This window comes from Leptodactylus fuscus, chromosome 1, assembly GCF_031893055.1.
Source record: "Leptodactylus fuscus isolate aLepFus1 chromosome 1, aLepFus1.hap2, whole genome shotgun sequence".
NCBI lineage: Eukaryota > Metazoa > Chordata > Amphibia > Anura > Leptodactylidae > Leptodactylus > Leptodactylus fuscus.
Window position 1 is genome coordinate 97,542,777 of NC_134265.1, and position 144,179 is coordinate 97,686,955.

Consider the following 144,179-nt stretch of genomic DNA (forward strand, 5'->3'; position numbering starts at 1 on the left):
GAACATTTTATAACTTGTTAAAGGGTCTTCCAGGATTATTACTGAAGACCTGTCCTTCGTATATAAGTTATTAATATCAAATTGGCATGTGACCAACTCCCGGCTTCCAACTGATCAGCGCTTACAGGAGCCACTTTGCCAGCCATTGCACACTATACAGAACTGTGCTGGCTCCCATGTAATACAGCTATTTTGAATCCTACTAATATTATATTATATTATAAATAAATGTGAAAGTTTGGATGTTTGTTTGTTACTCGATCCCACAAAAACGTCTGAATAGATTTGGATGAATTTTGGCACATTGTTTGTAACCTCGATTAAAACATAGGCTACTTTTTATCCTGGTAAATTACATGGCTTCATGACGATTATGAATTTATGTTCATATACTATATTAAACTGCTCTTGCCAGAAGCACTATCTCAGCTAATTGGAGGTTGGTGATAAAGCCCAGTCTGTTATCCCTCTGTGTAAACACACAGACAACACTGAGTCCATTGTGTACAAGCCTCTTCATATTATCTGATCTGCTCTAGGCAGTGTGCTGACACACTGGATGGGAGAACCGCGTCACTGGATGGGGAACCGCGTCACTCTCGGTGCCAAAATCTGCCCCCCCCATGTGAACGAGCCCTTACTTATATGAAATGAGAACAGCTGCTAAGCCTATAGCCTAGGATACCAAACCTAAGGACACAGTGAGGTAGAACTCAAATAAAACACACGCTTCTACCAGTGAAGATTTTATTTATTTTTTTTATTTGTATGCTGGGACACGTTAAAATGATTTTACAAGAAAAGCAGAGCTGTCATTCAGCATTGGTATTGCAATTCAATTTCTTTGACGTGAATGAGGCTGAACTGCAATTCCATGCACATCCATCTGGCATAAAGGGAATAATAATTACCCCAACCCCCAGCTGTGTTCAATGTTTTAGCAGTCCGCCTCCAGAAAAACAACACACAGTATGACGTAGATATGTACATAGCCTCACTGTGTTATATACACTCACCGGCCACTTTATTAGGTACACCTGTCCAACTGCTCGTTAACACTTAATTTCTAATCAGCCAATCACATGGCAGCAACTCAGTGCATTTAGGCATGTAGACATGGTCAAGACAATCTCCTGCAGTTCAAACCGAGCATCAGTATGGGGAAGAAAGGTGATTTGAGTACCTTTGAACATGGCATGGTTGTTGGTGCCAGAAGGGCTGGTCTGAGTATTTCCGAAACTGCTGATCTACTGGGATTTTCACGCACAACCATCTCTAGGGTTTACAGAGAATGGTCCGAAAAAGAAAAAACATCCAGTGAGTGGCAGTTCTGTGGGCGGAAATGCGTTGTTGATGCCAGAGGTCAGAGGAGAATGGCCAGACTGGTTCAAGCTGATAGAAAGGCAACAGTGACTCAAATAGCCACCCGTTACAACCAAGGTAGCCAGAAGAGCATCTCTGAACGCACACTACGTCGAACTTTGAGGCAGATGGGCTACAGCAGCAGAAGACCACACCGGGTGCCACTCCTTTCAGCTAAGAACAGGAAACTGAGGCTATAATTTGCACAAGCTCATCGAAATTGGACAATTGAAGATTGGAAAAACGTTGCCTGGTCTGAAGAGTCTCGATTTCTGCTGTGACATTCGGATGGTAGGGTCAGAATTTGGCGTCAACAACATGAAAGCATGGATCCATCCTGCCTTGTATCAACGGTTCAGGCTGGTGGTGGTGGTGTCATGGTGTGGGGAATATTTTCTTGGCACTCTTTGGGCCCCTTGGTACCAATTGAGCATCGTTGCAACGCCAAAGCCTACCTGAGTATTGTTGCTGACCATGTCCATCCCTTTATGACCACAATGTACCCAACATCTGATGGCTACTTTCAGCAGGATAATGCGCCATGTCATAAAGCTGGAATCATCTCAGACTGGTTTCTTGAACATGACAATGAGTTCACTGTACTCCAATGGCCTCCACAGTCACCAGATCTCAATCCAATAGAGCATCTTTGGGATGTGGCGGAACGGGAGATTCGCATCATGGATGTGCAGCCGACAAATCTGCGGCAACTGTGTGATGCCATCATGTCAATATGGACCAAAATCTCTGAGGAATGCTTCCAGCACCTTGTTGAATCTATGCCACGAAGAATTGAGGCAGTTCTGAAGGCAAAAGGGGGTCCAACCCGTTACTAGCATGGTGTACCTAATAAAGTGGCCGGTGAGTGTATGTTCAATAGGTTGTTGACTCAACTGTTATTGCTTTTGGCTGAGAAGGTCAGAATAAATGGAGTATCCTTTTGCGCAGTTCTTATTAAATATTTGTGTTTTCATAAGTCCATTAGTGGGAATTTATTAAGGCTAGTATTTCCTACACTAGTATTGAATTCCTTAGTGCAAGATGCAGCAGAATTATTAATGGGGTTATCCATTTGCTGGTATTGATAGGCCATAAATATATCTGCAGAGTTCTGACACCTGGGACCCCCACAGATCACCAGTACTGAGACAGTGAAACATACTGTGAACTGCGCTGCTCACTTGCCATACAAACTTTACTGGCTAGTGTAGGTACTGCAGCGCTGTCCCATGGAATTCTATGGGATAAATTGCTGATTGGTTAGGATCTTACCACTGAGACCCCCATGATCCTGATGCTTGGTTCACATCTGCATTTGGGGAGTCTGCATGGGGACCCCCCCGAATGAAATACCGAATGCAACTGCAAGCGCTGTGCCGTAAAAGCACATGGACCCCATAGACTATAATGGGGTCTGTGTGCTTGCCGCGTGCTGCCCCCACGAATCAGGCGGACAGGAAAGTAGATTGTGAACTACTTTCCTGTACGCATGATCCCTGTGGAGATCTGGAGGCAAGCACATGGACCCCATTATAGTCTATGAGGTTTGTGTGCGTTCACTGGCACACCGCTTGCAGAGCATTTGGTATTCTATTTGGGGGGTCCTCATGTGGACTCCCCCGAATGGAATATGAACGCTGATGTGAACGAGGCCTGAGATGGGTTGTTTTAACCCCATTGTGACAGCAGTCATACTGAAGGCATCTGAACCAAAGGTGGACAGAGACATGATGCTGTTTCACACTTGGTCATCTCCTCCACTCCCACTTATGTGAATTGGAAGTAAATATTTTTAATAGCACAGCCCCTTTAAACAGGCCAATGACAATGAACAATGGCCCAGGTTTACTAACTGAGCTGCCTCTAGAAAGTCACCAAAAATGTACCTCAATTTAGGGAATTTTGGCTTATCTCAGCTCCTGTGCCCTTCTCATCGCTGAGCAGGGAGAGTCTAGACAGGCTGGATGGGAATGATTTACTGTAGCCCACTTTAGAAAACTTGTCTAAATTATACCAAAATTCTATGCCAGTTCTTGCACAAGAATTGTTGGGGATTAAATTAAAGGGGTTATCTAGTTTTTAAAAAATATGAGCCAAATAAAAGGAGCCATCAGTACAAAACACTACCTAATATACTGTATATCCTGTTTAAACTCAGCATCGTTTATCTGATTTATTTTCATGTCATTAATTACAGCTGTGATTGTTTGCTTGCAAGCTCCCTACCTCCCCTGCCTGTGAGCAGTTCAGCCAGCAAACAAAACATCACATCAGTACATATTTTCCTTACAGTGTCCGCACAAATCATGCGGAAAGAAAAGTACCGCAAGCACCACTATTCTCTCTGCATGATTCATGGCGACACCGCGCAGAAAACACACAGACCCCATGATAGTCTATGGGCATACCTCCCAACTTTTGAAGAACTTTTGAAGAACTGAAAGAGGGACGAAGTGTGCGGTGTAGCGCGCCACGGCAAATTTAGCTCCACCCACTTTTATGTTGACTCCGCCCATTCACATTCATTTTTCATGTGCCCCCACACAGTATAATCCTCCTACAGTCACCCGTAAATTATATGTCCCCCCTCCATCTCTGTCCCCAGTTTCATGTCCCCCAATCTCTTCCCCCAGAATCATGTCCCCCCATCTCTGCCCCCAGAATCATGTCCCCCCATTTCTGCCCCCAGAATCATGTCCCCCCATCTCTTCCCTCAGTTTCATGGGCCCCCTTCATTATGTTCCACCTCAATGTTTAATACAAAAAAAAAAACACTTATACTCACCTTCCAACGCTCCCCCGCCGCTCTCTCCACAGTCTCACTAAAAGAGTTGTAGGTGCGATGTGACGTCATCACATCGCACTTACACATCCTCTAGTCAGAGCGCCGCTTTAGTCGCGTATGTATTCAACTCAGACCTGCATCCTCGGACGCAAGTCTGAGTTGAAATCGGGACATACCTCCCGGCGACCGGGACCGCGGGACATGACACCGAAATTGTGAATGTCCCATGGAAATCGGGATGGTTGGAAGGTATGCTATGGGGTCCATGTAGTTTTTTGGCTAACCAATTTTTAATGTCTTCGGTATTCCGTTCAGGGTTCCCAAGTGGACTCCCTGAACGCAGTATCGGATGATTCAGTATCGGACCCTTGCCCCTTTTATGGTGGCACCTGATGCCAGGGCCCCATCACGCTCCCCAGGGATACACCTGAGGCTTTTCAGGCAGATTATTATGTGTTGTGTTTGCCATACCATATGGCTGTGGACATTTTAAATGTTGGCAGGTATAATATTGTATTTAATAAAACAATGCTGTCTACTTCACTAGTATCCCACCACAGCAGGTATGTGGCAGAGGTGCATATAGTTTAACCTCCACACTGCTGGCTTGTTCCAGCTTGTTACACCTATTAATAAACTTCAGTAACATTATATAGACGTCCATATAGAAGCTAGACCTGCACAGGTGTACACGCATGCGCCATCGTAGGTAGTTGTACTTTTTCTGCAACTTTTAGTCTCTCCACAAGCCCTGCTCGCCCACAGCGTGAGCTTCATGGGGTTAACAATTCATACAGCAGCAGGGGCAGGACTACATGCTACACTGGCAGGCGGGCTCTTCCTGTTGCAACACATAACGACGCTCCACTCTGACAGGGCGCACCCCACCAAGCGCTCACTGTGATTGGTTGAGACGCAGGCTCAGCTCTTACACCATTGGTTCTTTTCACTGACAGCTTCACATGCACGCAGCAAGCACTCGGCTGATGTGGAGCCAGAGTCACGTCAGCCAATCAGCGCTTGTGTGTTGTGATGCGTGCGCTCCATATCCCTCCGCCGCCCTCGTCACAGTGCCGGGGCCGCCTCTCAGTGCTGAATGGGCCAGTGAAGAGATAGGAGTTGTTAGGTAATAGGTAAATATTTCTGAATGGCAGGTAATAGTGAGTGCAAGTTATCACAGAGATAGCACTATCTGGGATGTGCAGCGCATGACTACTCGTCTAGTTTAGCTGTGCTATATACTTACATTGTCACATAATAGAATTATTAACCTGAAAGCTGAAAAGTAATAGTTATAATACATTTTATTTCTATAGCGCCAACATATTCTGCAGCGCTGTACAATTTGTAGGCTTCAAATACAGACAGCAAGATCCATTACAAATAAATAATCACTTCACACAATGGGACTGAGGGCCCTGCTCGCAAGAGCTTACAATCTATGAGGTAGAGGGGGTGACACAAGAGCTAGCAGGGGCAGTATTGCTTATACAGTGGTCAGACGATTTTATAATAGAGGTTACTGTCATTGCACAAACATAAAACTGTATGAGCTGTCACCAGTCGTGTCGTTTAATGTGCAGAAAAAAAATGGTGAAGGAAGAAACTTACCGGAAATATACAAAAAGAGAAAAACATGGCCCGCACATCCCAACCTTATACATTGATCTAGTAGTGCTTCTCAGCAAATTCTACAATACTGAACATGAGGTTCTTAGTATACATATTGATCAAGGTGTATAAGCCCACTAGCCACTTCACGGCGACCTCTTTATAGTGGGTCCCTACTCTACTGGGTGTGGTGCCGCACAGCGACCGCCACAACCGCAACACGGCGCCCACAGGGCGAGCGACCCAGCGGTCCGGCAACACCCCTGCCACCAGACCAAGCCCCCAGGGCTCCGGGCCGCGTCGCCCCATGGGCACTGCACCACAGAAGCAGCAGACACCATGCAACACCACACCATGTGAACAGCTCTCAAAAATTCACCTTACCATATTGCCCCAGTCAGAGGACTGAGAGCTAGTAGGTGGGTCCCTTTTTGCAGTCTCCTGCTAATTAAAAACACCTGGGCAAAATGGGGGGAGTGCTGGTACCAAGGCAAAACAAAAAAAAAATGGTGAAGGAAGAAACTTACCGGAAATATACAAAAAGAGAAAAACATGGCCCGCACATCCCAATCTTATACATTGATCTAGTAGTGCTTCTCAGCAAATTCTACAATACTGAACATGAGGTTCTTAGTATACATATTGATCAAGGTGTATAAGCCCACTAGCCACTTCACGGCGACCTCTTTATAGTGGGTCCCTACTCTACTGGGTGAGGGCCCTGCTCGCAAGAGCTTACAATCTATGAGGTAGAGGGGGTGACACAAGAGCTAGCAGGGGCAGTATTGCTTATACAGTGGTCAGACGATTTTATAATAGAGGTTACTGTCATTGCACAAACATAAAACTGTCGTGTCGTTTAATGTGCAGATTATACCTGGACATATAAAGTTAGTCTGAAACGGCATCATATTGTGTGGGGTAATGTGGGGGCGTGAACAGTGGAGGGTTCATTTAAGGCAGGGGTGCCCAATACGTCGATCATGATCTACCGGTCGATCGCAAAGGACGTATGCGTCGATTGCGGGAAGCAACCAGAGATCCCCGATGTCTGCTTGTTCACAGTGCAGGCTGAGAGTCGACTCTCAGCCTGCACTGTGAACAAGCATACCTCCCAACCGATCCGATTTCCGCGGGACATTCACGATTCCGGTGAGGACGCAGATCTGAGTTGAACACATACGCGGCTGAAGCGAGCTGACCCAGATCAGCTCCTTGCTTTGCCGCTGAACGCTGCCTACTGGCTTGTAGACGAGATGTGATGACGTCACATCACGTCTACAACTGTGCGCCAGTGAGAGAGAGAGAGGCGCATAGAGAGCAGTGGGGGAGCGAAGGAGAAGGTAAGTGTAATGTGTACTAGTGTACCTTAGTAGGTGGAACGTGAAACTGGAGGTAGATGAAGGAGAGGATGGCATGACACTGGGGGCAGAGATGTGGGGACATGAATCTGGGGGAAGAGATGGGGACATGAATCTGGGGGCAGAGATGGAGAGGACATGAATCTGGGGGCAGAGATGTGGAGACATGAATCTGGGGGCAGAGATGGGGGGACATGAATCTGGGGGCAGAGATGGAGGGACATGAATCTGGGGGCAGAGATGGAGAGGACATGAATCTGGGGGCAGAGATGGAGAGGACATGAATCTGGGGGCAGAGATGGAGAGGACATGAATCTGGGGGCAGAGATGGAGAGGACAAGAATCTGGGGGCAGAGATGGAGAGGACATGAATCTGGGGGCAGAGATGGGGGGCATGAATCTGGGGGCAGAGATGGAGAGGGCATGAATCTGGGGGCAGAGATGGAGAGGACATGAATCTAGGGGCAGAGATGGGGGGCATGAATCTGGGGGCAGAGATGGAGAGGGCATGAATCTGGGGGCAGAGATGTGGAGACATGAATCTGGGGGCAGAGATGGGGGGACATGAATCTGGGGGCAGAGATGGAGGGACATGAATCTGGGGGCAGAGATGGAGAGGACATGAATCTGGGGGCAGAGATGGAGAGGACATGAATCTGGGGGCAGAGATGGAGAGGACAAGAATCTGGGGGCAGAGATGGAGAGGACATGAATCTGGGGGCAGAGATGGGGGGCATGAATCTGGGGGCAGAGATGGAGAGGGCATGAATCTGGGGGCAGAGATGGAGAGGACATGAATCTAGGGGCAGAGATGGAGGGGGCATGAATCTGGGGGCAGAGATGTGGGGACATGAATCTGGGGGCAGAGATGGAGGGGACATGAATCTGGGGGCAGAGATGGGGGACATGAATCTGTGGACAGAGATGGAGGGGACATGAAACTGGGGGCAGAGATGGAGGGGGGGCATGAAACTGGGGGCAGATGAAGGGTGTATATGAAACTGGGGGAGAGATAGAGGGGGAACATATAATTTACAGGTGATTGTAGGAGGATTATACTGTGTGCGGGCACATGAAAAATTAATGAGAATGGGCGGAGTCAACTCAAAAGTGGGTGGGGCTAAAATTGCCACGGCGCACTAAGCGCGCCGCACATTTTGACCCTCTTTCAGTTCTTGAAAAGTTGGGAGGTATGAACAAGCACTCCAGACACTTGCAGGCCGGGCAGCAGTAGCAGCTCCGAGGGATGACGCGCTCCCCGCTCTTAGAGATGGAGGCGGACAGGGTTGCCTCCTATATTGAACTTTTCGATTGGAAGGGGGAGCCACCTCATCCAATGCACTTTTTTTTTTTGAACTGTGATTTTTATTGAAAGGATTTTTATAAAATACAATATAACAAAAGAGTTGAAAACATAAAAAAACATGAACGTGAAGCAATGCACATACTGTCAAGTAGACTGGGAATGTATACACATCACAAAAACCTGAGAGTGGAAATAAGGGGGTGGGGGAGGAAGGGGAAGGAGTCAGAGACCATTCAAAATACACTATGCGTCCCAAGGTGACCATATAGCCTGGAATGCCTCAACAGTATGGTAAAGTGTGGCCATCAAGTTCTCCATACTACAGACATCCTTAACTCGGGCTACAAGATCAGAACCAGAGGGAGGAGAGGCACTCTTCCATCAGAGAGCGATGAGCGTTTTGGCTGCGATAGAGAAACAATGGGAGCAGTGGATTTTGAGGCAGACTCCGCTTCAAAATCCATTGCCAACTTGCCCCATGTGAACTAGCGCTTAGAGAGGCGGTTCAGGCAGAAAAGCAGACACATTATTAAAGTGAATTACATTTGGTCCAGAATCACATGCTTTATGAGACTAAGTTGTCTGAAAAGTTAGCGACCATTTAAATAGCAACAAAATATTGTAGTGTTGTATGGAGATTGTTCCAATTTGCATAGGATCAGTCTAGTTACCCTATATCAGATATAAAATCACTCTAAAGGCAATTTTGGAAAATAGTGGGGGGAGATTTGTCAAGACTGGTGTTTTGCCTATTTGTGTTTGTTGTTAGGAATTACACTTACATCTACATAATAGAACTGCATGAGTGACCAAAGATCACAGAGGCACAAATAAAAACCAATGAAGGTGTTGAAAATTGATGTGTAAGGGTCCATTCACACAGAGGAAAATGGTGCAGAGTTTTCCGCGCTGAACAAAAGCTTTTTTTGCGCAATGCTTTTTTCTACGTGTTTTTTTGTCAAAAAAATACATTGTGCCAAAAAACATGCGGAAAAAAACGCCTCACTTTTTTCAGCACGAAAAATTCAGCACCCAAATTCAGCGCCATTTTCCTCTGTGTGAATGGACCCTCGGTCGGTGCACACAGAGTTTTTTGGCGCTGATTTTGATGCTGAATCCGCTTCAAAATCAGCACCAAAAAAACTGTGTGCACTGACCTTTATATTGTGGTTATTGTTCCCTACTGTTCTAAAACATGCTGGCTACAAGATAGTTTTGGATATTTTTAATTTTAAAGGGGTTATCCAGTTTCTAAGATTGATGGCTTAACCTAAGGATAGGCCATCAGTATTCGTTCTATGGGTGTCTGACACCTAGTAAACCTGCAGATCACCAATACAGAGGCAGAGCAATTGTCTTGCTCGGCATTTCAGTATGGCCCTATAGACTTTGATAGGCCATCAATCTTAGAAAATGGATTCGCTGAAAAGAAATAGGTATACTCTTTCGAGTTTCCGTTCTTCGGGTCCGCGTGGGTACGTGAAAAATGGAAACCGCATCCACTTGCAAAGCGGTTTCTTGCGGAAAGTTACACACCCCATAGACTATAATGCTTGCATGCCTGCTTGTTTTGACTTTTATCTCCACATATGAAGCGGAATAGGAGACAGGGTCCCCGAATGGTCGCCCTACATTGGCGTGAGAACAGACTGAGGTCGCCGCATTAAAGTTTGGAGGCTCTGGTGCAGCATCCAACAATCCAGAATGACTTTTTATCCAACAATGTCTGTGAAAAAATATTATTCAATGTGGTCTCTGGGGTTCGGTTGCTGTCCGTTATCAGACTGCAAAGGTCCAGAAGATCGGACACCACCTCCCAGATGTGAACATAGCCTTGACAGCTGCAAAATCTTGTCCACTCCCAGTCTGACCTCATCCCACCCTGTTGAATACTGTTACAAAATGTCACTTTTTACATAATACAGACTATTTCTCAAGTGCAGACCTTCATCTGTTAAACATTATTAAAATTCCTAAATTTAACCTTATTAAAACACAGGCAGACAAGGTAACGAGGTGTCACTAAACTGGCAGGTCAGGAACTAGGGACTATTTGATAACCAGTGCGCGGAGGGATACAGTCACTACTCAGCGAGTTAATAAGAGCGTGTCAGAGTAGGTGCGGAGAGAAGGAGAGAGCTAGACACACAGACACATCCAGCATGTCAAAGAAGGAGGAGCCCATGGAGGAGATCATGGAGTCTAAAGTGATGTGGTACCCTGATTCCAAGAAAATAACTCAGATGGACCAGTTCAGAGCCAGGGTGAACACGAATCATGGGCTCAGTCTGGGTGAGTGATACTGAGCAGAGTGACAGCTGGGCAGCATGTGACACTGAAAGTACTCAGCAGCTCTGCACACTGGAGGTTCCTACATCACAGCACTATCTGCCCTATCACAGTAGGGGGCGCCACTAGCCTCATGGGCATTGTACAGGTGTGCAACTTTATAGCACAGAATATATAAGAAGCAAATGCCCCAGGGACAACTGTGACAAGACTACAAGTCAGACATGGTTGATGCATATTCTGTAACCTAGGTGTGCAATCATAATGCACAATCCATAAATACATGAAAAAAGCCCCAGGGGTAATTGTGGGAAAGGGTTACAAGCCAGGTATGTTTTCTGACTATTCTGTAAACCAGGTGTTGCATATATTAGCTTCATTTTTGTATATGGTGACTTTTTGAAACTTTGCCATTCATGTGCCACTGGTAAGTGTCCTTATTTATCATCTGTATGTAATGGTGTGATGTCAGGTCACTTGACATGTTTGTGGCGGCCAGTCCAGCCATTGACATCTTACATACTGACATCACATTATTGGTTATAGTTATTGGCTGCTGTGATCCAGTTATTGGCTGCTGTGATCTCCCCCCCCCCCCCCCCCCCAGCATTCCCTGCTGTGTCCAAATGTACCAGGAAGTAGATACCAGCAGGGATCTGCTAAAGATCTGAACTGCAGGTGCATTGGATTGGAGAAGTTAGTAACTCATTAAAAAAAATAACCAAAAAAAAACATTCTGCTCGTTTAGTGTAAGAACTTTGTCTTGTTTTACATCAGCTATCTGTTATATTTATCAATAAATGGTGTAAAAACAAAACACAAAGGGAAACCATTCAGTGTTAAGATTGAAATAATTGTGTTAAAGGGGTTTTCTGTTGACCTAGGCCCAAAGCACCTGACCAAGTGGGGATCTAATGTGGGGCTGAGATTGCAGCAGAATGCATTTGTGACGTCAAAGTGTCATCCAGGTTCATTCTGTGATATATTCAAGTCTATGGGGGCTTCCAATACATTATTTTCCAATGAAGCAGAGCAGGTCCTATCCTACTTTGTGTCATCAGAATGGATCGGAAGTCCCCATAGCCTTGAATGCATTACAGAATGCACTTGGATGACGCTCTGATGTCACCATAACTGCGTTCCACTTCTGCACCTACAGTTTTTCCCTTCAGACCTCAGAGTATAATGAGTGGAGGGCCAGGGGAGGTGATTAAACATAATATTCAGTGTTACTGTCCTCTCCTGGGCTCCAACGCCGGTCTTCAACCCTTTTCAGGTCTTAAAGACATCTTAAATCACAGAGGCCTCTGACGTCATTCATTACATCTGAGACAAGAAGAGGCCCGAAGACTGGCGGAGCCTAAGAGAGGTAAATAACACTGTTTAATAAAGAGGACCTTTCAGGCCCTCGGGCACCTGTGGTGTAATATACACCGCTAGAAAGCGGACAGTGCGCTGAGTTCAGTGCATTATCGGCTTTCCTGTTATGTACCGCTGGTGAAGAGCTATCAATGCTTTTATCGTAGCTCTTCACTGTCAGAAGGGTATTTCTGACAGTCTGTGAGGAACGAGTAGAGTCAATAGCACTGAACGGTGAGGAACGCCCCCTCGCTTCCTGACAGTATTCGTCCATAGACTAGTACTGGGGGAGTGTTCCTCACACTTACCCCCTCTGAGGCTGCTGATCCTGACCCCACTTCCTTTAACTTTACTTACATAGGACTGCTGCCTTTACATATAAAGAAGGCAGCTCTGTGTAACAAAAATGTCTGCTTTACATTGAGTGAGAGGCAGCAGTCCTGTGTAAGATACAGTTTCAGACTACCATGGTAGCTTACATGGGGCTGTTGCCTCTCCCTCTATTACTTTACACAGGACTGCATTACATGGAGGAGCTGCTTATGTTGGCCCTGCCTACTTGTATTGACTCCGTCTATTTGCACTGAGCCTGCCTATAAAATGGTGCTACTGTTTATTTTATTTTTTTCGGGACCACTTTCCGTCCTTGTACATTCCCCCTAAACTACATCTGGCCCTGCCAAAAAGAAAAGAAAAAGGCATGTAAATATAAAAAGTTACAGGTATTAGAATATGATGACTCCAAGAATTTTTTTTTTTTATATAACTATATTTATATACCGTATATACACAAGCCGAGTTTTTCAGCACAGTTTTTGTGCTGAAAAAGTCCACCTCAGCTTATAATCGGGTAATTATGGTAATTCAGCAATATCATAGTTACAGACCCGGCATCTGGACCTGGCATACAGACTCCGGGACGGGTGCCGGGCCGCAGCATCGCCACGCTCATAGCAGGAGCGTAGCGATGCTGCTCATTTCAAACTGCAGAAGTACTTATGGTACTTCTGCTAGCAGGCCCAGAATACAGACCCCGCCCCCCCAGTCCATCACACGCCTGGTGACGTGGCCACTTAAGCTCAGGCCCGCACCCGGCGTGTATCTGCGTTCCGGGTCTGCTAGCAGAAGTACCGTAAGTACTTCTGCAGTTTCAAATTAACAGCATTGCTCCTGCTATAAGCGTGGCGATGCTGCGGCCCAGCACCCGCGCCGGTGTCTGGATGCCGGGTCTGTAACTATAATGGCGCCTCTCTGCTTCAGAACGGTCACCATACCAACCGGCACCTCTGCTGTAACTTTTACAGCTGTAATGTCAGAGTTCCCTGCAATCATGCCTGCAATCAGAGCTGTTGGAGAGCTGAGCATTCTGCTCAGTATGCCTGAGAATTGAACTGCTAGACTGGAGCACAAGCACTGGAGGGGGCTGAATGAAAGGTATGACGCAGGGGGATTCTCGGAGGCTCTGGGAACGCCCTGTGGTGCTCTGCGGGCTCATTTACATAAAGTTATTAACCAGGATTACAACAGAATGGCGGGGTGAATCTAAAAAGAGAAGATAGTAGTAGTAGTATAACCTTTTTAAAGGCTATTCAGGCATGTCTTTATCTCAAAACCCCTGACACCAATGAGATACTCCCTTTAAGAGACACTGGTCTAGTAACTCCAGGGTTTTTGAAAATGTGGCTTGGTAACTTTACCTGTTCAACCACTGCGTTTTATCTATAGACTTATATGGGAGAAGGAAAAAAATGTGAATACAGTGAAAAGTTGCGTTTCCACTGCAGCATTTTCTGGACAGTCGTTTATCTGCATTTTGCTATGTGTGGCCTTAGCTTAAAGGGGATTATCTACTATTATAAAATTGTTTGCATAGGTTTCAGCTAGGCCATTACTTTTAAAATTGACAGGGGTCTCATACACTTCAATGGGGATAAACGACCCGAATTTGGGAATAACACTGCGCTGACTCCAAACGTGTTTAATTCAAACAGAGCACTTTATTGGATTTCAAACACACGACGCCTTCACCAGCGTTTCGGGGATTAAAACCGTAAAAAACCACATTACCACATAATAAAATACAATAATAAAATGTGGTAATGTGGTTTTTTACTGTTTTATGTATCAATAGGATACTGGTGTATTGTTCTGGTACACTTGATAAAGGGGTAATCCCTGAAACGCTGGCGTCGTGTGTTTGAAATCCAATAAAGTGCGTTGTTTGAATTAAACACGTTTGGAGTCAGTGCAGTGTTATTCCCGAATTCTGGTTGTTTATCCCTGTTATATCACCTGGTGTGGGTGTTGGGTTTCCTGCTGCTCATCAGTGCTCCAGTTCATAACTGTCAATACCTCCAAAAGGACTGTTGGAGCGGACAGAATTTGGTCGCTCGGTACAATTGTTTGTTCCATGTTCATACACTTCAATGGAACATTGCTGCTATGACACAGATGGCAAGTGGGCACTGAAGATCCCAACGTGTAAGCAACAGTAAGAGACTGTGAGACTGTTCCTCGCAGCTTAGCATCTTGGCTGAGTGGTAAGGAATGAAAGGCTCTCCATAATGCCGCACCTCCATACATTTCCTCCCTCATCTCTGTCTACCGCCCAACCCGTACCCTCCGTTCGCTCAATGACCTAACACTTACATCCTCTATTATCAGAACCTCCCATGCTCGTGTACAAGATTTCTCCCGAGCCGCACCACTTCTCTGGAATGCTCTACCCCGGACAATCAGATTAACTCCCAATTTCTACAGCTTCAAACGCAAACTAAAGACGCATCTTTTCAGACAAGCCTATCACAATGTCTAACGTAAACCCTTAACCCTCCTCTGTCCCCGCTCCCACATTTCCCCACATGATATGATGTCATCTCAAGATAACTTTATCTGTCCAAGCTCCATCCACATGTTAAAGGACATGACTGTTGACTGCTCATACAGTTTTATGTTTGTGTAATGACAGTCACCTCTATTACAAAAGTGTCTGACCTCTGCATAAGCAATACCGCCCCTGCTACCTCTTGTCACCCCCTCTACCTCATAGATTGTAAGCTCTTGCGAGCAGGGCTCTCAGTCCCATTGTGTGAAACGACTTTCTTTGTAATGTAGCTTTCTGTCTGTATTTGAACCCTACAAATTGTACAGCGCTGCGGAATATGTTGGTGCTATATAAATAAAATTTATTATTATTAAGGAACTGAAGAACGCCCCCTCTGACAGTAGAGGGCTATGGACGAGTACTGTCAAAGGGGAGCTTTCCTCACAGCTGAGCTAGACTGTCAGGAACGCCCTTCTGACAGTGGACTGAGATCATTGCCATTATAATGGCAAGGATATTTCTAGCCCCGGGGCACATAATGGGAAAGCTGACAGTGTGCTGGATTCAGTGCTCTGTCTACTTTCTAGCGGTATATAAAACCACATGTGCCCGAGGACATGAAAGATCCTCTTTAAACAGAATCCTATTAATATTATAAAGGTGAAAGTTTGGATGTTTGTGGGTTTGTGTGTTTGGATGTTTGTTCCTCAATCACAGAATGGATTTTATTGAAATTTCACACACACACACACACACACACACACACACACACACACACACACACACACACACATTGCCCATGAAAAGGTAATAGGCTACTTTAAATGTGGGTCACTCACCCCAAATCACCACCGTCACCCTCCAAAGAATCCTCCGACTCGGCTGTAGCAGCTGGCATTCCGCCAGCGCTGGTCTGTCCACGCACCTCCTACTGGTGCATGGCTGGGTGTGGACGGGCTATGGAGCCAGAGCTGAAGTATCATACGTTGGGGGCTGCATGTGGGCATGCCGATTGAGCAGGGACACGGTGAGGAAGATGGCGGCAGCCCACATGGTCCCGGCGCTGCAGCTATCCCAGGCCGCCTACACACTCACTTTGCAGACAGCTAAAGAGGAGGCTGCTGCACCCGACACACCACCTGACAGGTCAGTGCAGCGGGGGGGGAAGGGGTGTCCCGGGGGGGTGGTGTCCACAGGTCGGTGTCCCCAGGGATCAACCACATTCCCCCTGAACACGTCAGCGCAGCCATGTCCCCTCTCCACGCTGGCACCTGCCAGCCGGAAGCCTTTCGCTGGCTCACCGGCCTATCAGTCTTTCGCTTCTTTTGCAGCCTTGGCTGCGTAGCCTGCAATAGAGGCGCCGGTATAATGCAGTGCATTGCATAAAACGGGCGCTTCAATTGCAGTCTACCTGCCATAGGCTGCAATCCAAGTGAAACACTGACAGGCTGGGGAGCCAGCGCAATGCTTCCAGCTGTCATAGCAACCTGACGCTGGCCCTGGACACTCCTCTGGGTGCCGGCGTCAGTGGAGTGAGCGAGCGGCAAGGGAGCGTGGGAAGGTGAGTACAACTATTTATTTGTGTTACACATCCAAGGGGGACATAAACTAAGGGGCCTATTAAACTTTGTTACAATTTTAAGTAAGTTGCAACTTTTTAAATTTTGCACACTGCATACCACTTTCTTTAAGAAGGACGTGGTGAGGGTGTGTTGGGGCGGTGCCATTAACCCCATCAGATTTATCCTTTATCTGCGCCACTTTTCTGTTGCAAATGGTGGCAGAAATCTACACCACCAAGTAGCTAGTATAGTTTTCTGGGCTAAGGTTCACAGAAGACAGAGGATGCACCTAATTTATGATTCAGCGTGTACCATGTCATAGATTAGGTGCAGACCAAGAATGCCAGTCTTAATAAATCAGCTCTTTAACTCTTGGAGCAACATTTCAAAATTATTCTGAGGTTGTGATAAATTTGTGCGCCATTATTTGGATTTTTCACTTAAATTTTTTTTTTCATGTTTCTGCAATGTTGTGATGGAGACAAGAAAAGTTTGCTGACAGCTCTTGGTCATTTCTTGCAGCCTCATCCTTAATCAAAGGCAGCTTATCCACCTGTAATGAGATAATGTTGCTACTAATAGCATTGTAGGCCATGCTCTTTCATTAAAAATCGCTTAGCACTCAGTCAGCCTCTGTCCATATGTCCTTATTCTTTGCTTCAGAGGCATAATTGACATTTAAGCCTGGGACATAACTTGATCTTGTATTCATGTGTTGTGCTATTAAACACATGACTGGTCTGTCCATATTCACCAAGTCTTTCTGTTTGCTAGACAGTTGACTTCCTATGCTAAGTTAAAGGGAACCATTCACTCAAAGATATATTTATATGCACTATAATACAAGTAAGAACAGAGTGAGAACACCCACGTAACCGCTTATTAGGGGGTATTACTGCACCTCTATGATACAGTTCCACCATTGTCTCCAAAAGTAGGAGACTTATGAGGGACTATTCGGGTAGGAACATGCACCCGCATGTAATTTATAATGTCCAGTCCCTGAAAAGTCTAACCTATCCCTCTCTTGTCTGTAATTTTATAGAATTTAATTTAGTGTACCCATTCAAAATTACTAGTCCCTGACTCTTGTCTGCACAGTGCTATATAGCTAGCTTTAATTGGTCTTGTTGTTGCCTGTATTAGTTTTTACTTTTAGATATTATACTTTATATACAGCTTATGTACCTATTGTTACTACGTGTGTGCTCTGTACTGATCTATATACTATCCCTTTGTATCATTGTTCACCCAAACCATTATATTGGTAACAACATGCACATATAAAAGCTGTGTCTGTAGAGATGAAGGTAAAATACACTTGCACAGGGCTGGGTGTTCAAAATCGCAATAAATCTGGCTTTTTACCTTGATTATGATTAATGGTGATTACTTAGGGCTCGCCTTTTTACAGTATGAGTGTATGTTGGATGAGCCTCTCGAGAATCGTCTTGTGAGGTTCATCAGGCGGTTTCATTCTGACCATACCTGTCCGAACCAAAACTGCTATTATATTCTGGGGTCTCTTCAGTCTCGAGTATTATTAGTAGAGGTCCAGATGAGGTGAGCAAACATTAATAAAAAAAAAAAAAAAAAAAGTGTTATTCTCCTGTCCTGGGATCCTACACAACTGTTTTCTTTGGGGCTTCTGACTGACCTCTGATTAAGCCTCAGCGGTCACATGGGTCCACGTGACCAACTGAGGCTCAATCACTTGCAGACATAAGGCAGAAGTGCAGGGAAGAGCAGAATAGGGAGTCATGCCAGCGTGTGAACATTATGCACGGCTAGCCACGATGGGATTCCAAGGTAGCATTCCGCTCCAAATGTATGGGCCTAGTTGGGAGCGAGTCAAAATCCGCTGCCAAAAAACTGTGTGAACTCGGCATTAGGAGGATGACTTCACTTCTGTGTTGGAGGGTCTGTGAGGAGCCTTTGCCACATATACTATCAAAAGCACTGAACAAAAATAACACTGCATTCTACACAGTTTTCTTCTGTAAAATGACAGACAGAAACTTGATGGACCATTATAAGAGACTGCCAGAGCTCTAGTGTAAAATAACCTGCCGCTAGAGGTGTCAGGGACCAGTTTATTCCTTCTTTCTTTGACAGAACCATGTATGGACAACTTCAGGGTTGGGACAAGGTGGGAATTCATCAGTCCTTCCAGCCATGTTTCTGGTGTAGAGGGTTGAAATTATGGCGCACATTTGGTGCATGACTCTTGTGCCACAAGCCCTGATTTAAGCCTCACTTGCCACATTGTAGGGATGCCTCGGCTTGACAGATTTGACTCTCAACAGTTTTGTGGCGTGAGTTATAAATTAAATCAATGCCAGTTCTTAACATGTAGATATCAGTTCTGGCACAGGGATGTCTGTCTGATTTATGAAGTGGCTGCATCCTCTTCATAAATCTATTGGTCTCTGCACCAATTGGGCACTTTATTAAGACTAGCAAACAATATGCCAATCTTAATATATCTGTCCCATTTGTTTTGCATCCAGGATTTACTTTAAAGAGGACCTTTCATGGTCCGGGGCACAGGCAGTTCTATATACTGCTGGAAAGCCGACAGTGCGCTGAATTCAGCGCACTGTCGGCTTTCCCAATCGGTGCCCCGGGTAAAGCGCTATCGGTCCCAGTACCATAGCGCTTTACAGTCAGAAGGGCGTTTCTGACAGTTAGCCAGGGACTCCCTTCTGCCCAGCAGCGCCTATCGCGCTGTAGAGTGTGAACGGGGAGTATTATCAGTACCATAGACGAGTATTATCAGGAGGGGAGGGGGGTTTTCCTCCCCGCTCACACTGTACAGCGCTGCTGGGCAGAAGGGCGTCCCTGGCTAACTGTCAAACGCCCTTCTGAATGTAAAGCGCTACGGTACCGGGACCGATAGCACTTTACCCGGGGCACAGATCGGGAAAGCCGACAGTGCGCTGAATTCAGCGCACTGTCAGCTTTCCAGCAGTATATAGAACTGCCTGTGCCCAATCTGATGAAAGGTCCTCTTTAAATGCAACACTGTAAACAATCACTATATGAGGATAGGCGCCCATTGTTTGTCAAAACTTGACCAATATTGCTTCAGGGCTGCAATTGAGGCCTCTTTAATGTGGCAGATTGACCAGGTGTGATTTTGCACATGAATCAGGAGGTTGAACATTATCCATCAGCAACTTTAGAATGTATTAGACTGTGAATTCTGTGACCACATAACCTTAGATAACATGTTAGTACGGGAAAAGTTAAACCACAAAAGTAGCAATGAAGGCACTTAGCCATGTAAACATAAAATATTGCTATTAGGTTAGAAGGCATCAAGAGTAAAGGCTTTCCTGTTTATTCTGCTGCTTTGAACAAAACATTGGTAGTTTTTCAGTATACCCCAGTGTTGTATTACAGTCATGTTTATAACATTTATATAATAGCCTCTGCTTGCGACTTCGTCTGAGTGTTGTTGGTATCTATATTTATATCTATATTCAGCAAATTGCTGCCATCCATGGTTCACCAGCTCCAGCATTTCGGCAGCTGTCAAGCTGGCCTGCTGCTGAACTCGTTCCTCATGCCGTGCCTGTGATTGTTCCAGCATCTCAGCAGCTCGCTGGGACGCCACATAATGTGTGTTGTTGTCGATGAACCACCTGCTTCGGTGTTTTAGCAGTTCTCAAGTCGGCCTGCCGCTGAACTTGCTCCATGCCTGTGATTGTTCTGGCATCTCAGCAGCTCGCTGGGATGCCATGTGAGTGTGTTGTTTGCGTCGATTATCCCCCTCAACTCCGCTTGAGGAGAACTCTGTGACTTCTGGCTACCTTCATAGCTCTCACTGTTTTAGAATTTTGTGACAAATTCGATCCCCCCACACACACACACACACACACACCATGTCTAAAATTGACAAACTGCCAATTTTAAAGAGGTTTGTGAGAACACTGCTAGATCAGATCAGATAATATGCAAATACATGTACACAATGGACTAAAGAGTTAGCTGTGTGTTTTACATAGAGAGATAAAGGCAGGTCTGTTATCAGTAAAGTGCAATTAGTGAGATAAGCTTCTGCAAGAGCAGTTTAATATAGTATATGAACATAAATTCATAACATGTCATTTACTGGGATAAAAAGTAGCCTATGTGTTATTCGAGGTTACAAACTGTGCCGAATTTTATCTAAAACCTTTCAGCTGTATTTGCGAGGAACAAACATACAAACGTTCAAATTTATAATAGTAGGATTGGGTGAATTAAGGCTGTGCTATCAATTAATTTTGATTCACCACTTCAAAGAATCGTGATTCGGATTTTTATCCGAATCATGAAACTGTTGTTAGGAATGCCACAGCCAGAGTCATCCGCTTCTGAGTGTAGGATGACGTGAGGCACGCATGCGCTGTACTGTGCGCCTCACACAGCCGAGACGTGACTCAGAATGAAGCAGAGGATTGCAACAAGATCCTATTCCAATGCTCAGCCTTGCTTGGCCACACCCCAATGTACTTGTATACAATTTACATATGAAATATCGCCCTGCAAACTAATTAAAGGATAGTGCTCATGGCAGTGAGTGCTATAAGGTACTGGGACTGGTTTAATGGTGGTTTTCTTGCTGTCAGACCCCCTTTAAAAATATCTGTTTACCTACAGTTTTCTGGGACTAAAAAAAAATGCAATTACAGGCAGATACTCTAGCCCTCATATTTTCATGTTGCATTTGTTCATGCAATATTTCCTGGTGCATAGTTCCTGGTTGTGGGAGTGTCTGAGCTTTATCAGGGAGATCCCTCCCAACCTCACCCACTACTCCTCTTAACCGTTTTATATTCACGCCCAGTATACATACTTACATATGTGTATATCTTTACATAGACAAACATATATATTGATGACTGAGAATGTCTGTTTATATGTTGCAGTTTTGCTAAAAAAAAAAAAAGTTTTATTAGAAAACTAAATGCATTAAAAAAAAATCAAAACAAAAAACAATCCACACCTTCTTTTGAAAGCATGCAGTTTTTCCTGCATTATGCTAATGATAAAGCATTCACATGTACTGCACTTTTTACTCGTCTCTTCACCCTCCCTATGCATCCCTTGCTGCTGTTGCCTCCAGTTACTGCTTTGAACCAGGTACTGGCTTATCTGGTGATCAGGACCAGCCCTTCCCTCCTCCTGGTAGCTCTGGCAGTCAATAAAGTACAGACAAATGCTGCTGTCATCAGCGATGACATCATTATTCATCCAACCTCATTTACTATGTAACTATGCTCATGGTGGGTTTGGCTAACATCTGAAGTCATGTGCACAATAAACGGCAAATGACCAAGATCAGTAAGAAATGGATTGCAACAGAGGTTGTGTTGGTCATACATTTTTACAAAAGAGTAGGACATTTTTATTTGGTCTCAATTAGAAAAATTTATTTCATCACTTTTTTTTGTCTTTAAATAATTTATCTGAAAACGACTTTAACTCTTCGTTTCTTTAAGCAAAAATATGAAAATTAAAATCGAGAGCTATAAGCTTGAAAATTTTTTTTACAATTAGTCAAAATTGATTAGCAGAAATATGATTAGAAATATATTATATTCTATACATATTTGTCTGTACATTAGAATGTTACATATACACTATACTACTAATAACTTTTAACACATTTGTTTTGTTTTTTATTTTCTTTTGGAATAATCACATACTATATACGTATAGTATTCTCAAAAACATTGACTTTTAAATTCTCTCCTTGTTCTAGCTAACTACAACGAGCTGTACCAGTGGTCGGTGGAATCATATCCAGAATTTTGGGGAGAATTTTGGGACTTCAGTGGAATTGTTTACTCCCGTATGTATGATGAGGTATGTCATCTCTTTAAAATGTAAAGGGGTTGTATGGGATTCACATATCAATACCCTTTCCTCAAGATAGACCTGGCTCTGCCACCCATCACCTTATATTGGAAGCCATAGCTGCCAGAATTGGCACTGTGTATGAAGATGGAAGCAGACAGATCTGTACACTGTATAGTGGCAGTTCCTTGTTATTGCAGTTTAGCTCGCATTAACTTGAATGGGAGCTGAGCTACAGTAATCCAACACAATCTCTACAGTGTATAGAACTGACTGATTCCAGCTATCCAGAATTTTGGGACTTAAATGGCTTTGTCTTTTGTATGTATGTTCAGGTGTGTGTTCTCTTTCAAATGTAGAAGAAATACATATAGATGATCATTGGGGGTCCGCCACCCATACTGATCAACTGATATTGGGAACCATGACTTCTAGAAATAGCAGTGTCCAAACCCAAAGCACGCAGTCCCTGGTTACTGCAATTCCACTCCCATTCACTGCTAAGCAAACTGACATTGATGATGTCTAAAACTCCTATAACATCCTACAGATTTGTCTTTAAAAAATAAATAAATAAATAAATAAATTGTGGAGATGAATTATCACATGTAGTAAAATATAATCAAAGCATGGTTAGAATAAAAGAGGCCTTGTTATTTTTAGTGGAACAATTTTGCCATTACTTTTAATGCATCTAAAATGAAGCATCTTCACGATGTTGCCATTAAAACAACCTGGAAATGTGTTCAGCTCCCTAGAGAATTACTTGTCTCCTTGGTGAAAGGATACAAACAAACTCCTTTCCATTTCTTAATACAAATTGCTGATTCAATTCAGATTCCCTTTGAAATACAGATTGCCATTAGTGATAGTATGTAGTATTTTGATAATGGAATTCCTGTGTAAAGACTGAATTTCAATTCTTCAAAAATTTGCAGTCATGCTATTAGATTGCAGAAAAAGTTTCAGGATATGTTATACTAGTTTTATGTTAGACTGAATTTAGACTTGACTCAGGTCTACTATATTTTACCACCATTGTTGTTGGCTTTTTCAAGGTGGAATCCACCAGAAGACAAGTCATGTCGCTTTTTTTCCCTCTAGCTGAAAAAATCAGCCAGAGGGAAAAAAAACCTGCTACGGACTTCCATTGAAATGATTGGGAGGCATTTTTTTGAGGCGGATTCCACCTCAAAAACAGCCTGCAAAAAATTGTGTGAATATACCGTAACAGCGACCAATTGCTACAGAAAGATAGATGACCCTGCTCAGAAGGGTTTACAATCTAAGGGAAGGTGAATGGAGACAGTACCTTGTAAGTGAAGGTTGAAGTTGTTCGGATGGTGGCAGCAAGGTTATTTAAGGCTGTAGTCTTTCCTGCAGAGGTGAGTCTTCAGGGTCTTGCTGTATAAGCCTTCCCACGTGGTTCCCTATCAGTTTTTTCTGCCTCTAGAATCTATTATGGCAGCAGAAGACTTTACCTTTTTCCTAAGGCTGTGTCCGTGTATAGTAAGGGGCAGTGTGACACTCTCCCCATTCAATTGCTACTACTAGTGTATTTACATGTATTTCTGCCAGAAGTAACTAACAAGGCAAACAAATAGCGGAGAAAATTCCAAGTGACCATGATATAGGAGATCCAGAGACATTGTACTGCAAATACAGGGCATGATGCAGCTACAATAATTCCTCACACAGAAAAATACAACTATATGAGCCCAGTAAGGAAAGCTGCTTGCTGTCTGTGAATAATATATCCTAAGCAATAACACAAGTAGATACAAACATATGTGAACTTTTCTTACACTGTAAGCTGTGAGAGCTTACAGAATGTTATCAATCCAGTATATAGGTAGGAAAAAACTGTTACAGACATATGTGACTGAGGAAAATTGGATACTGAGAGCGCTATGTCTGCATTGTTTACCAGGCACAGGTCTGTACTTTAAGTAGCACTAAAAGTACAAGACTGTGTCTGGTGACCAACGAAAGGTTCTAATTGGAGGGACACAGCCCCGTCAAACAACTATGTATGTTGATGGTAATTTTGATTTTCAGGATTTTTAATTGTGACGTGCTTGTGATTTTATAGAAGTTATATTTCTTTACAGGTAATTGATAGATCCAAAGGCATTGCTGACATTCCAGAGTGGTTTCACGGAAGTCGCCTGAATTACGCAGAAAACCTTCTGAAACACAAAGACAATGAAAAGATTGCTCTGTATGCCACAAGTAAGAGTGTATTGAAGCAATTATATGCTGTTACACTTGTTTCAACACCTAGCAGGAGCTATCTGGTAGATAAACCACTTACAGAAGATCTGCCAGCTCATCTGACATCTGTTTTGCAAAGTGTAGGAACAACATAATGCAGAGATGGTCCAAATTTTTTATTTTATGGGGAATACCATTAAGAATCAAGTGGCGATCTGGAAACCTCAGCAAAATTGTGAGTTAAGATGAAGCCCCACGTGATAACATAGCGTTTTCTGTGGTTAACTGTATCCACACATTGGCAAAAAAAATCTGCTGTGGAAAAGTTGCATTTTCAAAAACACCCATGTTTTTGAAAATCGCAGCATAGGAGTTATACCAGCGGAAACACTGGCGTTTTTCCTATAGGTTTAATAAGGGAAGAAAATCCACAGAGAAAAACTCAGCAAAAACGGAATTGGAAAACTCTGCAAAAAAAAGTGGTGTTTTCGCTGAGTTTTTTTTTCCCCCGCAGCGGTTTTTTTTTTTGGCTGCGTTTCACTACATAGGGCCTTAGCGTTAGTTTTAAATTTGTATATTTGTAATTTTAAATGAATAGGCAAATCTTTACACAAATACATTACAATAGTTGTTGACTAAAGTTTCCAAAAATATGTTTTCACCTAACTGTGGGAACAGATTCTAGATCAAATGAAAAGAGTGACTTCTATCTCTATTTGACTACATTTTTCTTCTTGCCTTTACTTCCAAGAGGTTTTCAGCTGATCAGCTGGGGATCCAACATATGAACCCTACACCATTGGATAGTGATGACCTATCCTGTGAATAAACAAGAAAATATAAACCCGGGATATGTATAAAGCGCTACTGTGTGGCAATAAAAAAAAAAAGCCAAATACATGCAAAAATAAAATCAAATAAATGAGTCTTTATTGATTCCAATTGACAGTAGAAAAGTAGGCTACGCGTTTCGACGCCTAACTGGCGTCTTCCTCAAGCCAAGATGTCCTGAACTGTCAGAGCATGGGAATCTGCTAGCATGTATTTGGCTTCTTTTTTTACTGCCACACAGTAGCGCTCTAGAGATATCCCGGGTTTTTATTTTCTTGCTCATTAACCTCCACCACCTCACTGGTTGGTGTCCGGGCAAGAGCTGCAACTGTTTACCTCCAGCCCCCTCTGGGGTCTTATAAATACGGGTGCCAGGTAATTTTTTCTTTTTGTGTATCTTGTGAATACACATTTTAGGGGTTTTTTCTTTAGAGAAAATGCTGTTGTCGGGGACATCAGTTGGTTGTCTCTGGTCCCATCCCTGATATTATAGTATCATATGCCGGCCATTTAGTTGGTTTGAGAACTGTTCATGCAATACATGTGCAATGAAAAATTGTGCAATTTTCCAATATACTTTCTGTATCAATTCCTCATGGTTTGCTTTACGGCTGTCTAGTTTCTAGTAGATAAAAATCCAACCATGGCCGTGTGATATACAGTCTATGGGCATGTGATATCAAGCCCATGTAATGCTTGTTACAGTCACAGCACAGTAATCAGACAACTGACTAGTAACGAACTGTGCACCTATGTGCTCATCAGATGACCATGGACTGATTTTTATCCACTGGAAATAAGCAGAATGAATGACTGCAGCAGACATGCAGAAAGTATATTGGAAGATTGTTTTAATTTACGTTATACAAACTAATTTATTTACTGAAACTGGACAATTCCTTTAAATTGTATGGGGAGGTGCAATCTCTGTGCTTCACATCATCCTGTGAGCGCTGCAGCCTCTTCAGTACTTCAGTTGTACAGTGTCCGTGCTTGATATCATAGCAATCAAGCCATGTGGCCAATGAATGTGACATCATATGGCCTTAGAAGCAGCAGTCAGGAAGCACAGCCACCACTTCACCCAGTTGACCCACAGGAGTCCCAATATAGAAATCCTGGAACACAACTTCCTAACAAAGAGGAAAGTTGCATTGTCACATGGTGCTGATTTTTGTGCTGTTTCTTACGCTCTGTCTCATGGTGCTAGTTAAGAATCCTAAAAGGTATAATATGTTTGGGTTTATTTTTTTGCAGGTTACTTATTGGATATTCAGGCACTTTCTGCCTGGCACTTGGCATTCCCATAGTGATTATACTGAGCTGTATCTCATTCTTCTTCTCAGGGGAAGGCAAGGAGAATGTGGAAAAAGTGACTTTTCAAGAGTTGAGAAGAGATGTTGCTTTGTTTGCAGCTGCAATGAGGAAGATGGGAGTCGAAACTGGAGATCGTGTTGTTGGTAATTGTCAACTTTTTCTTCAATTGCGGCAGTCAACAGTCCTCACTCCGAAATCTAAAGTGACATGAGAGAGGAAAGCTATTGATCATTATCGATTTGTGACATTCTCACTAAAATCTCTTTCCTGCTAATGATTTTGTTTTTACTTCCAAGTATTTGTGCTGTTTTTGTTTCCATTATCCGTGCAATGATCCAGATACCTTGGGGGTAGATAAGCCGAAACTGTGTAACTTTTAGACAGTGTAAAGTTAGACTAGAAAGCTTAAACTGCATTAGGTATTCCAAATGCTGATTGAAAATCTGGTGTACTTTTTAGGCTGAGGCTCCATGTTGCGGAAATGCAGCCTTTTTTGTTGCAGATTTTGCTGTGGTTTTTTTGAGCCAAAGTCAGAAACTGACTGAGCAGAAGGGAGAAGGATAAGAGCTTCCTATATATTTCCAATTGCTTTCGTAGTCATTCTTGGCATTGGCAAAATCTGCAGCAAAAAAGCCTCAGCCTAAAACCTGCTATTCTGCTACATAAAGTATATGGTGCAAATTCTGATCACAAATTTAGCTGTGCTTTAACTCAGCACTAACTAAATATGACATGCAGCAGTTTGATGGTGTCCAGTACCACAATTGGGATCCCCTTAATATGTTGGCTGATCACAATTGTTATAAAATGATTTCTGCAGCTTTTACCCCTTGTATTGCAGAAGTCAGCATGTGTATGAGATTTGAGCTGTAGATCACAACATTAAGTTTACAGCAGCTAACCCACTGCGATTACTGCTTGTATGTGCCAGTAGCTGACAGAGCTCATTGATCTACACTGGCCATGATCGTATCTCAGCATTTAAGTAGGGATGGCCAGTCCAGCAGCCTTAAGTACTTGACCGCAATGTGGCCATATCTGTAAAAGGAAACATTAAGCACAGACTGAAACCAAGTACTTGTCATCTCCAGGGATCTCATTAGAGATTTACTTCTCTCATGAATAGCCATTTTCCTCCAAAAACTGGTTTACAAAAATAGCCAGATGAGTGTAATAAAATAAGCAGCTGCTCTATGAACATGTGAAGCCTGTTTGTAGACTTATTTGTGCAGATGAGGGTAAGCAAGGATACGTGGTGATTAATAGCTCAGGGACCATATATACAAAGAAGTTAGATTACAGATATCTTACAATACAGCTCTAGTTAAGACAAGGTTGTGTATTTCCATTTAAAAGTAGTTGTTACTTGGCGTAAATGTCGGAATTACTGGATTGGTAGTTTTTTTGCATTCCCAGTTTCCCCACATAACTAATAACAGCTAATCGATAATTATATGCATCATAAAATGGTACCAATAAATACTACAACTCATCCTGTATTAAATAAAAAGACCTACACATTTCCAATATACTTTCTATATCAAGATTTCACAGTTTTCTAGATCTCTGCTTACTATAATTCATTCTACTTACCTTCAGTCGCAGCCCAGTTATTAGTCTGTCTTGTAAGGAGTTGTGTGCTGGTGTGTCCATCACATGACCATAGACTATTTTCTACTCCCTAGAAGAAAATGACAACAAGCAGAGATCTGGAAAACTGTGAGGAATTGATATACTGTAGAACGTATATTGGAAAATTGTGTAATGAAAAATTCTACAAACAGTATAATTTTATCTCTTAATATTTGTCGGAAACTGGACAATCCCTTTAAGTGTTTTTTTTTTTTTTATTGTCTCAAGTGCAAATTATTTTAAATCAAACCATTTTCTTCATTAGGCTACCTTCCAAACTGCATTCAGACAGTGGAAGCTATGCTGGCTGCTGCGAGTATTGGGGCAATTTGGAGTGCCACATCCCCAGATTTTGGAGTAAATGTAAGTTTTATATAAGGCATTTAACTGCAGGTTTTGCAATGCGTGCTTGAAAAAAATAGCATATAATAAATTTCAAGAAGGCTTACCGTCCATTTCATGTCTGTTGTATTAAATACTGATGTAATAACTCAAGGGGCATCTTTCCCTAGACCTCTGCTTTGCGTCATTCCTCTCTTTATTTCTCCTAGAAAAGTATTAATAACTCTAGGTTCATACTAGTGTTTGGGTTTTTGTCCTTTGGGTCCGCTTGGGGACCTGAAAGACAGAAACCCTATCAGCTTAAAAAGCAGTTACACATAAACTATAATGGGGTCCGACTGGTTTGCGCCAAAAACTGCGAAGAGAGAAAAGTCCTCCTTGTAGGACTTTTCTCTCCAACGATTTTAAGCAGAATGTAGAACGGAGTCTCGTATGGAGACTTAAAGGGGTTGTCCCACGTCGCATACTTGCCAGTCTTCGTTTCTGTGAATTCTTCTGTCTTCCGGCTTTGTCTCGTCATTGGTGAGCGGGGTCACATATGCAAAGCCAAGCGGTGAGATGCCGCCGGCCCTGCGTGCGCGCTCATAGACCAGTCTAGCCTTCACAGTGCAAATACAGACCCGATAGGGTGTCGGGTCTGTATTAGCATTGTGAAGGCTAGACTGGTGTATGAGCGTGCACGCAGGGCCGGCGGCATCTCGCCGCTTGGCTTTGCATATGTGACCCCGGAGCGGAATAACAGCATCGCTTCTGCCGCTGCTGGCTTCATGCAGGGCAGAAGCATAGCGATGTTGCTGGCTTCACCTGTGCCGGCGTCTAACTGTCCCCGGCATCCGCCTCTCTATTACAGTGGACGCTGGGGAGTGTTAGATGCCGACACAGATGCCAGCAACATCTCTATGCTTTTGCCCTGCATGAAGCCCGCAGCGGCAGAAGCGATGCTGTTATTCCGCTCCTCCGCCCCCCGCCCTGGAATAGCAGCATCGCTTCTGCCGCTGCTGGCTTCATGCAGGGCAGAAGCATAGAGATGTTGCTGACTTCACTTGTGCCGGCGTCTAACCCTGTATTGGTGGCCCCTTCCCCCAAAGGGTAAACTACCCCCCCCTCCCACCAGGCTCGCTCCCGTGCACTTAGCCCCTCCTCCCTCCCCCCTGAGAGCAACAGATACATCACTTAACTCAGGAGCAGCTAGGTCAGGGCTGTGGCCACAAAAAAGAAAAAAAATGAATAAAGATAGTGGCCAAACAAAGCAGTTTTGCTGAAGCAGTGTATTTAGGAAAAGTCTTACATTCACATTAACAAGCATTATAGATAGGATCCTTGTGACGGGACAACCCCTTTAAACGCTAGTGTGAACCTAGCTTTAGATGAGGGCTGTACTGAGGCTTTTGTTCATAGATCAATTAACAGGTGTAGTCTACAAAATTGTAATTGACCCAATCATGGTTTTCCTTTGGACTGTGTAACTTAGTAGGTAAAGGACAGTGGAGCTTGTCCCTGCACACTGACACTGTCCAATCATTGGGGACAGTGTGATACTGCACACCTTATTGACAGGATGAATGGTGATGTCCAATTTATTTGTACATTTCCAGAAGGAACAACACAATAGTGATTTTTTTTTTTTTTTTTTTTTTTTAAAGAAGACCTTTCATGGATTTGGGCACAGGCAGTTCTATATACCACTGGAAAGCCAACCGTGCACTGAATTCAGAGCACTGTTGGCTTTCCCGATCTGTGCCCCGGGTAAAGCGTTCCTCCCCGCTCACACTGTACAGCACGATAGGTGCTGCTGTGGAGAAGGACATTACTGACTGACTGTCAGGAACACCCTTCTGACTGTAAAGAGCTACAGTACCGGTACCGATAGCTCTTTACCTGGGGCACAGATCAGGAAAGCCAACAGTGCGCTGAATTCAGTACACTCTGCTTTATAGCAGTATATAGAACTGCCTGTGCCCAAACCCATGAAAGGTCCTCTGTAATAAAACTATGCTCAGGTATTTTGATTTCATGGGGAAATATAATTACTTACTCTTTTGATTTATCCTTCAGTGACAGAGATCACCTCTCCTTGGCTTCTTTTGTAATAGTGGTTCTCAACCTGTGGTACACATACTCCAGAGGTACACTGTGCAGGCTCAGGGGGTATGTGCCGTGGCTGAGAACCTTCTGTGGAAGTGGCAGATTTAGTGAATTTTTAGGTTCTGACGCTTTAGTACCACCAAAACTATCTTTAAAATGGTTGTCCAGGCAAAAATGCAGAACCCTTTTAAATATTAAATCAGCTGGAGTCAGTGGGAAAAAAAAGTCTGTCCCCATTGCTCCGGTGTCCTCTCGATTCATCTGCTCTGGTGACATCTTCCGGTGTTGTGCTGAAGCTGCTGATTGGTCTCAGTGGTCATGTGTCGTCTGAGGCCAATCTGCAAAGGGCCTGAATGATATCACGAGTCCTCTTCCTGAGGCCTGCTGAGGTCACTGATTGGCCTCAGTAGTCACGTGGCTGCTGAGGCCAATCAGTGGCTTCAGCAGAATGCTGGAAGAGACCCGGGAGAGAAGACAAACTGGATGGCGCGAGACGACAAAGGAGCAATGTGGATAGGTGAGTATGCATTTTTATTTTTGCCTGGACAACTCCTTTAAATATTGAGGCAAAGTGACCACCAAATAAAGGCTAATGTCAAAAGACATCAGGACAGGGTTATGAGGGAGAATCTCCTCTACAACAGTGGGTAGACCAATTGCTTCTGAGCTATTATTTGGTGATAGAATATCTGAGTAGAAGCTGAAAGACTTGCTCCTGTGTTCCTACCACAGGTGTGCCCATAAGGATATGCTTGGTGTACTTTACTCACCATTATTTATTTTCCCAGATCAGGATAAGCCACATGATAGAGCCTATACTGTCTGTTGGGGTACTTAGTTGGAACTTTTTTTTTTTCACAAGAGGGTATTTTGCTTAAGATTGAGAAACACTGCCTTGAAAGAAATTTAATATAAAGTACCCTAAACTCTGAATACCTTTAGTGTATGTTCACATAACATACATACTGCCGTAACAACCTCATTCATATTATACAATGAAAAATCAACACCTTTTCAACAAATCTGCCACGTGTGAACCTTTCCATGACCTTGTAGGACCCATTTTTAAATGCTGAAACTTGCAAACTGTATGTAAAAGGCACCTCTGGCACATTTTCACTATCTGTATAGTGTAAGCATTGTATTCACTCTCTAAATAGAGGTGTGACTATGTAGTCAGGATGCAGGAATGCAGCCAAAGCCAATATCTTACAATACAAAACAAGTACCTGTATGTTTTTCCTACGTAAGCTCCAGTTGCTGGAGAAAGAAATATACTGTATTTTTTGGACAATAAGATGCACTTTTAGGCTACGGTTTCACGTAGCATCCCACAGCAAAAAGTGCTGCGGAAAAACCATGGCGGCAACGCATCGTGATTTTTTCCCATAGCACTTTTCACAGAAAGTTCGCAGAGGTTTCCTCTGCGGACTTTCTGCTTCAATTATACCTATAGGGAAACCGCCGGTGTGTTTCTGTAAGTATAATTGACCTGCTTCGGTTTCATGTGAGTTGGAGTTTATTCAGATCATCATGCTCTATTTTTTTTTTTTTATTTTTTTTTTTTTACTGATTGGACTGTTGGGACATTTGAGGGTATAGTCACACGGAGAAAAATGGTGAGGAATTTAGTGTGGCATTTCAGCGGAGAATGGGAGGCTTTTTTTTTTTTTTTTTTTTCTTAAGTTTCAGAAATCGCACTCCCCATGCCCTTTTGTCATGTAAAGAATGATATATCTTTTGGGCTATGTTCACATTTAGTTCTTGCCCATGTTAAATGAATACATCTGAAAAACAAGGAAGGAAAAGTATAGTAAATTACACTTTTCCAACACATCAAGTCCAACAAATAAAAGTATACGATCATATCTTTCGACCGTATCTAGCCATACCTTTAATAATATTGATGCAGCCTGACAATTCACAGAAATTAAATCAACTTGTGAGTAATATGCAATAAAAAGAGCTACGTGCCATATTACATAGAAAAAATTAATATAACTAAGCTTCCGTCATCATACTCCATAGTAGTATACAGTCAGGGAAAAATATAAAAATTCCCAGACCTCTTCCCAGCTCTTTTTACATTTTTATTTACTGCGTGCTTAGTGTATAATCCTGGAAAGCTCCCTACACATGTTACCTATATGCCTGTTATATATGTCTAACAGTAGCATCCGTCATTATAGGTTAAAACCCATAGAATTTGTGATGTATGTTTTTGCACTGGATGTAGTCCGCTGCATTATTCTTTACAATTAAAAGTACCATAAAGGATACCCCCAGCCAGAAGAACACTCATGAGACCTTCCTAATTTTAACAGGGTTATATAGTTTAATTGGACAATAATTGCAGTAATGTAATATTAAGAAAAAAAATTGCCTAAAGGCCGAGGTCGCATGCTGCGTTTTACACTCACATCAAAGTGAATGGGATTCTAGAGCATCCCACCCCTACTTTACAGAAAAATATGCGTAGCAGACACACAGCATGTCAATTATACCTACGGAAATGCCGGTGGTTTCACTGTAGATATAATTGAAGCAGTAACCTCTGTGGACTTTATGTAAACGGTGATGTGTTGCCACCACAGTTTTTCACAGCGCTTTTTTGCTGCGAGATGCTATGTGGAGCCTTAGCCTAAAGGGGTAGTCCAACTTCCAAAATGTATAAATACATACACATCAGTGCTAAATACTCACTGTTTCCTTGTGTACCCTTTGCTTGGCTTTATTTTACTTGCTGCTCCTTGTGTTACTATTATTTAAATGCAGTGAATCTGTGGAAAAACTACATTTCCCATGATTCATCTGCCTGTTCTCACTCTCTGTACTTTCTGTACCTTCTACACTTTCCTCTGGAATGAAATCACTCTTCTGGTTTCCCAAAGTTCTGTGTTGTTTCACATACTGCCTATCTGACCAGGTTATAACTCACTCCCATATCTGAGGTCAGTATGAGTGGCCTCAAGCAGAAAGTTGGTCACAGGCTGCTGTGACGTTTCGCTTGCTGGCTGAACTTCTCACAGAGAGGGGTAGTGAGCTTGTAAACGAAACGTCACAAATGTGGTCAATGACCTAAAAATAAAGTAGATAAGCATTGCTAAATTTAAACATGCTATAGCTTAGGAAGTGTTTTATATTGATGCCTCCTGTTGTTTGGTCCATATCTGGATAACTCCTTTAATTTAAACCAATGTTCTGAATGGAAACCAAGATGCATTCACAGCCTTCTGTTTATTCGTCAACACTATTGGCTATAACCAGAATGGGGCCGACTTACTGATAAAAATATAACATCAATTGAGGCATAATTTGCAACAAAAAAAACTGACATGCAAACTTTATCATAATCCTAGTTTTAGAAGCTTTTTGCACCGTCCTTAAAGGGGCACAGCTTAGTGCATGACTAATAATGCTACATATTGTACCAAAAATACTCCAACAAATGTGTGGCTTAAAGTTAGACTAGACAGTCCAAAGATGCGCCAGCTTTATCATCCTGCATTGGCCACTGTGATATACTAGACAGCTTTAAACTAGTGATTGAAATATACACTTTGACGTTTTTGGAGTAAATCTACTCCAACGTTCTTTGCAAATCCCTGTGCAACCAGTTTTTCTCCCTTGCATTTCTCTATTTGACCACCAGAGAGCAGTAGCACCTTACAGTGCTTGGTTCAGTTTTCGTTACTAACATGAGAAGATTTCCTATCTGACAAAATCTATTAGAATGACTTTACTTTTGGAAATGTATACGAAAGTGTTAACCTTATTTCCAGATTTTCATATGTTGTAAATGTTCGCTTGTTCTGCAATTCTCACTTCATTAAAAATCAATCTCTTCCCATAATTCTTCATTGCCGGCCAGTCACTTGTACTCCTCTTGGGGTTATTGCACTAAATCATCTGTAGACCACAATTACACAGTAATGTACCATCATAGGAACGGTTCTGACTCATTTCGGACTGTATAATTTTGTGTTCTCTTGGCGTCATTGCACTTAATTTAACTATTGTCTTTTCAGAGTATTATACTCTGGCTACTTGATTGACATAAAAAGGGCTCTTGAGGAACATTGCAGTTTGTGCCGAGAGCTGGATTGCACAGATTTTGCCACCAAATTATTGGTTTCTGAATACGCATTTCAGGCTGATTACATAAAGAATTGCTTTGCTGAGCATCTTCAGAATATGGAAACTCCGCAGTGTTAAGTGACAGCAAGCTGTCAGATTTTATCAAGTCCATCCAACTTGGAACTTTTTAGCCTTTTATTTCTTTATAGGGGTATTCTAGGAATTGCAGTTTTAACTCGACCTCCAAAAATTACTGGAGTCCTATGTCCCACATATGGATGTTGCTGTTCCATTCATATGGAATACACAGGACCATTATGACCTGTGGGGATCTGACTAGTTGGATAGTCACCAAACAGTTCCTGTATCCCCTGTCTACCAGAATACCCCTTTTAGGCTGAGGCCCCATGTTGCGGAAACGCAGCTTTTTTTTCTTGCAGAATTTCTGGCTTTTTTTTTTTTTTTTTTTGAGCCAAAGCCAGGAATGGATTGAGCAGAAGGTAGTAGTATAAGAGCTTCCTATATATTTCACATTCCTTTTGTAGCCATTCTTGGCTTTGGCTCAAAAAACTGCAGCATAATCTGCAACAAAAAAAGCTGCATTTCCGCAACATGGAACCTTAGCTTTAAAGCTAAGGCCCCATTTAGTGAAACGGAGCGTATAAGTTGCAGCTAAAATGTGTTGCGTTTTGTTGCTGCAGCATTTTTTATTTAGCTTTTGCTCAGTTTTTTTTATTTTAAATCTACAAGGAAAATACCGGTACTCACAATTCCACAACTAAAAGGATATCGACCTCTGCAGAAAAGTTATATAGCACAAACCATAACAGCAACCAATTAATTAATTATTTTTATTATTTATTTATAGACACCGTTAATTCCATGGTGCTTTACATTTGAGAGTTTACGTACAGTAGACAATATATACAAAACCAGTACAATACTAACAGTGACTGACTGGAACAGTGGGGTAGAGAGCTTACAGTCTGAGGGATAGAGACAGAAGGAGAGGGGGAGACTGTACAGATGGCAGTGCGGTGATAGTGTTATTGGAGGTTGTAGGCCTTCCTGAATTGGTCAGTCTTCAGGACCTTCTTGAAGCCTGTGATTGTGGGGGTCAGTCTTAGGGCCCATTCACACTGAGTAAACACACGCTCATTTTGGCAAAAATAAATAAGACGTTTTTTTTTCTTTTTTTTTTTACACGTGTAAAAAAAAAAAGTCATTGAAGTCAATGGGTGTCTTATTTTTACACATGTATTCTTTACACATGTATTTTGCCAAAATGAGCGCGCGTTCACTCCGTGTGAATGGACCCTTTTGTGTCTTGGTAAGCAATTCCAGAGCATGGTGGATGCACGGGAGAAATCTTGGAGACGGTTGTGTGAAGAGCGGAGTAGGAGTTCTTTGGAGGATTGGAGGTTACGTGTGAGCAGGTAGCGGGAGATTAAACTTATGTTTCGGCGTTATCCTTCTGTAGTGATGGGATCCACTGTGGCATGAACAGAGGACTGAAAGATCAGTCTTTATGAATGTCTGAGCCTCCACTGTGTTGAATAATTTCATGGAAACCTTTCCAGCCTCGTGAAATTGAGTGCCCATTTGTTTTTGTTCTTCTGCCATATTATATTTTATTTGCTAAGTATACAAACAATTACTACCCACTAAGCAAGCTAGCCCATGCCCAGACATAATGCCATACCTCCTCTGCTGGAGCAGCACAGATGAAAGGCCATGTGGATATGCTAGAAGTGCCTACTTTGACATGGGTACTGGAGATTGCCCACCCTTTCTCTAGCCTAGATATTCACGGCGACTGATGGTTTGTTCCACACTTCTTTCACTACTTTGTGGTTATTTCTTTCTTTATACCTTCCTCATATTTTAACCTATGCATGCACATGTCTTCTAGTTGAGTGTAACCTAAGCAGCCTCTGTGTTTTATAATGGAAGTAGTTTTATAGGTGCTGCCTGGCAGCGGCTGATGTGTAAATGATGGTTCGTTTCCAGTGTGTGCTGCTGCAGCAGGATGATAAGATGCTATTTGTGGCTGTAGACTAGTGGTGACATAGGCATGAATGATACAGGCACAGAATGTAATAAAGTTTCTGTCTGCAGTGATGTTTTATTGATGGGACTAATGCATCTCTGGGTATATTGGCACAATGCCAGTATATCTCTTATTCTGTCTGTCTGATGTGTACTTTGAGTTTCAAAAGTGTGGGTATTTTATTTTTTTTTTGTAAACTCAGCATAATACTGTTATAGCTGCTGGTTTCTGTGTAATCAATGTGCACAGTGTCTTAAAGGACATCTGCTCCCAAAATATAATCCTTTAAGGTTTGTTCAAACTTGGAAAATTATTGCAGAAAATTTCATACATCTCACGCTAGGTTCACACTAGCTCTGTGATCGGAACAACGGATAGGTGGACTGATAAAACAGAGGTTACACACGGTGCTCTCCATTGGCTATAATGCAGGACTTTTACCTCAGCTGATTGAGGACTCTGCAATGGAGTTTTCAATGAATACTTCAACGTAGCCTGACTGGGATTCTTTCTGCAACATGTACATGCAAGTTCCATTTAGATAAATAGGACAACTGCAGAGATCTGCAACAAATCTGCTACATGCACACCTAAGGCTGCATGCACACGGAGTTACGCCGGACTTGTAAAAATACTCATTCACAGCCATACATGCAGGATGGCTCCCAAACACTTCCCATTCACTTCAATGGGAGCGCTCGTAACGCCGGCAGATGTTCTGCACCAAAATATGTGACAAATATGCATGTAGATTTTATCTGGGGTTTACTGCAGGTTTTGTAGTGTATTTCAATTTACCCATTCAATCTGCAGTGAAATTCTGCACAAAGGGATCCCAAATGATTAAGAGAAAGCGGCCCCCTGACATGCTGTCTGAGTGCAGCAGATTTGCAATGGCACTGCCGTTCCATTCTTCTCTATGGGATTGCCAAAGAGAAGTCTAATACAGTATCTAGCAAATGCTCAGTCCATAGAATTGTATGGAGTGGCACCTGCACAGCTGCTGCCCCATTGAGATGGGGGACACAAAGGACCCCTGTTCTCATACTCAGACACTTGTCTCCTAACCTCTGTTTCCATTCACTAACAGTAAGTGGATGCAAAAATGCGCGAAATTAGTATACAAGGTTTTATTAGCAGTTGTGGAACTTTTCATTGTACAGTATTAAGATTTTAATACTAACATTAGAATATGGTGAATAGTGACATAGGAAATTATTAACTGGTGTGATATAGATAACTTGTATTCTGTGATGAGGATGAGTATGGTAAAAGCTTCCAGTACCTTCACCTTTAATGCATTCACAAGTATTTCCAGGTATTGTCTTTTCTTTACCCCTCTAACTTACAGGCTTCTGTTTGTCTTTCTTTAGGGAGTACTGGACAGATTCTCACAGATCCAGCCCAAGTTAATATTCTCAGTGGAGGCCGTAGTTTATAATGGGAAGGCGCATTCTCATCTGGAGAAATTGCAGAGTGTAGTAAAAGGTACTGTATTGGTTGCCAAAAAAAGATAAAATGGCAAAGAAAATGTGCAGTGGCTGCCTCGATGTTCATGCACCATCAGTTTAGAAAAATGATGATTGTCCCCACACCTTTATAGCACTACAACAATTGGACTGTTAAATGTATTTATTGTCCTAGTTACAAATTATTATTACATGGGCCATTACAAACTATTCATAATTATAGATTTTCAGTTATTAGGAACTCGTTATGAAGTATTTCTACTCTTATATTAATTATTTTAAACTCTAGTATACAATTAGCAATATTGTATAGTTAGACACAAAGCTTGTTTTACTTTTATGCAAAGGTGTGTGTATATATATATATATATATATATATATATATATATATATATATATATATATATTATATAAAAAATGTTTTTTGTTTTTTTTTTTGTGAATCAGAGGATCTTTACTGAGCCCATCTTCACCATTGCTGTCACTCTGGCTATGGAATAATAGGAGTCAGTATGTTGGCTTATCGACTCCATAACCCTAGTTAAGAGCAGAATGTGAGTGTTGTAGAAACAGCATGTCACAATTTCTTTTGTTACAGTTTTGTGTTTGCCACTTTTTGATGCCAGAAGACTGAGACAGATCATTTGATAAATAGCCCCATGTATGTGTTTAGCAATTTAGTATACCGTATATTATAATACGTGCTGTATATTTTCTCTGCACACTCTTTCCACTCCAAAAACTTAAGTCCTTTCTGCTTCTGCCTTTCTCAGGATTACCAGATTTGAAGAAAGTTGTTGTGATTCCTTATGTTCACCAAAAAGATAAAATCGACATCTCCAAGATTCCCAACAGGTTTGTGGGGTTGAGACCTATGATCCGTAATACTGTGTTATGTATGTATGCATGTATATTTTGCAAAGTGTTGGACGTTGATACTGTTCATAGTGTTTAAGTTGAAGTTTTTATTTTATTTAAATATGCGCGGTCCTCCTATGCATAATTTTCCTTTGGAAACTGTTGACAATTTTGTCATGTATGTGGCCAGCTCAAATGAGTTGTCCTCTTCAGGAAATTCCTTTAGAAATTTTGTGAAATTATGATTTCAATATACTTACTAATAAGTCTCTAGAAGATGATCTCCCCCCCCCCCCCCCCCACACACACACACTCTTTTACCTTGTGAAGCCATGCCCCCTTGTGATAGCGGTATCTAACAATACATATTTTATTCCCATCTGTATTATGGCTGCAGATGGAGGACTATATGACTATAGATGTCTTTCTGCATCCTTCATTGTAACACATTACATCTAGGACTAGCAGCACAAAATGCAGGGTGACTTCTCTGATCACATGTACCTCCATCTGTGGACATATCAGGAGTGGGAGTGTGATCGGAAGATACCGCTATTATAAGGAAGCATGGCTTCACAAGGAGAAAAATATGTATTTGTCCTAGCTTACCCCTTTGAGACTGGGGATGGATAACTTTTATAACCCAACTGATCCCTCAGCGATATACACCAGGAAAATGTGCCCATGTATATCTACAACATATACATACAGGTATACTGTGGTTTCAACCATACATAAAAGGTAACCTTTCTCCTAAACTTAAAGGGGACAAGGATCACCAAATTAGCATATTGTCACCATATAAATAAATCCTAAAAAATGCAAAACTTACAACCTATGTTTATATAGTGACACAATATGCTAATTTGGTGACCCTTGACCCCTGTATGTTTAGGGAAAGGGTATTTAAAGCAGTATTCGTGGAGTCTCCTGTATGTTATTTATCCGATGAAGGGGTTTGTAGTTAAATCGAAATGCGCTATCATAGACCTTTTGAGTAAACTAGCTGCTGTATTGGGCTTTCCCTGTTGCCTAGTTTACCTTTTAATTTCTAATGTGGGAGAGTCACACAGCCTGGTGTTTTTGTTTGAGCCTTGGCGCTCACTTGACGTCCACCATGTCCTTTTGGGACTGAGATGCAGCATGACCAACATAATTTCACTTCCTGAGAAGAAAAAAAGTGGTCTTGTTTTCTAATTCTGGACAACCCCTTTTATTCATTGTAGACAGAAAAACTGTCTTTCCATATACCCTATAGTTAAAATACCCGACATAGTCCAGATCTGTTTTTGCTGTTTGTGAATCAATACTCACAACCACACACACAATCTCACTATTTCAGTAGTCTGTCTACAGTCTCTTGGTCTCACTTCCTGTATTTCTCCCCCAACCCCTCCCTCGTGCTGAACGGGACACTGAAGTATCACAATACTTACCGTATTTTTCGGACTATAAGACGCACTGGACTATAAGACGCACCTAGGTTTTAGAGGAGGAAAATAGGGAAAAAAAATTTTGAAGCAAAAACTGGTAAAATATTTAATATATGGGAGTTGTAGTTTTGCAACAGCTGCAAGGCCACATTGACAGGTGACCCTGCAGCTGTACGGGGATGCATAGAGCGTTTTTTTTTGCGGGGCCAGCTGTACTTTTTAGTTATACCATTTTGGGGGATATCTATTGCTTAGATCACCTTGTATTGAAAAAAAAAAACAGGAGGTGATTTAGAACTTTTATTTATTTCATATTTTTAAAGCTTTTTTTTTTTTTTTTTTTTTTTTTTTAACTATTTTATTCCCCCCCGGGGGCTTGAACCTGCGGTCACTTGATCGCAAGTCCCATAGACGGCAATACAACTGTATTGCCGTCTATGGGACATTCTGTCTATTAGTATTACGGCTGGTCATAGAGACCAGCCGCAATACTAATATATAGCAGTGACAGGCCGGGGAGCCTCATTAGGTTCCCGGCTGTCACCCGGACAGGTCGGCTCCTGCGATATCGCCGCGCAGGAGCCGGCCTGCAACTTTACAGGTACGGGGCCGGTGGGGACCGGCCCCGGGGGAGAAGGGGCCACGGATACTGACCCGGCATCCGCTGTACTAGAGAGGCGGATGCCGGGGAGGGATAGACGCCGGGGCCTGAGACATCGCTACGATCCTCTGACCTTCATGAAGCCAGCAGCGGGGGGACGGAGGAGCCCCTGCCGCTGCCTGGCTTCATGCAGGGCAGAGGAGCGCAGCGATGTCTCAGGCCCCAGCACCTGTAATGGCGTCTATCACTTGCCGGCTTCCGCCTCTCTATTACAGCGGATGCCAGGCGCCACCTTCAGACTATAAGACGCACCCTTCTTTTCCCCAAAAATTTTGGGGAAAAAAAGTGCGTCTTATAGTCCGAAAAATACGGTATACAGATCAGATAATATGCACATGCTTGTAAAATCAGTGTTATCTGTGTGTTTACATAGAGAGATAACAGACTTGGCTTTATGAGCAAACTGCAATTATCTGAACTGATCGTCCTGCTGGCAGAGCAGTGAGTGATGTCACTTGTCCTATCTCACAATTCCGTGGTTATGGTAACTCTGTGTACACAATGAGGAATAAGTTGACATAGCAGGCAAACAAAGCAGCATTTTTAAAGCAATATATTTAGGAAAAGTCTTCAATTTACATAAGCTACCATAGGATCCTTGAGATGGGGCAACCCCTTTAAGTGTGCTTTTTACTGAAGCAAGTCTTGCTTATGTATTAGTTAGGGGGTGAACATGCACTTTTATTTTTTGTTCTGTTTTATATGGGCAGTGTGAAGCTAGGTTAAGAATAGTTGTGTGTAGACTTACAAATTTGAGCATTGCCAGTAGACTGCCAATGTATTGGGGTATTTGTACAACATATGACCAGTGAAGAAGCTTGACGTATACTATACTATAGTTGAGTAGCTTTGCTTGCTTCCAAAAATGAAGCAGGAGGCGTCCCTGCAGATACTGACAACTGTTGCACAAAACTATATATTCCACTTCAGAAGACCTGTTTTTGTGTTATGGTATTGAAAGTGTTTACCTGTAACTCCAGGGATGGACTGAGGTTATAAATTTTAGTTCCCAGTTTTCCTCCTCATCTTTATTGTAACCTACTATTGGAATGACAGGTATTAGCAAACTGCCCCCATAAAAAGCTGTGTATGGTTATTTTATTCTCTTTTCCCTGGCTCGATATAACTTAGCTAGGAGGGAAATAGAGCAGAAGAGTAGTATCAGATGCCCACGTTTGTCTTCTCTTGTTAAAGTATAAAAGGCGTATCTATATAAAGTGACATTCTGGTTCTGCGGTGACTACAAGGAGACGGGGTTCTTCCTGCCATCACGTTAAGTATTCATTAACACATCTGCAGCATCTTTCATTTGCTGACTCTCAGCTTTCTAAATACATTTTCGTGTTATTATTTTGGTGAGGCTGCCGCATGTTGTGTACATCAATGAAGACATGACAGAGTCAGCTGTTTTCATGTTCTAGGCAAACAAACAGTGACAGATGGATACGCCTGTAAGAAGCAATCTGATTATGTGTAATGGTAAAGGTGTCATAAAGTTGGGCCTCCCATCACTATAACCTATTACCTTATTTGCTTCACCCTTGTGGCCTTATTATCTAAGGAAGAGTTGCATACCAGAGATAATGTCCTTATTGTTGGAGTGTCCTCTATTAGCCTGATCTAGCCTAAACCTACCAACGAGGCTAGACAAAACGGCCCATCGCCTTGTAGTGTCCAGCATTCTACTGTATGATTTTTATGTTCTGTTAGTAAAAGATTGTCAGACAAGGTCTGGTGAGTGTCGCTTCCTTCTTTAGAAACATTATATGCAGCGGTAAAGTTATTCAGTTGAGTACCCAAATTAATACTCTGGACCCCACTGTTTAGCTGTGAGGCTGTTGAAAATTTTTACATGCCACGAGCCATGTTACTCTTGGTATAAACTGAACTGCAGCAGTATCCCATTGAAATCTATGGGGGAGTGCTGCAGTATCCACACCCTCCTGCTAAAGGTTGCACAGTGAGTGAGCAGCAAGTGGTATGTAAACATAACCTAGAGCTATGCTGTTGTGGTTCAGCTGAACTGTGGAGGTCCTGGATGTTGAACCCCCACTGATCTAAAATTGATGGCCTATCCTTAGTAAAAACAGGATAACCCTTTTTAATACCCTTATAAAGTAGTAACCTACATAAACGGCATCTGCAGAATGTTCTAATCTGTATGGGGGCTAGTAGAGTCTTGTTTGGGGGGAAAAAGCTTGGACACATTCACTTTTCCTGCTAAACAATCCTCTTGAGAATTTGCACCAGAAGTTTCTCTTATCTTCCTGGTTCCAATGAATAGATTATGGACAAAAGTAGCGACATAATCCTTGTCTTGCAAATGTGGATCTAGTAAAAATAATTGATGTAAAAATTAAGATCTAGATGCATTCACAGTGGCTATCCATGTCCATTATGGCCAAGTCTGCCAGAATAAGATATGCAGCTCACCATGCTGGCTGATAGGGTGGGCTCAGAGACAGGGTCCCCTTGCTATGATATTCGGATGCTCTGATAGATCACAAAATTGACCACTATTAAACTGAATGTTCCCTCCATTTTTGGGGTACTTCTTATGATATTCATTGGTTGATTTTCATCCTTAACAATCGACAGTGATTCATTTTTCCTTCTTTCCCATGGGCAGAATATATCCAGCTAAATTTCACAGATATATTCTTACTTAACCTTCTATTTGGCATGAGATACAGAGATCAGATGACTAGCTTTAAAACAAGTAAAGATCATTCATTTGTATTGTGTATGGGTATAATTTACTCTTATACAGTAGTTTCTGTCTCACATTATCTGATAGTGTTCAGCGTGTGAAATCTCCAGGAGAAAACTCACTACAAGAGAAAGCATAGTCTGTCAGATCTTTATAAATGATATTCTGCCTTGCACAGTGTCACGTGTCAGTGCACATGTTCCTGATGCTACTTTGCATATTTCATCTAGTTGGAAGTTTGTTTTTTTTTTTGTTTTCTTTTTGTCAAATCTTTATTTAACGTATAAGTGGCAGGTACAGAAACAAGAAAAAACAGCTTATGATAAAAAAACAAGAAATAACACGCCACCGAGCCAAAATGCGTCAATGTGAAATACGTAATTTTCAGTTTTAAAAGGAGGGAAAAGGGGAGGCGAGAGAGGGACAGGACCGGGTAAGTGGATCAGGTCAACGTAAGTAACTCAAGGTGGAGGTGATGGAGGTTGATAATGAGAGGCCGCGGCCATGCCTCCCAGCCCCAAACAGGTAGGAATAACATACGTAGTACACAATAGAAGAGCAGTGTATAGGAGTACATAGTATTAACAGCTCAGAGTAGTGGCATCAGGCCCTAGAACTGCGGCCCCTGGGGAGGTGCAAAGAGAATGAAAAAATAGAGAACACACTGGTTCAACATAAGGAAACACAGCACAGATTCAACATGGGGTCAAAATAAATAAAATTAAATATCTGTACTAGTCGAAAATATTGGTGTAAAGTTGTATATATAACATACATACACCTGCCCATATGTGCAGATTAATCCTAGGAAGCTAGAGTCCCGAACATGTTCTGTGTGCTCCACCCCTGGTCACCGAGCAGTTAACAGAGTCCTCTGGAGCTGCTAAATTATGGTAATACATTGACATTTTTCATGTAAATTTCTGGGACAGGCATTCACTTGAATGTCTGGAAGAGCAGATTTATCTTCTCATAATGAGTGAAAATTGAAATTCATATTATAGCGAGCAACCTCCCTCCTTTCTTCTGTAGTATTTTATTTATTTCCTTTTTGATTATTTTTCCTCTAAATGTAATTTTTCATAGCGTTTCTGGCACTTACTATTCTAACTCTTCCAGACTAGATAGGAAACTGCGCAATTCCTCAGGGTAGTGATGGACATATGACAGAGGGCAATAACGTCACCCTTATCGGTACACTGGATATTAGGCAATCTGTACAGCGTCATACCCCAGCGTATTGTGGCGGCATGTCCCACCTGATTACCACCTTTTCGGTTGCCCTCTTCCTATCTATCGTAATACCTCAAAACCTGTTTGATGCGGTCTTTCTTTGTATTCACAATCTGTCCCCATTTTCCTTGCTATTGTGCTCTGCCATCTGCCAAATGAAATGCATTTCATAAATCTGCCAACCTATTGCGTGGTCTGAACTTGTGCCTGACCTTTCTTTCTTGCACTTTTATCTCTGAAATTGTCTTTCCTAATGCACTTTGTTGAAATAATTAAATGTTTAATTTATATCAGAATCGCATTTGTGGTTGAAACAATGCCTATCAAAGCGGCACGTCGTACAATATCATGAATTTATTAACTGTAATGTTAGCGCTACATAAAATCTCCTGCATCTCCCATTTTACATGCTTTGTGATGGCAGCTGCCAAGTGGGAAAGTTTCTCACATAAAAGAATGTCTCTGCTGAGTGTCAGGCATTTGTATAGACAGTAATAATGAAGCCGTGGAGTTATCATATTGCCACAGAGGGAGAGCGCACTCATGCATCATTTTCATAATTCATCTTGCTTGTAGGTGATGTATTTGTGATGCTTTGCTTTGTACATGGCACTTGGGCCATGTATTTTGTTGAGCAATGTTAGGTGTCTATTCTGTTGCGATAGAAGTTGCAGCACCAAATTATTTTCCTAGCGCTAAAGTATTAACTCTTTGCTTCATTCACTGTAAGACTGGATTTGCACGTATATAATACACCCATATTGTGCTTTGGTCAAATTTCCCGCAAGCTTCAGGCTTTGATATATATATATCTCCTAATATTATAGATATGAAGGTTTGTGTGTTTGGATGTTTGTGTTTGCTCTTCAATCACTCAAAAACGGCTGAAAGGATTTGCCTGAAATTTGCCACATACATAGATAGGAACCCCGATTAAAACATACTTTTTATCCCGGTAAATGACGTCCCTACACGACTGCTATGAAGGAATTTAGGTTCACACAACCCTAAAGGACCTGTGATGATGTCATCACAGGTCCTTGAGCCATTCTCTGATAGAATCAGGCTATGCGGTGGGCGGAGCTACAAACTAATTTGTGGGCAGAGCTATATTGCATGAAGCTGGACAGTGTGAAAGCTGAAGAAAATGGAGTCTCAGGGAAGATCAGGAGGCTACAGAACATGCAGGCTGTGTCTGGACAAGAGGAGTATATCGGTTGTAGAGTTTCAGTGAGTACGACTGGGAATGTGTTGTTCTGCCTCTGATGGGGGAGGGGGGAGAACTGTGGCACATTTCAGCAACATCCGTTCAGCCATTTGTAACACAGAAGCTGCTCAGACACTCTCACACAAGACAACCCCTGTAATCCAAATTGCCAGATGTAGCGGAGCTCAGACAGCGCGATAGCACAGCTTGCTCTGCTCTCCATAAGGATGTACATACAGCTGCATCTGCTGCCCATATGCACAAACATAGCAGAGCCGAGACGCATCACAGGTGGATTAGGCTGGTTGTGTGTGTGTGTGTGTGTATATGTATGTGTATGTATATGTATGTGTGTGTGTGTGTGTATATATATATATATATATATATATATATATATATATATATATATATATAATTATATATTTTATTTTCTCTGAATGTGAGCAGTGATATGGATACTTTACAGCTGCTCCAACTAGCATCTACATTTTAATAATTTGGGTTTATTCGACTTATGGTGGGGACAGGATTTGTAGTAATATATCCATATAATATGGATCTTATTATAGGTGTGTGAATCCAGCCTAAGTATGAACATTTACTTCTGACTTTATTTAAAGCATCTGTCCTCATATAGTCTTTATATACATCTTGTCACACGTTGTGTATATACATTGCATTACTGTGGTCTTGAATATATTCCAGGGGGTTCCTTCAGAAATTTACCAGGTACCACTGGAAATGGTCAGCAAGCTCATTGCCAAATGTAGCTTAGCTAAGCTTCTATGATACAGGAGGTTGTCCTATATTAGATTGCTTTGTACAGACTACACTTCTTAAAGTGCAAATTCCCACAAGTTCAGTACTGACCTTGAGACAGTAAGGTATTATGGAATATTGTAGCTCTGATGCTGCAAAAGTGAAAATTCATCCCATAAACAATAAAGAATGTAAGTCTGATCAGGGAGTACAACCGTTTATTTCCAAATATCCTCAACTATTTAAAGGGAGTCTACTACCTCCCCCAAGCAGATTTACGTGTCACCACTGTGTTATATACCGCATTACACTGAAAACAACCTACCGGTATTATGGTAGCATATCCCCTCTGCAGACCCTCCATAAAGAAGCGGTGAAACTAGGCAAAGTGCACTTCACTGCTCTGGACATGCCGTGTATTTGTGCTGGAGCCTCTTCGACTATTTGACTTGGACATCACTCATAGGACTACATGAGACTACAATGTACAACATTTTACAAAATGCATTTAGATGGTGGTTTAGAAAAAAAAGTGCTGACAGGTGGTTCCCTTCATGTGTTTTATGGGAATTCAGCTTCCATGCAACAAAATAGGCAACATTGACAGTGTATTGGTAAAAAAAAATTCCTCATGAAGAGATACAGTTGGACTCAGAGAATATGAAGACTTACTCCTGATATATTAGCGGCTGTTTGTTCTTATGCATACCAATATTACCCAGATATTTTGACCAATGGGATAAAAACATTTGATCAATTCTTCCTAAATGCACTGAAGACAGATTTAGTGTCTTTTATCTATTAAAAATGATATCTCTTGTAACTGACTTCTGTTTGCCCAGATTGCTTCACGGATTAATGTAATGGTATAATGTTCTTATGTTTTTATTAGTGTATTCCTGGATGACTTTTTGGCAACCGGAAAAGTTGGAGACCAATCTCCTCAGCTGGAGTACGAGCAGCTGCCTTTCAACCATCCGCTTTATATCATGTATTCATCTGGCACAACAGGTGCCCCCAAGTGTATGGTGCATTCAGCTGGAGTAAGTAAAGTTCCTATTTAATATTTTGCATCTATTATATGTAATTGTTTGGGAATTAATTTCCATCAGCTGACACTGACCGTATTGTTATTAAAGATGCTATTACAATTAACCAGACTTGTTAGGGAAACCAATACCCAGCAAGATGCTAAGTGTAACAAGGGACAGCTCAGCTGTAGGGGCACTTGATGCCATTAAGGAGGTTGTGCCAAGACTTAGAAGGGGCACCTCTCCTGAAGTGTCTGTTTTAGTAAATAATTGGACATTTTTCGACTGTACAGGATGCATCCGACTAGGGAGAATAACAGGGAAATAGTGCAACTCAGAATTGTAAGAAAAGGTGCTCTGAATTGTTGTATTTTGTGAAATAGTGATTTACTAAACAGACATCTAAGGAAAGCTGACAGCTCCTCTTTAAGGGTGCAGTCTCTCTAGCGTTCGGTGACTCTGTCCCCCGTTCTGCAAGCAGGACTAAGGGGGCTGAGGGTTTCTGCTTTTTTAAGTGGATTGGGTTTCTGTTTTTGGGTCCCCAAACGTTACCCAAAGAAAGGAGTCCTGAATGATAGTGGGAACCTATTGTAAACTTCTTACCAATCCATTACTTGTTGGATATCTGCTGATCTGTTTTACGCCTCTTTATACTGGGCCACGCCATCACTCCAGAGTGGCGATGTAATGATTCGCTCCCATAGTTTACATAGATATTGTGCCCTCTGCTGGTTAGCTGAACCCACTTGGGCCTTTTCCTAAATGTATAACATTTTCAGTTGATGTATGAGCTGTGTTATTCAGTTCCATTATTGAAAAATACATCAAAGCAGATTTTTAGATCTTATTCTGGATTTGCAGGCCGTGCATTGAAAATAATGATATCTTTGCTTACAATAGCTTTTCTGCTCTATTCAATGAGAACAACCTTTTTCTGATGATAAAACTCCTTAAGTAGAAGCAGCACTTCTTTATTTGTCTGAGACACGAATAAGTCAGAGATTTGACCCTCTTTTAGCTAATGGCAGCTTTTGTAAGTCTAGGCAGGACAAGAACGGAGAGCAAAGGCATTTGTTACCTTTAATGGCGAATGGCTGCTAGTATGTGTATTTGGCGATTTCCATTACGTACATGTCCATTAAATCTTATTATTGTCATTGCATTGCAGAACTTTGAAACAAACAGTTCTCACCACAATTTACTCCTCTTACTATAACGTCAGCAGAGCAGGCGATGTGTGAAAAACGCACGAGTCTGTCTGCTGACTGCAATGTGCAGTCTCACCTACAGAGCTGCTGTGTTTTCAGCACTTCCATGAGAGGTTCATGGCGTGTGAGACTGCAGGGGTGACTTTAACCATGTCGTGACTGAAAAAAAATCTCAACATTTTTTACTACAATAAATGTGGGGGTTAAATCTACTTAAGGAGCGTTTTATCTGGAAGTGCAAGTGTGTGACCCTTTTATGTGAATCCCTTAAGTATTGTGGCCAGTATTAGTTATTGGCCATATCTATGTGTAACTGGAACAGGGCGACAACTAACCATGGAAGCGTACAGTCATTTATTCTTTGTTTACTTGCACTTGATAAAAATCAGCACGTCATGGGATGGACAATCTATGGTCCTAGACCTCTGTCTTGTAATGGAGCATGCACCTGTCTGTCCATCACATGCCCATGTACTGAATTTTATCCATTGGAAGCAAAGAAAGAATGACAGCAATCAGAGGTCTAGAAAATTAAGAATTGATACAGGCAGTTTGTATAACTTTTCATTAAACAAACAATAACATTTATTTTCTGAAACTGGACAATCCCTTCAATTCTTTATACTTCCCTTTTTTTCTCTTTTGATTCCAGGGAACGCTGATAAAACATTTATCGGAACACATTTTGCATGGCAATACTACCAGCAGTGATGTCATCATGTATTATACAACGGTACTACATTCTTCTCAAATTAAAGCAGCCTTGACCATAATTTAACATTGAATATCAGATGACTGACATTCTGCATGTCCAGATCAGATTAAATGCAGCACTGCTACTTGAGGCTTTTTCAATTATCAGATTTCAACCTTGTGAGCCTTTATCATGACACCATACATTATAGTAACTTGGCAATAGAATAAATCCTTGGGTCAACAATCAAACTCCAGTAATCCTGTGATCTATTACAAATAACTTGTAATATCATTGCTCTCAAGAAAGGCAATAGTGCACCTGCTCTTACAGTGAAGAATCCCCTTCTATATTGGATATAAAACTTGCCACTTTATTCTTATATACACAGTCCAGTCACATTAATGTGACCACCTGTCAAAATCCAGAATAAGCACCTTTTGCAATGCGGACCGCTGCGCGATATGCAGGAAGAGAGGGGATGTTGTGGTGATGTTCACTGGGATGTTGAGCCATGCCGACTCCAGTGCCATGGCCAGCTGCACTAGGTTACGTGGTTGAGCATCCATGGCGCAAAAGACCCGATCGAGGTGGTCCCACAGATTCTCGATTTGCTGGCCAAGGGAGTACGGTAAACTCATCCTGGTGCTCCTCGAACCATGCATGTACATTGCGAGCTTTATGACACGTCGCATTGTCCTGCTGGTAGATGCCATCATCCTGAGGAAAAACGATTCGCATGTAGGGGTGAACATGGTCCGCAAGGATAGATGCATGTTTGTGTTGATCCATCGTGCCTTCCACAATGATGAGTGCACCCAGATGGTGGATGACACATGCCTTCTGCGATTGGTTATTTAACGTTGATGTCAAAAGTAGGCAGTGGTCACGTTATAACTGGACTGTGTATTTTATTCCTGTGCAGATATTGCTTGCTTAATAAATATATATATATATATATATATATATATATATATATATATATATATATATATATATATATATATATATAAAAAATATATATAACCTTGTTTCTTTTCCTCCAGGCTGGGTGGATGATGTGGAATTGGCTAGTCTCAGCGATCGCCACTGGAGCCTCTTTGGTGCTGTATGATGGTTCCCCTCTTGTTCCAAGTCCAAATGTGCTATGGGATCTTGTGGACAGATTGGGGTAAAGTAGATAAGATAACTACTTGTATAGAAAAGTCAATAGAAAAGACTCTCCAACACTATATAAACGATCACTTTCTACTCCTTACAAAAATTCTCCTTGGCCAACATGTCATTTTTGTTTATACCAGAGGGCATCCACTATAACTGCTCCTTGCTTTGTTGGTGGAGGCTCCTTGCCCTTAGCCCCCATGTACATCATTCTCTGTGACCACAACAGGTCTGTTAGAAGACTATACTTCATGGACACTGAGACAGAAAGTGATGTCCTTTTACAAAGACAGACAAGGGAGGCATAAATTGGCACATTAGGGGACATCACACAGAAAAAAACTGCAATCTGCTTACATGGTGTATTTATGTAGGTGGTTAAATATTGTAAGATGCCCACTTGCCAAAAGAAGGGGGTTATCTGGGTAGTAATAATGCTGACCAGTGCGTTCCCTGCACTGGGTAAAGTGGTTGTCCAGTTTTTTATATTGGTGGCTTATACTGAGGCGCCGATATTGTCATAGAGCCAGAGCAGCTGCTGGACAGCTAAAGGTACAAGAGTTTCTGGGAGACAAGGGGTTGGGCATGATGAGATTCATCATGCCCAATCATCACTTTTCCCATACATATAATCGGTCGATTCTGTGGATATTAGCTGGTTTGGCCATCTATACACTCATGCTGGGCGGACATTAGTCAGTGTGCTGGGACTGTGTGGAAAGTTTTTCTCCGTGTGACTATCCAGTACATTGTAAGCTTATAGTAAGTGAGTCATTATGCTTATTTAATTTTGCCATGAAGTCTCTGCAGTATTTTCCTGGTGACATTTAGCTGAGAGCTTTGGATGAAAGGTTATGTCCCACAGAGATGTCTCTTTCTAGTGAAAGGTTAATCGAATCTTGGAAATACTGTTGGTTTAACCATAGCTGTCCAAGTCTTGCTTTCTTAAAGTTTTTGTTTAATCTGTAAAAGTAAAGTACACTAGTTAGAGGGAGATTTATAATAAGCTAAGTGAAAAGCACCCAATGTAAAGGGGTCCAGTTGAATATATGGTAAAGGGACATTACAATGAGAGATTCAGAAAATATTGACTTGAATGGGACTGAGCTTGCAGTAACTTTTCCAGCCACTACACATAGTACAGAGCTAGTATACTTCTGGTATGCTGCATGCAAACAACTGATTGGCTGCCTGCAGTTGGACCTCGCTGATCGGCTTTTTGATGACCTATTCTAAATAAAGGTTATCAATAGTATACTCTTGAACAACCAGTCAGTGAAAAGAGCATATCTTCACCTGGCATAAATATTGTTTACATTAGTGTCGATGAGAACGGACACAGAATCAGTCTGTAACACTTTAATGTCCGTTGCTTTTATGAAAGACATCAACGGTGGTGTGAATGCCCATTTAAAAAAACAAACAAAACACACTTCTCTATCTGGCAGTCTGGCGAATGCCAGGAAAACTTTGCAGTTGACACAATGCAGTTAAGAAGGTAAAGTTTGGTGGCCAAGGGATAATTCTATGGGGTTATTCTTCAGGGTATGGCCTATGCTCCTTAGATCCATTACTACTTCAGCATACAAAGACAAGTGTGTAACTTGGGCTGCGGGTACAGTTTGCAGATGGTCATTTTTTGGTTCAGCATGGCTGCACCTCAGTGCACAAGCTAAGGTCCATAATGGCATGGTTAGGTGACTATATGGAAGAATTTAAGAACTTGACTAGCCCATAACTCCATCAAACACTTATAGAATTAACTAAAACTAAGATTGCAAGTCAGGCTCTCTGATCCAACATCAGTGTCTGACATTACAAATTCTCTTCTGAATGAATGTGCAAAAGTTTCCACAGACCTGCTCCAAAATGTTGTGGAAAGCCTTCCCAAAACTGTGAAAGCAGTTCTGCAAATGGGGGGGGACCAACTCTTTATTAATGCCTATGGATTTAGAATGTGATCTCATAAAAGCTGTTGTTGGCGAAATGGCCAAGTGTCTCCATACTTATGTGCCAATCTTGTCCAGCATACTGCATGTGACCAAGCAGGATCATCTTACGGCAAGAAAGTGGCAGCAGTACATTGTGACAGTGTTCCTGTATGTATGTGGTTTTATTTGCCTCAAATAAATGCTCTGTTTTTATTGGCTTAAAGGCATGCTGGACTTTCCTCCTGTTACTTTTGTCCATATAGTGTACCTATAAATACGAAATTACTTGATATGGTCCTGTTAGGCCGGGTTCACACGATGTATTTTGGCACGTAACGGTACCGGCTCCCATTGAAAACAATGGGAGCGTATACGGCCTGCAAAACCTCCCGCGGCGTCTACGTGGCACATTATGTGCCAACATACATTGTGTGAACCCGGCCTTAGGTGTTACAATATTCTACTATTTATTTAAGCTTCATGGTCACGAATGTGAACCCTTAATACTTGCATACAGGCTGTCATTCAGATTTTTATACCGACAGATTGACAGTTTTTCTTGGTTATACAGTGGAGGTATATTTGCATGTCAAGATAAAATTGTCAATTAGGTAGGGCAACATGGTGGCTCAGTGGTTAGCACTGCAGCCTTGCAGCACTGGAGTCCTGGGTTCGAATACTGCCAGGAACAACATCTGCAAGGAGTTTGTATGTTCTCCCTGTGTTTGCGTGGATTTCATCCATTCTACAAAGACATACTTAAATGAAAAAAAAAAAAAAGTACATTGTGATCCCTATATGGGGCTCACAATATACATATAAAAAAGTCATTTAGGTAGTGGCAAAACTGGGCGACAACTCTTGTGGGGGATGGCAGTGATATAATGGCTTCCATTAGCTTGTGAGGAACAATATAGCTAATGAAGTCAACACTATTATATTTGCGCCTTAGTCTTCACATGTCAGGATACTGAATGTACTTGTAAAAATAGCAGTATATAACATGAAAGCACAAAGTTCAAATCACCATGGCCTATAATATGTCTATGACCAAGGCCATGCCAGTGTTTTCCTCTTTTGACTTGATGGAACAGTTTAATTGAATCTCTGTAGTAACTGCTGAGGCTTCTGGTTGTCTGCAAGATAAATGGAGCCATCCCTGCTTCCTATTAGACATCAATGAAATAAGGCCTTTGAGACTTCTCGACATGCTATACTGGTACCATGGAGGATAAATTGGTGGCATGATCTTATTGATTACTGCGGGCATGGTTTAAGTAGTAATGGTTATAATTCTTTATTGATCACAAGTAAACCATACAGGCCAACCTATAACTTAAAGCATACGTTCATTCTCGCTTAGATTTGCTGTGTTACTGTTTAAAATTAGATCAGTAGCTCCTCAGAAACTGATTATAATTTATCAATTGGGTCCCTTTCACATGACCATACTCTGGTCAGTATTTTATCAATGTTTATAAGCCAAAACCTGAAGTGAATTTATTATGGAAAGATTTGCATGTCTTAGGCCCACTCTTGGTTTTGACTTACAAATCCTGATGGAATATACTGACCAGAATACTGCTGTATGAAAGTGGTTGTGCTCAGAATTCATGTCACCATCTCTAGTCTGCTGCTGTGGAGCAACTGATGGAGCACAAAGGTAATCCCAGCCACGGGTTACTCACTCATAGGTGTAGCTTACAATGCTACACATAAAACCGCACACTTGTAAGCACCCTGACGCTCTGCTGTAAAGTCACAGGTTTTATTACTCAGCATTTACAATACACTCCAACATTGAAATTACAATACCAAGAAGGCAAAGCCTTGGAATTATGATAATCATTAGATCCATAGATGATATGCAGATGATAAAAAATGGAAATAAAACCTTCAAAACATCTTGATTTATTCAGTATTTAATATGAGAATGTACTTGCATGTCTTGACATGCTATTGGTGGGGTTATTAATGGTTGTCTGAGGAATGTTATGCCAGGCTGAAAGCACTTGGGCACACAAATCATCAAGATTGGCTCTTGGCAGATCTCTGTGCAGTAGTTGACCAATGACATCCCAGATGTGCTTGATGGTAGACAAGTCCAGAGTACCATGTTTGACTATGTGGGCTGCTCACAGTAGCATCAGCAACATGTGTTGAAAAACATTTCCAGGGACACTTTGGGAAAATGGCCACACAACTGGTTCCACAACCAAATGAATGTAACGCCAAGCTGTTAATGTAGCTTAAATAAAACCTACACCTTTCTGGTGCCCCCACAATATAATGCATCAAGCACAATCCGTTGAATCCAGGACATACCTACTCCCATCAGGGACAGCAGGACAGCACTTGAAATCTGGGACTGTCCCGCTAAATCCGGGATGGTTGGAGGGTATGTCCCAACTTATTCCTGTGTGATGTCTTCCTGAACATAAACACCTATTATAAATAACTTATATTATACTATATTATATGCTGAGATCTGGCTTTTTTTTTTTTTACCTGCAGAATAACCATTTTGGGAACTGGTGCTAAGTGGTTGGCAGTTCTAGAGGAGAAAAACCTTAAACCTCGTAAGTTTCTTTCTTTGATACTTTTCAAATGAATGCCCAACCAAGTAGTACATAGAAGTTCTAGTTTCTCTAGAGTGGGAACAGCTCTTTGCGCCCCAATAGTCTGAGGTCACCGGGGCCAGATGATTACAATGTTTATATATAGTTAGGTAGACAATGTGTTCCCCACATGTTCAATATGTGGTGTTTTACTATATAGATTTTAAAGCTCTGTTCAATATAACTCAAAGGAAATGTGTCCTAAGAATCATCAAGATTTTGTTGCTGTTAATAGATCAAATTCAGTCCATAGTTATGTGATGAATATAGCGGTGCATGGCTTGTTAAAAGACAGATGTCTGATCACTAAGCTGAGACTGTAACATGCTGTGCACTTGTGTCCATTGCATGACTATGGACTGTCCATCTCATGGCCATGGACTGACTGTTATCATTTTTGTTTACCTCGTGTTGAATTCAGGGTTCTAGAAAACCAGAAGAAAGTCATACAGACCATAATCATATTTAAGTTTGTAGACCATGAAAAGTTTTAACTTTTTTTTGCAAATAGAAGAGTCTGAAAATTTAAAGATTTCCTCCCGACTGTCTCAATGGTGACATATATAATTTTTTTTTTTTTTTGTCTTGACGAGTTGCTAAAGGATACGACCATGCAGGGACCATCTATCCTCTAGCATTTGTCATAACCGCTGACATGATATCTTTAGGGAGGGTTCACACGGTGTAACGTGCCGCGTGATGCGGCACGTCTACGCCGCGGGAGCCTTTGCGGGCCGTACACGCTCAGGAGCGTGTACGGCCCGCAAAGGCTCCCGCGGCGTAGATGTGCCACATCACGCGGCACATTACACAGTGTGAACCCTCCCTTATAGTGGACAGGTGATCAGGCCCTGCCTTACATGAGAAGATAACCTGGCCACATAAAGAAAACATGGCTGGGTTTCTGACAAGTGCCAGATGTCTCTGCAGAAGACAGAAGACTGTCACCACTAAGATGATTAGAAAAAAATAAATAAATCCCTTCAAAATTTGCTTGTATTTGAAAAATATGTTGACCATAAATGTGGTTATGATCATGGGAAGGAAGGCAGTTCACAGGCTTGGCGTCTATACTAACCTTGCTGGTGTTTGACTTTTTGAGTGAAGGAAAAGGTCTGAGAGATAAGTGAGAGAGGCAAAAACTGAGCAGAGTGACTTATGTGAAAAAAAAAGAATCTTGAATAATGGAATATATTATGCAGACTGTAATACAAGACTGCCAGTTTCTATATTGTACAGCAAATACACATGTAGTGTAATGAAGCATAAAGTAATGTAAAATGACATTGCTTCTTAATAGGTGAAACGCACAGTCTGCAAACTCTTCATACAATATTGTCAACTGGATCTCCGCTAAAGCCACAAAGCTATGATTATGTCTATCAACATATAAAGAGTAATGTCCTTCTTGGCTCAATTTCGGGTAAGTATATGAGAAGATGCGTTCTTATACAGTACAATCATAGTATGCATTTACATTGCACATATAGCACCAACATTCTGGGGTAGTTGTGAGGTACTATACAAAAATAAGTCTGTAAGCCTATTGGTATATTTTTGGTATTGTGGTTTGCATGGGTTACTTCCAAACTAGACCGAGTTTTCCTTTGGTTGGATGTGGCACTAAGACCCCTACAGGACATCAACCACATGGTCTCCATGCTCCATTTTCCTATAAACACACCACAAGGAGAGAAAGTTAAAAAGCTGTAAACCTCAGGTGCATCTTGACATTTATCGGGCAAATCCTCCAGCAGTTCAGGAATGATCAAAATGCTGGTCTAGATAGATTCACATCCCATAATGTCTAATTATTAGGACACAATTAGATTTCCACTTTTTCTTAACTCAAAATTATGGTTTCTCCAATTTTCACATAGACAGAAAAACCAATAAAATCTCCAGATTAATTGATATTCATTCGGGCCTAAACGGGAACGGGATATCATGACAACATGATAACAATAGGGTCATAGACTAAATGTAGAAAATAACTCCTGAAAACTGGAGAAGAAAACAACCTATATTTCTTTAATAAGATTACATTACAAACTTTCATATATTAACCTGTACTATTTATTCATGAAAAGTTGTTTATAACTGGAATTGACCTGTATCTATCCTTTTTATTTACATACAGTGCGTAAGTGTCAGGTAAACGTGAACTGCCTGCGCGGGTTTTGACACAGAGAGAGACGCGGTGAGCCGCGTCTCTCTCTTGTCAAAACCCGCCTGCTGCGACCATCGCGGTCGCGGCTTTCCCCTCCGCTGTCGGCTCAAATGAATGAGCCGACATAGGAGAGAGCTGCCGGGGGCGGAAGCCGCGCGGCTGAGCCCGCGCGGCTTCCGCCTGAAGAAAGGGCATGTCCTTTCTTTTCTCCGCTAGCGGCAGCCCGCTGCTAGCGGAAAAAAAAAGCCCAGTGGTCTACATAGACCACCATTGTAAAGGGGAAGCGAAATCCGCTGTCAATATCCGCCCCTTTGCCTACGTGTGAACTAGCCCTAAATGACTTTATTTGTTTGTTTTTTAGGTGGCACAGATATTATAGCCTGCTTCATGGGGCAAAATGTCAGCATTCCAGTCTACAGAGGGGAAATCCAAGCCCGGAATCTTGCAATGGGGATAGAAGCGTGGGATGAAGATGGTAATTTGTTTTTCTTATTGACATTTTCCTTATGATCCATGTTATAACATACATGTATATATTACAAGCGCCAACAGTAACTTAACCAGCCTTTTGCCAGCTTTGAGCAGTGACCTGGAATTGATAAAAAATTGTGCGCTGCCCTTCTCATAGCAGTTTCAGAACAAAATTGATAGAATTTGGCTTTTGTAGTTCCAATAACGTTTTGACTGTTAGAACATATTCTGCATTATATTCTGCTATTCAGATGAGTGTATTCATTGTGAATATAACCTTATTTATTCTCTGAATCCTGAGACTGAGGGCAGGCACAGGTTATCCATTTTTCTATCTTGGTGCAATGTCCACATCCTGTTCTGCTGCAACCGGCAGCTACTACAAGAACATTGTGACCGACCTTTACCATTGATTTATTGTCATAAGGACTGATTGTGAACTTTTACACTGGGCATTTTTCTCTTGAGCAATGAGAAGAAAGACCTTGAGCATGGAATACTTGAGTTCATTCATAAAGTATATGAGGCATATCTGAAGATGTACATGTAATATTCTTATGTGCTTTGTGGGTAATTTGCAAGGTACACATGACATGCAAGAGTATTCCCTCTCTTTACTTGTGAGGATGCCTTGATCGGGCAGTTTCACCTTAATAGGACATACTCTGTGCTTTGTGAAGGAAGACAGAATGTGTAGTACGTTCCAGTGTTTCCTAAATTTCATGGTTAATTTTTAGAGATGAGCAAACACTGTTCGGATCAGCCGATCCGAACAGCACGCTCCCTTAGAAATGAATGGAAGCACCTGGCACGCAGACTTTGCCGGCGGCCGGCTGCTTAACCCCCTGCTTGCCGGCCGCTTCCATTCATTTCTATGGGAGCATGCTGTTCGGAACAGTGTTCGCTCATCTCTATTAATTATACAAATTAGAAGGGATGTAACATGTAACCATGGGGTCTCATAGTAAAACTGGAAGTGGGACTCCCATTCCAGCATGCACACTAATATCACAGAAGTGAAATAATATGCATTGTGATGTCACAGTAAAATGATAATGCAAGTAGTGATTTCATACTTTAAAGCTCATACATATGGTTATGGCACAGCATAAGCTTAATTTATTCAGTAATATCAGAGTGCAAGGATAATGCATGGGGTGACGACACAGATGATCGAAAACAAATAATGATGCCAGACTACACACAATGTCTTGGGATGACGCAATAGAGGGTTAATGCACACTATAAGCAGAAAAGCAGCTTGTAGCAAGTAATGGCATGAGGCCTATTCTGTTTCCCCATCTATTCCTATCTTATAATAGCATCTCTCACTGCACCTTGTCTTTTGAGTATTGGGCTCCATGGTAGCTGCTGTGTCTGCTACTCTGATAACTATGCTCAAGATAAGATAAAACAGCACCTTAATGAATTCTTCATGATTTTCTTAGTTTTTTTTGGAGCATGGGAGATGTGGTAAAGGTAAAGATTGAGAGTTGGCTAGCTGTATTAGACGTCATACTTAGGCTGGTTTCACACTAACTGAGACCTGAATGCGAGACTGGTCTGTTTGTGGATTTAACAGCCACTGTTGGGAGACTGACTCCTAGCATTATAGTTCTGTATGATGCCTACAAGCGACATAACGTCCCATACAGTGTCCCATACAGCATTATATATATATATATATATATATATATATATATATATATATATATATATATATATATATATATATATATATATATATTAGCTTTTACCCGCGACTTCGTCTGCGGTGATTTGAGAATTGGGCGGACACAGACGTGTGAAACTGTAAAAGTGCTTTAAAAAGTTTGGTGGGCTAGCAAATGTGATGTGATGTGTTATATTGTGTATGTTGTGATACAGACAATGTGATGTGTTATACAGCCTGTGTACAGGTGTATATATGTATCAGGTACTGTATATAGCAGTGATAGGTAATACATGTAATTATATAGTGTATATACAGCCTGTGTACAGGAGTATATATGTATCAGGTACTGTATATAGCAGTGATAGGTAATACATGTAATTATATAGTATATACAGCCTGTGTACAGGAGTATATATGTATCAGGTACTGTATATAGCAGTGATGGGTAATACATGTAATTATATAGTATATACAGCCTGTGTACAGGAGTATATATGTATCAGGCTCTGTATATAGCAGTGATAGGAGATACATGTAATTATATAGTATATACAGCCTGTGTACAGGAGTATATATGTATCAGGCACTGTATATAGCAGTGATAGGAGATACATGTAATTATATAGTATATACAGCCTGTGTACAGGAGTATATATGTATCAGGCTCTGTATATAGCAGTGATAGGAGATACATGTAATTATATAGTATATACAGCCTGTGTACAGGAGTATATATGTATCAGGCACTGTATATAGCAGTGATAGGAGATACATGTAATTACAATGTGATGTGTTGTATTGTGTATGTAGTGATACAGACAATGTGATGTTATATATGTAAATGTGAGTGAGTAGAGTGAGGGCTACTCCTGAGGTGACAGTATGGAGTGTGCAGGCAGGTTGAGGCAGGAAATGCCAGGCAGTCTGTGTGAGTCTATAGCTGGGGCTAGGAGTCCTGCTTTTGTGAGTCTCCTGCTAGGAAGCCATGTTGTTTAGTGGCACCAAAAGTAGCCTGTGACTCAATCCTAAGGGAAAACTATGTTTGTGGAAAATTGCATGCAAATCCATCCAGGCGTTTTAGTGTGATTGAGGAACAAACATCCAAACTCAAACATCCAAACACACAAACTTTCACATTTATAATATTAGTAGGATATATATATATATATATATATATAATATATATATATAATATAACACCCTAGCTCTGGTAAGTGAGCCCCCCTTGCTGAAGGTCTTGCTTTTCTGCGCGGTTTACTTAATATATACAATTTTATAGAGCACTTTCTGCTGATTAAAATGAGGTTTTTAATGGTGGAAGAATAATTGTAACATGATTGGTGAAATTGGAAGGAATGGAAATGAATCATCCCCGAGGGAGAAGCTACTTTTAACTGTACATCCATGTTAATGAAGACCCTTTCATTAACGTTTGCTTTGCATTGATTTTTAGATTAGCCTACGGTATATAGTAGTTTAGCTTAAGGTGGTTTAAAAACTTATCACAAAGTATGACTAAAGGTGTTGGCAACTATTATCTGTGAAACATCCTGTTGAATACAGTCTTTATCATTTCCATACATTCCAGTCTTCACTTTCAGATAACTACATTAAAACTTTAAACACAATTTTAGCTAAAATGAGCTCAATACCAAGTTGAGCTTCTTTGCTTTGATACATCGTAGGACTTATCTTGTATAGGTGTTGAGTTCAGAAATGTATTTAATCTCTTGTGGGCTTCAGTGCTGTAATCTCCCAGCATTCTTTGCTTGTTCAATGTGGCAGGAATCAAACGTGCTGTAATATAGAAATGGGTAGATCACCTATCAGCTGCCCTACAGATAAGGCGGGCTAGTACACCAGCAGTTCTTGCATCTCAAAATACAAAAAAATACTAGATTAAGAAAGTTGGTTCACTAGACAGGCCGCTGAATTATCAAATAATAAAATTTACTGTATACCAGGAACTCTGCAGTAATCCGATATAGGAAAAACTGTTGTGCTGCTTATAGGATGTCAGACAAACTGTTCCCAGATGACAGTATATACACTTGTACACCTAAAAATACACTTGCTTAGTGAGATTTCTTACAGTCGAGGTTGAAGTGTCAATGTTCTGCCCTCCATCTTTCCAACGACCTTACCTGTGTGTGAGCTAAGGAGCTGAGAGTTTAGTCATCATTATGTTGGTCTCAGTTATCAGCCATTACCAGAGGAGATATATATATATATATATATATATATATATATATATATATATATATATATATATATATATATATATTATATCTATTACACTAGTGGAGAATCTGCCTTCATGTTACACAATCTCCAAGAGCCAAAGCTACTAAGACTAGGTTCACACCTGCTTCTGCTCTACTTTCGGGCTTTCCATCTGCAGTGTCTGCTTCACATTGAAATGAATGGGAGACTGATTTTTAAGGCACAATTCTCAATTTCAGCTCCAAATTCAGCCACGTGAATAATACAGAGGAGGTGTTGGGAGCAGTGTTTACATGAGGGCATGCACACATTGTAGGAAAGGTCCAGATGACCGAGACAGACCACAAGTACAGAGGATTATTCATCTGCCAACAAGCACAAGCAGATTCCACGGTTTTCTGTCAACCATCCATGCACAGGATGATCTCTGCCAAGACCGTTTTCAGGGGCTTAACAAAAGCAAAATTCACAAAACTCATTGTTCTGCCATTGACCGTCAGTCACCCTGACCTTGTTTGCAGTAGTGTCCTGAATGAGACACCTGGACTGCTATGGACTTAAACCTTTATCTTTTACAACAAATCCAATGTCCGTTTGGGATTGTCGCATACAACAGTCAGTCAACACTAGTTAGACATGAGACACTAACAGCTCTGTAATATACAGGGCATCTTGTGACCACATTTGCTGCTCATCGCACTGGAATTTTTCAGCAGGATAATGCTTGCCCGCACATAGGGTTTTCCAGGAATGACTCCACCATATTGCAACACTACTTCAGCTTGCATGTTCACCATATTTATCACCAGTCATGCATTTGTATGACCCGCTGCATTGCCAACTTTGCCAGCCTAGGAGTATGGAAAAAGCTATAAAAATCCAGCATGCCATCAACTTTAGATAGGAATAAAACTTAACTATTATTTCATCTGCACAACTTGACAAAGTTTAAAAATTCATGGAAAAATCATCCCATAAAACACAGGGGAAATGGAGCAGCTGTGACATATCATAGTATTGCTGTGCCATGCTGATGCTTGCTATTGGCTGGCGTGGGGATAAATGAGTGAAGAAAACTGCCCTAACAAAAGTCACCAATGACTTTCTAACTGCCAAAGCCAAGCGCCATTACTCTGTCCTCCTCCTTGACCTTTCCTCTGCCTTTGACACAGTTGACCACTCCCTCCTGTTAGAAATTCTCTAATCCCTTGGCATCTCAGACCTGGCCCTTTCCTGGATCTCCTCATACCTCACCGACCGCACATTCAGCGTCTCCCACTCGTACACCACCTCCTCACCGCACACCCTCTCTGTAGGTGTCCCCCAATACTCCATCCTAGGACCTCTTCTGTTCTCCATCTACACCCTTGGCCTGGGCCAACTCATAGAATCATGGTTTTTAATACCATTGCTATGCCGATGACACCCAAATATACATCTCTGGACCAGACATTACCTCCCTGCTGGCCAGAGTTCCAGTTTGCTTAGCGGCCGTAGCCTCCTTCCTCTCTTCCCGCTTTCTCAAACTGAACATGGAGAAAACAGAGTTCATCATTTTCACCCCACCCCGTATGGCCCCTCCACCTGACCCATCTATCAAAGTTAACGGAACCCCACTTTCTCCTGTCCCACATGCCTGTTGTCTTGGGGTAACCCTGGACTCTGACCTATCCTTCAAGTCACACGTTCAAACCCTCAACACCTCCTGCGGCCTCCAACTCAAGAACATCCATCGAATCCGGTCCTTCCTCAGCCCTGAAACTACCAAGATGCTCGTCCAGGCCTCATAATCTCCCGCTTAGACTACTGGAACACCTTTCTCCATGGACTCCCAGCAAACACCCTCGCCCCCTCCAGTCCACCTTAAACTGCTCTGCTCGTTTAATTCACCTCACCCTCTGATCTTCATCGGCTGCTCTCCTCTGCCAGTCCCTCCACTGGCTACCTATTGCCCAGCGAATTGAGTTCAAGCTATTGATGTTAACATACAAAGCGATCCACAACCTGTCCCCTACATATATCTCTGAACTAATCTCCCACTACCTGCCCACACGTAACCTAAGATCCTCCAATGACCTCTTACTCCGCTTTGGCCTCATCCGCTCCTCACACAACCGTCTCCAAGATTTCTCCCGTGCATCCCCCATACTCTGGAACTCCTTACCAAGACACATAAGACTGATCCCCACAATCACAGGATTCAAGAAGGCCCTGAAGACTCACCTATTCATGAAGGCCTACAACCTCATATAACACTAGCACCACACCACCATTTGAACTGTCTCCCTCCTCTCCTTTTGTCTCTAACCCTCTTCCCCCATAGATTGCAAGCCCTCGCAGGCAGGGCCCTCTACCCCACTGTGCCAGTCGGTCATTTGTTAGTATTATATCTACCTGTATATTTTGTGTATTGTATGTAACCCCCAAATGGAATTAATGGTGCTATATAAATAAACAACAATAATAATAATAATAATAATAATAATAATAACTACTAGTAACTCTTCACTTATTGTATCACTGCCCTATGCCAATGATACAGTGAGTGAAACAATATAATACTATACAATATAATACTTCCAGAAAAAATGAGAGCAGCAAAACCATTCACATAAGCCTACAAAAGCAAAACAAAAAAAACACACACCAGAAGAAAGTGTATGCACAGTGCAACTGAGAGAAGTGAATGGAAGATAAAAATGGCATGCACACATATAATATGTTTGGATAATAAATATAACTCCAAGAATGATAAAGAACTTGGGTCACCACATGGTTAATAATGTGCATCTCTGACAGAACAAGGCACAGTGTAATAGTTTTGCGTTTGTTGTGTCAATCCATTCCACGCCCCTGTGAAGGTGTCAATGCCAGGTTTGCAATGAATACACTTAATTAAGTGGGTCACACTAAACATTCTTCTCCAGAACCTTCAATCTGTGAATCGGATACGCAGATGCCACCAAATTTACATAGCACACAGACACATCTGAATAAATAAAGCCGGTCTGCGTAGTTCTAATTTAGTAGTTACTAGGGGGAAAAAAAAGAGTTAAGATTTGTAGATCGGTAATAGGCGGCAGCAGGTCTCAGAGTAACATACAAGTGGGTAATCTATATAGTTCTTATTCTGCTCAGCATAGTCCTAATATTGTGCTCATGTAATTTTACAGATTGATGTTCATATCTCCCCTTTAATTCTCTCCATGTTCTTCAGGAAAGGCGGTGTGGGGAGAAAGCGGGGAGCTGGTTTGTATCATTCCATTACCATCTCAGCCCACACACTTCTGGAATGATGAAGATGGCAGCAAATACCAGAAAGCTTATTTCTCCAAATTCCCAGGTATCCCATTAAGACTGAGACGTAATAGAGAAACATATGCTGGAAGTCCGGGCTATCATCTGTAATTACAATCCCTATAGAGGTGTGAGTGGTCGTGTTTGACCAACAGGCAATGGAAAATCTAGTCTTAATGATGCGAGAAGCAGGTGTACCAAGTGTTATAGCGTGAAGAATAACTCAAGAATCTTAAGACTCGAGGACAGGAATTAGAATATACTAGAATATTATGCTTCACATAGAGAAGAACTCGATAATACATACAGTTATGTCCCTTATAATCATTATTCTCTTATCCATTTCACAAGCTGGTGCTATTTTGCTGTATCCTCTATATAATATTCTGTGCTTTTCAAATCCTCTACAAATGTTTTGGTTTGAGGTCCGTTCTATTCAGGATGAGATGTGTCAGATTTCTTCTTTCTGCTGTAGGACCCCTACTGTGGTGGTGCTTGTGTCTCTGTAGTACAGAGTGGAATCTGACCGGGGTCTTCCTGTGTGCTCCAGCTCCCCACTGCGTATTCATCTCCCACTATTTCTAGCTCCTTCTGTATTAAAAACAGTCATATTATAGTTAAATATGGGATGCTGCTATTTCTGCAGTTAAAAGCATGGCAAAACAGTTTTGTATGTTGATCATACAAGGTACAAATAGGCCCTCTATACAAGGTACAAATAGGCCCTCAGAGTTTTGAGCCCTGTAGCGATCATTTTTACATGCATTTTCCCAGCATGTGTTTTACAACACGGAAGCTAATAGGAGACAAATCTCATAGAAAACACCAGTTCTAGGTGATGATGCCCTTAAAATTTCCTATTGCATTGTAGTCAACAGGATATTATAAACATCACATCCACACAATGTAATATCCATCCACACAATGTAGCGTTCAGAGCCTCCCCAGCCTATCTGTATTTATTTAGCTGGCAAGCTAACAGTGCATATAATGTGACTATTTTAGAACTAGAATGAACAGTTCTACTATAACCATGTCTTGTATTATAGGTATATGGGCCCATGGAGACTACTGCAAAATAAATCCAAAAACAGGAGGGATTGTTATGCTGGGACGCAGGTGTGTATTTCTGGCATGATCCTGAAATCAATGTTTAATTTCAATATTAAAGCAGTTGCCACTGAAGGACAAGTCTTACAGCACTTTTATTATTAGGTGCTGGTGATACAGTTTGTGATACTATGACATCCCTGCAGCTAAAAAACCGTATCTAGGCCTGCCGGGGGTTAGTAAAGCATGTTGTGCCCCTGAATCACTGACTGGAGCTGTGTGTTTTGTTTTGTTTTTTCTTTGTGGGGAGACTGATGAGGTTTGTGAACCTTTAGAAGGCCTGGGGGTAGAGTTAACCAGGCTGATGGAGGTGAGGAAGGTGCCAATTTCCGTTATAAAATATATTCTAAATATACTATATAAATGTATATTATATAAAATATGTAATAACTGCCACCTTCTACTTCAAAAACCTAAAGCAGATTTTCTGTAGGTTCTTCTGACTTGTCCGTTTGAGCAAAAACTTGGATTTCTCATTAAAAAAAAATTTGAATCATTGTTTCTTATAACTTGCATTGTCATGTTTCTCTGTCAAGATGAATGGTAGCACCCAGCTGTCATTATTCAGTATTAAAGGGGCTCTATCATTGGGAAAAGTAATTTTTAACTAAGCACATACTTGCATAGGCTTTAGGCTATTCCACACCTACCTTTTGTATGCAAATCGTCTCAGCAGTTTTTGAATGAGCCCGTTTTTATACAAATGCTAATTAGCCTCCATGAGCACCGGAAGTCTCAGCGAGCTCTCTGCTGTGTATATGAGAGCAGGGAGATGAGTCATCAGCAGCCTGTGCTGTACACACAGCAGACAGTGCTTGATAAGAATTCTGGGGTGCTCAAAAACTGAGGTGATTTACATACAAAAGGTAGGTGTGGAATAGCCTTTCTAAAGGTCATGCAAGTATGTGCTTAGCTAAAAAAGACTTTTCCCAATGATGGAGCAAAGGGGTGTTTAACAAAGGGGTGTTTCCCTTCACATTGATTGAACAGTGTGAACCTGAAGAGACACACCCCCAACTGTTCACACCCAGTTGTCCATGTATTCATTAACTTCAATAGGAATGGAACAGTTCCTAAAGCAATGCTCCAGAATTATTATTTCATGGGGAACCCAGCATTTTACTAAAACCCAGATGTGAGGAGAGGAGACGGGTCCCCTTTAAGAACTCACGCTTGAGGTAACTTTGAGGACGCAGTGTATTTTATTTATTTATTATTTTTTTTCTGCAGGTAAGGTAACCTAGAAGTGAGATCGCACTGTATGCAGCTTGTGTTTTTCACATCCTGTCCTTTGACTTGCTGCTGTCTGTTCCCTATCTTGCTATAAATGTTGTCATACAGCCTGGGGTTCTGATAAGATGTCTGCATATTTGTTTATTCATAGCAGATTCTATTTTATATGTGGTTGCTATACATTGGACATGACCCATCACAGTTCAACCCCCCCCCCCTTAATAACTATTACTACACCTACTGTACCTGTCATTTCCCCCCTCTGTAAATGGAGGAGGGGGCTGAACAGGGTCGGACTGGGATGTCTAGGGCCCACCAGTGGAATTGTTTCTAGGGGCTCACCGCCAGGACCCTGAAGATCAGCGGTACCGAGACAGGGCGGTTAAAGGTAATAACATGTTGGGAGCCATGCTACTCACGCACTATACCATGCGCACTACATATACCTACTGCTACAGCCTGTATGGCAAGTGAACAGCATGGCTCCTAGAAATGTTACCATTACCCGTAGCTGAAGTGTCCTGGAAAAGCTGATCTGCAGAGGTCCTGGCTGTTGTATCATCGCAGATGTAATACTGATGGCCTATCCTAAGGACAGACCATCAATATTAGAAAGATGGATACATCCTTTAAAGTGGTTGTCCAGGAATTGGAGCAACTCATGTGGTGGGAGAGGTGTAAAATAAAAAAAACAAATAAATAAAAAAAAGAATACTCATCTGTCCTTAGCGGTTAAACGGTTTTGCGGCGGAGAGCATAAAACGCACACCGCCGCACTCGGTCTGACAGCTTTCTGTCTTCTACATGCAGAAGACGGAAAGCTGAGAACGGACTGCCGAACGCTAGTGTGAACCTAGTGTCAGGCTAAAGCCCCATGTAGCAAGACAAAGCAAAAAGCGCTGCGGGAAAAACCCCGGCGGCAACACATCAGTTTTTCCTGCAGCGCTTATTGCAGAAACTCCGCAGAGGTTTCCTCTGAGAACTTTGTTTCCTTTAGGGTAAGTTCACGCGGGGATTTTTGGTCAGGAGGCCGTATCTGCCTCAAAATCCTGACCAAAAAGATGGCTCCCATTGAAATCAATGGGAGCCGGTCAGTTCTTTTTTTTTCCGGGAGCCGGTTTGTTCCAGCTCCCAGAAAAAGAAGCGAGGTGCTCATTCTTCAGGTCGTTTCGCCTCGCGATTCAGCCTGAAGACACTCCCTCCTCCCATCTAGGCCCATTTATTGGGCCTAATCTGGAGCAGAGTGCGTGACTGGATGCCGGTGCATCCAGTCGCGGCTACCCGATTTTTGGTCCGGAACCTGAGGCGGCCTCTGCCTCAGGTTCCGGACCAAAAAACCCCGTGTGAACTTAGCCTTATACCTATAGTGAAACTGCAGGTATTTCTGTAGATATAAGTGACATGCTGCAATTTCCAAAACCGCAACAGTTTTGGAAATTGCAGTGTGTCTGCCATGTGTGTTTTTCTGCAATGTGTGGATGGGATTGCACTCACTATATACCTACACACTCAGGCCTGGTTCACATCTGTGTTCAGTAATCCATTCGGGGAGTCCGCATGGGGACCCTCCCAAACAGACTACCGAACGCATTAGCAAGTGGTATGTAGTGAAAGCACACATAGACTATAATGGGGTCCATGTGCTTTCTGTGCGGTGTCTGCATACAACATGCGGACAGAAAAGTACTTTACAATCTACTTTCCTGTCCACATGACTCATGCGGACACCGCGTGGAAAGCACACGGACCCCATTATAGTCTATGCGGTCCGCGTACTTTCACTGCACACCGCTTGCTAATGCGTTTGGTAATCCGTTCGGGGGGAAGAGGGAGGGGGTTCCCATGCAGACTCCCCAAACAGATCACCGAACGCAGATGTGAACCAGGCCTTAAACATATACCATATATACTCACACATATACAATACAATATACACATACAATACTATAGCACATATACATTTATATACATTCATATACCATATAAGTCATATATATACTTGTATGAATGCTATATATACACACACACACATATATACATACACATTATTATAGCATACAGTATATACTCACACATACCTGTATACAAACATACAGTACTCACATAGTATACAAGACACATACTTTACACAAATGTACATATATACATATTAAACATACAGATTTTACAAAGAGTTTACTCACCTATTCCAGCAGCAGTCGGCTCCCTGTCCTCCCCACACGCTGCGATGTAACAGGACTCAGTGTGAGGAGGAGGGGGGAGGGGGAGGAAGTGCGTGCGTGCGTGCAGCAGGGGAGACCTCACAGGACAGCAGCTGCAGGTAAGTGAAGGGAGAAGCCATTAGCTGATGCTGAAGAAAGACACGTTGTCCTCCGATGTGTACTTCTTCAGCATCAGCTAATGGGGGCCCCTGTGTGTGGAGGCAGATGCATTGGCCAGGTGCCCGGTTGGGGCCCCTGGCCATCCCGATCGGGCCCCGACCAATGCATCTGCATTGGTAAAAATCAAAACTTTAAGTCAGGGCTCGGGGGCCCACCGGTGGATTCCCCGGTACACCGGTGGGCCAGTCCGAGCCTGGGGCTGAATAGTTCTGATGTGCATTAACCACTTCAGTACTGGGCCAATTTCTAGTCCAGGGCCAGACACTTTTTAGGTTTATTTGGTTTGTGCGGATTTGAGCGCTGTAAAATATTTTTCTCATGTCTCATTCAACTAATTTTTGTCTCTTTTTGGGGACACACAGGGCTTTATTTTTATATTGTTTTTATTTTTGAATGTGTTAATTTTTATATATATATATATATATATATATATATATATATATATATATATATATATATATATATATATATATATTTGGGAAAATTAAACAAAACAGGAGGGAAATTGTTTCACCTTTTTTTTTTTTTTAAATTTAACACATTATTTATTTTATATGGTGTCATCAGGGTGGGGCAATAAGCTTTAATTATGGCGTTTTATTGGCATATTTATTTATTTATTTTTTTTATTTACTTTTTTTTTTTTAATAACACCCCCCCTTTTTTTTTTTTTTTTTTTTTTTTTTTTTTTTTTTTTTGATTGTGTCCCCATAAGGTCATAGTAGACATATGGGGACATCTGATCACTTTTTTTTTTTTTTTTTTTGTATTAGAGACTGACTTTCCCTGCAACAGGGGCTGGTACATTTAACCCCAGTTGCAGAAGGAATACAGCCTCCTGCACACTGTTATAAGACTAATAGAGCTGAACTGGGTCCTGTAGGATCACGTGACCGCAGGGTCAGAGGGCGGCCCTGCCTTCTCTCTGGGAGCTCGGGCTGAAATTACAGCCGGCTCCCAGTTTCAGCAGCTGCACTATCTCGTGCAGCTGCTGTGTTCTGATTGGACTTACCGGTACATCCTGTCAGACTATAAACGTTCGGAAAGTGGTTGCCTTGTTCTATGTGCGGTCTGGAAGTGGTTTAAGGAGTCTACCAGCACAAAGATCGCTTCTTAACCACTTACATGCTGGCTTTTTTTTTGTCAAAGTGCAATCTTGTTGGCGAGAAAATCAACTTTTAATCAATATGCAAATTGGACATGGCCATGCATGTCAAGAGTCCCAGTTTTTCCTATGGTAGCCACCCATCACCAACTCTTACCATAAAGATTTCCAGGTCCACTGATAAAGCTGGTCTCCAGAGAGTAGCCACCTGGAGTCGGACTATTATAGAACTATTCATTATACAAACAATAACATTTGCTGATACTGGACAACCCCTTTAAGCACCAGTGGAAACTTATTCCAGTTTTAGACCTGTGTTTTAAAGTGAAAACGCCCTGTATGATCACCACAGTGGAAAGATTGTAAATGTCTATTTCTAGTGCACATATTTTAACACCTCTTTACTTTAACTTTGCAGTGATGGAACATTGAATCCTAATGGGGTACGATTTGGAAGCTCCGAAATCTACAATATAGGTATAGTTACCCAGTGTCTACAATATCAACATTTCCCTGAGTCCCACCAGCCAGTGAATAGGTTAATTTCCTACATAATGGTAAAGAGGAGGTAGTAAAATAAGAAACTGTCAGAATTTTAAGTGGGAAGAAATGACTAATGTGTAGCCAGGACTTGTAATGCAGAAGTTCACTACTGGGACTTGCTAATTAAACACATTCTCAACATTCGGCTGCTGACTGGCTATGCTAACAAAGCCATTATTACGTCTCCTGAATGGATACAGATTAGACTCCCACTGCTCCCCTCCAATTCCCTTTTACGCGTCTCCATCAGACATTAACTGCTACTTATTACTGGGGCTTAGAGGATAGATCAGGTCATATACTCATTATTGGAAAAACCTTATTGAGCTGCAACCGCATTTTAAGTAGTAGGAAAGCCAAGCACAAGAAAGTTCAGATGCTTGGAAGAATAGTAGAGCAGAATAAACTAATATAAGACAATGACTTGCGAAACATATGAGACTTATCTAGGCAGCATTAACTTAAACTTGGCACATATTTAGATTGCTTGGTTTATCAGGATGGTTCATGTTAGCTTATATAGAAATATTCACCATACCCTTTTGTCTAAGGCCTGGTTCATATGTGTGTTTGTGCCATTCCGTTCCTCTCTCCGCATGAAAAAGCGGAGAGAAAAGTCCTGCAAGCAGCACTTCTCTCTCTGCATTTTTTCTGCAGAAACCACACAGACCCCATTATAGTTTCCTTAGGTAACTGCTTTTTTTTAATGTGGATTAGGTTTCTGTTCAGGGATCCCCAAGTAGACCCCCGAATGGAAACCCAAATGCAGATATGAACTGGACCTAACACTACATCACATATTGCTACGCACAGTGTTGCATTTTAGGCCACAACCCTTTATTGCTAACCTACACAGGGAAAATGAGCCAGAATTCTCCCCCAGTATGTCCAGTGTATTGATGGCAAGGACGTGAGTTGGAATCATATGGACCAGTAATAAATGTTTTCTTTTTCTTGTTGCAGTTGAATCATTTGAGGATGTCTCAGACAGTCTGTGTGTCCCCCAGTATAATAAAGACGGGGAGGAAAGGGTGATTCTTTTCCTTAAAATGAACACTAACTACACCTTTAACAATGATCTGGTAAAAAGGATAAGGGACTCTATCCGTGTAGCACTGTCTGCCAGGCACGTGCCAGCTCTGATCCTTGAAACAAAAGACATTCCGGTAAGTAGATCACTGCTGACAAAACCCACAAGAGATTAGATGTTTAGGACAAAATTTGCAAATTGCAACATATATTTTTTGTTTTTTAGCTTTTTATTCTGTCAGCTCTTCTCTGAACATTAAAGTGAATCTCTCATCTCCCCCAAGCATATTCAACTGCTACCACCATGTTAAAGCACCCATTTTAGTGATAAATATCATATTTTTGTGGAGAAAAACACATTGACATTAATTGGAAATGAGGCAGTTAGTGCACTAAGGGCAGCCTAGTCCCTTTGTGCAATGTAGGGAGGGTGGTGTCATAGCAGTGGATGGATCAACTCTTACTGCATGGGGTGGCACAGGCAGGAGATGGTAGGGGTCTGAGTAGCAAGAGCAGTACTCCTAGGAGCTGAAGACCCGCCCTCAGTGCACTGACTTCCTCATTTTCATAAAACTTCAAAGTTTTTTTTTTTCTCCAAGTCTATAAAAGTGGCATACATAACAGAGATACGTTGTTTTTCTTTGAAATGTGCTCTGTAACATAGTGATGGCAATTGAACATACTTGGGGAGGTGGTAGACTGCCTTTAAAACCAATTCCTTTTCTACAGACTTCTACTGAATACACTATTGAAGTAAGCACAATCTTTGGGAATGCAACAACATCATTGGATACCTATTTTGGTTTGGGGCTGTGGTATTGGACTAGCAAATAAACTTTAGTGTGCAACAGGTACTTGGTTTAGCAACCTTTATGACTTTACCATAGTGAAAATGGTGTAGTTGGTAATGATCTAGACCTGAACATCTCAAACTGTCAGGTGCCTGCTAGTTGGTTTGGTATGGCTGCGGAAGTAACTTTCATAGGACTATTCTATATTTATACTAGCTTTAGATCATTCTTTGGCATCTGCATTTAGGATCACAAAAACTTGATCTGACCATATCTTTATATACATTGCGTGATATTTGTAATTTTGGCCTCATCTTCAGCCACCACTGAGGCCCAGTCATCACCGTCTAGCATGTTAAGTATTGGCCACTCTATAGGGTATGTCTAGATGCTATATACTGTACTTTGCTGTTAGTTCTGCCTTTTTAGCCACTATATAGCATGGTTATTAAGACATAGGTTGGCACTTGCTTACATTTGGACATTGAGTGTGAATTCTGTATGGTGTACAATCTTATTTATGTGGTTCATTGGTTGTTCTTGAAGCATATAGAGTATATTCACACGTGGCAGATTAGAAATTTCTGTAGCCATCCCATTTATTTTGTATATGTCAATGGGCCCAAACACAGTTTTTTGCAGTTGTGTCTGGGCCGGATTGATGAGCCAATTAATATGGAGGAGGTCCTATACTTGTGCCCCTGCAGCTCTGTCAATTCATTTGAAGATATGGGTCAGAGGAAACCAGGGATGATACACTGTTACCAAAAAAAAGTGCGCATTAAACCTGGTATGCGTGAGCTGTAACATATACGTCTATAAATGTATTACATGCCCAGCCTTCGAGTTACTATTGTCAGGGTCTGAGGTTGCTAGGTGGGGTGGCATAGACACACAAGTCCAGTTTCTTTAGTCCAAAACAATAGTAGAGTTTTATTTTCACTCAAAAAAGGTAGTGCAGCAACAAAAGGAAACTATATACAAAAATAAATACCTGCCCGGCTAGGCTCTAACTAAACATAGAATAGGTTACCTCACCTACAATCACAGAAATCCAAAAAGCCAGTAGAATCATTCAGGACACCGCTCCAAAAATATGACCTCTCTGTTTGCTCTCCAGCCAAACTCTGCCCAAGTGTTGCTGCTGGTGCTGGCTTCTTAAGCCTCCTTGACGAGGAGACTCTCTGCAGCTGAGTCGCTGCTGGAACATCCACAAAGTGTGGACTGGAGGAGGGTGGAATGACAGGTCCCACTACCAACCTACCTGCCATTCCTAAAAATCCAGCCCAATACTGTACATTTACCAAAATGCTCAGCAGACGAAAGTTGTCGTCTGAGAACAAACATTCCTGGAGTTTTCTCATCTCACCCACCTGAGTAGTCTGGGCAAGATGTACACCCGCTCCATTACCTGACCAGCCATCGTCTTACACTATGTTCTAGTACATAGCTAGTAATGTCTAGTATTCATAGTCCTAAATTGTTTCTTGTTGTTGTGCAATATATTCCAGCTGTGATAGTGTTAATACATCCAAGGGAGAATTGTGGGGAAAAAAACCTACCAAGCAAAACGTTATGAAAGTTTGGAAAAGAATTGTGACCTTGAATGCTTATAGAACTGCCAAGTTTCATCATGATCTGAGTCGTTTTTCCCATAAGTCATAAGCATCTGAAAAACAGGATTTAACATAATGCTGCCTCACTAGATTTAATGTAAGGAACTATGAGTTTGGCAGAGAGCAGTGGAGACTGATATGCATTCCTAAGCTTTCCTTAATGTATCTGTGGGAAGGAGAATGTCTTTATTTCTGCTTGTTTCATAACTTTCTATTTTACTTTATTCACTTTGGGAGGTCCCAGGTGAATTCCTTGTTTTTCACATGTTGATTTCGTTTCAGGCTTTTACCATTTTTCTCTTGAAAACTAATTATGTATGTGTCTTAAATTGGTTACTTTACTTTTAGATGGTATTTTAAGAGGGTTTTTTCAGTGTAATTTTCAATATTGTCTTAAACGGTGAAGAGAACAGCAGATTTTATGGGTATGCTTGGAAAGGATAATTGGTAGAAAATGGCGCTTAATTTCATAGGAAGCCTCCTGAGAGAGGACTATGGAGAATGATAATGAACATGCCACTTGATTGTTGTTGATTTATTCCGCTTTCATATGTAGACCCACATGTTTGCCTTGGGCATGTATTTCAGGGCCAGAATCTAGTGAATTTACAGGGTGATGTCATTGTGCTGCTGTTCCTCTAAAAACCAATTATTAAAAGAGGGACACAATTTAATTAAATTGACTTTCTGGTGACTTAAGAGGTTAATTCACACTGGTGCAAAAATGTACCTATTTCTGAAAATGGCTTGCGCAAGTAAATAGTGCGTCTACTGAACTATGTAAAGGTGTGATGGCGGTAAGCATGGTGTTCCCTGTAAGGTACTGTGATGGGTGAGAGAGTACATTTCCTAGTGATATACTGCCTTTAAATAGTTTCATGTAACCTGATCATTGTTTTTAGGACAAAAATGCTAAAATAACAGATTTACATTTCTAACCATTCTTTCACGGCTTTTGTTCTGCTCTCCAACCCCAGTTATGTTCATCGGTTTGCTTGATGCCATGTCCTCCAGTGAGGTGCATTCCTGTCACAATTAGCTGTTTGGCGACATACTGGTTAATATGTCATGATGTGTCAGTCAGCCCTGTGGATGTGATGGAAAACCCCTTTGGTTTGAAGCCGCACGTTTTGCTGTGTGTCTTGCTGGGTTTTTTTTGGCCCAAGAGTGACTTGGAAAGGAAGCTTATAGTTCTACCTACTGCTAAATCCTCCTCTGGCTTTGGCTAACCCCCCCCCCCCCCCCAAATCTGTGACAAAAAAAATGCATCTTTCCACAACATGTGGCCTCAGACTCCAGCAGTGCTGGGTAAGACCCAGCAGCAAAACTATCATAGTGATGAAAGAAAGAAATGCAAACTTAAATCTCTCACATTGTATTCTCTGTATGCATCTATATCTCCGTATAGTCATTTGTTGTGTAATATGAAGTAACCATTGGATTGTTTGTTTTCCAGTACACTATTAGTGGGAAGAAGGTGGAAGTTGCCGTTAAGCAAGTCATCGCAGGCAGAGAAGTGGCTCACCGCGGGGCTTTTTCTAACCCACAATCCCTGGATTTATATCATAATATTCCAGAGCTACAGAATTACTGAGCACTGTACATAAGAGACTGTGTAGGGTGCACGGATTCATGATTATAATGTACATATACTGTGTGTAGAAGGATCAATATTGGTCATCAAAAAACAATATCTATCTATCTATCTATCTATCTATCTATCTATCTATCTATCTATCTATCTATCTATCTATCTATCTATCTAATCTGTCTGTTACTTCAGTCATGTTAATGGCATCAAAAGCCAGTGTTGTACTCCCTATTGATATTGAAATGAGGCCAGTTTACGTATTTACAGTCCATGGTAACTTTTAATGCTAGGGGTTAGCCACTTTACAGTAACATTTTCTAACACTGCGTAAGGTGTTGGTGTGTTACATGAAGTGACACTATACCTGTTCCATAGCCCAGCGTTTCACTAAAAGCCTCCCTGATGTGGCGTATAAAAAGACACAGGAGCGTCGGCATCCATAAGTTGTAAAATGGTGGCAGTCATGTCATTATTCCAATGTAATCTCTTTCCCAGCTTTCCATTACATCTCCAAGTACTGATCAGCTCCAGCACAGAATAGAACTGGTCCAACAGATACAGGCAGAATCATCCCCTGTATATGTGATATGTGCTGGTCTTGTACAGTATTGTTCAGCACATAGGACAAAGCAAGGACTATAGGCCACAATACAAGATTTTACTGTAAAATGGTCAACCCCTTTAATGTTACATGACCACATGTGTAAGGTTTAGCCTTTGTGTAATGATTCATTGTACTTGAAGAAGACATGAAAAGCCATATTATGCTGTATTTGACACCTAACTCTTTATGGCAGTGGTAATAAGGAAGTATCTATACAGCCAGTTTGCCTTAGAATGTTCTAGAAACCTTTACTATATGGTACATCATGTGAGAGCTATACTTACCTGTGACCTAGTCAGGTTTTGCCGCTCATGAGGCTTCCTGCATAGCACTGCTTGTTAGTGGTAGAAAGTTCTTTAGGCACATCCTTGTCCTGCTATGTGATATGTCTTGCTTGCCTATGTGAATACCCTTTGTGCCACCTTCAGGCAACAGGTACAAGTGTACAGTGCAGGACATTGAGCAAGGCATGTCTCCTCTTACCATAGTGCTTTTCAGCAGTTACAACGCTGCTTATAGTATTCTGGCAGCAGAATCATTTTAAGGGATTTTCTTCAATTAACCATTTCAAGGCACTTACTGTATGACCAAGATTTCTGGTACTTTTCTATTCACTGATCTACCTGATCAGTAGTGCCCTACTGTTTTGTTTTTTTGTTTTTTTTTTTTAAAGAAAAGATTGGAACACCAGCTTAGTCCAAAGGGCGAGAACGAATTGTTCTCACTTTTCACTTTACATATAATGCATAGCAGATTACTTTCTCAACTAATATAGATCACAACACAGTCTATATATTTCAAGAAGTTGTTAATGTAACGTAGGGGACTCTTTAGTACATTCCCTTTTGTGAGCTGTCAAGTTGCCAGCAGGTGGCTGCCAGTGACTGCTCCTTCTAAACAGAAATGAGGGACTGCACTCCTTAGAATTGCTGCACTATAGTGTTACATTCTGCAATGTTTCTAGCTTTCTGGCTACTAACATGAGGAAGTGCAATGCAATAGTTTCATTAAAAATTGTTGTTTTTTTTTTGTTTTTTTATCATGTTTTTCACTGGTTACTTATGTGTTTGCTTTACTGTGAGATTTGTTTGTTTACAGGTTTTACATAATTGTACTTCTGTAATGTAGGTAAATGTGGATCATACAGGACGACTCTTATGCCAAACCCAAGTGCACTACCCCTGCATCGTGCTGCTTATTGGTCACCCCTGGTGTTATTTTTTTGTAACTTTCCATTTGCCCACCGGCTAGCTGCTTCCTTACTGTTCTAGTGAACAAATCCAGGTCTTTTACTGTGTGCGGTTGTGGCTGCACTCCTTACTGCCTATGGAATTTGTGAATAACTTCTAATGCAACCAATGAATAGACTGGAAAACCAATTTTTTATATATATACATTCTAGGATAATCCAAAAAACATAAAGGAAAGCAAAACAATGCAATGTTATGTTTTATTAAGGGCAAGTGAATATCAGGTCAAATCCTTGACATTTGTTGATTTTAGGCTAGGGCTACATTTAGACTTCTTGTAGTAAGATTTCTTTCTATAGAGTAATCAGCGATTCCATTATACTTTATGGAGGAAACCAGTAGCTACTACTTTAAAATTGCAGAAAAATCCCAGCATCGGGCAAAAAGAAATTGCTAGCAATTCACTTGACTGCCAGGATTTTTGAAGCTACTCAGTGCATTCCTATGGACAGGGTTATAACAGTGATTTTTATTGTTTTGGTCTGAAATCTAAATGTAGCTCTAGCCTTCAACTCCTCTTGGACATTCTATTTAGCATTGCTCTTTCTAACAAGTTGTGATTGCTTTTAAATGCTATAAAATATTGTATTTTACTTTCCGTGTAGATAGTCACCTATTTTTACAAATTTGACTACAGTATAAGAATGCATTGTATGTATATTAAATGGTATATGTTGCATTAAAATCCCTACTTCTGTATTGAATGATTATTTCTTCATTGGCTTTAAGCTGTTTGGTTCTTGCAATTAATAAATCCAGTATAACCCTAGAAGGTGATACAAGTGATCACATTATAATGAAATAATTATTTCATTACATATTATTTGATAAGCTGTATTGGGCAAATATTATTATTATTATTATTATTATTATTATTATTATTATGAAGCCTATTCCATCATTCCAGTGTTAATGTAACCTTTTATGTAATTTCATATTGACTTGTACAAACATCAGAATCCTACTAATATTATAAATGTAAAAGTTTGGATGTGTGTTTGTATGTTTGTTACGCAATCGCGCAAAAATAGCTGAATGGAATTGGATGAAATTTGGCACGTAGTTTGTAACCTAGATTAACACACAGGCTACTTTTTAATCCCTAGTAAATGACATGACTTCACAACTATTGTGAATTTATGTTTATATACTATATTAAACTGCTCTTGCCAGCAGTAGTATCTCAACTAATTGGAGTTTGCTGATAAAGCCTGGTCTGTTATCTCTCTTTTGCATATTATCTGATCTGCTCCAGTGCAGAGACACTGACATGGAAAAACCCATTTAATCCAAATTGGCAGTTTGCCAATTTTAAACATGCCAGAAAAAAGAAAATCTATTTTGTCTAAAACAGCGAGAGCTATGAAGGTAGCCAGAAGTCAACAGACTACTCCTCCAGCGGAGCTGAGGGGGATCATCGATGCCAACAACACACTCATTATATGGCGTCCCAGCGAGCTGTTGAGATGCTGGAATAATCACAGGCATGGGTGAGGAACAAGTTCAGCGGCAGGCCAGCTTGACAGCTGCTGAAACGCTGGAGCAGGTGAACCATTGACGGCAGCAATTTTCTGAATATAGGCGGATCATCGATGCCAACAACACGCAGACGAAGTTCGCGGGCAGAGGCTAGTCTATCCATAAAGCTTTACCCAAATATACAGTTTCTATTTTTTATCATATAAGCTGCATGGAGTTAGTCATGCATAAATGCTGCTGCTGTGCTTGGTTTTCTCTGAGAGACAAAGAGAAATTGTGTCCATCCTGAAAAATATCCACACTTTTATTGAGTATATAGCAGAATCTGTACTGTATTCTAGATATTCACAATTAATACAGCCTCATTAGAATGAGCTTTTGATTTTGAACAGTATGGGGTACTATTACAGGCAGACTATTTAGCTTACTTGCATAGCACCATCATATTCTGCAGCATTTTATAGACCTTGTCAGTCATTGTCCCATATAGGGTTCACAATCTATATTCCCTACAAGTATGTCTTTGGAGTGTGGGAGGAAACCCACGCAAACACATGGAAAAAATTTTTCTTGTAGATGTTCTCCTTGGCAGGATTTGAACCCATGAATCCAGTGCTGCAAGACTGCAGTGCTAACCACTGAGCCACCATGCAATAATTCTGCAAAAAAAATTAGCCCATATATACTGATATATACAGTGTAAAATTAGACAGTCTGAAAATGTGTGAATATGGCCTTATACTGTTAGTTGTCCTCCCCTGTATCGGCACACATATTAGAGTCCTATAGAACCACTCCAGTAAAAATGTGGTCTTACCAAATTTAAAAATGAGCATAACTTACTGATGGCATTATTGTGAAGGTATATACGCCCCTCTGAAGTACTGACCTCCTTTCTGCTCCTATGAATGGATTACTTATGTTAGTCTTAATATATTCACCTGAGGCTCTAACCTCTTAATATTCCTGGCACATCTTTTGTGAGGTTCTAAGCTCCAAAATTGAAATCTACATCAGTCGGTGACTGGCATGGATTTCAGGTACAGTTTTCTAACTTGCATTATAACAGGCCCCCGGTCTGCCTTGTTCTTCAGCCACTTCTTTTAAACTCTGCTATACACAAAAAAAGTGACATTTTTGTACCAGAAAACTGATGTGACTATTTTAGTAAACTATCCCCAGTGTCTCCTGTATGACCAGGAGTTCATACAATGCAGAGCTATTACAGCCTCAATCTGGTTCAATCTGATTTTTTTTTTTTTTTTTTTTTTTTTTTTTTTTTTAATATAAGTTATACCCAAAAGTGTCCATGCTCCGTTTTAACAGAGATCAATTTCAGAGTCACATTTCAGGTTGTATGTGGACCCTGGGCTGAAAATTGTGCGCCAGCTTAAAAGGTTTTCTGGATACAGGACTGAATGGAGTCAATAATTGTTCTTCCAAAGAGAAGCTCTAAAGAGAAAATTAACATGTAATATTTGCCCTTACAAATTGCAAAGTGTGCCCATGCTGGTATCAACAAAACAGAAACATTACTCTTTGCCGTTGACTCTAATGGATTTTTTTAGTTAGTGAAACAGTTATTTTGTCATTATGTTAGCCCTTTTAACATGACAAATATTACAATTTTCACTTCGCTGTCTCAATTACCTACATCGTGCTCTAATTTCTATATTACAGTAATATCAAAACATTAGCTGTGTACATATATCGGTGCATTATAAATAGACAGGATGGTGCCAGTGTCCCTATAGACCTGCGAAAATGTGAAATGTAATTTACATTATTTCACTTATATAAAGGTAGACTTCACTCTAAACAGATATAATCAAGCTGTTGTATTTGTGTTACTCAAGGATAATGGTAGTTACAGCAATACACAACAGGGCTCAAAGGGTGCAAGTAGGGACACGAAACTTAGAAATAAGTATTATGGGTGTGGACACCCATAAACAATTATTATACTCTGGTGTCTTTTCAGACCCCAGAGTGTAATAATCGGAGACTGAGGGGGGATACCAACATAAAAAAACAATGTTACTTACCTATCCCCGGCTCTGCTGCAGTCCTCGGTGGTGTCGGCTACCTTCAATGACGTCCAGAACGACATATGACCCCAGTCGCAGGCCAGGATCAGTAAGTAAATAGGGTTAGTTACTGGCTGGAGTAACTCCAGATGGTAACGGCCTATTAAGAAAAGAAAAAAAACACAGCGGTTGCGGCTGTCACCGGCCCCCTAATGTTCCGGGTCCTGTGGCAGCCGCTACCCCTGCGGCTACCACTGGTCTGTTTGTTCCTCTTCAGAAAGAGCAACTTGCTGGTTTTGACAGTTGGCCTGATAAGCAATTTTTCATTAGCAGAATCCGCCTCAGATGTAGGAATTTGCTGCGGATTCTGCTCTGAATCTGCCTCCATTTGTTTTCATTGGGGGAGAAAGATTGCAGCAGGATACTAAAAAAAATAAATAAATAAGCGTCTTGCTTGATCTTACCATGGATTCATCTGGGCTTAATCAGCAGTGGAAAGCAGCAACAGAATACCAATGCCCTGCCCTGTATGTAGGTTCACAGGACATTGCCATTTGGTCGCGGCTTTCCTCTGCTGAACAGGTCCAGATGAATCTTCAAGGAGCCCCGAGCCGTGGAATCTGCTTCAAAATCAAGCAGGGCTCTGATTTTTTCTTTCTTTCAGCATCCTGCTGCGATCTCTGTCTCCCACCAAAAACAATGGGAGACTGATTTGGGGCTGGAATCTGCCCCGAAATCCAAAGCAGATTCCTATGTGTGAACATACCCTAAGTCCTTATGCATGGTTCTAATGCAAGTCCACAGACAGCGCTTATTCACAGTGCATAATGGCCATGTGACTGCGTTTTTGAACCTGTCCATTTCACAGGTCTATTTTGACTGACATATATAGTACATGTCAGTTTTTTTGATGGCCAAAAAAACTGTGTCATAAAAAAAAACAAAAAACCTGGACATATGAATATACACATTGGGGGTTATCATTGCCCCTTTTTTGGGACATACATTTTTCAGGTGCACCTTTTTCAGACTAATTTGATTGTGGTGGTGATTTATTATGTAGGTGCACAATCACGTTGTGCACGTGTATGTTAATTTTGGTGCATCTTTTTTGCGCCTTTTTTGTGCTGATCTCCAACTTCTTCCTCCCCTTGGAGACAGATGACCGTGTTCTGCCAGTGATGCTGTGATGTTTGGAGCCAGCCAGTACTCTCCCATGCTCCTGCACTTCACCGGCGCTGACACAGGACCTGCAGCCTGAACTTTGCCAGCACAAGCAGCCACATCCAGCTGCCTCTGCTGCATCTTTGTTCCCTCTGATGCCGGCACTGCTTTGGGGAGTGATGCTACTCTCCCATGGGAGACTCCTCCGTCCTCTGCTTCATGGCTGTCGGGCATATTGCTGCATGTGCCAAAATACCAGAGCCCGCAGCTTCTCAGCTGTCCCCAGCTACTCCACTCACTGTGACTTTAAAGGGGATGTCCGGGATAAACTATGAATTAACCCCTAAACTAACCCCCCTCCATCCACCTAACTTCTAATTTACTTCTATTTTTTTTTTAAATGTATAATTACTCATATTTCTGGGGCAGTTATGTGACCGCCTCAGGGACAGTTTTTGAGCCAAAGTTGGGCCTTAACCTCGTGCATCTAAAAATCACAGCGGTCTTTCCCAGATAGCACACTGACTCATTAATTTCTATGGATCTGTTTACATGAATTACACAGTCACATGTGCGGGCCGACAGTCAGGGCTACAAAATATGTTCATATTCCTTTCCGATTTTGTGGCCCTGCTTCTGCGACTCCTATTTATTGAATGAATGGGAACACGGAAGCACGGGTGGCACATGAATGACATCCGCATCTCGCCCATGTGCCGCCTGTTCTGTTTACTGATGGCCGCAGGTTAGTACACAGCCATGTGCAACTGGCTTAACTCTGCCTAAAATTCAGTGTTTTCTTCTGCTGTGTTTCTACAATATGGAGCCTAAGCATTAATAGTACGAATGGAAAAAAACATTCATATTCAAAATAGGGAAATCTTAAAAGTCATGAGGTCACAACTATAGCATATACAGTATATAGCAATGTCCGATCTTCTGACTAGTACTTGACATAAGAAGAGCTTAATAAACATTTAGTAGATATACAGTATACTTTGCCCAACCATCTTAAATTCTCTGTAATATCAGAATAAAAGTGTTTTATGCATTGTCTATAATCCGTTACTAAACAATGACTTAAATGACCCGATGGTGAAATAATGAAGATGTTTGAGCTGTACATCAGGTGAAACCTTCTGAAGCAGCGTGGAAGATCTCCTGTGTGATCTTTAGTTTGAGAAACACACAGACAATATTCTCCCAAGTGTCACTTTTCTCAGGTAAACCAGGAGTGACGGGGAAGCAGAGGGACAAGTGACAAGTGAAAATGAAATGGTTTGCACAGCAGCTCATTATTGTATAGTGTGTGTCTTGTAGACATCTCTCGGGCCTCTTACTGATTTGCTTTGAGCTGCTTATTAAATGAGATCTGTGAAGCGAGAAGTTCTGTGTGATGTCCTCAATGGCCTCTTTGTGGTTCAGTTTCCATCCTCTATTGTGTTCTTCAGGAATAAATAACTAAATTGATACAACTTTGCTTAGGAAAATAAATCCATGTTCCCCCAAGATCGGTTTACAAAACAATAAGAAGAGTCCCATTAATTGGAGAAGTGACAGTATAATTCAGTGATACATTTACATCTGATTGTGACATATCTAAGCATGTGAGACTATCTGACAACAAAAATCTGTATATTGTATCCTTTATTAGGGTGAGATGACTGTTTGCACCTCAGACACACAGATAAAAACATCCTCACATTACAGTAGTTTGCCAATGTGACTACTGGTCTACACAGCATCTATAGATATAGAGTTACAATAGGTTCATAATTATAATACAACATCCCACATAAACTTTATATAGTTACAAAGATGCTTGTTCTTTTTATGGGCACTTAACATAAAACATTAATAAATTGCTGACAGACATGCGCAATTGGCGCTTTTGGAAGAAGACGCGACGGTGACGTGGGAGAAGAGGCGGTCCGGAGAAGAAGATGGAGGTGTCACTGTAGGGCTGTCTGAAAATGCATTTACATATTCCTACGTGTATTTAGTTAAAATAGGGAATTCTAATGACAGAATCCCTTTAATGTACCTGCCTTCCTGGTCGCTGTATGCAAGTCACTTAATAACCGCTATGTATACAGCTCTGGAAGCCGCCATTTTACTGCTTCCTTGCAGCCCAGCGGTCTTGTGATTGCCAAGAATGAGGGAACTGCATGAGCTGCTGGGTCTTAGGGTCCTTTCATGTGGAGGAAAGTGGTGAGGAATTTGGTGTGCTTTGGTGTGGACTTTCAGCGCTGAAAAAAAAAGCCTCCCATTGACTTCTGCTTTTTTTCAGCACTGAAATTCCACACCAAATTCCTCACCATTTTCCTCCATGTGAATGGACCCTTAGAGGATCTGGATCAGCTCTGCAGTGTATACTAGGAGGTTGTATTCCTCTTAAAGGGGTATTGCCATGTCGCATACTCACCAGTCTTCGCTGCTGTAAAATCTTCTTTCTTCCTTCGTCATTTGGTGGGCGGGGTTTCATATGCAACCTGCAGTTTAGCTCCGCTCCCAAATTAGCATGTAGCGCCGCCCACTGCATAGCGTGATCCTATGGGGTGGCTGAAAGGCCTGTGATGTCATCAAAGGTCCTCAAACAACACTATATGCACAATATTGGACTATGAAGTACAGGCAGGAGCAACTCCATTCTGTGTTACATACAGAGACTGCCTGTCTCTGCCATATTGAACACAATTGAATTAGCTAGCCTGATAACTGGGAGAACAGAAGAGTTCAGAAATGAAAGCAGCTCCATCCCCCCTTTTTTCTTTCTTTCCTCTCTTTACCGTGCTATTCCTAGACATTTTGTTGCGATCTTTACTTTTACTGTATGCATTGATTGCTAATGTTTATTTGTATTATTTTCCCTACAGCAATTTCTTATACTAAGTCTTCGAACATCTCTGTTACCCTCACGATTATATTTGTACAACGTTTTTACGCTGTTCCCCTTTCTGTTTTTATTTCCCTGTATATGAAAAACCCAATAAAAACGTGTCAGGCCCTGTGGCAGCTGCCTCAGCGGTAGTTACGCCACTGTTTCTAATATAGGTTCTGTATAAATTTCTCACAGTCTTTTTTAGATCTGTGCTTGCTGTTGTTCATTCTGCTTACTTACAGTGGATAAAAATCAGTCCACGTCTGGTTGGTTTCTCTTATATTCTGACCAATGGAATGGCTCTCCTGCAGAAGATCGCGGGAGCTGATCCATTGCTATTGTGCTTTCGCTGTGGTAGGGCTCCTTAGAAATGTACTGATTTTACCATATTGTGGGGATAACGTCTTTCCTTAGGGAGAGACCACCTTCTCAGGTGTGTGGAGACTTATACAGCCATAGTTGCTCCACTGCAAGGGAACATGGGAAGAATATGCAAATCTGTCTCCCAAGATGTAAACAGAGAGACAGTGCCTGCCCTCTATAGCAAGCACCCTGAACACCATACCCGACTTCCCAGAAGTCTGGGCATGGTGTTTCTGGGAAGTCTGGGCATGGTGTTCAGGGTGCTTGCTATAGAGGGCAGCATAACAGAGGCACTGTCTCCCTGTTTACATTTACAATGACTGCCTACTATTAATTTTATCTGTACTGTATTAATAGAAGTTTATGACTTTATTATGATCTGGTTTATTATGGGGTGCAGCATTCTCTGATTAAAGGGGCTCTATCAGCAAAATCATGCTGATAGAGCCCTACATATGCGTGAATAGCCTTTAAAAAGGCTATTCAGGCACCGTAAATGTTATATTAAACTACCCCTCCCCCCCCCCCCCCGTTTTAAAATAAAACCCTAAAAAAGAATGTGATCTACTTACGCATCGTGCACTGTGGGCGGGCATTGTTCTTCCTCCACACCTCTTCTTCCTCCGGTCCCGTCTTCCTCCGGCGCTCGCGAGCGGACACTGATATAAAAAAAATGGCCTGGGCGCTTGCGCAGTAGCATGCGGCTTCTACTACAGCTACTGCGCAGGCGCCCAGGCCATTTTTTTATATCAGTGTCAGTTTGCGAGCGCTGGAGGAGGACGGGACCGGAGGACATCGGAGGAAGAAGAGGCAGGGATGAAGAAGACGGCGCACCCTGAATGCCCGCCCAGCGTGCACGATCCGTAAGTAGATAACATTCTTTTTTAGGGTTTTATTTTAAAACGGGGGGGGGGGGGGTACTTTAATATAACATTTACGGTGCCTGAAAAAGCTATTCACACATATGTGGGGCTCTGTCAGCATGATTTTGCTGATAGAGCCCCTTTAATATGAAAGATGGGTCAGGCTGACCTGGAGATGCATGCTACAAGCTTAAGTATTATTAAAAGAATGTATACACATATAGGAAATATAGATGAATGTATTCATTTCCCTATCACATGTCATGCAGATGAAGGTCCTTGACACCCAAACGTTCGGACTTTGACATCAAATATCCAGATGCTCTATTTTTGATTCCAAGATTTTGGAATAAAGTTTTTCATACATTGACTTTTGGTGTGCTGAAGTATTATACTACCGTTTGTAATGGGACTCCCCAAATACTTGTTGCCACCTATTTATGGGAATAATTTGTTCCCTTGTAAGTTGTAGCCCACTAGGATTTAGCAACTACCGCAGGAAGAGCCCCGGAGCGGATACTCAGCCCAGGACAGGTGAGTATAAGTATTTTTTTTATTTTTATACACGTCCTCTGGGCTGGCATTTAATGGAAAAGGATCCAGTCAGTCTCCTTTCCAATAAAAATACATATAGCGGTTGGAGAACAAGACTTTCTCCGACCTCTGTGGTCCGAGGTCCCTGCCATTTCCAGCCGGCCGTGGCCCTGTACCCCTCCGGACCTGGTCACAGTCGCACTCCTTGCGACCACGATCGTTATGCCACTGCAGATGACACAAAGATTTGTATTTGAGTGTCTTCCATGCTTTTCATTAACCCAGTCATTGAAGTGAATGGAATGAACTGCAAATACGGACAGGTATAGAAACTGCTCCATATTTTGTTCAAAAACTGCGGCTGTTTGTATGGGCCCATAGAAATGAACATGTCCGTACAATTGTGCATCCACATGAGCAAAAGTCCGGTTCTGTGAAGGAGAACTAACTCTGGTATTTCTCCAGCAGTAGCAAGCGTCTGATGTTTAGTATTCCTTACAGGATAACATGGCAGACATGTCAGTGTGTCAGCTGACAGTTTTGGTGGAACGCTGTCTCCGGAGAGTCAACACATTTATCCTTAGCCTAAACAGAGCTGTAGCGCTATTATGTATTTTGAGTGGATTTAGGACTCCATTGCTTACACAGGATTCAGACATGAATGGTTTTGGATGGGCAAGAATCAGATAAAATGTGAGTCAGATCTGCTGCTTCAACATGAAGCCTCAGCACTGTATATCTGTCGTTTGCAGAGTTATATTGCATTACCCTAAATATATACACATATTATATTATACTATATCATATATGGTGTGTATCCTAAGTGCTCAAAGGACTACTCATATATAACTCTGTATTCACTGATAGTTATTGTAATATATATATATATATATATATATATATAGTAAAATATCTATTCTTAATAATGAAGTATATTGGCAGAATAGAAATTCATCGCCTAACTTTTAGCTCACTTTGGGGTTGAGCAGGCTATTACGAAGCAGAAAATTGTTGGCAGATAGCAGTGGGAGAGATCAATGTGTCAGATTGCTATCCTCAATCTTCAGCAAATGTGTTAGTTGATGGCATAATTCATCTGTGCTGGTGTGAATTGGATTACAAGTGTTGGTGAGACAGAATAAAATAGAGTTTGATAGCAACATGTGTACGCCTCTGTAGCTAGCATGAAGGGGGCTGTTTTAATTTCACACAGGAACAGGCATAAGATAGCTAGCCACGCCACTGTGTAATGAGAACACGCGGCACTCTTTTGATAGAAGAAAACGGAAAATGTAAAACGGGAACCAAGTATGTTAATTCAGATGTACTGACAGGTCTAGAATTTCCATATTCTTTTTTCAGTTCATTATGAACATATTCAGGAAAATGAACGTTTGTACATGGGCTCCTGCAATCTCTACAAAGTACAATGATTTCTATACTTTACATCAGGCACACTGAAATTGCCATTGAAGGGCTATTTTAACCCATTGGTTGGCCGAGTGCAAAACTTGTAAGAGTGAGCCCTAAGCTGCTGCAACAACTTATCTAACATTAATTCAGCTGTTGCAGAACCTCATAATACAAAGCTCAGCTTATGAAGAACTTTATAGAATAGAAACCTCAGCTGCTCATAATTCACAAAATCCGTTTTTCGATGGTTGTTTTGATGTAAGTTGGCGGTGACATCACAGTCATCTGAATAGAGCCTATGGCTAGCTTTACACAGTTCACTTTTGCTCAGAAGTGCATACATAAAAGCATGCTCTTTTTCAAAAAGAAAAACTACTTGCCTTTTCATATGAATTTTTAAGCAAAAACACACTGTATAAACCAAGCAGCTAAGGGTTTAGATAATACTACAGAGGCCTCGTGGATTGTGTAGTTATATGTATCCAGACCAGGGCTGCTTTAACCAGAGGGCAACTGGTGCAACAGTATTGGACCCTATAGTTGTGCGGGCCCCCTCAACTGACTTGGATCCAGTGGGACAGTCCTACACTTCGGGTGCTGTCCTGCTGTTACAGATGGCAGGCAGTGATTTTAATTCTGTATCCTAAGAAGTTTAATACAATATTAGAGCACAGAGCTATCAGCTCCATGCTCCATTATTCAGTCTTCGGCTTATGATGTCTGAGAATACTTACCGAACCTCGTTTTTACGGACCTGCAGACTCTCGCTGTAATGTCGGCGGCTCGATGCTCATTACGCTTCCCTGATGCAGACATCATCAGTCTAAGTTTTAATAATGGTGCACGAAGCTGATAGCTAAAAGCTACATCCACACGATAATGTTTGATAGCCGTGTGACACCTGTTTTTTTAATGGACGTCACAAGGCAAAATTTAATTCAATGTCAGTTATCGGGGGCTACTCACATTATCATTATTTTGGTCATGTCCCATTTTTGTCTGTTTTTATGGAACCCTCCATACAGTCCCTGACAGAAGTTCTGTTGCTTATCCATGTTGTGGAATCAAAAGCTTATAGCCTGACTTTAAATTCATCTATTGGTTTAAGAAATGACTCGTATGAAAGCTGAAACCCTCCAAAATTGTTTTTTTTTTTTTTTTTTTTTGTTAAAAAAATAAATTGGCTTCACTGGCGAAATATTGATCATTTAATGAACACAAAAAGCTCAGATTTTGGCAAGACAAAAGTAGTGTTGCTCACATAAAGTAATGTGAAAATCAAACCAATAATTCAGTGCAAATACAAAGATATGTTTCCTAACATTGGTGAATGAAGTTGTGGTGCTATTAGAGCCATATTTAATATTTTGTATGACTTCCATGATCTTGAAGGACGGAATCCATGCGTTTCGACAATGATTTATACAATTTATTGATTAAGTCATCAGGAATATCGCAGTCTTACAGCCTCCCAGAGGCCATCAAGATTCTTTGGTTTTGTTTACCAAGCTTCCTCTTTCATCCTACCCCGAACATGCTCAATGATGTTCATGTCTGGTGACTCGTGACTCGGCTAGCCAGTCCTGGAGCACCTTCATCTTCTTTGCCTTGAGGAACTTTAATGTAGAGATGGATGTATGAGATGGAGCACCAGCCTGCTGCAAAACTTGACCCCTTTTATGATTGGCAATGTAAGAGGAAGCTAATACTTCTTAGTATTTTAGGATATTGATATTGTCTTCCACCTTGCAAATGTTTTGCACACCCCCATACTGAATGTAACCCCAGACCATGATCTTTCCACCACCAAACTTAACTGTTTTCTGGGTGTATCTTGGATCCATATGGGCTCCAGTAGGTCTCCTGCAGTATTTGCGGCAGCTGTGGTGTAATTCAACTGAAGATTCATCTGAGAAATCCACCTTCTGCCACTTTTCCAGCATCCATCCATAGTAGGCTGTGGGCCTTTAATTGCCTTTTGTTTAGTGATGGCTTCTGGGCACTGATTCCACCATGGAGGACATTTTGAGACAGAACCCTACAAACTGTTCTAGTTGACACAGGGACTTAGGTTAATAACAGGGTTTAAAAAAAAATAAAAACATTTTTTTACCCGGAAAACCCGGTAGGGCTAAGGCTCCATGTTGTGGAAAAGCTCTGGCCCGTTTGCTCTGGTTTATTGAGTCAAACAGAAGAGTGGCTTAAACAGGAATAGGAAATATACAGAAAGCACTTATACTTCTAACTTCTAATAAATCCACTCGTCTTTGGCTCAAAAAATACTGCAAAATCTGCAACAACAACAAAAAAGCTATTCCAGTTTATGGGGCCTTAGGCTGGTTGCAGCAACTGTGCTGTAATTGACCTGTCATGATTTAAAAGCATGGGCGGAACATGGGGAACACAAGGATGCCCCCATGTGCTGCCCATGCACAGGCTGTGCTTCCGCAGCTCCTTTCATTAAAAAAATAGGTGCCACAGAAGCATGGGCCACAAAATAGGACAAGAATAGGACATGTCCTATGTGATGTGGCCTGGACTGTCGGCCAGCACATGGGACCACGAAAATTACGGTCGTGTGTACGGACCCTTATAGAAGAATAGGTCAGTGTGCTGTGAAACACACAGATAGCACTCTGACCCACAGCATGGTCATCTGCATCCGGCCTTGTGATGTTTTCACACATCAGTGTTTTGGTTAATGTTTACATCGGTAAGGGCCTATTCACACGGAGTAAACGTGGCACGCAATGTGCCGCGTTTACGGGACGTTAGTGCCGCGATTTTGACGGTGCATGTTTGCGGTCGCGTTAACGCCGCATTAACGTGCGTTTACGCGACCGCAAACATGCACCGTCAAAATCGCGGTGCAAACGTCCCGTAAGCGCGGCGCATTGCGCGCCCGTTTACTCCGTGTGAATAGGCCCTAACTGTGAGCCAAAACTAAAAGTGATTTGGACTTTTTCTGTGTTTTTCAACCCTTTCCTGGTTTTGGTTCACAATAACAGATGCAAAACACGATCATAAGAAAAAGAGTCTTAAGGAAAGTATACACCACCAATAAAGGTCAGACAAACTCCATGTATCTGCAATATGTAAATAAAACCTCTCTTCATCCAGGGAAGATGATATATTCAATGCCCATAACCATGCATTTAAAAAAAAAAAAAAAAATACAGAACTGAAAATGACTTTACAGGTACAATCACTCTCATGAATATGTTGTCTGCCACTTATACAGTAATCTACGATAAGACATCAGGGGTCCTAGATACAGCTATAGAATTAACCCAACAAAGGAGCGTGCTGCAAGTTCTAACACCCCTCCCTACCGCAGTCTTGCAATCAGGAAAGCTCTGGACCCTTGTGTAGTGTTGATTTATTTTCTACACAAGGGCAAGTGTCTTCTGAAACAATCAGGTTTAGTTAAATGATTGAATACTGGCCGGGCGTATACTGCAGAAAACAGCCGATCTGTTTCTCACGGTTAAATTATGCAGCAGAGCGAAAATAACTGCACCTATGACAATGGGAATTCTGTCACTATCAGATGGAATGAATTATATTGTAGGCGATGGAACTGGGAAGTCAGTGACGCACACATCATTCTAAATAAACATGGCACCTTTTCCATTTTATTATAACGATATAAAACTTTTAAAATCCTATCCGGCTCACATGCTGTAGTGCAATTGCATTCGTAGCCCCAGCCATCTGCTGTTAATAAGCATATGCCTCTTCGGCCAGGTTCACACTTGAATTTAGTTTTACTCTGTAACTTATCCATATTAATTAAAAGAAAGAAGATAAATTGATATTCTTGTTCTACATTGTTTTCAATATATGGCTCTGTTCTCACGGAGTAACGCGGCTCTATCCATTACTACTACTACTACTGGTTTCTTTGCATGTAATTCTGCCAGAAGTAACTGAAAAAGACTTCAAGCTTTGCCTTTCAACTTTTATTTTCTTCTTCTGTAAAATACTGTAATAATGAATTTAGTCTCTGTTGGAGCCACATGAATTTGCTATAATGCTCTCATACACAGGAGGCCTTTTTTTACTAAAGTCAAAATCTGACACATCCTCAACAGTTTGGACAGGGCCATGGATTTTGCACTCTCTAAAAAATGATCATAACAGAACTGAAAAAGCGTGTTACATGCTGATACAGGAGCTATCATAATTGAGTGAAAGGGTGATAGGCTCTGTTCTCACGGAGTAACGCGCCGCTCATTTAGACACGTATACACGTGTCAGAGCGCGGCGCTTCAAAGCAGATCCCATTGATTTCAATGGGTGCCGGCTTATGCGCGTAACTCATTGAAATCAATAAGTTATAAAGCCATTGATTTCAATGTGTAGGGCATTTTACAGTAACTGCAAAGTGGATGGGATTCAAGCAAACCCCATGTCCACTTTACAGTAAAAACCACAGCGCGTCCAGCGCTGCGGGAAGAACCGCGATGCATTCCAAGGTGAGCAAAGTTCGATTTATTTTAGGCTAAAGCCCCGCGTTGTGGAAATGCTGATTTTTGTGTTGCAGATTTTGCTGTGCTTGTTTGAACCAAGCCTAGTAGTGGACATAGAAGAAATATGATATATACAGTGTTGGCCAAAAGTATTGGCAACCCTGCAATTCTGTCAGATAATGCTCAATTTCTTCCAGAAAATGATTGCAATCACAAATTCTTTGGTATTATTATCTTCATTTAATTTGTCTTCAATGGAAAACCACAAAAAGAATTGTCAAAAAGCCAAATTGGATATAATTCCACAGAAAACATAAAAAAGGGGGTGGACAAAAGTATTGGCACTGTTTAAAAAATCATGTGATGCTTCTCTAATTTGTGTAATTAACAACAACTGTTATTTACCTGAGGCACCTAACAGGTGGTGGCAATAATTAAATCACACTTGCAGCCAGTTGAAATGGATTAAAGTTGACTCAACCTCTGTCCTGTGTCCTTGTGTGTACCACATTGAGCATGGAGAAAAGAAAGAAGACCAAAGAACTGTCTGAGGACTTGAGAAGCAAATTTGTGAGGAAGCATGAGCAATCTCAAGGCTACAAGTCCATCTCCAAAGACCTGAATGTTCCTGTGTCTACCGTGCGCAGTGTCATCAAGAAGTTTAAAACCCATGGCACTGTAGCCAACCTCCCTAGATGTGGACGGAAAAGAAAAATTGACGAGAGATTTCAACGCAAGATTGTGCGGATGGTGGATAAAGAACCTTGACTAACATCCAAACAAGTTCAAGCTGCCCTGCAGTCTGAGGGTACGACAATGTCAACCTGTACTATCCGTCAGGATCTGATTAAAAAGGGACTGTATGGTAGGATACCCAGGAAGACCCCACTTCTTACCCAGAGACATAAAAAAGCCAGGCTGGAGTTTGCCAAAACTTACCTGAGAAAGCCAAAAAACGTTTTGGAAGAATGTTCTCTGGTCAGATGAGACAAAAGTAGAGCTTTTTGGGAAAAGGCATCAACATAAAGTTTACAGGAAAAAAAAAAGGCCTTCAAAGAAAAGAACACGGTCCCTACAGTCAAACATGGCGGAGGTTCCCTGATGTTTTGGGGTTGCTTTGTTGCCTCTGGCACTGGAGTGCTTGACCGTGTGCATGGCAATATGAAGTCCGAAGACTATCAACAAATTTTGCAGCATAATCTAGGGCCCAGTGTGAGAAAGCTGGGTCTCCCTCAGAGGTCATGGGTCTTCCAGCAGGGCAATGACCCAAAACACACTTCAAAAAGCACTAGAAAATGGTTTGAGAGAAAGCACTGGAGACTTCTAAAGTGGCCGGCAATGAGTCCAGACCTGAATCCCATAGAACACCTGTGGAGAGATCTCTTGATGGCAGTTTGGAGAAGGCCCCCTTCACATCTCAGGGACCTGGAGCAGTTTGCCAAAGAAGAATGGTCTAAAATTCCTGCAGAGCATTGTAAGAAACTCATTGATGGTTACCGGAAGCGATTGTTCGCAGTTATTTTGTCTAAAGGTTGTGCTACCAAGTATTAGGCTGAGGGGGCCAATACTTTTGTCCAGACCATTTTTGGAGTTTTGTGTAAAATGATCAATGATTTGACTTTTTTTTTCATTCTCTTTTGTGTATTTTCATTGCAAGCAAAATAAATGAAGATATTAATACCAAAGAGTTTGTGCTTGCAATCATTTTCTAGAAGAATGTGAGTATTATCTGACAGAATTGCAGGGGTGCTAATACTTTTGGCCAACACTGTATATATGAAGCTCTTATACTTCTCACTTTTTCTCAATCTATTTCTATCTTTGGATTAAAAACACTGAAAAATGTGCTACAAAAAAGCTGTTTTTGTGGTTTTTAAATGGCATATGAAGTCATAGTGCACATCACAATGGGGGTGCTACAATGGCCATCCAATTTTTTAAGGTCAATTTTAGGATTTCTGATGTCATTACCAGACCTTTTGAGGAGGCCTGTCTGTTGGCTCGACAAGCCTCAAATATCATAATCATTGTTAAGATCATGACAAAAAAAAAAGATCAATATTTGCTATTTAAATGCAGCTATAAAATGCTCCAGTGAGTTCTGACATTTACTTATGTAGCCTTTGTAAAATGTAATACAACAGGGATTTACTTAAGGGATTATGTGCTAAAATGGATTTCTGCATAGAACCAAAAAATAGATTATTATGTCACAACTGAGCAGCCTCTTGTGCTGTTCAGTCATTAATAGTCCTCAGGCTGCAGGTACAGTAACTAGAATGAATGGCCTCTCAATTTTAGTAGTCAGTCTACAACAAAAGATTACACAAAAACTGTGTTGGAAAAAAGATCAGGCACTCAAGTCAAAGTTGTTACATTGAAATTCAATGTTGCTTTACCAAATCTAAAAACTAACAACTTTAGAACCTACATATAAGAGAGATGTAAAAAGTGTCTATAGGGTTAATTTACTACTCAGTAACTATAAATCCCCATGTAACATCTACTGGCCAATAAATACATATAATCAATTAATCTAGTCAAAGTTACACATGGAATAAACTATTGTGGTTAAGACCAGACACCAGTAAATGTGGCGCATCTAGGTTCTGTAAAATTTTTCGACTTGCAACTAACCGCCAAGGTCCCTCTTCAGCTTCCAAAAGTTAATTGTACCCCCACAAGTTAATAAATAGAGCCTCCTCATGAATTCCACAAGGTAACAGTTCGCTAATAGTGCCATCTCTGTCCTAATAATGGAAGGCACTCATACTCTGGACACCACCGATTTCACCGAAAAGTTGTTCACTGTATTGAACACAGAAAAATTATTTGTGTGAAACCATTCTTTAAGGAGGAACTAACCAGTCATGTAACACTCTCTAAATAAACCAGAGAGATCCGTCAGTGTGGTCATCTATCCATACGGATGGATCAGCTGTAGAGCAGTGGTGTTAGCAGCTACCTCTGAAGCAGGTTAATAGGTAGGAAATAGAGATGAGCGAACACTGTTCGGATCAGCCGATCCGAACAGCACGCTCCCATAGAAATGAATGGAAGCACCTGTGACGCCGGCCGCGGGCAAAGTCAGCATCACAGGTGCTTCCATTAATTTCTATGGGAGCGTGCTGTTCGTATCAGCTGATCTCTAGTAGGAAACAGTGTTCATAACGCTAAACTGCGCACAATATTCTCTGGGGCAAAACAATAACGCTCCATCGTGTTCTGTATCTTTAAGGGCCAATAAGAGGCATAACTTGCTTGAAGCTCCTGGGCCCCAATGCAATATATATAATGAATAAAACAGTCATTCATATGATTATGGGGCTCCAGAGCTGAACAACAGAGGCATATTTGTAAACCATAGATGAACCTCTATAAAGTGCTGGAATTAGATTTATGATGTATTTATTGCTGACAGACTCACTTTAATATGTCACCATCATACAGCCATGTTACCTTCTTATACTGCCTATAACGCTCCACTCCACACAGTAAAGCCTTCTTTGCAGGTTGTAACTAGTCCAGACTCCAGGTCACACATCGTATTGCATTCTGATGAAGGGATATCTGGGGGTTACATGTAATAAGATGTCCTGTCATTCTTTATCATATAAGAACACTCACTATTTTGCGTTAGGGTAAACTACAAACCCACATAACCCAAATATCTATGTATGAATATTTGTGCTTGCAGTATAACTGACCACAGATAACTTCCACTGTATTAGTGCTATGATTAAGGAGTCTGCAGTGCTCCCACTTTCTATCATTCCTAAGGTGTGATCATATTGAAGAGGTCCTTTTATGTTCTCAGAGTTCAGTGGTATTATGTACTGCTAAAAACTGACAGTGCACTGGGCTGTGAGGAACCTTTTTCCTGACAGTGCAAGGCTTTGGAAGAGTACTGTCAGGGGGGGCGTTCTTCACAGCATAGCGATGACGCTAGGCCTGTCCATCTGACAGTGTTGGGATATTGGTGCCAAAACTAATGGCACCGACATCTCTGGCACCGACATCTCTGGCACCCGGGTTGCATTTCAGCAAAGCTGACAGTGCAAAGGTCTCCAAGGACACAAAAGGTCCTCTTTAAAAGCATCAAATCATTGTTCCCCCCAACATGTTTAGCCACCTCTGTAGCGTCCTCAGGGGTATCAAGGCGGTCTATATTATGTTTATACATAAATGGTAGAGTAAACTAGTAAAAAAGTGAGTGCTCCCTCTATATGAGGGAAGAGAATTGTATCTTTATTATTAAGATCTTAATTTAACTACTATTTTTCTTCTGTCTTCAGTGTTTGCCAAAGGTTTCATTTTGTGTCTTGTTATATACCTTGTACTTTTTATACTATTGATTCAGATATTTGATACAACAAAAATGGACCTATTAAAACCTGTCACTCATAGCTACTGCGTATACAATCCTACTAATATTATAAATGTGAACGTTTGTATGTTTGTATGTTTGTTACTCTTTCACGCAAAAACGGCTAAACTGATTTGGATGAAATTTAGCACATAGATAGTTTGTAACCTCGATTAAAACATAAGCTACTTTTTATTCAGGTAAATGAAATGGCTTCTTGACTGCTAGGAATTTATGTTCATATACTATATTACACTACTCTTGCTGCCAGTACTATGTAGTATGCGAGGAACAAGTTCAGTGGCAGGCCAGCTTTTGATAGCTGCTGAAACATCGGAGTAGTTAGATCATCGACGCCAACAACACGCTCATTATATGGCATCCCAGCCAGCTGCTGAGATGACGGAACAATAACGGGCACGGCGCAACGAGCAAGTTCAGCAGCAGGACAGCTTGAGAGCTGCCGAAACACCGTCGCAGGCAAACCATCGACAGCAACAATTTGCTGAATATAGGCGGATCATCGACGCCAACAACACGCAGACGAACTCGCGGGTAGAGGCTAGTAGTAAAGTATTAAACCCTAAGGAGTTCTGGACCACTCATACAAAGTCTAGAAATGTTGCATGGGCACATAGAGATCATTACTAGAGATGAGCAAACAGTAAAATGTTCGAGGTTCGATATTCCTTTCGAGTAGTCCCTCAATATTCGACTACTCGAATCGAATATCGAACCCTATTATAGTCTATGGGGGGAAAATGCTCGTTTCAGGGGTAGGCAACGTTCGATCAAATTATACTTACCAAGTCCACGAGTGAGGGTCGGGCTGGATCCTCCGTGCAGTCTTCTCCTTGCAGCGTCCCCGCAGCGTCTTCCGGCTCTTCATTCACTCTGCCAGGCATCGGGCCTGGACAGAGCCGACTGCGCATGCCCGCACTACAAGCGGACATGCGCAGTCGGCTCTGCCCAGGCCCGATGCCTGGCAGAGTGAATGAAGAGCCGGAAGACGCCGCGGGGAAGCTGCACGGAGAAGACTTCTAAAGGTAGGAGAAGAACCAGCGTTGATTGGCCGACTGTATAGCATTCGGCCAATCAATGCTGGTTCTGCATCGAACTTTTACATTCGAATAGCGAGTGGTACTCGATCGAGTACGAGTATTTCGAATATCGTAGTATTCGATCGAATACCTACTCGATCAAGTACTACTCGCTCATCTCTAATCATTACACGTTGAACTTGTATGCATTTTTGCCTAAAAAAACCCTACTAAGTAGGAAAGTTGTTTAGTTTATTTTTGATGTGCTGAAGATAGATGAGTTGGAAGTTTAATGATAAGAATGATAACAACAAGGCAAAACTCAGAAACTGAAGGAGTCTCCTGGGGGACATTCAGATAGTTTTTCAGAAACACCTACATGTTCTGAATTGCATACTTAAAATTTTCCTTAGCATTCAGTACAATCCGCCTTACATGTCAGGTGTATAGTTTTACTTTGTTTTCAACCTTTGCACAGTCAGTACCCTTAAAGGCTGCAGTGCTCGTAAAGATTTAGATAACATAATTACTTTCTTGTACAACTCGGAGAAGCACTTGAGCAAGTCTTGATGTGACAATGCTATTAGGTTTCAGTGGGCGGCAGATTGACCCTGTAAATTGAAACTCTGAGAGGTCACCACATCTGTCTTATCACTGTATTTAATAATTCCACTCAAGCTTTAGAGACCTTAGATTCATTTAAATCCACGCCAGCCAACCTCTCAAGATATGTTCTCCATGCCTTTGAGAACAGGATATTACCCTTCTGTTTGTGTCTAGTGTTTTTGTATAGCACTAGAATTTTATTAGTTGAATACAATGGGAAAATTGTGACCAAAGCAAAGATAGCACAGAGCATATTAAGCAGTACTGTCTGTCTGTATCAACAGTAATAATACAGAATTATTACTGTTACTAGCAACTCCGCCACATATCTTGTGAACAGAATGTTACAGACCTACTGTATATAAAAAAGAGATTCAGGATACACAACCAAAAGCCAGAAGATGGATCAAAGATGGAGCCAGGGAAAAAATCTGCAGTCAAGAGAAAAACTGAAAACTGTACAACTCTCAAGGCTATGGTTAACTCTTTCCTGCCAGTCATTTTTCAATTTCTGTTTTTAACTCCTCACTTTCCAAAAGCCATAACTTTTTTTATTTTTTTGTTCAAAGAGCCATATGAGGGCTTAGTTTTTGCAAGACAAATTGTATGTAATACTGGTACCATTTAATATTCAGTACAAATTACTTGGAAGCTGGAAAAAAATCTGAATAGGGTAGAATAAGAGAAAAACTCTTTTTATAGGACTCTCTTACAGGCTTTATTTTAATAGTGTTTACTGTGCAGCCAGAATTACATGTTACCTACAGTCATGGCCAAAAGTTTTGAGAATGACACAAATATTATATTTTCACATGATCTGCTGCTCTCTGGTTTTTATGTGTGTTTGTCAGATGTTTTTATCACATACAGAAATATAATTGCAAACATATTATGAGTAACAAAAGCTTATATTGACAGAATGAGTTAATGCAGCAAGTCATTATTTGCAGTGTTGACCCTTCTTCTTCAGGCAATTCTCCCTGGCATGCTCTCAATCAACTTCTGAACCAAATCCTGACTGATAGCAGTCCATTCTTGCACAATCAATGCTTGCATTTTGTCAGAATTTGTAGGTTTTTGTTTGTCCACCCATCTCTTGATGATTGACCACAAGTTCTCAATGGGATTAAGATCTGGGGAGTTTCCAGGCCATGGACCCAAAATCTCTATGTTTTGTTCCGTGAGCCATTTAGTTATCACCTTTGCTTTATGGCAAGGTGCTCCATCATGCTGGAAAAGGCATTGTTGATCGCCAAACTGCTCTTGGACGGTTGGGAGAAGTTGATCTTGGAGGACATTCTGGTACCATTCTTTATCCATGGCTGTGTTTTTAGGCAAGACTGTGGGAGAGCCGATTCCCTTGGCTGAGACGCAATCCCACACATGAATGGTTTCAGGATGCTTTACAGTTGGCATGAGACAAGACTGGTGGTAGCGCTCACCTCTTCTTCTCTGAATAAGCTGTTTTCCAGATGTCCCAACCAATTGAAACGGGGATTCATCAGAGAAAATGACTACCCCAGTCCTCAGCAGTCCACTCCCTGTACCTTTTGCAGAATATCAGTCTGTCCCTGATGTTTTTTTTCTGGAGAGAAGTGGCTTCTTTGCTGCCCTCCTTGAGACCAGGCCTTGCTCCAAGAGTCTCCGCCTCACAGTGCATGCAGATGCACTCACACCTGCCTGCTGCCATTCCTGAGCAAGCTCTGCACTGCTGGTAGCCCGATCCCGCAGCTGAAACACTTTTAAGAGACGGTCCTGGCGCTTGCTGGTCTTTCTTGGGCACCCTGGAGCCTTTTTGCCAACAATGGAACCTCTCTCCTTGAAGTTCTTGATGATGAGATTGTTGACTGAGGTGCAATCTTTCTAGCTGCGATACTCTTCCCTGTTAGGCCATTTTTGTGCAGTGCAATGATGACTGCATGTGTTTCTTTAGAGATAACCATGGTTAACAGAAGAGAAACAATGATGCCAAGCACCAGCCTCCTTTTAAAGTGTCCAGTGGTGTCGTTCTTACTTAATCATGACAGATTTATTTCTCCAGCCCTGTCTTCATCAACACCCACACCTGTGTTAATGGAGCAATCACTGAAACAATGTTAGCTGGTCCTTTTAAGGCAGGGCTGCAATGATGTTGAAATGTGTTTTGGGGGATAAAGTTCATTTTCTAGGACAAATATTGACTTTGCAAGTAATTGCTGTTAAGCTGATCACTCTTTATAACATTCTGGAGTATATGCAAATTGCCATTAGAAAAACTGAAGCAGTAGACTTTGTAAAAATGAATATTTGTATCATTCTCAAAACTTTTGGCCATGACTGTATATTCTGAGGTTTGGCACAATTACAGCAATACTTTTAGCAGATTCATTACAACTCATGTCAGTTTTCTGGGTTGAGTTATAATAGAAATCTATGAAAGGTCCCAACTGGCATAGATTGTAATTCTAGCCCACATTTGACTGCTTTATGAGGAGGCCGCAGTCTTTTTTATAAATTCCCTACACCAGTTGTGACCTTTATGAAGACTGGTGTACAATACAGCCCCATTGACTACATTGGTTCATATGGGTTGATATGTGATGTGAAATATGGGGAGTGAGTGTTGTGCCCCTTCATCATAATGTATAGTCAAAATGTAGGGGAATTCACTAATAGAACCGGTCTCACACAACTATACTGTATATATTGCATACTCAAGTAAGTGCTGGACAGGCACAAAGCTATAGGGGGTGCAGAAGTAGAAGTCACACCTGAAGTCTATCTACAACAAAAAAACAGATACCTCTATTGTAGCTGCCACCTGCCATGTTGCAGATTTTGCAATGGGGCTCAGAAGCTTAAATTTTTGTCTCTAGTTAACTATTGCACTATTCATGCACATACTACAGAGAAAACCCTAATATTTTCTTGGGCATGGTTATGCATATTATCTCCCCAAACTAATTTTTGGGGATTTATAGATGCTAGAAATCAGCCTATGTTATATGAAACTTCACTTATATGAGATCGTAAAGAGTTTGTAACAATGAAGGGACGGGCAGCCCTTGGTGCAAAACAGATTTACTGGGAAGAGTTAAGCCAAGAGTGAGATGTGTAGTAGCATAGGTACAGGTCACATGTTGCATTGTTATATTGTACACTGTGTAGCTTGCAATGACCCGTATACTGTGTTGTATTTGGTATGTTTAGCATTTGCACGTGTGATGTTGCTTTAAGAAGTACAGGCTATCTTGCAGTTGGTGTTCTGGAAACTACTGACAAAGTTGCATCCATGAGTTGCACTGTGGGAGAAAATGTTTTATTCTTTCATGATGTGATTCAGTGATGTCAAGTGTTACCCAACCTACCCAAGGTGGGAAATGGAATGGCTGGGTATTTAAGATCCCATTTCGGCACTTTGTTTGGAGGAATCAACTTGGGCAGGTATCTTGGAACCATGTCTAGAAGAGACAGTATGCATGAGCAGGGGCATAGGGACAAATGGATAGATTGCTGCCACAAACTGAAAAACTCATGCACTCAGGGGCAGCACATCCCTATACAGAATAGGGCAGCACATCCCTATACAGGATAGGGCAGCACATCCCTACAGGACAGATGCAACAGCACTTTGGTGGCAGTAGAGAACTGTGTTGGCTTCGTTGAGCTACCATATTTCCACCGTGCTAGCTGTATCACTCACCTATTCATTTTGGATATATATATTTTTTTTCTATTTTTATTTCTCTCATTTTTTTCATTTTTGTGTTTTTTTTTTGTTATGTCCTCACCCGTATATGACATATGTTTGTGTTGTATATGATGAAACCTGATTTATTATCCTGATGTATGTTTTTATTCTTAAAGAGGACCTTTGACTACCTCCACCAGCTCCAGTTCTTTGCATCTTCCAATAGGTGGCGCTCCACTAATTCCAGTGCAGATGATTTTTTTTCTTTAGCTACCATTGCTCCTGAGCAGTCATTTTTGTCAGGTTCAGAACAGTTATGCTCTCTGTTGTCAAGTGGGTAGTCCCTGTCTGTCTCCTCCAGCCAAAACCACCCGCCTGTCTGTAGAGAAATGACTTAACGTAGTGGGTCTTGAAACTAATTGCACTAATTGTTACGGAAGAGTTGGGACTAAAGAAACTATTCCAACTGTGCTGGAATGACTAAACCAGCAGCTATTGAAGTATATGAGTTGGAGGTGACGAAAGGTCTTCGTTAAAAAAAACTTAAAAAAAAAAAAAGGATTTTTTAATCATAGAAATTTCTGTAGTTATTTAGCAATGTGTGTAATTCATCCTAGCATCCGTTGTCTATACAATCATATATATATATAATATCATATAAAATATTCCAGCAGTTACTACGGTATACAAGTTATATAGTATAGAAATTTTATCAATATTCATATCCACATTCACAGAATTTCAAATATCCCTCAATTTAGGCTGAACCTTCTACTGTTCTAACAATGTTGTATTTTTAGCACTTGAGCAAAGTAGAAAAAATTCAAGTTGTGCAGCCAGAAAAGCTAGAATTAGGAAAATTTGATAATTACAGAGCCTTTGTTTTGCCATCAAAGCCGATTCAATACTTTTTAGGTTCAATATCAGTGTTCTAGCAGTTAATTATAAACTCCATTTTTCATTGTTCATTAGTTTTGTTTGCTTCATTTAGTTGAAAAGACTGCTTCTTAGCGTCATATAATTGCTTTAGTCACTAAATGGAAGCTACAGAAATCTGTCATGCATTATAGTAGGCTAGGACTTGAAGTGTGAACATGATCATTGCTGACAACACAAAGTACTCCTTCTCAGTTTATAATATAGGGACTGAAGTCCTCTTGTACTAAAGCACCATTATTTTCTAACCAATAATGACAATCATACAGAACTTCAGCTATAAGTCTTTAATTAGGAAAGATTCAGCCTGTCTCTTGCACTTACCTTCCTCTTCTAATGGATTGCTGCCATTTTGTTACATGGAGACAAGACAAAATTTGATTATTATCCACACTATCTATAAGCTCACGTGGGAGTTTTAGAATACCAAATGGATCCAAGGTTACCTCAAAATAAATATGATATTACAGCAACCCATTGGAGGGACTCCAGAGTCTGGGAGTAATAATAGTAACAGTTAGAGATGAGCGAGTAGTATTCGATCGAGTAGGTATTCGATCAAATACTACGGTATTCGAAATACTCGTACTCAATCGAGTACCACTCGCTATTCGAATGTAAAAGTTCGATGCAGAACCAGCATTGATTGGCCGAATGCTATACAGTCGGCCAATCAACTCTGGTTCTTCTCCTACCTTTAGAAGTCTTCTCCGTGCAGATTCCCCATGGCGTCTTCCAGCTCTGAATTCACTCTGACAGGCATCGGGCCTAGGCAGAGCCGAGTGCGCATGCCCGCTTGTAATGCGGACATGCGCAGTCGGCTCTGCCCAGTCCCGATGCCTGTCAGAGTGAATTCAGAGCCGGAAGATGCCACTGGTAAGCTGCCTGGAGAAGACTGCACGGAGGATCCAGCCCATCCCTCACTCGTGGACTTGGTAAGTATAATTTGATCGAACGTTGCCTACCCCTGAAACGAGCATTTTCCCCCCCATAGACTATAATAGGGTTCGATATTCGATTCGAGTAGTCGAACATTGAGGGGCTACTCGAAACGAATATCGAATCTCGAACATTTTACTGTTTGCTCATCTCTAGTAACAGTAGGAGTTGTCACCATGCCTTGTTCATTAAACCAATTCCTCTAGCTCTTCTCCTAGGCTGGCACAGAGTTGTAGGGGTCTGAAGGGTACCCAATGGTGATAATAGTCTTCCCCTTGGGCATGTTCTAGCAGTCTTCAGCTGTCCTGAGCCACATGGAATGTGAAGTACTCATGATGGTAGTTGCAGGTTAATGGTTGCAAGAAAACAGTTCACAACTTTACTGGATAACAATGCAGAACAGAAACAGACAGCTTCCACATTGATGGCGGTACAGATCTTACAGGTCCACTGTGCATGTGGGGTAAGTTTGGTGATGATACCGTAATTCTAGCAGCCTGTGTTTTTCCCACACTTCCCTCTCTCAGAGCTGTCTTCACGGTAAGGAAGCTGGGACAAGACTCCTGGTCTCCTCCCCTATACCCTCTGACATTCCCCAGTGCACCAACCCTTTTTAGGGGCAACACGCAGTTATATATACACAAAACTATACTTACTGTGGCACAAACACAACAATAATGATGATATAGACAATATCAAACAAGTCTGGCAGTGACCACTGAGATCCTTTAATGTTAGCATGCACCTTTATGTAATACTAATTATTTACTATAGTTTATGAATAGTCTACAGAAGTAAGTCTGTGGGGCCATTCTGCATTGTCAAACTCATACTTCTAAAGGAACACTTATTGCATTTGGATGAGAATATCTCTATAGCACTGTGCAATAGAAACTCTATTGACCACTAGACAAGCTGTATGCACAAAGGTTTGCAAATATTTTATAAAAGCATCATTCATATTTAGGCCCCAACATCTGTTTATTCTTATTTCTTTACAGCATTGACTATGTGGATACATTTTATTTACTGGTAAATGAAAAAAAAAATTATTATTTGATCTAATAATTCATAGAACGCTATAGGTTATTGCTTTCTATATTTGTATCCTCACTAGAGATGAGCGAACAGTGTTCTATCGAACTCATGTTCGATCGGATATTAGGCTGTTCGGCATGTTCGAATCGAATCGAACACCGCGTGGTAAAGTGCGCCATTACTCGATTCCCCTCCCACCTTCCCTGGCGCCTTTTTTGCTCCAATAACAGCGCAGGGTAGGTGGGACAGGAACTACGACACCGGTGACGTTGAGAAAAGTAGGCAAAACCCATTGGCTGCCGAAAACATGTGACCTCTAATTTAAAAGAACAGCGCCGCCCAGGTTCGCGTCATTCTGAGCTTGCAATTCACCGAGGACGGAGGTTTCCGTCCAGCTAGCTAGGGCTTAGATTCTGGGTAGGCAGGGACAGGCTAGGATAGGAAGGAGAAGACAACCACAACAGCTCTTGTAAGAGCTAAATTCCAGGGAGAAGCTTGTCAGTGTAACGTGGCACTGACGGGCTCAATCGCCGCAACCCAGCTTTCCCAGGATCCTGAATGGAATACACTGTCAGTGTATTCCCGTATATCCGATATATTCCCCGATACCCGTTCCAACGGTGTGCCCCCCCACCTTCACCCCAGAAATACCCTGCAAGTCCCCTAGCAATAGAATTGGGGCTATATACACCCACAATTTTTACTACTGGTATACAGTGCCATTGTCTGACTGGGAATTCAAAGAATATATTGGGGTTATAAATACCCTCATTTCTTGCTACTGCCATATAGTGCCAGTGTCTGACTGGGAATTCAAAGAATATATTGGGGTTACGTGCACCCACAATTTTTACTACTGGTATACAGTGCCATTGTCTGACTGGGAATTCAAAGAATATATTGGGGTTATAAATACCCTCATTTCTTGCTACTGCCATTTAGTGCCAGTTTCTGACTGGTAATTCAAAGAATATATTGTGGTTACGTGCACCCACAATTTTTACTACTGGTATACAGTGCCATTGTCTGACTGGGAATTCAAAGAATATATTGGGAATACAAATACCCTCATTTCTTGCTACTGCCATATAGTGCCAGTTTCTGACTGGTAATTCAAAGAATATATTGGGGTTACGTGCACCCACAATTTTTACTACTGGTATACAGTGCCATTGTCTGACTGGGAATTCAAAGAATATATTGGGAATACAAATACCCTCATTTCTTGCTACTGCCATATAGTGCCAGTGTCTGACTGGGAATTCAAAGAATATATTGGGGTTACGTGCACCCACAATTTTTACTACTGGTATACAGTGCCATTGTCTGACTGGGAATTCAAAGAATATATTGGGAATACAAATACCCTCATTTCTTGCTACTGCCATATAGTGCCAGTTTCTGACTGGTAATTCAAAGAATATATTGTGGTTACGTGCACCCACAATTTTTACTACTGGTATACAGTGCCATTGTCTGACTGGGAATTCAAAGAATATATTGGGAATACAAATACCCTCATTTCTTGCTACTGCCATATAGTGCCAGTGTCTGACTGGGAATTCAAAGAATATATTGGGGTTACGTGCACCCACAATTTTTACTACTGGTATACAGTGCCATTGTCTGACTGGGAATTCAAAGAATATATTGGGAATACAAATACCCTCATTTCTTGCTACTGCCATATAGTGCCAGTTTCTGACTGGTAATTCAAAGAATATATTGGGGTTACGTGCACCCACAATTTTTACTACTGGTATACAGTGCCATTGTCTGACTGGGAATTCAAAGAATATATTGGGGTTATAAATACCCTCATTTCTTGCTACTGCCATATAGTGCCAGTTTCTGACTGGTAATTCAAAGAATATATTGTGGTTACGTGCACCCACAATTTTTACTACTGGTATACAGTGCCATTGTCTGACTGGGAATTCAAAGAATATATTGGGAATACAAATACCCTCATTTCTTGCTACTGCCATATAGTGCCAGTTTCTGACTGGTAATTCAAAGAATATATTGGGGTTACGTGCACCCACAATTTTTACTACTGGTATACAGTGCCATTGTCTGACTGGGAATTCAAAGAATATATTGGGAATACAAATACCCTCATTTCTTGCTACTGCCATATAGTGCCAGTGTCTGACTGGGAATTCAAAGAATATATTGGGGTTACGTGCACCCACAATTTTTACTACTGGTATACAGTGCCATTGTCTGACTGGGAATTCAAAGAATATATTGGGAATACAAATACCCTCATTTCTTGCTACTGCCATATAGTGCCAGTTTCTGACTGGTAATTCAAAGAATATATTGTGGTTACGTGCACCCACAATTTTTACTACTGGTATACAGTGCCATTGTCTGACTGGGAATTCAAAGAATATATTGGGAATACAAATACCCTCATTTCTTGCTACTGCCATATAGTGCCAGTGTCTGACTGGGAATTCAAAGAATATATTGGGGTTACGTGCACCCACAATTTTTACTACTGGTATACAGTGCCATTGTCTGACTGGGAATTCAAAGAATATATTGGGAATACAAATACCCTCATTTCTTGCTACTGCCATATAGTGCCAGTTTCTGACTGGTAATTCAAAGAATATATTGGGGTTACGTGCACCCACAATTTTTACTACTGGTATACAGTGCCATTGTCTGACTGGGAATTCAAAGAATATATTGGGAATACAAATACCCTCATTTCTTGCTACTGCCATATAGTGCCAGTTTCTGACTGGTAATTCAAAGAATATATTGGGGTTACGTGCACCCACAATTTTTACTACTGGTATACAGTGCCATTGTCTGACTGGGAATTCAAAGAATATATTGGGAATACAAATACCCTCATTTCTTGCTACTGCCATATAGTGCCAGTGTCTGACTGGGAATTCAAAGAATATATTGGGGTTACGTGCACCCACAATTTTTACTACTGGTATACAGTGCCATTGTCTGACTGGGAATTCAAAGAATATATTGGGGTTATAAATACCCTCATTTCTTGCTACTGCCATATAGTGCCAGTTTCTGACTGGTAATTCAAAGAATATATTGTGGTTACGTGCACCCACAATTTTTACTACTGGTATACAGTGCCATTGTCTGACTGGGAATTCAAAGAATATATTGGGAATACAAATACCCTTATTTCTTGCTACTGCCATATAGTGCCAGTGTCTGACTGGGAATTCAAAGAATATATTGGGGTTACGTGCACCCACAATTTTTACTACTGGTATACAGTGCCATTGTCTGACTGGGAATTCAAAGAATATATTGGGAATACAAATACCCTCATTTCTTGCTACTGCCATATAGTGCCAGTTTCTGACTGGTAATTCAAAGAATATATTGGGGTTACGTGCACCCACAATTTTTACTACTGGTATACAGTGCCATTGTCTGACTGGGAATTCAAAGAATATATTGGGAATACAAATACCCTCATTTCTTGCTACTGCCATATAGTGCCAGTTTCTGACTGGTAATTCAAAGAATATATTGGGGTTACGTGCACCCACAATTTTTACTACTGGTATACAGTGCCATTGTCTGACTGGGAATTCAAAGAATATATTGGGAATACAAATACCCTCATTTCTTGCTACTGCCATATAGTGCCAGTGTCTGACTGGGAATTCAAAGAATATATTGGGGTTACGTGCACCCACAATTTTTACTACTGGTATACAGTGCCATTGTCTGACTGGGAATTCAAAGAATATATTGGGAATACAAATACCCTCATTTCTTGCTACTGCCATATAGTGCCAGTGTCTGACTGGGAATTCAAAGAATATATTGGGGTTACGTGCACCCACAATTTTTACTACTGGTATACAGTGCCATTGTCTGACTGGGAATTCAAAGAATATATTGGGGTTATAAATACCCTCATTTCTTGCTACTGCCATATAGTGCCAGTTTCTGACTGGTAATTCAAAGAATATATTGTGGTTACGTGCACCCACAATTTTTACTACTGGTATACAGTGCCATTGTCTGACTGGGAATTCAAAGAATATATTGGGAATACAAATACCCTCATTTCTTGCTACTGCCATATAGTGCCAGTTTCTGACTGGTAATTCAAAGAATATATTGGGGTTACGTGCACCCACAATTTTTACTACTGGTATACAGTGCCATTGTCTGACTGGGAATTCAAAGAATATATTGGGAATACAAATACCCTCATTTCTTGCTACTGCCATATAGTGCCAGTGTCTGACTGGGAATTCAAAGAATATATTGGGGTTACGTGCACCCACAATTTTTACTACTGGTATACAGTGCCATTGTCTGACTGGGAATTCAAAGAATATATTGGGGTTATAAATACCCTCATTTCTTGCTACTGCCATATAGTGCCAGTTTCTGACTGGTAATTCAAAGAATATATTGGGGTTACGTGCACCCACAATTTTTACTACTGGTATACAGTGCCATTGTCTGACTGGGAATTCAAAGAATATATTGGGAATACAAATACCCTCATTTCTTGCTACTGCCATATAGTGCCAGTGTCTGACTGGGAATTCAAAGAATATATTGGGGTTACGTGCACCCACAATTTTTACTACTGGTATACAGTGCCATTGTCTGACTGGGAATTCAAAGAATATATTGGGAATACAAATACCCTCATTTCTTGCTACTGCCATATAGTGCCAGTTTCTGACTGGTAATTCAAAGAATATATTGGGGTTACGTGCACCCACAATTTTTACTACTGGTATACAGTGCCATTGTCTGACTGGGAATTCAAAGAATATATTGGGGTTATAAATACCCTCATTTCTTGCTACTGCCATATAGTGCCAGTTTCTGACTGGTAATTCAAAGAATATATTGTGGTTACGTGCACCCACAATTTTTACTACTGGTATACAGTGCCATTGTCTGACTGGGAATTCAAAGAATATATTGGGAATACAAATACCCTCATTTCTTGCTACTGCCATATAGTGCTAGTGTCTGACTGGGAATTCAAAGAATATATTGGGGTTACGTGCACCCACAATTTTTACTACTGGTATACAGTGCCATTGTCTGACTGGGAATTCAAAGAATATATTGGGAATACAAATACCCTCATTTCTTGCTACTGCCATATAGTGCCAGTTTCTGACTGGTAATTCAAAGAATATATTGGGGTTACGTGCACCCACAATTTTTACTACTGGTATACAGTGCCAATTTCTAACTAGGAATTCAAAATGCGCAAGGCTCCCGGAAAGGGACGTGGACGAGGCCGTGGGCGAGGTCGGGGGAATGGTTCTGGGGAGCAAGGTAGCAGTGAAGCCACAGGGCGTCCCGTGCCTACTCCTGTGGGGCAGCAAGCATTGCGCCACTCCACAGTGCCAGGGTTGCTTGCCACATTAACTAAACTGCAGGGTACAAACCTTAGTAGGCCCGAGAACCAGGAACAGGTCTTGCAATGGCTGTCAGAGAACGCTTACAGCACATTGTCCAGCAGCCAGTCAGACTCTGCCTCCTCTCCTCCTATTACCCAACAGTCTTGTCTTCCTTCCTCCCAAAATTCCGAAGCTTTACAGAACAATAACCCAAACTGTCCCTGCTCCCCAGAGCTGTTCTCCGCTCCTTTCATTGTCCCTCAACCTGCCTCTCCACGTCACGATTCCACGAACCTAACAGAGGAGCATCTGTGTCCAGATGCTCAAACACTAGAGTCTCCTCCATCTCCGTTCGATTTGGTGGTGGATGACCAGCAACCCACCCTCATCGACGATGATGTGACGCAGTTGCCGTCAGGGCATCCAGTTGACCGGCGCATTGTGCGGGAGGAGGAGATGAGACAGGAGTTGGAAGAGGAAGTGGTGGATGATGAGGACACTGACCCGACCTGGACAGGGGGGATGTCAAGCGGGGAAAGTAGTGTGGATGTTGAGGCAGGTGCAGCACCAAAAAGGGTAGCTAGAGGCAGAGGCAGAGGTCAGCAGCTTAGGCGAAGCCAGGCCACACCCGGAATCTCCCAAGATGTTCCAGTTCGTACCCAGCCCCGAAAAACTCCCACCTCGAGGGCACGTTTCTCGAAGGTGTGGAGTTTTTTCAAGGAATGCGCCGAGGACAGATATAGTGTTGTCTGCACAATTTGTCTCTCGAAATTGATTAGGGGCTCTGAGAAGAGCAACCTGTCCACCACTTCAATGCGCCGTCATTTGGAATCCAAGCACTGGAATCAGTGGCAGGCAGCAACGGCAGGACAAAGGCCGCCTGCCGTTCACGCCACTGCCACTGCCTCTGCCACTGCCTCTGCCTCTGCCACTGCCACTGCTGACTGTGCTGGCGATGCACTCCAGAGGACGAGCCAGGACACCACTTCATCTGCCTCCGCCACTTTGTTGACTTCTACCTCATCCTCCCCTGGTCCTGTCTTATCTCCTTCTCCTGCACCATCAAAGGCACCATCAGGCGTTTCTTTACAACAACCCACCATCTCTCAGACATTGGAGCGGCGGCAGAAATACACTGCTAACCACCCACACGCGCAAGCCTTGAACGCCAACATCGCTAAACTGCTGGCCCAGGAGATGTTGGCGTTCCGGCTTGTTGAAACTCCCGCCTTCCTGGACCTGATGGCAACTGCGGCACCTCGCTATGCCGTCCCTAGCCGTCACTACTTCTCCCGGTGTGCCGTCCCCGCCTTGCACCAGCACGTGTCACTCAACATCAGGCGGGCCCTTAGTTCCGCGCTTTGCACAAAGGTCCACTTGACCACCGACGCGTGGACAAGTGCATGCGGACAGGGACGCTACATTTCACTGACGGCACACTGGGTGAATGTAGTTGAGGCTGGGACTGCTTCCCAAACTGGCCCGGTGTACCTCGTCTCCCCGCCTAACATTCCTGGCAGGGACACGAGAAGAACACCCCCCTCCTCCTCCTCCTCTACCGCCTCCTCCTCCGCCACCGCCTCCTCCTCCGCCACCGCCTCCTCCTCCGCTGTTAGATTGACCCCAGCTACGAGTTGGAAACGTTGCAGCACTGGCGTTGGTAGACGTCAGCAGGCTGTGCTGAAGCTGATCAGCTTGGGGGACAGACAGCACACTGCCTCCGAGGTGAGGGATGCCCTCCTCGATGAGACGGCAATATGGTTTGAGCCGCTGCACCTGGGCCCAGGCATGGTCGTTTGTGATAACGGCCGGAACCTGGTAGCAGCTCTGGAGCTTGCCGGACTCCAACATGTTCCATGCCTGGCCCACGTCTTCAACCTAGTGGTGCAACGTTTCCTAAAGAGCTACCCCAATGTTCCAGAGCTACTGGTGAAAGTGCGGCGCATGTGCGCCCACTTTCTCAAGTTGACAGTAGCCGCTGCTAGCTTAAAATCTCTCCAGCAACGCCTGCATGTGCCACAACACCGGCTTTTGTGCGACGTCCCCACACGCTGGAACTCAACGTTTCAGATGTTGAATAGAGTGGTTGAGCAGCAGAGACCTTTGATGGAATACCAGCTACAAAACCCTAGGGTGCCACAAAGTCAGCTGCCTCAGTTTCACATCCATGAGTGGCCATGGATGAGAGACCTTTGTGACATCCTACGGGTCTTTGAGGAGTCCACAAGGAGGGTGAGCTCTGAGGATGCGATGGTGAGCCTTACAATCCCGCTCTTGTGTGTTCTGAGAGAATCCCTGATTGACATCAGGGATAACTCAGATCACACAGAGGAGTTAGGGATAGCATCCGATCCGTCACAGCTGGAGAGTAGGTCCACACATCTGTCCGCTTCACTGCGTTTAATGGAGGAGGAGGAGGAGGAGGAAGAAGAGTTGTCCGATGATGTGATGGTGATACAGGAGGCTTCCGGGCAACTTCGAATCGTCCCATTGTTGCAGCGCGGATGGGTAGACATGGAGGATGAGGAGGAAATGGAGATTGAACTTTCCGGTGGGGCCAGAGGAGTCATGCCAACTAACACTGTGGCAGACATGGCTGAGTTCATGTTGGGGTGCTTTACAACCGACAAGCGTATTGTCAAAATCATGGAGGACAACCAGTACTGGATCTTTGCTATCCTTGACCCCCGGTATAAAAACAACATCTCGTCTTTTATTCCGGTAGAGGGGAGGGCCAATCGCATCAATGCTTGCCACAGGCAATTGGTGCAGAATATGATGGAGATGTTTCCAGCATGTGACGTTGGCGGCAGGGAGGGCAGTTCCTCCAGTAGGCAACCAAGTTCTCACCGGTCCACACAAACGAGGGGCACACTGTCTAAGGTCTGGGACACCTTGATGGCACCCCCTCGCCAAAGTGCCGCCACGGAGGGTCCTAGTGTCACCAGGCGTGAGAAGTATAGGCGCATGTTGCGGGAATACCTTTCCGACCACAGCCCTGTCCTCTCCGACCCCTCTGCGCCCTACACGTATTGGGTGTCGAAGTTGGACCTGTGGCTTGAACTTGCCCTATATGCCTTGGAGGTGCTGTCCTGTCCTGCCGCCAGCGTCCTATCTGAGAGGGTGTTCAGTGCAGCCGGTGGCATCATCACTGACAAGCGCACCCGTCTGTCAGCTGAGAGTGCCAACCGGCTCACTTTGATAAAAATGAACCACCACTGGATAGAGCCTTCATTTTTGTGCCCACCTGTGTAAAGCACCCCAACATGAAACTCCATGTCTGTACTCAACCTCTCCAATTCCTCCGCATCCTCATACTCATCCACCATAAGCGTTGCACAATTCTGCTAATACTAGGCTCCCTCCAACATGATTTCCCCCAACTCTGCTGGTTAGAGGCTCCCTCCACCCTGATTTCCACCAACTCTGCTGGTTAGAGGCTCCCTCCACCCTGCTTTCCCACAACTCTGCTGGTTAGAGGCTCCCTCCACCATGAATTTGCCCAAACTGGGCTGGTTAGAGGCTCCCTCCACCATGAATTGGTCCAAACTGGGGTTTTTAGAGGCTCCCTCCACCATGAATTTGCCAAAACTGGGCTGTTTAGAGGCTCCCTCCACCATGAATTGGTCCAAATTGGGGTTTTTAGAGGCTCCCTCCACCATGAATTTGCCCAAACTGGGCTGGTTAGAGGCTCCCTCCACCATGAATTGGTCCAAACTGGGCTGGTTAGAGGCTCCCTCCACCATGAATTGGTCCAAATTGGGGTTTTTAGAGGCTCCCTCCACCATGAATTGGTCCAAACTGGGCTGTTTAGAGGCTCCCTCCACCATGAATTGGTCCAAACTGGGGTTTTTAGAGGCTCCCTCCACCATGAATTGGTCCAAACTGGGCTGGTTAGAGGCTCCCTCCACCATGAATTGGTCCAAACTGGGTTTTTTAGAGGCTCCCTCCACCATGAATTGGTCCAAACTGGGGTTTTTAGAGGCTCCCTCCACCATGAATTGGTCCAAACTGGGGTTTTTAGAGGCTCCCTCCACCATGAATTGGTCCAAACTGGGGTTTTTAGAGGCTCCCTCCACCATGAATTTGCCCAAACTGGGCTGTTTAGAGGCTCCCTCCACCATGAATTGGTCCAAACTGGGTTTTTTAGAGGCTCCCTCCACCATGAATTGGTCCAAATTGGGGTTTTTAGAGGCTCCCTCCACCATGAATTGGTCCAAACTGGGGTTTTTAGAGGCTCCCTCCACCATGAATTTGCCCAAACTGGGCTGTTTAGAGGCTCCCTCCACCATGAATTTGCCCAAACTGGGCTGTTTAGAGGCTCCCTCCACCATGAATTTGCCCAAACTGGGCTGGTTAGAGGCTCCCTCCACCATGAATTGGTCCAAACTGGGGTTTTTAGAGGCTCCCTCCACCATGAATTGGTCCAAACTTGGCTGTTTAGAGGCTCCCTCCACCATTAATTGGTCCAAACTGGGCTGGTTAGAGGCTCCCTCCACCATGAATTGGTCCAAACTGGGTTTTTTAGAGGCTCCCTCCACCATGAATTGGTCCAAACTGGGGTTTTTAGAGGCTCCCTCCACCATGAATTGGTCCAAACTGGGCTGTTTAGCGGCTCCCTCCACCATTAATTGGTCCAAACTGGGCTGGTTAGAGGCTCCCTCCACCATGAATTGGTCCAAACTGGGGTTTTTAGAGGCTCCCTCCACCATGAATTGGTCCAAACTTGGCTGTTTAGAGGCTCCCTCCACCATGAATTGGTCCAAACTGGGGTGGTTAGAGGCTCCCTCCACCATTAATTGGTCCAAACTGGGCTGGTTAGAGGCTCCCTCCACCATTAATTGGTCCAAACTGGGCTGGTTAGAGGCTCCCTCCACCATTAATTGGTCCAAACTGGGCTGGTTAGAGGCTCCCTCCACCATTAATTGGTCCAAACTGGGCTGGTTAGAGGCTCTCTCCACCATGAATTTGCCCAAACTGGGCTGTTTAGAGGCTCCCTCCACCATGAATTTGCCCAAACTGGGCTGGTTAGAGGCTCCCTCCACCATGAATTGGTCCAAACTGGGTTTTTTAGAGGCTCCCTCCACCATGAATTTGCCCAAACTGGGCTGGTTAGAGGCTCCCTCCACCATGAATTGGTCCAAACTGGGTTTTTTAGAGGCTCCCTCCACCATGAATTTGCCCAAACTGGGCTGGTTAGAGGCTCCCTCCACCATGAATTGGTCCAAACTGGGTTTTTTAGAGGCTCCCTCCACCATGAATTTGCCCAAACTGGGCTGGTTAGAGGCTCCCTCCACCATGAATTGGTCCAAACTGGGTTTTTTAGAGGCTCCCTCCACCATGAATTTGCCCACACTGGGCTAGTTAGAGGCTCCCTCCACCATGAATTGGTCCAAACTGGGGTTTTTAGAGGCTCCCTCCACCATGAATTTGCCCAAACTGGGGTGTTTAGAGGCTCCCTCCACCATGAATTTGCCCAAACTCTGCTGGTTAGAGGCTCAATCCACCCTGATTTTCAAAACAAATGTTGGTGCCAACCTCAACTTACTACAAGGGCCAAATTCACTGCTGGTGACAAGCTCTCCTCACTGCAAGTGCCAAATACACATGTTTCAAGGTGTTTTCCTACTGTCAGAGAGGTGGTATTGAGTGTGTAAAGTGTGTAGTTGTTAGGCTGTGATGTTGGGGTAATAGAGGGTCTTTGGTGTGTTAGATGCCCCCAGACATGCTTCCCCTGCTGTCCCAGTGTCATTCCAGAGGTGTTGGCATCATTTCCTGGGGTGTCATAGTGGACTTGGTGACCCTCCAGACACGGATTTGGGTTTCCCCCTTAACGAGTATCTGTTCCCCATAGACTATAATGGGGTTCGAAACCCGTTCGAACACACGAACATTGAGCGGCTGTTCGAATCGAATTTCGAACCTCGAACATTTTAGTGTTCGCTCATCTCTAATCCTCACCAGCCTACTGTAGTTGTAGAGTCAGAGCCAGTCTCTTTTCTTACTGTTGCACAGTCACGGAGACAGCTTGCTTTACTAAGCCCTTACTTGTGACACCTGGACAGTACTCTGTATATAACTTTCATGTCTTCTATGCTACCTACAAAGAAGAATGTACACTAGGCACTGTTGTCACAGACCTGCCTGCTGACTAGAAAGAGAGCTGCATGAATATCAATAGTAAAGGCTCATGAATTTTTTTTTTATTTACTGAAGCAAAGAATAATATAAAAATCACTTTTTTAGACTCTCAGTTCTTCAGATGCTGTGAATATATGTACTATGCAACTGGATGGGCTGAATAATCTTAAGGCTTGGGTTTCTGAAACCCATAGTGAGATCCATCTGATTCAATTACAACATACAACTAATAACATGGCATTTTAATTATTATATGTCACTTTGGATTGCTGCGAATGAGAAAACATTGGCTGTTTGTAACATGTTATGGATGGCCAAGTAAGGGGTAGTTCACACGGAGTAAACACGCGATCATTTTAGCAAAATACATGTGTACAAATAAGACTCCCATTGACTTCAATGACATTTTACACGTGTATTTTGACGTGCTTTTTTAAATGTGTAAAAAAATGTCATTGAAATCAATGGGAGTCTTATTTGTACACATGTATTTTGCCAAAATGAGCGCGCGTTTACTCCATGTGAACTACCCCTGAGTTCAATAAAAACTGTGTAATACTTAATTTATCCTGCAGTGGCACTCTGGGGATTACTGGGAGATCCCTCACAAAAAACAATGGCCCAAAGTCAACAACCCCACTAAACCACCACTGTTATGACACAGAGACATCACCTGTTGCCAAATAAGGATGGGAGAGCTTTTCTTAAGCCCCATTTTCACCAGCATTCTCGTCAATAGGATGGTACCCAATCAGGAGCTGACTAAGTGCCATCAGTAGGTGATCAGAGCTGACTGTGTCATCTAAGTGGTATCCCTAGCAACAGAGTACCTGCGCTGCCTCTAGGGGTAGGGAGGTTTTGCAATGTCTCTGACTTGTTCTGTCGCTCCAGGTCTGACATCTTCTATTTTGGCTTTGCTTCTGGCAGGATACATTAACCAGGCCTGTCAGCCTATACATATGCATAACGTGGCAGCCGTTGTACACTCCATATTCCATACAACTTAACATTAGTTAACCTGTAAGGTGAACGTTGTAAAAAAAGATTTGAAACAATGCCAGATGTATTGATCTTTCACAATCTCACTTTACAAAATGTGGAATAAAAGGTGATCAAAAGGTCATATATGGCCTAAAATGGTACTGACAAAAAAAAAAAAAACACTTCTCATCCTGCAAAAAATAAGCCCTTAACAGAAACACAACATAGAACACAGGTGACATGTCATTTCAGCTGCAGAGTGAATGCTGTAAAAACATAGCCCGTAAAAATGCACTTTTTCTCCACTTCTACCCCATTCTGAATATTCTTCCAGTTTCCCAGTACGTTGCACAGAATAATAAATAGTACCATTATAAACAATTTATCCTGCAAACATTAAGCCCTGAAGTGGCTCTGTGAATGGTAAAATAAAAAAGTCATAGAGTTTGGAAGGCGGGGAGTCAAAAATGAAAATCGAAAAATGCCTCCAGAGCGTTAAAATTGTAACTATAGAATGGAGGGATAATATATAATACACATAATATAATAATATACATATAATAGGCCTAAAAATGGTCATTTTTAGTATAACTTGTATTACAATGCATAATATAACATTGCTTGATGCACTTTTTGCTTACATGTGTATGAGGTATTTATATAACACAGTCATTGTGTGGGGGAAGGGACATACAGGTTTTTTTTCACTTATCTGAATTGATTCTTCATGGTTAATTTTCTGTTCTGTCTCTGCTTGCTTTTAGCTTTTTCCAATACATTTTCCTAGTTCATAAGCTTCAGTTTTTTTTCTGTGTACTAGCAACTTGCTTATCTTTTAGCAGAGAACCTAAAGTACCAAAGACACATGGAGTTCCGTCATATGCTCCGTGGATTTCCCTATCTTTTTGCATCAGATGCCAAATTCTACAGATGTCATTTGAAATGAAGCCTAAAATTGTTATGTCAGTCCAGATAGCTGCAACGGGGCTAAGGGATAGCAGTAGGGAATCTCGCCCTGCACTACTCCCACTAGCTAACCTGGTCCCTGCCTCACGGGTGTGGGTCGGCTGTACTCAGGCTAAGCCTGACCCCGACAGCTCCTCTCTCACTGACACCGTAGGCCTAGAGGGAAGTGGGAGAAGGAATGCCCTATAAGATCTCTAGGGACTGGAGACTAAAGGGGGTCACCCCTAACGAACAAGTGAAGCTGCTACTGACAGGGACTGACAAGGGTGTGCGCTGACTAACAACACAAGCAGCACACAGGAAACATGTAGGAAAGAATTCCCCAAACCAATATGGGAAGGAACCATACACTAGGAAACAAACACAGGGAAACTGAGTAGAAATCAAAGGATAAGGCAATTCACTCATACAGTCAATTATACACAGAGGGAGGATTGGTGAACACAGAAGGGAAAACACAAACCAACTCGTTCACCCAAAACCTCCCAAAAACCAACCACGGAACTTCCTCTATCCAAGATAACCACCTACTCCTCCTGCTAAGGCCTAGCTCTGTAAAAGCGACACTCAGCACAGAACCATGGGAGGCATGGGTTTAAATACAGAGTAGAGACCACTCCTCCCAGGTGCAAATGGGAGGACAGACTAATCAACCAGGAAAGAAAGCAATGAACCTAAATACTCCTAACAGGATCCTCCCCTCAAGGAGAAGACTCCAGATTCTCTAGGAGCATCCTTCTTCGGGAACTCCTTGTGGAATTTCTCCACGAGTCTGGGGGCTGACATATCCGACTCCAGAACCCAAGAATTATCCTCAGGACCGTATCCCTTCCATGCCACCAGATACCGTAGCTTCCCCCGAACATATTTGCTATCCAGAACTCGGGATATCTCATACTCCCCGGACTCAGAAACTGGTGGAACCTTAACAGGAGACGTTCCCTTCTTGGCTTTCTTTAACAAGGAGACATGGAACACCCGGTTTATCTTCCACCTTTTAGGTAGTTGCAGCTGCGCCGCCACTTCATTTACCATCTTGATGATCTTAAAAGGACCCACAAACCTGGGACCCAGCTTCTTGCAAGGAACCTTCAACCTGATATTCTTGGTGGACAACCAAACCATCTCACCAGGGAAGAACTGCAACTCTCCTCTCTTCCGATCCGCCTGGACCTTAGCCTGGTGCGACGCCCGCACCAGATTCTCTCGGATACGGGACCATACCCCTTGCAGCTTTTTAGAAAATAGCTCCTCCTCCGGAACTGGGGAAGAAATGGAAGAAAATACTCCGAAAACAGGATGTCTACCACCGGAGCAAAAAAAAGGTGTGGTACCTGTGGCATTGGAATCATGGTTGTTTAGGGAAAATTCTGCCAGGGGGAGAAAGGCAGCCCAATTATTCTGGTTCTCTCGAACAAAACACCTCAAAAACTGTTCCACATCCTGATTCTTCCTCTCTGTTTGTCCGTTAGACTCTGGGTGAAACCCGGAGGAAAACGACAGTGTAACTCCCAACCTGCTGCAAAAAGCCCGCCAGAATTTAGCCACAAATTGCGGTCCCCTGTCCGAAACGATATCCTCAGGAAGACCATGCAACCTTACAATTTCTTTAATAAACGCCTCAGATAGTGTCTTGGCACATGGCAGCCTGGAAAACGGGATCAAATGGCACATTTTCGTGAAGCGGTCAACGACTACCCAAATGACCGTGAAACCCTTAGACACCGGAAGGCCCGTGATGAAATCCATAGACAGATGAGTCCAAGGTGCCTTAGGAGGTTCCAATGGATGTAGAAGACCGTGGGGACGGGTATGCGACGCCTTGGCTCTTGCACAGACCGAACAATTTTGAACAAACTGCAAGACATCCTTACTCCACCCTGGCCACCAAAAATTCCTAGACACCAATCTCATGGTCTCTGAAACCCCCGGGTGACCAGCAAGAACCGACTCGTGACACTCCCTCAGGAGACTTTGTCGGAGAGTAGCTGGGACAAAAAGCTTGTTTCTAGGTATCTTGGAAGGTGCAGCGTGTTGCGCTTCGATCAAGGCCTTCTCCAATTTCGCGCCCAATACTGCTACCACCACTCCATCCCCAAGAATAGTGGCAGGCGCCTCTCGTTCCTCCTCAGTCGACATATACCGGGATAAAGCATCAGCCTTGACATTCTTTGAACCCGGCACATAAGTCACGGTAAAATGGAACCGCGCAAAAAATAGAGCCCATCTGGCCTGCCGTGCATTTAATCTCTTCGCCGACCCAAGATAAACCAAATTCTTGTGGTCAGTAAATACCTGGACTGGCCTTCTGGCCCCCTCCAGGAAATGACGCCAATGTTCGAACGCTAGTTTTATTGCTAGTAGTTCCCTATCTCCGATGTCATAATTCCGTTCAGAGGCAGAGAATTTCTTAGAAAAGAAGGCACAGGGATGCGTACCCTCCTCGAACTCCTGAGAAAGTACTGCTCCCACCCCCACCGAGGAGGCATCCACCTCCACTCGGAAGGCCAACCTCTCATCCGGCTGTCTCAAAATGGGAGCGGACGAGAATCGCTTCTTCAGTTCTTCAAACGCAGCTAGCGCCTCTGGCGACCACTTAGCACAGTCAGCCCCCTTCTTAGTCAAGTCCGAGATAGGTTTCACAACCTCAGAAAATCCCTTGATAAACTGGCGATAATAGTTGGAGAACCCCAAGAACCGTTGGACCGCCTTTAGGTTCTCGGGTCGCGGCCACTCCAAGACTGCCCTGACCTTCTCAGGGTCCATCTCGAACCCCTTGTCTGATAGGATATAGCCAAGGAAACATAACTTATTGACCGCGAACACACATTTCTCCAGCTTAGCACTTAATTGGTTAACCCTCAGGAGATCTAAAACCTCTCTCACTCTCTCCCAATGAGTCTCCAAATCCGGGGTGTAAATGAGTATATCGTCCAGATAGACCACAACCCCCCTCCCTATGACGGCACTTAGTACATCATTAATAAAATTCTGAAAAAACGCAGGCGCATTGGTTAGACCGAAAGGCATCACAAGATTCTCAAAGTGTCCTAGGGGTGTGTTAAACGCTGTTTTCCACTCATCCCCCTTCTTGATTCTCAGCAAGTTATATGCCCCACGTAAATCTATTTTACTAAACCAGCGGGCTCCCGTAATCTGGCTGAATAGATCCGAGATCAACGGAATGGGATAGGGATTCCGCACCGTGATTTTGTTAATCTCCCTAAAATCCAAACAAGGGCGCAACCCTCCATCTTTCTTCTTTACAAAGAAAAACCCCACTGCTACTGGGGACTTAGATGGGCGAATATGCCCCACCTCTAGACTCCCCTCAATATACTCTTTGAGCGCCTCCCTCTCCGGAATAGTGAGATTGTACAATCGTGTCTTGGGTAGCACTGCATTTGGTATAAATTCAATCGAGCAATCATAGGTGCGATGTGGTGGTAATGTCTTGGCTGCCCTTTCCTCAAAGACCTCCCTGAACTCACATATTTCTTGAGGCAAATTGTCTATAGACAAAGACATAACGGATATGGGCAGACATCGACCATTACACCCCTGCCCCCAAGAAACTACTGACTCGGTCTCCCAGTTGATAATAGGGTTATGCTGCTTCAGCCAGGGCCACCCCAACACTACTTGTGCTGGTAATTTAGACAACAAGAACAAGTCAATCTCTTCCCGGTGGCCACCCACAACAAACTCCAGACCCTCCACCTGTTTGGAGATGACAGCTTGCTGTAGAGGGGTCTTATCAATAGCCCACACCGGTATCTGAGACTTCAAGACCAAAGGACTCACCCTTAATTGCTCACAAAACTCTGAGTCAATAAGGTTGACTGCCGAACCACAATCAACCAAAATCCGGCACTTCTGCCCATTTACCCATCCTTCAAGGGTCAACCCAGCAGTCTGAGTACAGGAAATATGCACACCTCCCTCCATAGTAGGTTTTCTCCCTTTACCCTCAATAGACCTGGGGTTATTACTCTCCTTGGCGAACCATTCTCTGGAGGGGCATACCCTTGCTACATGTCCCATCCCTCCACACACAAAACAGCGTACTGTGCGGGACCCTTCACTCTTGGGTCTTGCACTTCGCACAGTGGCCCCAATCTGCATGGGTTGGTCCCCCGGGTCCTCTCTAAAAACGGAGAATTGAGGAGGGTTAAGCCCCCCAGGACTCTTGTCTCCACGCTCCCGGAGGCGCCGTCCAACTCTAATTGCCAGCTGCATGGCCTCATCTAGATCTCCCGGAACAGGGTGAGAAACTAGATGGTCTTTAACCTGGTCCGAGAGCCCTGTCTCAAACTGACTAAGTAGAGCGGGGTCATTCCAGTGTACTTCTGCTGCCCACCTACGAAACTCTGTGCAATATTTCTCTATAGCGTGATCCCCTTGCACCACACGTCGTAGGTTATACTCAGCCGTGCGTACCCTGTCTGGGTCGTCATACAGTAACCCCATTGTGGAGAAAAACGCCTCTACAGTTAGTAAGCAAGCTGAGTCGGCTGGTAACGAATGTGCCCAGATGAGGGGATCATCTCTCAATAAAGTAATAATAATCCCAACTCTCTGTACCTCAGAACCGGAGGAAAACGGCCGTAGCCGGAAATACAAAAGACAGTCCTTTTGAAATCGGAAAAAATCTGACCTCTTACCTCGGAAGGGTTCAGGTAAGCTGACTTTTGGCTCCAGAGGCCGACCCACAGGGGCGTTACTCACCTGCCTCTGTATGCCCTCCACCTGAGAGGCTGTGTGTTGAGCCAACTGCTGTACTTGAGATACGCCAGAAGCTTGGATGGCATCCATTCGTAGCTTGATCCCCTCCATCTCAGTGGAGATCTGCTGCACCGCCTGGTACAACTGTTTCAGGTCCGTCATAATACAAACAAACCTTTTTTTTTTTTTTTTTTTTTTTTTTTTTACCGGCTGAGTGTACTGTTATGTCAGTCCAGATAGCTGCAACGGGGCTAAGGGATAGCAGTAGGGAATCTCGCCCTGCACTACTCCCACTAGCTAACCCGGTCCCTGCCTCACGGGTGTGGGTCGGCTGTACTCAGGCTAAGCCTGACCCCGACAGCTCCTCTCTCACTGACACCGTAGGCCTAGAGGGAAGTGGGAGAAGGAATGCCCTATAAGATCTCTAGGGACTGGAGACTAAAGGGGGTCACCCCTAACGAACAAGTGAAGCTGCTACTGACAGGGACTGACAAGGGTGTGCGCTGACTAACAACACAAGCAGCACACAGGAAACATGTAGGAAAGAATTCCCCAAACCAATATGGGAAGGAACCATACACTAGGAAACAAACACAGGGAAACTGAGTAGAAATCAAAGGATAAGGCAATTCACTCATACAGTCAATTATACACAGAGGGAGGATTGGTGAACACAGAAGGGAAAACACAAACCAACTCGTTCACCCAAAACCTCCCAAAAACCAACCACGGAACTTCCTCTATCCAAGATAACCACCTACTCCTCCTGCTAAGGCCTAGCTCTGTAAAAGCGACACTCAGCACAGAACCATGGGAGGCATGGGTTTAAATACAGAGTAGAGACCACTCCTCCCAGGTGCAAATGGGAGGACAGACTAATCAACCAGGAAAGAAAGCAATGAACCTAAATACTCCTAACAGGATCCTCCCCTCAAGGAGAAGACTCCAGATTCTCTAGGAGCATCCTTCTTCGGGAACTCCTTGTGGAATTTCTCCACGAGTCTGGGGGCTGACATATCCGACTCCAGAACCCAAGAATTATCCTCAGGACCGTATCCCTTCCATGCCACCAGATACCGTAGCTTCCCCCGAACATATTTGCTATCCAGAACTCGGGATATCTCATACTCCCCGGACTCAGAAACTGGTGGAACCTTAACAGGAGACGTTCCCTTCTTGGCTTTCTTTAACAAGGAGACATGGAACACCCGGTTTATCTTCCACCTTTTAGGTAGTTGCAGCTGCGCCGCCACTTCATTTACCATCTTGATGATCTTAAAAGGACCCACAAACCTGGGACCCAGCTTCTTGCAAGGAACCTTCAACCTGATATTCTTGGTGGACAACCAAACCATCTCACCAGGGAAGAACTGCAACTCTCCTCTCTTCCGATCCGCCTGGACCTTAGCCTGGTGCGACGCCCGCACCAGATTCTCTCGGATACGGGACCATACCCCTTGCAGCTTTTTAGAAAATAGCTCCTCCTCCGGAACTGGGGAAGAAATGGAAGAAAATACTCCGAAAACAGGATGTCTACCACCGGAGCAAAAAAAAGGTGTGGTACCTGTGGCATTGGAATCATGGTTGTTTAGGGAAAATTCTGCCAGGGGGAGAAAGGCAGCCCAATTATTCTGGTTCTCTCGAACAAAACACCTCAAAAACTGTTCCACATCCTGATTCTTCCTCTCTGTTTGTCCGTTAGACTCTGGGTGAAACCCGGAGGAAAACGACAGTGTAACTCCCAACCTGCTGCAAAAAGCCCGCCAGAATTTAGCCACAAATTGCGGTCCCCTGTCCGAAACGATATCCTCAGGAAGACCATGCAACCTTACAATTTCTTTAATAAACGCCTCAGATAGTGTCTTGGCACATGGCAGCCTGGAAAACGGGATCAAATGGCACATTTTCGTGAAGCGGTCAACGACTACCCAAATGACCGTGAAACCCTTAGACACCGGAAGGCCCGTGATGAAATCCATAGACAGATGAGTCCAAGGTGCCTTAGGAGGTTCCAATGGATGTAGAAGACCGTGGGGACGGGTATGCGACGCCTTGGCTCTTGCACAGACCGAACAATTTTGAACAAACTGCAAGACATCCTTACTCCACCCTGGCCACCAAAAATTCCTAGACACCAATCTCATGGTCTCTGAAACCCCCGGGTGACCAGCAAGAACCGACTCGTGACACTCCCTCAGGAGACTTTGTCGGAGAGTAGCTGGGACAAAAAGCTTGTTTCTAGGTATCTTGGAAGGTGCAGCGTGTTGCGCTTCGATCAAGGCCTTCTCCAATTTCGCGCCCAATACTGCTACCACCACTCCATCCCCAAGAATAGTGGCAGGCGCCTCTCGTTCCTCCTCAGTCGACATATACCGGGATAAAGCATCAGCCTTGACATTCTTTGAACCCGGCACATAAGTCACGGTAAAATGGAACCGCGCAAAAAATAGAGCCCATCTGGCCTGCCGTGCATTTAATCTCTTCGCCGACCCAAGATAAACCAAATTCTTGTGGTCAGTAAATACCTGGACTGGCCTTCTGGCCCCCTCCAGGAAATGACGCCAATGTTCGAACGCTAGTTTTATTGCTAGTAGTTCCCTATCTCCGATGTCATAATTCCGTTCAGAGGCAGAGAATTTCTTAGAAAAGAAGGCACAGGGATGCGTACCCTCCTCGAACTCCTGAGAAAGTACTGCTCCCACCCCCACCGAGGAGGCATCCACCTCCACTCGGAAGGCCAACCTCTCATCCGGCTGTCTCAAAATGGGAGCGGACGAGAATCGCTTCTTCAGTTCTTCAAACGCAGCTAGCGCCTCTGGCGACCACTTAGCACAGTCAGCCCCCTTCTTAGTCAAGTCCGAGATAGGTTTCACAACCTCAGAAAATCCCTTGATAAACTGGCGATAATAGTTGGAGAACCCCAAGAACCGTTGGACCGCCTTTAGGTTCTCGGGTCGCGGCCACTCCAAGACTGCCCTGACCTTCTCAGGGTCCATCTCGAACCCCTTGTCTGATAGGATATAGCCAAGGAAACATAACTTATTGACCGCGAACACACATTTCTCCAGCTTAGCACTTAATTGGTTAACCCTCAGGAGATCTAAAACCTCTCTCACTCTCTCCCAATGAGTCTCCAAATCCGGGGTGTAAATGAGTATATCGTCCAGATAGACCACAACCCCCCTCCCTATGACGGCACTTAGTACATCATTAATAAAATTCTGAAAAAACGCAGGCGCATTGGTTAGACCGAAAGGCATCACAAGATTCTCAAAGTGTCCTAGGGGTGTGTTAAACGCTGTTTTCCACTCATCCCCCTTCTTGATTCTCAGCAAGTTATATGCCCCACGTAAATCTATTTTACTAAACCAGCGGGCTCCCGTAATCTGGCTGAATAGATCCGAGATCAACGGAATGGGATAGGGATTCCGCACCGTGATTTTGTTAATCTCCCTAAAATCCAAACAAGGGCGCAACCCTCCATCTTTCTTCTTTACAAAGAAAAACCCCACTGCTACTGGGGACTTAGATGGGCGAATATGCCCCACCTCTAGACTCCCCTCAATATACTCTTTGAGCGCCTCCCTCTCCGGAATAGTGAGATTGTACAATCGTGTCTTGGGTAGCACTGCATTTGGTATAAATTCAATCGAGCAATCATAGGTGCGATGTGGTGGTAATGTCTTGGCTGCCCTTTCCTCAAAGACCTCCCTGAACTCACATATTTCTTGAGGCAAATTGTCTATAGACAAAGACATAACGGATATGGGCAGACATCGACCATTACACCCCTGCCCCCAAGAAACTACTGACTCGGTCTCCCAGTTGATAATAGGGTTATGCTGCTTCAGCCAGGGCCACCCCAACACTACTTGTGCTGGTAATTTAGACAACAAGAACAAGTCAATCTCTTCCCGGTGGCCACCCACAACAAACTCCAGACCCTCCACCTGTTTGGAGATGACAGCTTGCTGTAGAGGGGTCTTATCAATAGCCCACACCGGTATCTGAGACTTCAAGACCAAAGGACTCACCCTTAATTGCTCACAAAACTCTGAGTCAATAAGGTTGACTGCCGAACCACAATCAACCAAAATCCGGCACTTCTGCCCATTTACCCATCCTTCAAGGGTCAACCCAGCAGTCTGAGTACAGGAAATATGCACACCTCCCTCCATAGTAGGTTTTCTCCCTTTACCCTCAATAGACCTGGGGTTATTACTCTCCTTGGCGAACCATTCTCTGGAGGGGCATACCCTTGCTACATGTCCCATCCCTCCACACACAAAACAGCGTACTGTGCGGGACCCTTCACTCTTGGGTCTTGCACTTCGCACAGTGGCCCCAATCTGCATGGGTTGGTCCCCCGGGTCCTCTCTAAAAACGGAGAATTGAGGAGGGTTAAGCCCCCCAGGACTCTTGTCTCCACGCTCCCGGAGGCGCCGTCCAACTCTAATTGCCAGCTGCATGGCCTCATCTAGATCTCCCGGAACAGGGTGAGAAACTAGATGGTCTTTAACCTGGTCCGAGAGCCCTGTCTCAAACTGACTAAGTAGAGCGGGGTCATTCCAGTGTACTTCTGCTGCCCACCTACGAAACTCTGTGCAATATTTCTCTATAGCGTGATCCCCTTGCACCACACGTCGTAGGTTATACTCAGCCGTGCGTACCCTGTCTGGGTCGTCATACAGTAACCCCATTGTGGAGAAAAACGCCTCTACAGTTAGTAAGCAAGCTGAGTCGGCTGGTAACGAATGTGCCCAGATGAGGGGATCATCTCTCAATAAAGTAATAATAATCCCAACTCTCTGTACCTCAGAACCGGAGGAAAACGGCCGTAGCCGGAAATACAAAAGACAGTCCTTTTGAAATCGGAAAAAATCTGACCTCTTACCTCGGAAGGGTTCAGGTAAGCTGACTTTTGGCTCCAGAGGCCGACCCACAGGGGCGTTACTCACCTGCCTCTGTATGCCCTCCACCTGAGAGGCTGTGTGTTGAGCCAACTGCTGTACTTGAGATACGCCAGAAGCTTGGATGGCATCCATTCGTAGCTTGATCCCCTCCATCTCAGTGGAGATCTGCTGCACCGCCTGGTACAACTGTTTCAGGTCCGTCATAATACAAACAAACCTTTTTTTTTTTTTTTTTTTTTTTTTTTTTTACCGGCTGAGTGTACTGTTATGTCAGTCCAGATAGCTGCAACGGGGCTAAGGGATAGCAGTAGGGAATCTCGCCCTGCACTACTCCCACTAGCTAACCCGGTCCCTGCCTCACGGGTGTGGGTCGGCTGTACTCAGGCTAAGCCTGACCCCGACAGCTCCTCTCTCACTGACACCGTAGGCCTAGAGGGAAGTGGGAGAAGGAATGCCCTATAAGATCTCTAGGGACTGGAGACTAAAGGGGGTCACCCCTAACGAACAAGTGAAGCTGCTACTGACAGGGACTGACAAGGGTGTGCGCTGACTAACAACACAAGCAGCACACAGGAAACATGTAGGAAAGAATTCCCCAAACCAATATGGGAAGGAACCATACACTAGGAAACAAACACAGGGAAACTGAGTAGAAATCAAAGGATAAGGCAATTCACTCATACAGTCAATTATACACAGAGGGAGGATTGGTGAACACAGAAGGGAAAACACAAACCAACTCGTTCACCCAAAACCTCCCAAAAACCAACCACGGAACTTCCTCTATCCAAGATAACCACCTACTCCTCCTGCTAAGGCCTAGCTCTGTAAAAGCGACACTCAGCACAGAACCATGGGAGGCATGGGTTTAAATACAGAGTAGAGACCACTCCTCCCAGGTGCAAATGGGAGGACAGACTAATCAACCAGGAAAGAAAGCAATGAACCTAAATACTCCTAACAGGATCCTCCCCTCAAGGAGAAGACTCCAGATTCTCTAGGAGCATCCTTCTTCGGGAACTCCTTGTGGAATTTCTCCACGAGTCTGGGGGCTGACATATCCGACTCCAGAACCCAAGAATTATCCTCAGGACCGTATCCCTTCCATGCCACCAGATACCGTAGCTTCCCCCGAACATATTTGCTATCCAGAACTCGGGATATCTCATACTCCCCGGACTCAGAAACTGGTGGAACCTTAACAGGAGACGTTCCCTTCTTGGCTTTCTTTAACAAGGAGACATGGAACACCCGGTTTATCTTCCACCTTTTAGGTAGTTGCAGCTGCGCCGCCACTTCATTTACCATCTTGATGATCTTAAAAGGACCCACAAACCTGGGACCCAGCTTCTTGCAAGGAACCTTCAACCTGATATTCTTGGTGGACAACCAAACCATCTCACCAGGGAAGAACTGCAACTCTCCTCTCTTCCGATCCGCCTGGACCTTAGCCTGGTGCGACGCCCGCACCAGATTCTCTCGGATACGGGACCATACCCCTTGCAGCTTTTTAGAAAATAGCTCCTCCTCCGGAACTGGGGAAGAAATGGAAGAAAATACTCCGAAAACAGGATGTCTACCACCGGAGCAAAAAAAAGGTGTGGTACCTGTGGCATTGGAATCATGGTTGTTTAGGGAAAATTCTGCCAGGGGGAGAAAGGCAGCCCAATTATTCTGGTTCTCTCGAACAAAACACCTCAAAAACTGTTCCACATCCTGATTCTTCCTCTCTGTTTGTCCGTTAGACTCTGGGTGAAACCCGGAGGAAAACGACAGTGTAACTCCCAACCTGCTGCAAAAAGCCCGCCAGAATTTAGCCACAAATTGCGGTCCCCTGTCCGAAACGATATCCTCAGGAAGACCATGCAACCTTACAATTTCTTTAATAAACGCCTCAGATAGTGTCTTGGCACATGGCAGCCTGGAAAACGGGATCAAATGGCACATTTTCGTGAAGCGGTCAACGACTACCCAAATGACCGTGAAACCCTTAGACACCGGAAGGCCCGTGATGAAATCCATAGACAGATGAGTCCAAGGTGCCTTAGGAGGTTCCAATGGATGTAGAAGACCGTGGGGACGGGTATGCGACGCCTTGGCTCTTGCACAGACCGAACAATTTTGAACAAACTGCAAGACATCCTTACTCCACCCTGGCCACCAAAAATTCCTAGACACCAATCTCATGGTCTCTGAAACCCCCGGGTGACCAGCAAGAACCGACTCGTGACACTCCCTCAGGAGACTTTGTCGGAGAGTAGCTGGGACAAAAAGCTTGTTTCTAGGTATCTTGGAAGGTGCAGCGTGTTGCGCTTCGATCAAGGCCTTCTCCAATTTCGCGCCCAATACTGCTACCACCACTCCATCCCCAAGAATAGTGGCAGGCGCCTCTCGTTCCTCCTCAGTCGACATATACCGGGATAAAGCATCAGCCTTGACATTCTTTGAACCCGGCACATAAGTCACGGTAAAATGGAACCGCGCAAAAAATAGAGCCCATCTGGCCTGCCGTGCATTTAATCTCTTCGCCGACCCAAGATAAACCAAATTCTTGTGGTCAGTAAATACCTGGACTGGCCTTCTGGCCCCCTCCAGGAAATGACGCCAATGTTCGAACGCTAGTTTTATTGCTAGTAGTTCCCTATCTCCGATGTCATAATTCCGTTCAGAGGCAGAGAATTTCTTAGAAAAGAAGGCACAGGGATGCGTACCCTCCTCGAACTCCTGAGAAAGTACTGCTCCCACCCCCACCGAGGAGGCATCCACCTCCACTCGGAAGGCCAACCTCTCATCCGGCTGTCTCAAAATGGGAGCGGACGAGAATCGCTTCTTCAGTTCTTCAAACGCAGCTAGCGCCTCTGGCGACCACTTAGCACAGTCAGCCCCCTTCTTAGTCAAGTCCGAGATAGGTTTCACAACCTCAGAAAATCCCTTGATAAACTGGCGATAATAGTTGGAGAACCCCAAGAACCGTTGGACCGCCTTTAGGTTCTCGGGTCGCGGCCACTCCAAGACTGCCCTGACCTTCTCAGGGTCCATCTCGAACCCCTTGTCTGATAGGATATAGCCAAGGAAACATAACTTATTGACCGCGAACACACATTTCTCCAGCTTAGCACTTAATTGGTTAACCCTCAGGAGATCTAAAACCTCTCTCACTCTCTCCCAATGAGTCTCCAAATCCGGGGTGTAAATGAGTATATCGTCCAGATAGACCACAACCCCCCTCCCTATGACGGCACTTAGTACATCATTAATAAAATTCTGAAAAAACGCAGGCGCATTGGTTAGACCGAAAGGCATCACAAGATTCTCAAAGTGTCCTAGGGGTGTGTTAAACGCTGTTTTCCACTCATCCCCCTTCTTGATTCTCAGCAAGTTATATGCCCCACGTAAATCTATTTTACTAAACCAGCGGGCTCCCGTAATCTGGCTGAATAGATCCGAGATCAACGGAATGGGATAGGGATTCCGCACCGTGATTTTGTTAATCTCCCTAAAATCCAAACAAGGGCGCAACCCTCCATCTTTCTTCTTTACAAAGAAAAACCCCACTGCTACTGGGGACTTAGATGGGCGAATATGCCCCACCTCTAGACTCCCCTCAATATACTCTTTGAGCGCCTCCCTCTCCGGAATAGTGAGATTGTACAATCGTGTCTTGGGTAGCACTGCATTTGGTATAAATTCAATCGAGCAATCATAGGTGCGATGTGGTGGTAATGTCTTGGCTGCCCTTTCCTCAAAGACCTCCCTGAACTCACATATTTCTTGAGGCAAATTGTCTATAGACAAAGACATAACGGATATGGGCAGACATCGACCATTACACCCCTGCCCCCAAGAAACTACTGACTCGGTCTCCCAGTTGATAATAGGGTTATGCTGCTTCAGCCAGGGCCACCCCAACACTACTTGTGCTGGTAATTTAGACAACAAGAACAAGTCAATCTCTTCCCGGTGGCCACCCACAACAAACTCCAGACCCTCCACCTGTTTGGAGATGACAGCTTGCTGTAGAGGGGTCTTATCAATAGCCCACACCGGTATCTGAGACTTCAAGACCAAAGGACTCACCCTTAATTGCTCACAAAACTCTGAGTCAATAAGGTTGACTGCCGAACCACAATCAACCAAAATCCGGCACTTCTGCCCATTTACCCATCCTTCAAGGGTCAACCCAGCAGTCTGAGTACAGGAAATATGCACACCTCCCTCCATAGTAGGTTTTCTCCCTTTACCCTCAATAGACCTGGGGTTATTACTCTCCTTGGCGAACCATTCTCTGGAGGGGCATACCCTTGCTACATGTCCCATCCCTCCACACACAAAACAGCGTACTGTGCGGGACCCTTCACTCTTGGGTCTTGCACTTCGCACAGTGGCCCCAATCTGCATGGGTTGGTCCCCCGGGTCCTCTCTAAAAACGGAGAATTGAGGAGGGTTAAGCCCCCCAGGACTCTTGTCTCCACACTCCCGGAGGCGCCGTCCAACTCTAATTGCCAGCTGCATGGCCTCATCTAGATCTCCCGGAACAGGGTGAGAAACTAGATGGTCTTTAACCTGGTCCGAGAGCCCTGTCTCAAACTGACTAAGTAGAGCGGGGTCATTCCAGTGTACTTCTGCTGCCCACCTACGAAACTCTGTGCAATATTTCTCTATAGCGTGATCCCCTTGCACCACACGTCGTAGGTTATACTCAGCCGTGCGTACCCTGTCTGGGTCGTCATACAGTAACCCCATTGTGGAGAAAAACGCCTCTACAGTTAGTAAGCAAGCTGAGTCGGCTGGTAACGAATGTGCCCAGATGAGGGGATCATCTCTCAATAAAGTAATAATAATCCCAACTCTCTGTACCTCAGAACCGGAGGAAAACGGCCGTAGCCGGAAATACAAAAGACAGTCCTTTTGAAATCGGAAAAAATCTGACCTCTTACCTCGGAAGGGTTCAGGTAAGCTGACTTTTGGCTCCAGAGGCCGACCCACAGGGGCGTTACTCACCTGCCTCTGTATGCCCTCCACCTGAGAGGCTGTGTGTTGAGCCAACTGCTGTACTTGAGATACGCCAGAAGCTTGGATGGCATCCATTCGTAGCTTGATCCCCTCCATCTCAGTGGAGATCTGCTGCACCGCCTGGTACAACTGTTTCAGGTCCGTCATAATACAAACAAACCTTTTTTTTTTTTTTTTTTTTTTTTTTTTTTACCGGCTGAGTGTACTGTTATGTCAGTCCAGATAGCTGCAACGGGGCTAAGGGATAGCAGTAGGGAATCTCGCCCTGCACTACTCCCACTAGCTAACCCGGTCCCTGCCTCACGGGTGTGGGTCGGCTGTACTCAGGCTAAGCCTGACCCCGACAGCTCCTCTCTCACTGACACCGTAGGCCTAGAGGGAAGTGGGAGAAGGAATGCCCTATAAGATCTCTAGGGACTGGAGACTAAAGGGGGTCACCCCTAACGAACAAGTGAAGCTGCTACTGACAGGGACTGACAAGGGTGTGCGCTGACTAACAACACAAGCAGCACACAGGAAACATGTAGGAAAGAATTCCCCAAACCAATATGGGAAGGAACCATACACTAGGAAACAAACACAGGGAAACTGAGTAGAAATCAAAGGATAAGGCAATTCACTCACACAGTCAATTATACACAGAGGGAGGATTGGTGAACACAGAAGGGAAAACACAAACCAACTCGTTCACCCAAAACCTCCCAAAAACCAACCACGGAACTTCCTCTATCCAAGATAACCACCTACTCCTCCTGCTAAGGCCTAGCTCTGTAAAAGCGACACTCAGCACAGAACCATGGGAGGCATGGGTTTAAATACAGAGTAGAGACCACTCCTCCCAGGTGCAAATGGGAGGACAGACTAATCAACCAGGAAAGAAAGCAATGAACCTAAATACTCCTAACAAAAATATCAGTTTCTTTATTTAGCCCAAAGAAGGATAATGTGGCAGACGGAATATTGATTTTGGCAATGTTTCCTGCATTATTTCCTTTTTTTCTTATCACTTACGAAATCTAAATCTTTTTATCCTATGACTCACATTAGACTCAGGGAGACTGTAAATGAGGTGGACAGGCACAGCAATAGCTAGATGCAATCAGTATGTGGAAATTAGCCATCAAAGGGTCGAAACACATGAGTGGCCCCAGACTGGGAACCTCAATCACCGTGAAAGCCCCACTGTGATGAGCCATTATGTGCAGTTCATTTCACATCCTGATTTAGTGTTGTTATGTTGACTTTGTGTGTTTATGTTTATGTTGGATTTTAGGTGGTAGTCTGATGTGGTTCTCTCGATATCAGGTTTATGTGAATTACATATCTACATTCTGGAAAAAACAAAACAAAATGAAGGATGATTGTAGGTGCTTGGCTGACTGTCTGCAGCCTGGTTAACTGAAGTTCATGTTAGGGTGTGGCCCAGACGTTGACAAGTTCATATATTGTTGCCTCATAAGTAGTGGAAGTTAAAGGGGTTATCCATTTTCTACAACTGATGGCCTATCTTTAGGATAGGCCTATAATATTACATGTAGTTTGACACCCCAGACCACAGTACCACGGCAGCACGAGTGTAGGTACTGCAGCGCTATCCCACGCAAAACTAATATAGATGGCCTATATGATACCAGAACCCAGCGTATCGACACTGTCTTGAAAATAGATAGGCCAGGGTCACCTGAATTAGTTTTTTCACCTTGTGATTTGGTGCTTTTGTTGTTGCCATTTATGTCAATATTCAAATTATTTCTTTGGAGCAATGATGGCATTGCAGCGTACCACTTTGGGGCACCAATGTTACCCTCATTTTCTTGATAGGTTTAATCTGCATATTGACAATAAGGGAAAAACATTGTTTGATTCAGGTAACCTTAACCTATCCTGGCAGACTCTCTTTAATATATATTCTGAAGAGGGGGTGTTTAACTCCCCCCCCCTTTTTTTTATAAGAGGTTATAACTAGAGATGAGAGAACAGTGAAATATTCGAGATTCGTTTCGAATAGAGCCTCAATATTCAAATACTCGATTATAGTCTATGGGAAAAAATGCTTGTTTCAGGGGAAACCACTATTCGACTAAAGGAGAGTCACCAAGTCCACGAGTAGCAGGAGGAGAGTGTTTAGGAAGAGCGCTGTGGAGTTAAAGCGCACGGACCCCATTATAGTAAGCTCCCTCGTAACCGCAAGCTGCCAGCTCTCCTGACTAGCAAAGACGAGCCTGCGGCAAATCAACGCTGGTTCTGCAGCAGGCTCATCCTTGCTAGTCGGGAGAGCTGGCAGCTTGCTGTTAACGAGGGAGCTGACTTTTTTGTCATAGGAATGCATTGACCAGTGTTGATTGGCCAGTGTACAGCATTCGGCCAATCAACGCTGGTTCTGCCGGAGGCTCATCTGTGAGGAGGCGGAGTCTAATATCGGACCACAATGGAGACTGCTGTGGTCCGATCTTAGTCTCCGCCTTCTCACAGACGAGCCTCCAGAAGAACCAGCGTTGATTGGCCGAATGCTGTACACTGGCCAATCAACACTGGTCAATGCATTCCTATGACAAAACAGTCAGCTCCCTCGTTAACAGCAAGCTGCCAGCTCTCCCGACTAGCAAGGATGAGCCTGCTGCAGAACCAGCGTTGATTTGCCGAATGCTATACACTGTATAGCATTTGGCCAATCAATGCTGGTTCTGAATCGAATATTTACTGCGAATAGCTAGTAGTATTCGATCAAGTACGAATATTTCGAATACCGTAGTATCCGATCGAATACCTACTCAATCGAATACTACTCGCTCATCTCTAGTTATAACGTTATGGTATTGTCAAATATGTACTTTGTGAAATTCATTGTATGTATATTATTTGTTTTCAGACAACCTGCATGTGAGGAACGGAGTAAACTATGGGGGAAGACATACTTGGCTAGGAGACAGACATTGATGTAGTGAGCAGGATGTTAGCAGCAAATGCTAATTTAAGGGACAGCTTACTATCACAAGACACCTGCTAAATGGGTAACAAGAGCGCCACTCTGACACCTTATGTGTCTTAACTGAATGATATAGGAAGGAAGGCCTATGTGACATTGGACTAAAGTCATTACTAGAGTCCAACCTAGTGATGTAAGAGGCGCCAGTGTGAGTGTGCACCAAAGAGAGAGTAGCTAACAAAAACCATTCATGCTGAAGGACATTAGTAGCAGAACTCTTATTTGCTAGATGTTCACTGTAGTCACAGAGAAAATAGATTGAGACATGAAGAGACTTCAGACGGCCAGAACCTGCAGAGGATCCACTACTGTTTACATGTACTGAGAAACTACAGGGCAATAGCTGAGATATGGGTCCACTAGACAATAGTGCAGTGACATTTCATGGGTCCTGAAGCAACAACTCAGCTTACCCCCACCTAACTATTCCTCATAAGCATCAGATGCTTCCCATATATTTCATCAGCATTTACATTTCCCTTTCTATGCCCATACTGTCATGAAAACTTGTTCCAAACTTGTCTGTGCACATAAGTTTCTCATAATTCCCATCCCCTGTTGGAGCCTGCATATAGTAATCATTTTCCCTTTGTGCCATAGAATCCTTCCATGAGTGTCTGCTGTGAGCCCAATTCACTATAAGTATCAACGTACTGAAGTCCAAATGATATATGATCCATCTCAGAGGAACACACACAGTCACAAGGTGCAAGTATGTGACCAATATGGATTCTGGTCTTTAATGGCGGATGGTGAGGTTTTTAATACATTGTAGGTCTGGCTATACATTGTATAGACAAAGAGAACGTAACATAACATATTTGGTTATAAACCTGTCACATAAGTTTTTGCACATAACTACTGGATAAGGCATGAAGAAGAAGTTTCATCCCACAGATGACAGTTTTCAGTATCGGAAAAGGAAGGAATGGGATGTAAGATGTAGACAGACACAAGCGGCATCCTTCACATTTCCCACCTTGTCTAAATGATATAACCCACGCCCAGGGTATATTAGGAGCTGCTAATAAGTTTCCACTGCGAACCTTCTGTCCCTATTATACTTATACCAAAACTGCCAGCATTTCTGTAGGTAAAATTGACAAAAACACAACGGTTTATAAAAGTAAAGCATTTCTGCTGCGGATATTTTTATGCAAAAAAATGCAGGTACTGTAAAACCACTTTTTTGTTGCTAAGTTTCCGTCACAGCCAATGTGGGATCCCGGCCTAAGTGTGCACTATAAATGCTTAAAATCTTTATAATAAAAGTCAAATTTATCAATTCATGAAGAGAAATTAGACTTTTAAGAAATAAAGTAACAATTGTGTACAAATATGCGGAAATGAAAAGTCGTTGCCATGGCATTCTGCGGGGATTCATCTAAAAGATATCTGTTTCTATTAAATCAACTTACAAAAGAAGAAACTTGGCCTTTTTTTGCAATGTATGGAAATCCATACTAGAATGTGGAAATGACCAGATTACTATATAATCATAAGTCAGTAGTCAGGCCTCCTTGTATTTTCATGCCACATCTTTTTTCTGGGAATTGATAACTGGCTTCACAGAGAAGCAATTTTAAATGTAATACCCATGATTTCTGTGGAACATTGCTACTAAGGGTTCTTTAATACTTAGGAAAGCAAACCCATGAAATATTTATCTGCCTTCTGACTGAGAGCAGTGTGAGGGAGTCATAACTAGGAGATAATTCTGATGTCTGCCCGTGGGGCTCAGTTACTTCTGAAAAGATCTTAAAGTCACGTGAGATTAAAATGTCCCAGGAAAAATCATTCCAACGATGCGAGACTTATTTTTATTAATGCCAGCAGCTTACGGATCTAAATCTTTCAAGAAGACATACAATTCATATTTACTATTCTGCAAAAGTATTAAATTCCTTCCATATTGTGTTTGTTAGGCAACATACTGTATTGAGCAACTAAGAGAACAACCAAAATATGTTAAACCTGTTTTAATAACCAACTCAATATTAATGACTTACATGGAGGCTACCATCCTACCCCAGGCATATACTAGTGCTTACATATCAGTATAGAAGACATTACAGAGATAAACACTGTGTTAAAGGGATTCCATCATTAAAACGATATTTTTTCTGGATAACACTTAGGAATAGCCTTAAGAAAGGCTATTCTTCTCCTACCTTTAGATGTCATCTTTGCGCCACCGTTCGGTAGAAATCCCGTATTTCTTCGGTATGCAAATGGGTTCTCTTGCAGCACTGGGGGCGTCCCCATTGCTGTGACAGAACTCTCCAGTGCCGCCTCCATCTTCTTCTGGAACAGCCTCTCCCTGTGTCTTCTTCCGGTGCTAGCTTTAAACTTCTAGGCATGTGCAGTCGGCTCTTCCGTCGTGCCTCGAACAGAGTCGACTGCGCATGCCCGCCTGGTGTAAGTGGCTTTTTTCTTATGGCCGCTTACACAGTAAGGAGCCATACGAAAATAGCCATGCGCATGAGCCGAATGCGCATGCGTACAAGTTTGACCCCAGCACCAGAAAAAAACGTAGCGAGAGGCTGTTCCAGAAGAAGATGGAGGTGATGCTGGAGAGTCCTCTTGCAGCATTGGGGATGCCCCCAGTGCTGTTTGAGTGCTGAGGAACGCCCCCAGTGCTGCGAGAGAACTCATTTGTATACTAAAGAAAACTGGGATTTCTACCGAACGGCAGCATGGAGAAAACCTCTAAAGGGTAGGAGAAGAATAGCCTTTATTAAGGCTATTCCTACGTGTTAGTCAGGAAAAATAAAACATTTTAATGATAGGATCCCCTTAAAGTTTTGGACAAAAAGAACTTTGAAGTTTTATGCAGATTAGGAAGTTGGTGCAATGAGGGCAGCCCTTCAGCTCTGGGAGCATTGCTCTTACTGCTTAAAGGGTTATTCCCATGTACATAATCATATCTATATTTGTAGATTTTCTCTAACTTTCTTAGTGGTGACAGTCTGTGATCTTGATTGGTTGCAAATGATTACGACCACAAATGCATAAAACTTTCTATGGTCTGGTGGGGGAGTAGGCTTAGCAGTAGCAGCGGCAGACCCAGACAGTCAGAGACAGACACACAAAAATCTGGTATAAACAGGTTTTGCCCTGTGGGTTTATTTTTGAAAAACTTGCAGAAAATAAACAGGCCTTAACTTCAGGCAAAAACAACAAAACAAAACCTGCTCGCCTGAGCTCCTAACACAAATATGTTATCTGTACGTGTGGCTTGCTCCAGCCACATGGAAAAACAAAGCAAAAACAGAGACTGTGTTCATACAGGTCTCATCAGAGGTCAGGTTGTAGAGACAGGACCCGGCACCTCCTCTCTTCCCCAGGAACTGCCCAGGACTGAAGGCTTGACAGGGTTTTATAGGGCCTTGAGCCCAAGCTCCCACCTGTGCACAAGAGCTCTTTTCTGTTGTAGGGCAACACACATACACACATAAGTGAGGAACCTGGGAGAAATATACCGTCTTTCTAGGATTTTACCAGTCACTTTCTCACACTGGGTTTTGTCAGGAACCTAGCTATGATTTTCTTATTGTAGCTGGGTTATCACGCAGGGACACTACATGTATCAGAAGAGATCTCGGCCACAATAAGGACATCATGGCTGACCTTAGAAAGTTCCTGCATTCATGGTCGTATCCACTGGCAACTAATTAAGACAACATACCGTGACCACAAGATATTTAGAGAAAATCTTTAAAACTCTGCAAAATGTTTAATTACTTATATTTGCAAAAATGTTTAACTTTTAATTATCTACAAATTTAAAAATAATTATGTACATGGGAATACCCCTTTAAGTGGGATGGGTGATGTGATAGCAGTGGGAGGATCAACTTCCACTGTAGAGGATAACACATGCAGAAGATAGTAGGGGTCTGAGTGGCAAGAACAAGCCCACCCCAGTGCACTGACTGACTCATTTGCATATGACGTCAAAATTTTTCTTCTCCAAATCTACGAAAGTGACATATATAAGAAAGGTATATTGTTTACCACAGAGCTCTGTTACACGGCAGTGACAGTTGCACATTCTTCAAGGAGGTGATAGATTCACGTTAATCTCTTTTATTTTCTAATCCATTGACGACTAACTGGCAGTCCTTATTTCATATACTTCACCTACCTTTTCTAGGTTAATGATTTGACACAAACTACATTATTTACATCTAGCTAGGGGACATTGTTTGAAAAGTTGTGTTGTGTGTATATTTTAGTCTACGTATGTATTTACCGTAATTATAGGTTTTTAAATTTATTTTTACATTCTTATCTATGGTCTGTGCCTTCTTCATATTTATTTTGCCCAAGACAGCCAGGCACAGCATAGTTCTTAGGCTATAGAATTTCTGCTGTGAATTGTCCAGTGAAACCAAAATTTTTGGAACTGTTGGCTATATATTAGGAGTTGCAGTTTAACCTCCCAGGTGGAGGTATTCCCTGAAATTCCCAAGGAACAATTCAGAATCTAGAAAACTGTTACAATTTACCCTACACTATTCCAGAGTGTGGAATCTAAGGCAACCCCAAGATTTTCACCAGAGCCCAGTGATGGGCAGGTTGGATTTGGCTATTCAGGTTACGAAACTAGAGGATCAGACAACAGGTGCAATAGTAAAATTAAGAACAACACCAGATGCCTGAAAGGAGAAAAAAAAGACTAAGGCTCGGTTCTCACGTTGTAACGTGCCGCTCATTTAGACACGTATAAACGTGTCAGAGCGCGGCGCTTCAAAACAGATCCCATTGATTTCAATGGGTGCCGGCTTACATGCGTAACACATTGAAATCAATGGGTTACAAAGCCTCCCATTGATTTCAATGTGTTACGCCCGTAAGCCGGGACCCATTAAAATCAATGGTCCACGCTCTGACACGTGTATACGTGTCTAAATGAGCGGCTCGTTACTCCGTGAGAACGAAGCCTAACAATCTAGCCAAGGACAAGAGTATATACAAGCCAAAAAAGGAGTATCAGAGCACAGTTGAAGTCCAAGCCAGAAGTCAATACCAAGCAGTCAACACCAATTCCAAGTCAAAAGCCAGGAGGAATAGCCACTGACCAAACACTGACCGTGGGAGAGCAGCCCGTGAGGCCTTTACTCCCAGCAGACACTCAGGCAAAGACTAAAATCCTACAGGGTTCAAATACCCCACCTATATTTCAGTGATGGGGCAGATCTCTGAGGGTGCATACACATGATGTAACGCAGCACTGATTCTTGCACAATAACTCATCTAAGGATCAGCGCTGTAAAACAGAATTCCATTGACTTCAATGGGTTCCGTTTAGCTCGTGTAACACATTGAAATCAATGGGAGGTTTTTTAACCCATTGATTTCAATGTGTTACGCGCGCTAAACGGAACCCATTGAAGTCAATGGCATTGTTTTGCAGCGCTGATCCTTACATCGTGTGCATTCACCCTGACTGGTTCTGTGCCCTGAAATTCTCATAGGTTTTGCAGACCCAGCCAGAGATGTTTGTCTGTTAGTCATAGAAACCTTACGGTGGCGACTGCAAACAGGAGCTATTATATCAAGATTAGAGATGAGCGAGTACTGTTCGGATCAGCCGATCCGAACAGCACGCTCGCATAGAAATGAATGGACGTAGCCGGCACGCGGGGGGTTAAGTGCGCCGGCTACATCCAAGCGGAAGTACCAGGTGCATACATTAATTTCTATGGAGCGTGCTGTTCGGATCGGCTAAAACGAACAGTACTCGCTCATCTCTAATCAAGATTGCTAACACTACACTTATATTTCATACCACATTATTGTAAATATCATTTGTATATATTTTGTTTGAATAAAACAGTGGATTTAAATCTAAACCTTTCTTGAATTTCATATTATACATATAAATATGGCAGAGAAACATGTGCATATAAAACTTCATGTGTCTCAGGAGCTCTGTGATCCCCATTTCTCCTCATGATCCAGTGTCACGATCCAGTGTCACGATCCAGTGTCTGGTTAAAAATGGTCTGAATCAAGAGGCCCCCCCCCCCCTTGGCTCTGTCTACAGTAGGACAAAAGGATTGTATTGCTCTGGTCCTTCAATTGCTCATCAGTCAGAGATGGCATAGATCAGCAGGCGTTCTCTATAGAATATCTACTAGACTGATTCAGGATCATGTGGCAAATACTACAGCGTTACAAAAAGCGAGCAGGACTATATTTCTTGTTTTCTCTTATCATTCATGTATACGTTTAATGTTCCTTTAAATTTTACTTCTCTGAACTCAGATAGTAGCAAGGCACTGCCATTCTTTTGCCTAAAGGCAATGATTCTATGGTAGAAAATCTGTAGAATTTGTGTTATCTGTGTCATCCAATGGA

General features: G+C 42.6%; 1 protein-coding gene across 1 annotated transcript; it reads left to right on the forward strand.

Moving 5' to 3' along the window:
- The first annotated feature begins 10,532 nt into the window (after positions 1–10,532).
- AACS (acetoacetyl-CoA synthetase) lies at positions 10,533–77,171 on the forward strand. Its single transcript, XM_075274953.1, has 18 exons — positions 10,533–10,717; positions 22,212–22,315; positions 24,418–24,538; positions 26,698–26,811; positions 28,566–28,663; positions 38,228–38,342; positions 39,097–39,178; positions 48,077–48,227; positions 50,076–50,156; positions 51,164–51,288; positions 55,724–55,788; positions 57,128–57,250; positions 58,359–58,472; positions 65,584–65,709; positions 66,713–66,782; positions 71,911–71,969; positions 72,999–73,201; positions 76,928–77,171. The coding sequence occupies exons 1-18, from the start codon at positions 10,588–10,590 to the stop codon at positions 77,063–77,065; spliced, it is 2,019 nt and encodes a 672-aa protein (XP_075131054.1). The 5' UTR covers positions 10,533–10,587; the 3' UTR covers positions 77,066–77,171.
- Positions 77,172–144,179: the final 67,008 nt, after the last annotated feature.

Excerpts from the sequence above, each read along its gene's own strand:
- AACS (XM_075274953.1), top strand. The coding sequence starts at position 10,588 with ATGTCAAAGAAGGAGGAGCCCATGGAGGAGATCATGGAGTCTAAAGTG. Across the intron at positions 50,157-51,163 it reads TCATCATGTATTATACAACG|GCTGGGTGGATGATGTGGAA; the intron begins GTACTACATTCT and ends CTTTTCCTCCAG. Across the intron at positions 58,473-65,583 it reads AGAAGCGTGGGATGAAGATG|GAAAGGCGGTGTGGGGAGAA; the intron begins GTAATTTGTTTT and ends CATGTTCTTCAG.